The 110,569-nt window shown below is 41.3% G+C and overlaps 2 protein-coding genes across 3 annotated transcripts; one reads left to right on the top strand and one right to left on the bottom strand.

Moving 5' to 3' along the window:
- Positions 1–53,556: 53,556 nt before the first annotated feature.
- Positions 53,557–77,952, top strand: snx3 (sorting nexin 3). The gene is made up of 4 exons (XM_034161857.1): positions 53,557–53,761; positions 73,694–73,789; positions 74,139–74,263; positions 77,191–77,952. Exons 1-4 carry the CDS (start codon positions 53,600–53,602, stop codon positions 77,294–77,296), a joined length of 489 nt encoding a protein of 162 aa, XP_034017748.1. The 5' UTR covers positions 53,557–53,599; the 3' UTR covers positions 77,297–77,952.
- Positions 77,953–79,643: 1,691 nt separating this feature from the next.
- nr2e1 (nuclear receptor subfamily 2, group E, member 1) lies at positions 79,644–91,966 on the bottom strand. Of its 2 annotated transcripts, none has more exons than XM_034161856.1 (9): positions 91,862–91,966; positions 88,529–88,674; positions 87,828–87,915; positions 87,486–87,721; positions 84,313–84,459; positions 82,900–82,996; positions 82,653–82,802; positions 82,393–82,498; positions 79,644–79,928 (listed from the first exon to the last, which is right to left on the bottom strand). In XM_034161856.1, the coding sequence occupies exons 1-9, from the start codon at positions 91,917–91,919 to the stop codon at positions 79,766–79,768; spliced, it is 1,191 nt and encodes a 396-aa protein (XP_034017747.1). In that variant the 5' UTR covers positions 91,920–91,966; the 3' UTR covers positions 79,644–79,765. The 2 variants fall into 2 exon arrangements, with proteins under 2 accessions (XP_034017747.1, XP_034017746.1); XM_034161855.1 differs by having other exon boundaries at positions 79,722–79,928; positions 82,374–82,498.
- Positions 91,967–110,569: the final 18,603 nt, after the last annotated feature.

Below are 110,569 nucleotides of genomic sequence, written 5' to 3'. Positions count from 1 at the left end.
CAGTTGTGTCTGTCAGACCTGGTTTGTCTATTTGACAGCTTGCACCAGGATGACCTCATCCCTTTGCTCCAGGCAACAATAACCTGATATCATTGAGCTGCTCTTTGCTGCCACCTACGGCCAGAGAGGAATCAGTGCAACATGGCCCAAAGTAACCAAGCACACAAGTGACCAGAAGAATTCATAATTTAGTACAACTCTACATGAATTTTCTTTCAAATGTACCATAATTCTTTATGGACTAAATGTGTTTGTAGTGTACTGTGTAAATTCTACTGTCACATCATGGTGTGTCATAAATTTAAATTCAGAGAAAAATGAATTAAATGCTTAAATGCACATTGCAGCAAATGCATTTATTTGCATAATGCACTCAAACTGAATATGACTCAACAAACTACAATGCAAAACAGATTAATATGTCTATAGTATGATATATATATATATATATATATATATATATATATATATATATATATATATATATATATATATTTTTTTTTTTTTTTTTTTGAATTTCAATTTACAATTGAGTGATGCTTTTGTGTTCCCCTTCATAGTCATAACCAACCACCAGAGGGCAGTCGCCAACTATTGTGAGACCATCTTCATTCAGATTCCCTTCTTGCAGTGAGAACCTGCTTGCCACTGGTTAATATATGTTTTTACAAAAAAGTAATGGACAGATTTAACACAGAAATATCCCACCAATTCTGCATTGCCACAGCGTTGTTAAACATCACTAATAAGACCTGATGGCATTGACATTGCGTTGTGTAGATTCTCAGGTGTGTTGTGAGAGGGTTGCAAAGGGATGCTGTTATGACATTCATGCATTTTTTTTTACCCACATCCTGCCCACAACCTAAAATAACTCTTATATAAGCTAATTGTTGCAATTATTATTTCTTTTGGCGAAAACTCCATATCTTGTGGTTTTCTGAAAGTGAGCTGAAAGCTGCAGTTAAAGCTATAATGTGTTGGATTTAGTGTCATCTAGTGGTGAGGTTGCAGGTTGCATTATGATGTATGTTGCTGGTCTTTTTTTTTTGCTCCTTTAGTGTCCCAGATTTGTGTTTTCTTAATCGATACAGTGTATCTGGAAAGTTTTAACAGCACTTTGCTTTTTCCATGTTTTGTTATGTTACAGCCTTATTTCAAAATGGAGTAAATTCATTTTCCCCTCAGAATTCTACACACAGAACCCCATAATGATAACATAAACATTTTTTGTAAATTTTTTTTGCAAATTTATTCAAAATAAAAAACTAAGAAATCACGTGTACATAAGTATTGACACCCTTTGCTCAATACTTTGTTGACGCACCTTTGGCAGCAATTACAGCCTCAAGTCTTCTTGAATATGATGCCACAAGCTTGGTGCACCTATCTTTGGGTAGTTTTGTCCATTCCTCTTTGCAGCACCTCTCAAGCTCCATTAGATTGCATTGGGAGCGTCGGTGCACAGCCATTTTCAGATCTCTCCAGAGATGTTCAATCGGATTCAGGTCTGGGCTCTGGCTGGGCCACTCAAGGACATTCACAAAGTTGTCCTGAAGCCACTCCTTTGATATCTTGGCTGTGTGCTCAGGGTCATTGTCCTGCTTTTTTCATATTGTCATTGTGGGGTATTGTGTGTAGAATTTTAAGTAGAAATTCTCCGTTCTCCAAAAGGTCAGCCAAAAGTGAAGCGTTGTGAATACTTTCCACATGCACCCTACGTATGATCCTCTTCTTTTTTTTCCTCCAGTCTTCCAGCTGCACTGCAAAATGTGAAAGGTGGTGTAAATATGTATCAACATAGTGGTGCAACATGGTGACTTTCATGCGGGGGGCCACTCCCATGTAGACGATAAAGCGCTCATTCTAAGCTAAGTTCTTGCAGATAATTACAAACTATGAATAAATGGTTGAGTGTTTTATTCCATTTCTGCTAATAAACCCCACCAAAGACTACTCATTGTAGTTTTAATAACAGTTTAAAGTCTGTTACAGCGTTATGATACTTGCACAGGCAAAGAAATCTGACCCATCTCCAACATACATGAGCATTTCCAAGTCACTGAATCCATCTTCAGCATCATTTTCACAAGTCACTGAGAAATGCAAATATTGTGGTAAATCTATGTGGATTTGACAATTCTCAAAACCTGAGTGACCAGAGAGAGAAGCCAATAACACACTCAACCAGACATGTTATACGATTCTGCAGACTTCCATTAAAAATTTGTGTGATGAGGAGATGGATGCTTCCATTGGCAAAAATCCTCAAGCAATGAAGCCAAAAGAAAGAAAAACCTGCATGACTCTGTAGGACAAGACTTCCAAAGTGCACACATAAAGGTGAACACAATAAAGGTTTGTGTTTGCGCTTAAAACACATTTTATTACAAATACCTGAGACAATGTGGCTTACTGTGCAGTCAAATGTACTGACAGACTATCTGAGAAGTTTGTGCTCCGGTATTTCCCTTCAGTGAAATTTTATTTAGTTTGTATGTTAGTGTTTGTGACCAGGTGACATATCTTTGTGGTCTTGGCCAAAGTATGGTTCGAACACCATATCAGTCGTACTTGTACTTGAGACCAAGGCTCTACCAGGTCAGCGAATAGGGAATACCCCGCTAGCCAAGCTAGTAGGAACATCTTTTCAATCTGGACTTCACCTTGTTACATATTTCCCCACCACTTTTTTTTTTTTTTTTTACCTTGTCCTGAGGTATAAGCTGCATTTTTGTGTATTCTTGGTCAACAGCCATATCCTGCCAGCAACACCACTTTATGACTGGATGACATATCTTGATGACCATGGCCAGGGGTGCCATCAGGAATTTTGGGCCCCATGAAAAGAAATCTTACTGGGCCACCCCCATATTATCAGTGGTGGGCACAGTTCAGCTAATCCAATAACAGATAATTATTGAAGCTAATGTTTTTGCTAGCGGATTAGCTTTTCAGTTAAGTTTTGAAACCATCATCGGATCAATTATCTTTGTTTAAATTTAGTTCCAATAACTTTCAGTCCAACAACATTTTTTTTGCTGGCAAAGTGAGCAAGGTTTAACATCATTAAGCACAAAACGTGATTGGCTGGTCGATGCAGGGAGCATTGTGGGTAGTGTAGTTCAGGTTCACTTTGGACATGACAGTGATTGTTATCATCCGCTCGACACAAAAATAAAACAGACTAATTTTGACATTATTTTATTTTATTTCTCTGTGGCTGACTGTATAATTTAATCACCAAGACCCGGTGGGGGAGAGGAGCTCTCCCGGCGCAGCTGTGTACAGAGGGACTTTTCTTCACCATTTAGACAGTGTTTTGGATAAAAAAAAAAGGACGCTTTATGTGGATTATTTTTTTAGATGAATCTCACTGAAACTAACAGGTAAGAATTTATATTTACTACGTGTCTACTTTTACTCTGCCAATCAATGCATTAATGGACACATTTTAGTTGTTTAAGCAGCAGCGTTCAAAGTGTGTGAAAAAAGCAGCAGCTTTTTATTTTGTACTGATAATACTGTGTTTTACTACTTTTGAAAGATGATGACAGTGTTTGGGGTTTTATTTTTTATTCTTTCATTTTTTATGCATTCTTATGTGTTTGTGATCCTTGAATTTACCCAGCAGTGAAAAGTGAAAGTGAAACTGGTTTATTAGAAGCTGACAGTGTAATCTGATGTGACAGAGTCTGAATCAATACTAAAAGTTATTGGTGATCTGTAATAAAGATAATTTTTTTAGCAGTTTATTGGTTTAGCGTCATAAAAGATAACTTTTCACTTATCGGATTAATGGTTATCGAAGCTAACTTTTTGGTGAGCTGTGCCCACCACTGCATATTATATTGTCATGTCAGTATTATAATTGTATTAGGGGCTTCTCTGGGCCCCTGTCAATCATGGACCCCTAGAATCTTTCTCCTTATTCTCCCCTTTTCAGCACCCCTGACCACTGCCACGGTGGGGTTCAAACACCAGATCGCTTGCACTTGAGACCAAGGTTCTACCAGGTCAGCAAATGGGGAATACCCCATTAGCCAAGCTAGTAACAACATCTTTTCAATCTGGACTTCACCTTGTTACACACTGTTAGCACTAATTACCAGGTATTAGCATGTTGATGTTCGCTACGCAACAGTGCCACAGTTATAGAGGCAATATCCTGATCTTCGATTTTATTACTCACACTGAAGTCGCCACCTAGTCCACAAAGCACATGTGTGATTCTTTAACTACGGGCACTATTGGCCTTGTAAATGTAATTTCCACCACACCATTGCCTTACAATATAAAGCGCCTTGGGGCAACTGTTTGTTGTGATTTGGCACTATATACATGTGCTCTGATGTCACTGTTTATCTCCATAGAAACTACCCAAACAATCTTTCATACAAACTGTTTAGGGACATTACAGTGTTGTGGTGGAAATTACGGCAATAGTGTGGGACAACTACATTTTGTTTAAAAAAATCACAACAGTTGTATGACATTGAATACCCCAATTATGTTTTGATTATTTTACTGATATTTTATTCAGAGATATTTTAAAACATTAGAAAAAACGTTTCTTTACCATTCATTTTATCATTGAAGATCAAAAGTCTGGGTGTGGGACAAGCACAAAACGGCAATATTTGCATATAATGATGCTGAAAAAAGGTGAAAAAGTCATCATAGACTACTAGAACAAATTTCTTAACACACTTTTATTGTAAAGATAACTATAAAAGTGTGAAATTTCCACTTTTTTCTGTTTTTCATACAATATGATCAAAGGACATAATAAGTGCCCGTAGTCTAAGAATCACCCACATGCGTTAATCAGTCAAATTCAGGTGACCTAGCCTGTTAGCATTAGCTAGCTTGGTAACTTTGAAACAGGTGGGTATGTTCAGGCTTCATTCAGCCCCCATTTATGAGTTGGCCGAAAAGTTGAGTATTGTTGATATTGAGCTTCAAACCCGCTCTTCAGAAAACCCGTGTGTGATTTGTATTGCGCCTATATACACAGGCTAATGTCAAACACTACATCCATGAAGGACTTTGTGCCACGGCTGTACAGCACGCACAATCAACCAACCGAGAAATAATAGGATATGAAATTAATAATGCTGAAGTGGCCACATCAAACGGTGGCAGTGGCGAGTGAGAGGGAGGGGGGGTATTTAGCTTTTCACTCCGTCGGTAAAAAACAGGATGTCAGGCTCTAAACATGGCATTAGCCTGTGAATGCGCTTCGAAATGAGATTAGAAAGTGCACGTGTTTGTGTCTGTGTTTTAACTCCAGGTAAATGGATGCAATACGCTCTATTTACATATGCTGAAAAGATGAAGGCACTTGAAAGCTCCGATGCAGCAATGAGCAACAGCGGTGTCACTCATCTCGTGTTTATGTGTGTCTGGCGAATGGCATGTATGTAATGAGGAAAATAGAAAACTAGCTTTTTAAAGCACAACCATTTTCTCTTCTTCTATTGATTCCTCTTTCATTCTTTTCATGCGTCTCTCAAGGTAATGTGGCTCTTTATGAATCTAGCAGCCCGCTTCTGCCTATTTAGCCATCTGTTTGCCTTCCCTTTCTGCCCTCAAACTAAATCAAACTTGCCGACGCGTCGCAAACATTCTCTGCATCTTTGTAGGTGAACGATTGTGTTGCAAGTTGTGCATGCAGGTTAATGTCTTTTAACCAGGCATATGAGGATACAGGTACTAGAGTCTCTGTGCTGCAGCCTTGTTCATCCTCCAACAGTCTATTCCGGAGTCATGGAAGATTGTGCTGTGCACAACAGGTCAGAGGTCAGACATTTCCCTCACACAGGCTTGTTTGGAAAAAAAAATAAATTTGTTAACTTGCACTCACCCCATATAAGTGAGAAAGCCAACTTTCAGATCGGTGTCTCAGATTCAATTCAGTTCAATTCAATTTTTCATTTATATTGCACCAAATCACAATAAAGGTTCCTCAAGGTGCTTCACACAAGAAAGGTCTAACCTTGCCAACCCCAAGAGCAAGCATATAGGTGACAGTGGTAAGGAAAAACTCCCTCTGGGGATTTGAGGAAGAAACCTCAAGCAGACCAGACTCAGAGGGGTGACCCTCTGCTTGGGTCATTTTGATTCTGCTCAAAATACTCCTATGGTAAACCTATTGTGAAACCTCACATATTATCTCTGTATCTCCAATATTTTTGAAACTTGGGCCCTTTAAAATTTTAATACATTTATGCATTTTGCTGCATGAGCCTTTTAGTCCAATTTTTTTTTTTTTTTTGATATTCTTGTTTCTCGCTGATAAGATGTGCATAGTTTTAGGACTGTGTGAGTAGGGCTATTTTTTATTTTTTATTTTTTTGCAGAATTCAAAAATTGAGTCATATCAGATGTCGTATGTTGTGTGCCGTACCTTCTATAAATAACCTTGCTTCAGAACTACAGAACTGTTTAAGATGTTTTTTTTTTTTGGCCTTCATCCACAGAGGTGTCTCTTGACTGCAGACTTTGATACGTTCAGCCAACATCCAGGTTGTCCTTGATTTGGGCTTTTTTCATTTTGTCCACAAAGGAAAGAATACTGCCATCTTGCACATTAGTGGTTGTCCACGCCTTTTATAAAAACGTACCAAATACTTGATTTGGTCACCCCTATTGTTCCTATTTTCTGTCTGATAGGTGCATTTGGGTCCCCCTGCCTATTAATGATCTCCTTCACTTGCATTGTCACCACTTTGGACCTCATATTGAGAATTCTGACAACCAAATCTAAATGTTTATCTACTGAATTTGCCATGGAATAAAGAAGGAAGAGGCCATAACTTGCTGTGAAAGCAGTTGACAGTCAGTTATCAATGGAGGGGCTTTAAAGGTGCACAATCCGTTTCTCTGTATGCTAATGTAGCAGGATGAAGGTCCTGGGTCCTGACTGAAAAGACGTTCCCGCGAGCTTGGCTAATGGGGAATTCCCCTTTGGCAGACCTGGTAGAGGAATGGTCTTGAGTGCGAGCCGTCCGGGATTCGATCCCACCGCCGTCCCGTCCACAAAGGTCCTACAGTACCAATTGGCATTGTCGGCAGGATGTGGGTAGTCACAGAAAATGCTTAAATGCACCTGTGACTTTGGGACGAAGTCAAAAATGGTGGGGAGATATGTAGCGGGATGAAGGTCCCGGGTCCTGATTGAAAAGACGTTCCTGCTAGCTTGGCTAATGGGGAATTCCCATTTGGCATACCTGGTAGAGGAATGGTCTTTAGCGCGAGCTGTCCGGGATTCAATCCCACCACTGTCCCAGCCACAAAGGTCCTACGGTCACACTAAGTACACATGAAATACAATGTTTTCTCCCTGAAATATATAAGAATACCTGCCAAGATTTAATTTTGAACCTATTTCCTAACTTCTGCAGACAATTACATTAACACTCCCACTGGGTGCGACTGAGCATATAGACAGTGCGCGCACCATCTGGTGGCATCAATGCAGTAAAATACAAACAGTAATAAAGTGAGTTTTGTCAAATTTAAACTTTTTTTGGGGATTCATGACATTCAATTTGATTTGACAAGCAATAAAATGTAACCATGAATCAAATATGTGTAATATTTCATGTTGATGTAAAAGAAATTACAAAAGAAAAGAAAAAAGAAAAACTTGTCAGATATCTGCATTTTGAAATTGTTTTGTACTTTTTAGATCAGATATTACTACAATACAACAAATTGACGGTTATGAGCCAAATCTAGAAGAGATATGGGTAAATTTGTCCATTTTTGAAAAGTTTAACCTAATAAAGGAGTAAATTTGCAGTCCGCAGAGCCTGAGGTGAACCAGTTACCTTCACTCCCAAATACTGGCACTTGTCAGCATTTTTAAATAGTTTGTATTATTTTCCTCTTCTGTTGGTTTTTCCGTGTGAAATCCAAACAATAAAAGCTTTGTGTCACCTCTTCCAGCTCTGAACAAATACTAACGCACAGACACGTCGCTCTCCTCAGACAGTTCTGGGATTTTGTTTCACTTCTTTGTGCTTTATTGAGCCGATCTATTGTTCCTGCAGCTATTCAAGCGTATGAACTTGCAATACGGAGATCAAACTTTTGCAGATAGTGTAAAACGTCAACAGGATTCATGTCAGGGAGGACAGCACAAACTATAATCATCATCTCCACCATTCTATCAAAGAAAAGAAAGGAATTGCGTATCATCCCATCCAGAGCAATCGCCGGCTGACAGAGTATTCAGTGACAGCTCTGTTAAATTATGAAATCAGTGAATTTCTGCCACTGGCCTCCTTAAGCTGCAGGATAATTAGTAATCATCACAAAGCAAGGGGACGGAAATACTCCATTCTTCTCTGCTGTCAACTTTTTATCTCCGTGTCCGCTCACACAAACGAGGTTCCCACTCTGAGCCAATTGGCTGAATCAGACTTAATAACAACCTGACAAAGTCTCCCACCCCCAGACACAAAAGGGAGGTGTCATTTCATCAACCTACCATGACCCCACCAATGAGTAAATAGTCCCTGCAAGGGGGAAAAAACCCACTTGTCACCGTTGCCGCCACATCATTAGAATCCAAGTTTGTATTTTCTCTTGCTTGCCTTTTTTTTTTTTTTTTTTTTTTTTTTTTGGTCAGCACCTAAGATACAGGCGGCTGATGGGTTGCATTTCTTGACAGAACAAGCGACGTACAAATACGAGAAGAAAGAAGGAAGAATGGAAACACAATCAGTGATGATGAGTTCATCGGTTATTTATAATCAGATGAGGCTGAGGCCTTGCGGGTCATTACTTGATTATCCATCTTGAGGGGATTGTCAAGTTCTCACTCCTCTAAGATTTTATCCGCCTACACATTGTGTCCCCCCCCCCAGGACTTCTCTCACAGACTCCGATTCTAGTCAGTCTACTAGTAAGGTGCAGTCTCATATATTTATCTGTACGTTCTTTATGTCTTGTTGTGTGCTTCTGGTTAGTACGGTGGCTGGAAGTGCAAATCAAAATTACAAAATGCAAAACAAAATTACAAATGGCAGAACATTTTTACAAGTCCCCAAACAAATTTACAAATGACAAATTCTGACGGAAGGGGAATGTACCAAATGACAGGCATTCCCCTTCCGTCACGTTCGCCATTTGGCTCATTCCCTTTCCATCAGTATCTGGCATTTGGCTCATTCCCTTTCCATCAGAATCTGGTACTTGGTACGTTCCCTTTCCATCAGAATCTGATACTTGGTACGTTCTCTTTCTGTCAGAATCTGTCATTTGGTACATTCACTTTCGGCATTTGGCTCATTCTCTTTCCGTCACGTTCGGTATTTGGCTCATTCCCTTTCCTTCACGTTTGCATTTGGCTCATTCCCTCTCCGTCAGTATCTGGCATTTGGCTCATTCCCTTTCCATCAGAATCTGGTACTTGGTACGTTCCCTTTCCGTCAGAATCTGGTACTTGGTACGTTCCCCTTCCGTCAGAATCTGGTACTTGGTACATTCACTTTCGGCATTTGGCTCATTCTCTTTCCGTCACGTTCGGTATTTGGCTCATTCCCTTTCCTTCACGTTTGCATTTGGCTCATTCCCTTTCTGTCAGTATCTGGCATTTGGCTCATTCCCTTTCCATCAGAATCTGGTACTTGGTACATTCCCTTTCCGTCAGAATCTGTCATTTGGTACATTCACTTTCAGCATTTGGCTCATTCCCTTTCCGTCACGTTCGGTATTTGGCTCATTCCCTTTCCATCAGAATCTGTCATTTGGCTCATTCCCTTTCCATCAGAATCTGTCATTTGGCTCATTCCCTTTCCGTCACGTTCGGCATTTGGCTCATTCCCTTTCCGTCACGTTCGGCATTTAGCTCATTCCCTTTCCGTCACGTTCGGCATTTGGCTCATTCCCTTTCCGTCACGTTCGGCATTTGGCTCATTTCCTTTCCGTCACGTTCGGCATTTGGCTCATTCCCTTTCCGTCAGTATCTGGCATTTGGCTCATTCCCTTTCCATCAGAATCTGTCATTTGGTACATTCACTTTCGGCATTTGGCTCATTCCCTTTCTGTCACGTTCGGTATTTGGCTCATTCCCTTTCCGTCACGTTCGGCATTTGGCTCATTCCCTTTCCGTCACGTTCAGCATTTGGCTCATTCCCTTTCTGCCACGTTCGGTATTTGGCTCATTCCCTTTCCGCCACGTTTGCATTTGGCTCACTCCCTTTCCGTCAGTATCTGGCATTTGGCTCATTCCCTTTCCATCAGAATCTGGTACTTGGTACATTCCCTTTCCGTCAGTATCTGGCATTTGGCTCATTCCCTTTCCGTCAGAATCTGGTACTTGGTACATTCCCTTTCCGTCAGAATCTGTCATTTGGCTCATTCCCTTTCCGTCAGAATCTGTCATTTGGCTCATTCCCTTTCCGCCTGAATCTGTCATTTGGCTCATTCCCTTTCTGCCTGAATCTGTCATTTGGCTCATTCCCTTTCCATCAGAATCTGTCATTTGGCTCATTCCCGTTTCATCACGTTCGGCATTTGGCTCATTCCCTTTCCGTCTGAATCTGTCATTTGGCTCATTCCCTTTCTGCCTGAATCTGTCATTTGGCTCATTCCCTTTCCATCAGAATCTGTCATTTGGCTCATTCCCGTTTCATCACGTTCGGCATTTGGCTCATTCCCTTTCCGCCAGAATCTGGCATTTGGTAAATTCCCTTTCCATCACGTTCAGCGTTTGGCACACTCCTTTTCTGTCAGAATCTGGCATTTGGTTCATACACTTTCGGCATTTGGCTCATTCCCTTTCCGTCACGTTCGGCATTTGGCTCAAAAAAATCCCTATTAATTTATCAATTAAAAATCCCTCATACGTACCCGACAGATCAACTCTGGGCGTGCCCAGTAACAGAGGTATGAAATGAAGTTCAGCACTGACACTTGATTTGAGAAAAGCGGGTACCGTATCTCCTTGATTAAAAGCCCGGCCGTTAGTTTTTCAAACTGTGCTCAGACCCGGCGCCTAAATGAGGCAGGCCTTTATTCAAGGCTGGTGATTATTAACAAATTGATGCTTGTTGCCTGCACTGTAATATGGTGTTAAATTTCACACATATTCCTGGGTGTGGAGAACCAAAGACAACCGCTTTAGCTCAGAGCCCTTTGCAAGGCTGCAAACCCACCGCAGCCTGATCTGCACCTGTCAAACGATGGAGACCACAAGGGCTGTGATTTGTCACTTTAACCTTTTCACTCCTTCCTCTTCCGTCATATTTTAATAGTTTTGCAGTGTGCACGCTGGTTAAATGTTGATGCACCACATCAATCCAAAAAGCAATGTTATTTTGCTTATGTACTATCCACTAGACCCGTCTACCACTGACTGAGCACTGCCACTTGCTGGCCATGTCTGGGCTTGTTGCGATTGATCTGCCCGTCTTGTTGCAGGGAATAATCCCTTGGTTACATTAGCTACTAGAGACACTAGTCCTAGGGTCCACTGGTCCTAACCTCTATATTATTTGAGGGGTGTATATTACAACCCCAAACTGATTTTAAAGTTCAATTTACAAAAATAAAACATATGATTCTGTTGACATACACCATTAATCACCTTTAATTGTACTGTTGTCTATAAATCATTATTTCTAGGATTGAAAATCTATAAATAATGGTAATTCACTATAATTAAATGTTTTTTTTTAATTGTCACACTTCTGTAACATAACTTAACCTACTTTAGTCTAACATATAGTTTTTACATTTAGTCTCCATATACATTTCTACACGCTTTACTTTTTCTTGTTCCCCCTTTTAATATTATATTTAAGTAAATATGGGAGGAGTGGGATACAATTAGTTATACCTAACAGCTAACGTTAGCTTATCTAGCCGGCCTTAGCAACGTTCATCGTAGCTTACAAAATAGTTGGTTCCTTTGTGTTTGATAACAGTCTTCTCCTGTGATGTCTTATCCTTCTTATGTCTTACTACTTATTATATTATATATACCTTTTTCATGAGCTGCTTGAGTGGGTAGGGAGAGTTCCCATGGGATAAAAAAGCTTTTTAACCTACCATCCCTGGTTCTCAAGACCAGGCACCTAAGTGGCTCTACTCTACTCTTTTCTACTCTCCTATTTTATTCTTCCCTTTTAGATACTTAGATATACCTTTGTATACTGGCATAGTTCCACCTTAGAACTGGAATATAATATATAAGATATACCTTATTGAATTTTCATATAGCCTACCATAAATGTAAAAACAACTTCAACATACTCTCCTTAATACTAGGACTAGTTGACCCTAGGACAAGTGGACCCTAGGACTAGTGGACCCTAGAACTAGTGGGAAGCTCCCGTTTGGATTAGTTAATGCTATTAAATGACTTGTAAATGTTCAAGAAATTGTCTCAAAAAACCTGTAAGAGTTATGATTTATGTTTAGAATAAATTGCCACTGTTCCATTTCTTGGCACGTGCTGCAGGCCTGAAATGGATCCATACTGTTTGCAATAAAATACAAGTCAATGCCATGTTCCAGCCTTTTTGGGCCAGCTGTTATGATTCTGAAGTTTTTTTCCACGTTTGTGCTTGGAGTCTTTTGTGTTTTTAGTCATGTCATGCCATGTATCATAGTCATGCTTAGGTTATGTTGGGGTCTTGATTCATGTTCATGTCAGGTTTCCATGCTCATGTTATCATTGGTTTGTTTCTGTTCATCCTTGTATTTGTTCACTCTTGGTCACTTAGTCACTCTAGTCTTAGTTTAGTTCTGTTTATTACATTAATTGTATTATTCCTTAGTCACAGGTTTTGGTTATTATTTATCTTCAAGTGTTTCTTCTGATTATATTGTGTTTGTCACTAATTGCTCATCAGTTAGTTCTTTTTATTTATTGCACTATTCTGTAGTCACCGATTTTGTTTATCTGCTGTTTAACCAGTAGTTTGTTTTGCCACCTGGTTATCTTTCATTTCTTCCTTCAGCCATGATTAGTTTCCATTCTAGTCTTGTTTTTATTTTAATGATTCACTTTTCAGTTCATATGTTCATAGTAAGTCCCTTCGGCTGCTCCCTTGTTTGCACTCGGGGTCGCCACAGCAAATCCAAGGTGGATCTGCATGTTGATTTGGCACAGGTTTTATGCCGGATGCCCTTCCTGACGCAACTCTACATTACATGGAGAAATGTGGCAGTTCATTCGTGGTCATAGTTGTGTTCTGTCCATGATTTCTGTTATTGCCTCGTCTTCTTTGATTGCCCCTGCACCAGCACTTGTCTTCGTCTCTCACTGTGACTCTTTCTGCTCTGTGTTTTTATCCACTTCTGCTCTTGCACCTGCTCACGTGTCTTTGTCTCTTTCATCACTCCACTCTGTGTTTTCCCACCTTCACTATCTTGTACCATGCATAATCTTTGTTCACTAGTCACACCCCTTCCAGAACCTTCACTGACACCTGTATCTTGTTCCACTAGTTATTTAAGCCCTCACATTCTCACAGCTCACTGCCAGATTGTTGAATGTATTTCACTTTCCAGCCCTCACGCCATGTCTTGTTTTGCATTTTGATCAGCCTACCGGTATTTGTCCTTGTTTTGTCCTCGACCACGTCTTTGTCTCTGATTGCCACCACGCCGTGTATTTTGACTTCAGCCTGTTTGTTTGTTCGCCTGTCTGTACCTTTGCCTTTGCTGCTGGACCACCTGTGTACCAAATCCATGCCTGTTTCTTTGATTAAACCTCATTCTAACTGCACCTACTGTGAGAGTTTGCATTTGTGTCCACCTGGTTTGTGCCACATCACAAGTAAATGTTTAAAAAACAAACAAACAAAAAATCGTGTTTTTTCCCCTTTTCATTCCTCATATTGTCCTAACTTTTTTCTGATTTGGGTTTGTATAAAACTCTCTCAAATGTTCGGCCTCTGATTTTTCTTTGTACTGCCTTCTGTTGTGCTGTATTGGCCTCCTTTTACTTCTCATGAAGTCATAATTCCATTAATCTGACTGTGGACAGCCATTGCTCATTAGTCATTTGTTCCACTGGTATCAAAACTAGTGCAGTTGACTCGAAGAAAGCCACGGTGAAAGTGGTGCCACTGCAAATGAAGAGATGCACGGCTCACATAAACCCATTCACTGGCCTGCAGACACAATGGAGGAGGGAGACAGATGACAGACATGAGAATCACAGCCTCTTTAGAGGAAAGTCATCCAAACACATGTAGCTGCAATCACGTCATTGTCTGAGCTGTCCGCTGCGCTCTTTGGACAGCTGTTTAGCATAAAACCACTCCCCTCGGCGCCCGGCCCGTCCATGCCATATCTCTCTTTCCATTCCGTGTGCCTCAAAAAGTTGCTTTTGAGTTTTTCAAAGAGCGCCGTGCCATTGAGCTGCAACAAAAGCTAAGGATGGCTGACTAGTGGGCCCTGATGAGGTCCACTCCCTCATTACCCAGCAGCAGAAAACATTTGATGCTTTTTGTTGTTGGGGGGCAGAGCCCGGAGTATTGACCAGGCCTCAAAGAAATGTGGGGTGGGAAGGCTGAAAAAGAGATGAAGGGTGGGGATGGGGGTGGGGGGGTGAGAGAAGGGAGGAGGGGGACAGTTGTCGTTCATTCAGCCGTGTGTGTCTTACAGGGGCAGAATAAACGAGGGAGGGAGGGATGGAAGGGTCGCGAGAGAGAGAAGCAGAAGAGAAAGAGCTTAAAACACTGCCTTTATGCCGGCAAGTTGGGGACGACTCTTGTGACATCAAAGCTGTGGAGCTCAGTGTGTACGAGTGTGTGTGTGTGTGTGTGGGGGGGTGTAGCTGGTGATTTTATTCATTCGTGAGCAATGGGGGGTACGTGACAATGTGAACACCCTAATTACACCTAATGATCTATTCCCTTAAAGTGTGACCGCCTTGGGCCAGGGACGGTTTGTTCTGAGGGGTCGTTCTCACAACCTCCCCCTGCCTCGGCTGCTCCTCTTGGAGAAACATCTTTTGAGTCGGGGCCCCACCTTTCATGAACCAGGACCTCGCTGGACACCCTCCCCCGCACCACGACCACCACCACCACCACCACCACCACCCCACCCCAACTCTCGACTGCTCTCCAACCCTGTTCAGGCTCAAAGCTGAAAATGCGTCAAAGCCATAAACTGCGGACAAACCTTCTGTGATGTCACCTGTAGATTTTCTGAAGAGCTGGTTTGAAGCTCAAATGGGGCGTTTCTAAATGTCGCCATCTTGGCGGCGCCTGACTTCGCTGAACTCCTGGCCGTAAATGCGTAAAGAGGTGGATCCACCTGAGTGGGACAAATGAACCCCGAACATGACCTTCTGTCTCAGAGCCGGCTGTAGACATTTTGGTGCCCTTGGTGAGATCATGGTTTGGTGCCCCCCATGTCACCCCCCTCCGCGTGCGCACACCGGCCCAGATGTTAATGGACAACAACTGTATGACAGACCTTAAAGATTTAATTGCTGATCAAACATGCTAAAATAACAACAAAAAAACCTGAATGAATTAACAGAAATAAAACCAGAGTTCTTATTCAAATTTTATGCAAATATTTTAGAAAGTCCTGATAGCTCCCACAATACGAATAATCAAAAGGTGCTATATTCAAACAATGCAAAACAGTGCAATATAATATAAAAACATAATGCAAAGGTTCCAGTGCAGGTTTAACTCAAAGTCACTCCCAGTGACATTTTTTTAACATCATAAATAGGAATTACGCTACGATCAGTGAATACTTTGTATTTGTATTTGGTAACAAAGGGTCATATAGAAGCCGAATGTGCAAACAAGACAACATAAAACTATAAAGTAGCACTAAAATCGTATCGAAATCCGGTCTACTTTAACTCTGCCTGTCTGCTTTACAACAGTGTGTGTGTGTCTGTGTGTGTGTGTGTGGGGGGGGGGGGGGGGGGGGGGGTCCATCATGGCACCGTGCAGCTTTGTTATGAATAATAACATCACATGAAATCTCTCTGAGTAGGATTTCTTTGCCATATGTATATAATTTATACAGTTATTTTTTAAATACTAATACACTACATATCTACGGTATTTAGTTTATGAATCTCCTGGGTTTTAGGCAAAATTACTTTATTCTTATATATTACAAATAGTAAACCAATGATGATAATAATAATAATAATAACATATTATTAAACAAGCTCATTTTTCAAAGTATTAGTATCTGATTATCATTATTATTATGTGCAAAAAATGTCTTTACAATGGCTACAAAAGTGGACCTTTAAGGGGTTTGACAATGAAGAAAAGATAAGGATTCCGATTCTGTTTGGAGGAGCTTCCCCACCCCTGGCCCCTCTGGGTCCGCCCCTGCAGAGTGTGTGTGCAGCTGCAAAGAAAGAGTTCTCTGTCTGTTCTTCTCGACTCTGTGCTCTCAAACAGAGAGACAGATGATCTTAAATAGACTTATTGCATATTTAAAGTGAAGAAGTGTGTTTGTGTATTTTAAAAAGCACACAACGCTGTGTATTGACCCCCTAGAGGAAAAGAATGCACATTTTATTTAAATGAATCAACTGACTAACAACAACAACAAAACAAACAAACAAAAAAAAAACCACCTTTTTCAAATGGATTCTTATCAGATTTAATCAGAGATTTCATCCATTCATGAACAGGATGGATTGATCAGTGTGACTTTTGCGGGAAAGCTGCACTCAAGCAGCTAATTGTCTCCAGCCATGCACATAATCCTAAACTGATGCTCCCATTAATTATCAGCACAAACCAATAAGACACAGAAACATCCTTTAAACGCTTCGATGTCTCACTCACCTCTTGCTGTCTTTTAGTTGTCCACTTGACGCTCCCTCCACCGCCCCACCACCACCAGCTGGTTCCTGTTTGATGGAGGTTGATGGGCTCCACTCCTGCCTCCCTTGTTGGCATGCTGTAAACATTTTTATGACTGCTTGAAAGCTGGAAATTTTAACATTGGGGTCTATGGGGAGAGAGCCTCAAGCAACCATTCAGAACTGCAATTTGCACCATTTCCATGTTTGCTTCATTTGACATGACTGGAGGCTGGGGCTTGTTCTACACTGAAAAAAAGAGAGAAAAAAAAATTAAATGGTTTCAGAATCACAATCAGAATAGCCTTTATTCAGTAAGTATCCTCAAGAATACAAGGACTTTGACTGTGGTTTGAGCTGCACTCTGTATGAACATGTATAAATATACACTAAACACTGAATAATTTGCAATAATTTGAAAATGTGCAAATAAAGTGTGCATGTGAAATAAAATGTGCAATAAGAAAAAAATGTTTAGGTAGAAGCACTCAAATAAATGATGGTCATTATTTTTTTTAAAAAAAATCTTTGCACTCTTTCTTTTTATACCATGATATTTTTTATTTAGCTTTAATCTTTAATTGTAGTGTTTGTATATGTATGCCTATATTTCTAAAATTTCACCAGTTGTTAATAATAATAATAAATTAATTCAAAAATAAAATCATGAGTGGTGCAGAATGGACAAAACATTATCACCCTAAAGAAGTTCTAAATGTCATGACTGGGCTTGTGGGGTTTCTTTGGGGTTTTGTTACTGTAGTATTTTTGTTGTACTGTAGTATTGTTAGTTTTTGCTTGGGTTTTGTGTTTGGGATTTTTCTTGTTTGGTGTTCAGTGTTGGGTGTTTCCCTCCTGCTTGCCACACCCCATTCCAGATCCTTCTTCCACACCTGTCCTGCATTTCCTTCTAATCACACCCTCTTTATTAGTTGCACCTTTTTCCCTCATTGTGCCTTAAGCCTCTTTCAACCCTTTTTCTTTTTCTGAGTGGTCATGTTTTTGCCTACCTGTGTTTTTGACCTGCCTGCCTGTTTTTGGACCCTGTTCTCTGTCTAATGCTTTGGATACTTTTGCTTGTAGCAGGCTTTTTGTGTACCGAATTGTCATTGTATTGAACTGTCATTAAACCCTGCCAAACGTAACATCTGAATCCTACCAATGAGTCTGACACTAAATAACTGTACATGCAGATCAGAAAGGTTGACATTTCTGAATTGATTTTTCAGATCAAAACCCATACCTCAAAGAAGTAATGAGCTGAAGCCAAGATTAATAGACAAGTTATAAATATGACGAACAAACGTTGATTTTCAAATGGAGAAAAATCAATTTTTCCTGTTTTTGATGGAGCGCCGACTATGAAAGCCATGTTTAATGTATGACATTGGGCTGCTGTTTATATGAGTCCGCAGAAGATGATGACGTCCATCAAATGTCAACATTGTTTGATTTGAAGTGCCTGCTCTTCACTGGCAGTCCTTGTCACCAAGGTCTGCACCGGGGTTTGCGTCCGTCTCGCTCATATTTTCTGTCCTGTTTTTATTTCTTTGCTCATTCTGCTTTGAATCACAGACTGAATAGTGTACAGCATTATTAATGATGACACACAAAAAAGATAAGAGTTACAAATGGGCAAACTCAAAGTTGTCCCCGGGGTTTATTGACGTGATGTCCCCTCACGGCACGATGAAGATCTGCAATCAAACAAGCAAAAACGAAAATAGTCACTATTCTGCAACCAAAATACAGAGACCTGACCTTGAATGAGAAAAGCCAACAAATAGAACAGTGACAGAAGAAAGAGCAGGGATGGAGGAGTAGAGATGGGATGTGCAATGAAATACAGAGAGAGAGACAGAGAGAGAGCATTCTAAGTCTCTTTACTTGTGTAAAAAGCAACGTATTCTCTTGTAATATTCCATTCTAGCATCATGTGGGATTAGACTGTTGCTGATGTGAAGTCTGTCCAAGTTTCTCAGCACTACTGAGTGTCAGTCATCAATAGCTTCATCTCTGACTTTAAATGGACAAAAAACTGGGTGACTTCCATTAGCTTTTAATATTAAAAAAAAACTTCAAAGAAAGTCATGCTTTAATGTTGCAATAATGCAACATATCCTCCTGTAATGACAGTCCAGTTTGTAAGCCAAATGCACATGGGCAGTTGTGATGACGCCACTGAAACAAGATGGGGAAATGTCACGGAGATACATGAGCCCCAAGGAAACAGACATTTTTGAATAAAATAAAATGTGCATTTATGTTTCCTCTACAGAGAAAAAAATATTCTCCTCCCAATCACCCAATTGTGTCCTTTGTACAAGTAAATACAAAGGACACTATATTGTCAGTTGCACAGACTCCAAGAGTCACCAAGGTCAAGTCTGTGGCTGTATGGAGACAATTACAGGCTGACATGAAGAATTCCGCAGGTGGGGAAGTAGATAAGACAGGAGGCATCATTTTTTCACAAGGTCCCTGAGTAACAAATGTGCTTTGCACCTGTGTGCATCAGAAATGTAGCTAAAATGTACGCCTGATTCGAAATACTGCTAACGTATAACAGACATAATGAGTGTGTTTTAAAAAATTCCTCTATAAGAAGTTCTTGGGTGTCAAAATCCAACCCCTCGTCTGCGTCTTGTCACCTAAGTAGGAGTTTACCGGTTGGGGTGAAATATGGTGGAGACCTTGTGTGTCCAATGGCTGCTTTGGTAACCATGAAGACCCAACAGGAACCCTGAATATGAGATGGCTAATGTGGTTCTGGTGAAACAAGAAGTCCTCAGTGGTGGATCAGGCAGAGAGGTGACGGCTTGCAACCCAACAGCTATGAAATCGGATGAAGGTTGCAGAGGTCCTCAGACCCCAATTGTCTTGAGTTTTCCAGCCATTGGACCAGGCTAAGGAACTGTCAAGGACAGTGTGTTTGTCGGCATGCAATGACATTCCCACGTTAAACAAACCACGCACAGGCGTCTCTAGATCCACCCTGGATGTAGATATCTCATCCAGGAATCGATCAAGAGACGATCTTCCTCGCCACCGAGGGATTGTCACACCGGCAACGATAGGAAGTTCTAGAGAAGAAAAAGGTAAAAACTAATCTTATATTTACATTTATGATTCCAAAACTCTAACCTTAACCAAATGCACTATGCTGAAAGTTAAATGTGAAATGTTTCTTGCACACATTTTGTATAATGTTGCACATAAATGTCATGAGAATATACCGAACTATGTAACATACACATCAAATTTGGTTATATTCAGGTGTGCACAGTTGAAATGAGTGCATTTTATAATTTGTGAACGTTTCCTTTTAACTTAACTTTTGACTTTTTGACCCAAAAAATAAGGTTCTTGGTATTGTGCTATGAAACACACAAATTAAGTTTGTCAACCGTTAAGCATATGGAGACATAGTCACTTGCATGTTGGCCGTGGGGATCCATGGGCTCTAGATTTGGGAGTGTTTTTAAAATAGCTAGCTGACATTTTTCAAGGGTGGTAATTAATTATGGAAAGTTTCTATGAGTTGGAATATCGTATGAGGCCAGAATGTAATTATCAACATCCATGACCCAACACACATAAGCATACCAAACGGTAAATGTCAGCTCTCCCGTTTGTCTGTGATCAAAATTATGTCCACGCATGCATACACAAACACAGAGGCCACTTGACTTTGAATATATAGATGATTTACCACCCCCCGTTGGAAAGGCATGTGAGTCCAGAATGTAATTTTCAACGTCCATTGTTCACTGTTGTTACCTTATATCCCTAATGTCAACTCTCCCCAGTTTGTCCGTGATCGAAGCCATGCATGCAATTACACATAGGTCACTTGGCTTTTAATATACAGATCATGCTCACAAGCAAATTATGGGTTGAAGGAATAAATTTCAATGACTGTGACCTTTGAACATCTGACCAAACGTGATGGGTCATGAGTTGATGGATTAACCATTTTCCACTAAATTTGTGGAAACTGACAACTGGCTGAATATACAAATAGAAAAATGCAGACTTTGATGACGGCACCCCCCCAGTCTAGGTAAACTGAAGCTTTATTTTACAGAGTGCCAATCTGCAAAAGAAGCTAAAACAGCTGAATAAATTATGTGGAGGAGTCAACAAAGAATTTGTGGTGCACCTGACTAGCTGAATTAAACAGCTAAAAAACTAGAAGTAAAAAGCAATTAGGAACATTTAGGTTATTTCTTATTTGCTAATCAGAGTCTCAATGGTTGGGGGCGGGGTCCTTCTGCAAAAGGGGGCCCCGTTTAATCACAAGTCAATAGTTCAATAAAGACATCAACTCGGACAGACAGAAAGGGAGGATTAACCTTCAACACTCCACCTCAGGTGACAGGGAGGAGAGGTCAGAAGCTACTTTTACATTTTAACACTCCCCATTCACATGCTCATGCACGCACATACAAAGGTGGGCCGCGTCTGCGAGGAACCGCACCCCCTGGCTGCTGCAAGTATTAATTTAATCTAGTATGGGTCAGCTAGTTAGCACCGTGACCCCTTTAAAATGTGCTTTAAATTTGCAGAACGGGACACCGTAGAGAATGATGTGCACCCCTCCCCCAAAAAATCAACCACAAAAACCAGATGGCCTCACAAAGGGGAACACGGGGCCGTGAAAGAGAGGAGGCAGTGCAGGGCAGACCAGGACAACAGGCATTCAGGACCTTGATGAGGGTGGATTGGAAAGGGCAAGGGTGCCGCTTGATCAGGGTGACTCCTAGGCCTCCCCAGTTGTGGAAGAGCCAATTGGTGTGTTGCCATATGTCATGTAGGGCAAAATCGTGTGTGTTTGTGTTAACTACAGTATCATGTGATGCTGACATGATTTGCATTCATTTATTATCTAAACTCGCTTATCCTAGTTGGGGGTCGCAAGAGAGCTGGAGCCTATCCCAGTGACAAGTGGGGTACACTCTGGACAGACTACCAGTCTATCACAGGGCTGACATATATAGACTGACACACATTCACTGTCTTTTGCTGCATTCACATGTTGGCTGTAAGCAGCAGACGGTAAACCTGGATGTTCCATTGTTTTCAGTGAGAGGTTGACAAAATCCTCTCGCTGTGGCAACTGAGCATCAAGTCAGAAAAGTCACCTGGTAATAAATCAGGGAAACATGAATATTTTGTGTGACATCTCAGAGAGGAATTAACCTTTTTTGAGGTCACAGGTTAACTTAAGGTATCTTGTTATAATATGTTATAATATTATATTATAATATATTATTAGATTAGATTTTTAGTTTATAATAGGCTATCAGCATGTGCAGATTTTCACTTGTAGGCATCAATGCGATGTTATACTAACCTTTGTGATATGGGTGAACTATTAATTTTTGAAATCAAATAACAACAAAAACAAATCTTTGATCTATCTCTTTAAGCTAGACTGGAATCCAGGGATAAGCACGGGTGCCACTGACTTAATTTTTCTTCTTCTAGGTTGCACTGCAGGTGGCTCTGTAATATAACAGTTGGGCTGCCACCCTATAGACCAAGGTTTGATTCCAGGTATGTGCTTCAGGCTACCAGTCTGTGTCCTTGTACAAGGCACTTCAATTAAGCTGTAGAAACATTTCAAGGATGATCAGTGGAAACAGGATGCACCTGAGCTCAATTTTGAGGTTCATGGCAAATACTTACACTCAACAAAAATATAAACGCAACACTTTTGGTTTTGCTCCCACTCAGATCTAAAACTTTTTCCACATACACAATATCACCATTTCCCTCAAATATTGTTCACAAACCAGTCTAAATCTGTGATAGTGAGCACTTCTCCTTTGCTGAGATAATCCATCCCACCTCACAGGTGTGCCATATCAAGATGCTGATTAGACACCATGATTAGTGCACAGGTGTGCCTTAGACTGCCCACAATAAAAGGCCACTCTGAAAGGTGCAGTTTTATCACACAGCACAATGCCACAGATGTCACAAGATTTGAGGGAGCGTGCAATTGGCATGCTGACAGCAGGAATGTCAACCAGAGCTGTTGCTTGTGTATTGAATGTTCATTTCTCTACCATAAGCCGTCTCCAAAGGCGTTTCAGAGAATTTGGCAGTACATCCAACCAGCCTCACAACTGCAGACCACGTGTAACCACACCAGCCCAGGACCTCCACATCCAGCATGTTCACCTCCAAGATCGTCTGAGACCAGCCACTCGGACAGCTGCTGAAACAATCGGTTTGCATAACCAAAGAATTTCTGTACAAACTGTCAGAAACCATCTCAGGGAAGCTCATCTGCATGCTCGTCGTCCTCATCGGGGTCTCGACCTGACTCCAGTTCGTCGTCGTAACCGACTTGAGTGGGCAAATGCTCACATTCGCTGCCATTTGGCACATTGTAGATGTGTTCTCTTCACAGATGAATCCCGGTTCACACTGTCCAGGGCAGATGGCAGACAGCGTGTCTGGCGTCGTGTGGGTGAGCGGTTTTCTGATGTGAAAGTTGTGGATCGAGTGGCCCATGGTGGCGGTGGGGTTATGGTATGGGCAGGCGTCTGTTATGGAAGAACACAGGTGCATTTTATTGATGGCATTTTGAATGCACAGAGATACCGTGACGAGATCCTGAGGCCCATTGTTGTGCCATACATCCAAGAACATCACCTCATGTTGCAGCAGGATAATGCACGGCCCCATGTTGCAAGGATCTGTACACAATTCCCTGAAAATGTCCCAGTTCTTGCATGGCCGGCATACTCACTGGACATGTCACCCATTGAGCATGTTTGGGATGCTCTGGACCGGCGTATATGACAGTGTGTACCAGTTCCTGCCAATATCCAGCAACTTCACACAGCCATTGAAGAGGAGTGGACCAACATTCCACAGGCCACATTTGGCAACCTGATCAACTCTATGTGAAGGAGATGTGTTGCACTGCATGAGGCAAATGGTGGTCACACCAGATACTGACTGGTATCCCCCCCCCAATAAAACAAAACTGCACCTTTCAGAGTGGCCTTTTATTGTGGGAAGTCTAAGGCACACCTGTGCACTAATCATGGTGTCTAATTAGCATCTTGATATGGCACACCTATGAGGTGGGATGGATTATCTCAGCAAAGGAGAAGTGCTCACTATGACAGATTTAGACTGGTCTGTGAACAATATTTGAGGGAAATGGTGATATTGTGTATGTGGAAAAAGTTTTAGATCTTTGAGTTCATCTCATACAAAATGGGAGCAAAACCAAAAGTGTTGCGTTTATATTTTTTGAGTGTATGTACCTATGATTTCTTCATTTTTTTTAAATAAATTTGCAAACAATTCAAAAGAACTTTTTTCACATTGTCATTATGGGGTATTGTCTGTAGAATTTTGATGAACAAAAGTGCTGTGAATACTTTCCGGTTGTACCGTACGTATTTGTACTAAACATTTTGGTAATATACGTAGATTAGATATATTCCTCTTCATTATCAGCACTTTCATTGTCACGGAATGTCAACTACAATATTTTGTCTATGTGGCGCGTTTCTCTGGGCATGATTCTGTACTGAGGCATAGGGGACGTGCAAATTTCCTGAGCTGAGACAGAGATGGTTACTTTTGAGAAGTGGAGATAGATTGGTTGTGTGCATAGGTGGTTGCCACCTAGGACCCGTGGCGGTTCTGTTGATGGGGCATATGTGGCAATGTGTGCACCACATTGCAACACAAGCAACACAAGCTACATAATTTCAATTTATTTCATTTATATAGCAAAAAAATCAAAACAAAGCTGCCTCAAAGTGCTTCACACAAATAAGGTCTAACCTTACCAAACCCTAGAGCAAACACACAGACGACAGTGGTCAGTAAAACCTCCTCAGATGGTACTGAGGAAGAAACCTCAAGCAAAAATAAAAATTGTAGACAGTCCCTAAAGATATAACAGAGAAAACTCACATGGTAGAAATTCAGGACTTTCCTTTTTTAAAATGTGCACAGTTTGTAGCATACATAAATATCATGCTGCTGCTGTACTTTATGCCCACTAATTCACAAGCGCAGGTGTTCTATGTGTGCAGGAAGGCTTGGCAGCCTTATCGTTAAAGCATTATCTGTTTTTGTTGTTTCTTTTCACTACTGATCACCTGTACCCGCAATAGTGACAACCAGCTAGGCCGCTGCTGTTGATGCTGCTCGCCTCCATTTAATTTATTAATTTAAATAGCAATAAAACGTGCAAGAATGCTGCCGTCCTCTTGCAAAATGCATGACTACAAATTATGGCGCAATTATTTATGATCACAATTACTACAAACACATCAATGATCATCCAAGATGCAGGCGAGATAATGGCGCTACCTGCTTAAATTGCATAGCAGATTTTTATGAGAGAAATGTTAAGCGTCACGTCCCTTCGCTTCTGCTTCACACCGCCACCTGCCTCCCTTTCCTTTTGAAATGCACAATCTGGGTCAGTCACTCAGCTCATCCACATTACCTGTGCTGACCCGTTGCTCTTTCTGTCTCCCGCTAGCTCTCTCTTTCTGTCAGTCTTTACTTTGGCCCTAGTATGATCAAAGGTGGCTTTGTGACACTGTGCAAAGCACTCGGCAGCAGAAAACATCAAACCACCAAAAGAGCTAGTTGCAAAAAGACAGACACAGAGGGAAAGACTGCGTATGTGTGCATGGGTGACAAATAAATGAATAAATTAACACGACAAGAGAGGGGATGACTTTGTCTCTACCTTCAGCACGTCGATGAAAGGTAGGAAGATATCGCTCTGAAGTCCGTTTTTGTACCAACCTGAAAGTGGAGGGGAGGGCCTGGATTAGAGCTGCTGTTTAGCCTCCTAATAATGTCATTCCCTCGCCACAGATTGGCAAATAAAGTGGCTATTGATGAACTGAAGGATGGGTGGGGAGGCACGACAAAAGCACTGGGACCAGGGGAGAAAAAAATGGATTTCTCTACCGGCAGCGGCAGTAACATAAAATTCATTACATTCCCAAACAATGGTGGCGAGAGAAAAGACTGTCGCCTTTTCAGCGAGGACAATGTCCACAGCAGTTCGCTGAATAGAGGTTTCAATTAGCTCGGCTGGAACAAATTACATCTGAAGTAGCATCCCTGCTAGACAGATAAAACAGATAGGGATTCACACACAAACACGGACAAAGGCGCACATGCGTTTAGGCGGAAGCTTTCTTCAGCTGTTGCTGATGTTTGCATGGTGACTAACGTGGAACCTGACACACACAGACAACTCCTGCTGGATAACTCCTACGGTGTACTATGAGATCACTATTACTACAATTACTGCAAGTACCATGATATCAACTTTACTTTAGGATGATGGCAAGTAAGTAAATATAGAACGCAATGCTAAAGTCCCCTTGTCCGTATGAGCATAAAAATAGGAAACGCAACATATACAGTAGTATCCCTTGGCCAACTCATGCAGTAGCGCCAATATACTGCCCTGGTGGACAAACCCCAACGTAAAATGTGACCTTTTGATTCTGAAAGTAGGCCAAGGTCAGCTACCTTCAATGTCCTACAACTTCATTATCCTGAGATTCCACCCTGTAAATGTAACGTTGTGACAACCGAGAGAATGGATGTAATGAAGGAAAGAGTGTGTTGAAAGAATGACCTTTTGACCACTTAAAATAGGTCAAGGTTAGCCATCTTTGAACTTGTCCAAGGATTATGTCCCAAGAATACTCTCTGTGAATTTAAAGACCCTGGCAGTAAAAGGACTGGCGTTATGATGAGCACAGGAGGACGGACGGATGCAAAGTCTTTGCAGTACCCAATGGCCATTTTTTGGCCTTGGGTAAAAATAGAAGGACCAGGTCTCACTCTCTCTCACACACACACACACACACACACACACACACACACACACACACACACACACACACACACACACACACACACACACACACACACACACACACACACAACTGTATATGTGGGCACGAAGACACCAAGGCCGATGGCAAGCTTACATTCAACCACACTGACAGATACGCGCGTGCATGAGCATGTTTCTCAAATTATAGTTGGATGCTTGATCTGTGAGATTAGGATTCCAAAATGAACAGCGTTCTTGAAGTTGAGCCATGTACAGTTAAGTCCATAAGTATCTGGACAGTCACACAATTTTTGGCCTTTTACCTCTGGACCCAACCACATTGGAAATTAATTGATGCAATCAACATGTGATTGAAGTGTATGTTGCCACACCTTCCCAAGAATCTACTTGTCAGTCGTGTGCCCAATTTCTTATGGCCACTAAAAATGGAAGACCCCTGTGTAAAAAAATAAATAAATAAAAATAATGGTTGTAAATCCTTAATGATCAATGCAATATTTTTGCTAAAACCCTTTGATTTAAAGTTGAAATTCAACACCTCAATCACATCTTGTCATTTTAACTTTGTTGTGGTGTGTACAGAAGCAAAATTACAAGCACAAATACAAAAATAGCTAACAATTAGGCAAATACAACAGAATTGCTGTGCTCACAAGCAAATTTTGTTTGGGAAGGAGTGTTGGGGAAAGTGTAGTGACACGGACCCACAACAGGGGGCGCAAATGAACGGTCAATAGAAGAGCCAAAAGGTAACAATTTAATGTTGTGAATGTGCACAACGAATATACAGACAATCACAGAATCTGATAGCAGTCAATACACCAAGGTGACGTGTGGGCAGGCTCGAGGATAGAAGACGTCTGTCCTGAAAAGAGCCGGAACCACACGATTTCCACCGCCACAGAACCCGGAGAATACTGGAGCCGCCAAGTCCCGAATTCCCAGGTGATCACCGTCCCCGACTGTCGGATCTGGTACTGCTGGCGAGGAGCACAAACAGTGAGATGTGGGTGTGTGCACACCCAGTAACAAAAACAGTCAGAAGGTGGAAAGTCACCTCCACCTCTAATCACACACTCGTGCAGCTCCTGTCTAACCACTTATCTGGTTTGGGTGTGAAGCGAAGCCGTTGCTGTTCACACCAAACGCCAATCCACAGATAATGAAACGCCACAGGAATATGGCTGCAAAGTTGTTCAGGTTATTATTCAATGATTTAGGTCAGCAGAGAAAAGTACCTTCACAGGTAGATGATATCTCGGCAGCGAGGTGGAGATGACATCCGGCTTTTATGAAGTGATGAAATGAAGATGGGTGACAGCTGTCATGAGTTGATGTGTGGCAGCTGTCACTCCTGGTTGTGTTCGTGCCGGCAGCGCCCTCTCATGCCTGAAGCCCGCACTTCAGGCAGGGCGCCCTCTGGTGGTGGGCCAGCAGTACCTCCTCTTCTGGCGGCCCACACAACAGGACCCCCCCCTCAACGGGCGCCTCCTGGCGCCCGACCAGGCTTGTCCGGGTGACGTCGGTAGAAGTCGGCCAGGAGGTCCGGGTCCAGGATGAAGCTCCTCTTCACCCAGGAGCGTTCTTCAGGTCCATACCCCTCCCAGTCCACCAAATACTGAAACCCCCGGCCCTTCCGACGGACGTCCAGGAGCCTGCGAACCGTCCATGCAGGCTCCCCATCGATGATCTGGGCAGGAGGCAGCGCCGGTCCAGGAATGCAGAGGGTTGAGGTGTGGTATGGCTTGATGCGGGAGACATGAAAGACCGGGTGGATCCGCAGTGAAGCCGGCAGCTGTAGCTTCACTGCGGCCGGGCTGAGCACTTTAAGGATCCTAAATGGCCCGATGTATCGTTCCTTCAACTTTGGGGAGTCCACTTGTAAGGGGATGTCCTTCGTTGAAAGCCATACCTCCTGCCCGGGCTGGTAAGCAGGGGCCGGGGAACGCCGGCGGTCTGCATGGGCCTTAGCCCTCGTCCGGGCCTTCAACAAGGCAGAACGGGCGGTGCGCCACACCCGACGGCATCTTCGCAGACCTGTGAGGAGAACTGAGGACCACGGTCTGAGACAATGTCAGTTGGTATCCCATGCAGACGTACGACGTGGTGAACCAGGAGGTCTGCTGTCTCCTGGGCCGTAGGGAGCTTCGGGAGGGCCACGAAGTGGGCCGCCTTGGAGAAACGGTCCACTATCGTGAAGATGGTCATCATGCCCTGGGACAGCGGGAGGCCCATGACAAAGTCCAGGCCAATGTGAGGGTGGCCACGATAGTGGACTCCGGAATGATGGGCTCCGGTGGATCCGACAGCTCAGTCTTGACCTCATCAGTCTTGACTGTCGGATCTGGTACTGCTGGCGAGGAGCACAAACAGTGAGATGTGGGTGTGTGCACACCCAGTAACAAAAACAGTCAGAAGGTGGAAAGTCACCTCCACCTCTAATCACACACTCGTGCAGCTCCTGTCTAACCACTTATCTGGTTTGGGTGTGAAGCGAAGCCGTTGCTGTTCACACCAAACGCCAATCCACAGATAATGAAACGCCACAGAAATACGGCTGCAAAGAAGTTCAGGTTATTATTCAATGATTTAGGTCAGCAGAGAAAAGTACCTTCACAGGTAGATGATATCTCGGCAGCGAGGTGGAGATGACATCCGGCTTTTATGGAGTGATGAAATGAAGATGGGTGACAGCTGTCATGAGTTGATATGTGGCAGCTGTCACTCCCGGTTGTGTCCGTGGCGGCAGCGCCCTCTCGTGCCTGAAGCCCGCACTTCAGGCAGGGCGCCCTCTGGTGGTGGGCCAGCAGTACCTCCTCTTCCGGCGGCCCACACAACAAGGAGTGTCCAGTGACCTTGACCATTCTTACTGTTCACCCATTGTCCTAAACTCAATAGGATTGGTGGAGTCAGGCTACTTCATATACATAGCAAATCTGGCGGCAATCTGGTATACAGAGCAAAGGTTAACAATGTTTGGCAAAAAAAAATGCTTCAAATGGCATTGTTCTTTGATCTGGCGACAGCAAAATCAAGAAGCTTAACTATATCCTAAAAAACTAGAGTGTAAAGGTCAACCCCTTTTCCAGCAAATGTGCAGAAAGTGTGGCATGAATGGACCGACAGTGAATGTGATAATACCTCAGCAGTTATGCTGGGCTGAGAGGTAGCAAACTCGCATAAACTGAAGTCCATTAATGTGAAGTTCAACCTTCAGTGTTGATGACACCGAGGATGTTCTCCAAAAATAAATTAACCGACATTCCTGAACAAGTACGGTATTATTATTATTATTAAGTACATGACCTGTAATGAATTGTCGAACTTGTTGTCAAGTTTCAAGTCTGGGTGCATCCAACACACCATGGAAGCACCCTGGATGGCAACAACCCAGGCAGACAACCAGTCCATCCCCACCTCTCCAAAGTAACCAGCTGTATATTGGTGAAATGTGGGTATCCCCTTAGACTTGGTCTTGACCTGGATCTTGATCTCTCTAAGTAACTGCTCATTTGACACAATGCCATTCCAGTCATGTCCAAGGATCCTCCAAAGAGACTGGGTACCAAAGGCATCTAGCCATCACCTTAGGTCACTGGTTTGCATCCAAGTCTCACAAATATTCGGTAAGACAGGAAGCACCAGGACCTGAAAGACTTGGACTTTTGTTCTCCTGTGAAGATGCATGGGTCACCAAACACCTCTGTCCAGTGATGTCATAACTCCACAAGCTCATCTCAGGCATCTCTTAATCTCAAAGGAAGAGGACCCAGATACATGAATGTTCCTGCCGAGATATAAGTGAATGTCTTTACAAGTTCAACACTTTTACAGGTATACTTCTTATGGCTGAGTCAAGGAAATCGGTGAAAGCCTGGATCTTAGTCTTGATCCATGAAAATGCAATCCCAGACACTCTTATTCCTTGCTCAGCTTCTCAAGTAGTGCAGTCAGAGTATACATTGACTACACAAAGAACACAACATTCTCTGTCAAGTCAAAGTCAGGAAACCTTTGGCTGAATTGTTGCATGTTTCTGAATTATTCACTAGCAGAAATAAGTTTGGGCTACATTTCAATCTTGCCATCACATGATGATGAGTCATCACCAGTTCCTTCCCTAATAGCCTTGTATATAATAATTTGTTGTTCCCCACTTGGTTGCAGCATGGGATCATATGCTTGAACAACAACATGATAGCCAAAGGCAATCAATAACATCTCAATATCTCCATGACTGAGGAGGACCATCTAAACATTTCATCCTCATATTAATTTTAGCAACGAGAACTCTTGGTGAAATTCTGTTGTACCTGGATTAATGACAAATGTCCACTAGGTGGAGATATTGCTCCATTTCAAGAACCTTGAGTACAAGCAGCTGTGGGACATGACAGCAAACGTGTATCTTATATAGATTACTGTATTTTCCAGCATACCAGTCATGTTTTTTTTTGTACTAGTTTGGGAGGTCCGGCAACTTACACACACACTGCCTGGCCATAAGTACTAATTATGTATATTACTTACTGAAGAAATTTGCACATTATAACTTACATGTATGTTTGCAAGGCTAAATTCTTGAATACTTTGTTCTGTGTTTACAAAGTTCAGTCAACTGTGATTGCACAAATCAGTAACAATGGTGGTGGTATTTATTTATTTTAAGTTTTATATTTATTTCTTGTCATGTTTGGTGCCATTGTTAATGCAAAATTATTTATTTGCGTCTGTTTTCAAAACATTAATAAATTATTATTTTAAAAACCCCTTTGTATTAATTTAATATTGAGTACTGAGAAGTTATTTTGGAAATAAAGAGAATGGCACTGACAAATTCTGAATTATTGTTCATTTTGGTGGTGGTGGTGGTGGGGGGGGGGGGTACCACAAAGAATTTGTACTTAGGGCACCCAAATGGCTAGCACCGGCCCTGGGAAGTACACTGCAACAATGCATAAAAATAGTAAATTAAAGAGTTGATAATCCAGAAAATAGGTGTGACTTATCCTCCAAAAATATAGTATGCAAAATTGTAGGCGCATATGTATATTTGTGAGTTACCGTAGTGAAAATTTTCTAGACTTACGGGGCTAATTCCCTCATATATGGGGTGTTGCACCCCTACTTAATGTAGGAATAATATCATTAGTGTCTAAAAAAAATAAAAACATTAAAAACCTGCCTCTGAAACACTGTCTGTATGGTAATTAACCATCTAAACACATCCACAGCTTTTAGATCCACCATCGCCACATCATTGAAGATGAAAAACATAGTCTTTCATGTCCAGTTATCGCTTGTGTCTTTCAGTGGTCCATTAACCATGTAATTAAAACCAAGCAGCCTCTCCATCAAGTTTGCCTGGTTTGGCTCTTTGTTCTTAATAGCTAGTAAATATCAGAGACTCTGGCCTTTGTCAAGCAGAGCCATTTTTCTGCTGCCCACTTTGTACCCACTCAAAGCTTGGAGACATCAACATCTTCCCTCGGAGAGACAGACAACAGCAACATCACGTATTTATCTCCACCTTGATCACCGTCTTGCTCATTGTTTCTCCGTCACCAGTTAATGCAACATCAAACCCTGTTTAAAGACTCTGACACATCTCGCTTGTAAGAGATCTATCAAATATTCGTCTCTTTTTTGTTCTGGTTAAAAGCTGTGAACACGGAGCACTTTGGGCGCCGCTTGGTAAAGCGCACTCGATTCTTATTGGAGCCATTCATACACTCCAACATAACCGTTGAATGACCGAGATGAACGTTGAGTGAATCTGCTGACATCACTGTGATACAGGTGAAGGAGAGACGAGCAAGATCGTCCCACAATTGTTTCAAATCATTTGAGCTGCGTGCAGATACTGTACGCTTTGGTGAATAGTAGAGTGGACCTTCAAGGCTAAAGAATTTTTTAAGTACTTAAATAACAGGAAATGATTATTATTATTTTTTGTCTCATCAGTCCTTGTGAGCAGCTTAAACATCAGTTCAAGGTTCAGTTTGACAAGCCTCTTTTGTCATATTAAAACATACTGAAGCTAAATACAAATTTTAATGGAAAGCATCAAAGGACTGCGACACACCACAATGTAGATGTACAAGTATACATACGCGTGTCTGTAATGCTTTTTGATGATGTATGACTCCATCATTTGACTTCTGTGTGACTTTAGTTTGAAGTTATTCATACCGATCAATCACATATATTTTGCAGATCAATATGTGCTTTAGATCATCCATCTAGGCTTCTTTATTGAGATAATAAAAAAGGTGTTTCTTGGATCATGTTATTCTTGACCATCAACCAAACAACTCCAACATCAATTTCAATTTTCAATTTCAATTTATTTTCATTTCTATAGCGCCAAATCACAACAAGGTTGCCTCAAGATGCTTCACACAAGTAAGGTCTAACTTTACCAACCCCCAGAGCAACAGTGGTAAGGAAAAACTCCATCTGAGGAAGAAACCTCAAGCAGACCAGACTCAATGGGGTGACCCTGTGCTTGGGCCATGCTACAGACACAAATGACAAAAAACAAACAAAAAAAAATCACAAAATGAGCATACAGGAAATGTTGCCGGTGCACAGGATGGTTTCCGGAATAGATGCCACACCCATCCCTGGATGGAGTCGCACCTCAAACTGAGAGAAAACAAAAGAAAAGCAGACTCAAGCATCAGAAAGACAACAAATACGGTGTAATTTCAAACATCGAACGGGAGCACAAAGCTCTGCCAACACTAGTTTCCAATTCCACAAATTTTTTACCTTGGAAAAAAAAATCAAAGTTAAAGTCCTGTTAGAAGTGGCTGATTAGCTCATTCAGGTGTGCAGCTGATGAAGTACGAACAGATGCCGGAATGAGCTTATCAGCTTGTGGTAGAGCAGGAAGAGATGGAATATCTGTAGGTCAATGGCACTTGAGGATCAAGTTTGAGAACCACTGATCTTATCTAGGCTTCTTGGTTGTTGTGTTATACAAAAAAGACCAAACTACTCCATTAACTGATCACCTCTAGATATTGATCCAAGTCATATTCCCACCAAGTTTGAGCCATCTAGGCTTCTTGGTTATTGGGGTATACAACGAAAATGTTTTTCGAAATATGTTTTCCTTGGCCTAAAACCATCATCTACATACGTGCACTGACTGGCTTCTAGACATGCGTGCATCTGACCTCAGCTTGTTGTCAGTTTGATGTCTTCTATTTACACACACACACATGAAACTAAGAAAACTGATTGGATAACTTTTCATTTTAACTGCAGGGACCCCAGAGTTGTATCTCTGCTTTTTTGCAGATGATGTAGTTCTGCTGGATTCATCAGTAACCACTGATGTGCACGAGGCAGGTTTCAATGCGAGTGTGAAGTGACTGGCATGAGCATCGGCACCTCCAAATCTGAGTCCATGGTCCTCTGTCAGAAAAGCATGGATTGTCCTTTCTGCATCAAGGGAAAGTTACTGCCCTAAGTGCAGGACTTCAGGTATCTCTGGGTCTTGTTCATGAGCGGGGATAAGATAGAACATGAACTTGACAGATTTATTGGAGTTATGGCTGAAGTCCTGTGGATAATCTAACTGGCCATCGTAGTGCAACAAGACGTTACCCAGAAGGTGAGGCTCTGGATTTAGTAGTCGATTTACCTGCACCCTCTTACTAGGGGAGCTATGACCACTACATCTGCCCCCCCGGACTAAACCAAACCAACTTTTTTAGGTTCCTTAGATGACCCCAAAACACAATCAGGATGTTCCCAAAAATAAAAACTGGCCTCAAGCCAGTTATCGAAGATGGTTGCCAAAATAGGGTTTTTCACTAAAACACCTTTAAACAACACAGGAACAACTTAAATATAGAGATTCAATGATAAGGGTCTATTGGCGGCCATTTTGGACATCATTTTGAATCTTAAACCCATGAATGAATTTAGTTTAGGCACAAATGAGTTTGCTGTGACCTGCAATGGTCTTCCCTTTCCACCCTTGTGGGGGGGTGGGGTACAAAGGTAGTGGTCGTAGCTCTCCTAGTATCTTTGCCCTTTCTGGAGTCAGGTTGACACCTATTATGTCAGAGCACAAATCAAGCATGAAGTCAAAGCAATTGTCTGGAGGCACAAATCTGGGGAAGGATACAGAAACATTTCTGCTGCTTTGAAGGTCCCAATGAGCAAAGTGGCCTCCATTATCTGTAAATGGAAGACGTTCAGATCCACCAGAACTCTTCCTAGAGCTGGCCACCTGTATAAAATGAGCGATCAAGGGAGAAGGGCCTTAGTCGGGGAGGTGACCAAGAACCCGATGGTCACTTGGTCAGAGGTCCAGCATTCCTCTGTGGAGAGAGGAGAACTTTCCAGAAGGACAACCATCCCTGCAGCAATCCACCAATCAGGCCTCTATGGTAGAGTGGCCAGACAGAAGCCATTCCTTTGTAAAAGGCACATGGCAGCCCATCTGGAGTTTACCAAAAAGCACCTGAAGGACTCTCAGACAATGAGAAACAAAATTCTCTGGTCTGATGAGACAAAGATTGAACTATTTGGCACAAATGGCAGGCACCATCCCTACAATGAAGCATGGTGGTGACAGCATCGTGCTGTCGGGATGTTTTTCAGTGGCAGGAACTGGGAGACTAGTCAGGATTGAGGGAAAGATGAATGGAGTAATGTATATAGACATCCTATGAAAACCTGCTCCAGAGCGCTCTTGACCTCAGACTGGAGAGACGGTTCGTCTTTCACCTGAACAATGACCCTAAGCACAAAGGAGTGGCTTCAGGACAACTCTGTGAATGTCCTTGAGTAGCCCAGCCAGAGCCCAGACATGAATCTGAATGAACATCTCTGTAGAGATCTGAAAATGGCTCTGCACCAATGCTCCCCATCCAACCTGATGGAGCTTGAGAGGTGCTGCAAAGAGGAATGGGCAAAACTGCCCAAAGATAGGTGCACCAAGCTTGTGGCATCATATTCAAGAAGACTTGAAGCTGTAATTGTTGCCAAAGGTGCATCAACAAAGTATTGAGCAAAGGGTGTGAAGACTTATGTATAAGTGATTTCTTACTTTTTTATTTTCAATAAAATTACACAAAATTCAAACAAATGTTTTTCATATTGTCATTATGGGGTGTTGTGAATAGAATTTTGGGGGAAAAAATGAATTTACTCCATTTTGGAATATGGCTGGAACATAAAATGTGGAAAAAGTGAAGCGCTGTGAATACTTTTCAGGTGCACTATAACACAAAAAGAAGCTTCTGTCTTCAAAGATTCCCTGAAGAAACCTACTATGGAAAATGTCCAGGTATTTTCTTAGCTCATTAGCATTCAGGTCTCACAACTGTAGATTAAGACCGAGTGCACCACCAATATATAGACTTGGACTTTGTCCGCCTGTAAGGGGATCAACAGTGACTTCATGCTTTTCAGGTGAGCTCCACGAGACCTGAATGTTAATGTTGACAAGTTTGGTGCTCTCCTCACATTTACACATTTCTGAAGGCTTAGTCTAATATGTCATTAAAGCCTGGATCGTATCTTGATCCTTGACACTGATAATCTTAGACATCCAGGCTCCTCACTCAGCTTCTTGAAAGCTCCGGTCAGTATGTTCAGTGATTTTTGGAGCGTTCACAGCGCTGTCTGCAAATTCAAGTTCAGTGAAACTTCATAACACCATTGCCTCCAAAAAATATGCAGGGTAGAGACTAGAAGGAATCTCTGACAATCAGACACTCTGCCTCCAACTCATAAATCTGCACATATGCATGCCATCTCTGGCTTGAGAGGCTATGCGCAAACCTGAACGACGGTTGAATGATGTCTCTGAATGTCAACGTAAGTCCAAATTTCTTGTTCATTTTGGCTTCAGTGTGCTTTGTTAGTGCCGTGTGACCGGGGCTTTACATCGATATTCACACCACTGCAGCACTCCTTCTCATTCCTTGTTGGTTAACAACAACAGTGACAACAAAATTACTTACTGATACAGCATGGAATTTGCCTCCAGTGGCCATTTCACTCCCTGGAAATCTGACATGTGAGCTGATGTTTCTAATGATGCCAAACATGCGGGCAAGAGGCTCACTAACCGGAAGTCTCGGTTTCAAGATGGCAGCGCAAAATTGTCCATTGTGGGTCTGTTAGAGAAGCACAGGGCCTAGCTGCTGGCAATCACCTTCGCAATCTCTTTGCTTCCCTGTTGAATTACTGCTAGTAAATTAATGCTTCAGGTGCAGTTATTTCCGGCAGACTGATTCTGCTCTTTTTCTTTCTGTCCGAGGCACTGACACCACCAATGACTGATCCTGGCCCTGCACCCCAGGGCACCGGACTGACCTTGGGATACCACGCATGTTGCACCACTGACTGGAGGTCCTGACCTGCAGCCTACGAGTGCTGGACATAGATGCCTATATATTAGAGATCCAAGATAGACTCTATTTTCAATTAATGACTCTGTCTTTGTTGCTCTTCTGTTTGAAAAGAAACTTTTGTACAATGTGTAAAGACCTTGTAACTGTTAGCATCCCCACCCCCCAAGTGCTAACCAGCTGTTGACTACCCTTGTAATCTCACTGAGGTTTACAACAACAAAAGTATACCAGAGAAGTCCAATGTCCTGGCAGAAAGATCAACTTGGATTTTCAACTACTTTCCTCGACTGCAGTGGCATCAGGGGGTCTGCTGGAGATTGCCACTGCTCCAGTCTCAAACAACTGCTTCAGAACCACAGAATTGGCAGTGTTGGTCACCTGACAAAACAGAACCAAATAAAAAAACAGATATTTTCACCACATAATTCACCTTTTCTTGCCATGCTGCCTTTAACATGCACGTCTGAGGTCAAACCTCAGCCCTCCGTGTTGAATAGTGTCATTCAGGTGTCCTCATTCAGTCCTTTCTATCAGGTCATGGTCTTTCATACACACGTGAGCCTACACATCCACACACCTAAAACACTTGAACTGTCTTCAAATGGTCATGAAAAAAAAAACTCGACTGAGCACAAGTAGCTGAGGCAAGGCAGCGGACCTCAACTAATCAACTGAAAAGGTGCAAGAATGACTGAACATGAGCGAGACAACAGAGGGAAGATGAACAAAAATGGAGCAGTACAAATTCAGATTGGGGGTCACAACATCGCACAAGGTTTTCATCCAAAACAGGCCCCATAAAGGTGCGCACATGTGTTCTATGAACTCGACACAAGGCTAAGAGGTGATAATACAATAACACTACTCAACCAAATGCTGCCTTTTTTCATCCACATCATTTTCATGAGTCCACAACAAACAAAGGTCTGTAACAACACTGAAGCAAGGACGCTTATGAGTCGCTGGCTGTTAAATGAAGAGCTCTGACCTTTCTATTGGCAATCCAGTGCGTTCATTTTTGTTCAGAGTCTCTCATTTCTCTCTTTCACCTCTGTTGTCCCTTTGAACATCCATGAAAGGAGAATCATGCGTTACCCTGGAAAGCACAGCGGTAAAGCCAGAATGCAGAGAACGTACTGTATGTAAAGAAGCGTCAGACGTGTCTGATGAGAAGTCCATGCTGTGCAATAAAACTGATTATTTCAGGCTTTGGGCATTCTCGCAGCAAAAGTATGATGATGGTGTGTGTGTGTGTGTGTGTGTGTGTGTGTGTGTGTGTGTGTGCAGCAGGGGCGCTGCCAGGGATTTTGGGCGCCATGAAAAGAAATCTTACTGGGCCACCCCCATATTACTTTGTCAGTATTATAATTGTACTAGGGATGTCTGACCTTGTAGTGCAGCAGATAACAGAATATATGCAGAGGAATCCTCCAAATCCAGTTGCAAGCACCAAAGTTTGACTGTGTATACCTTTTGGTACATATTTTAGAAAAATAACATTAGCCATTTGAATTTTCAATAGGGGGCCAAGTAGGGATCAATTGAAGAACTGCATAGGGGTCACAAAAAATGTTCCAGTCATATTGAAAGCTATACCACATTATGTGTCTGATCACAAAGATTCCAAAAAGGTATAGTTTGGACTATCTGTGACTGAATATCACCCCAATGTCACCCCAATAGAGCGCTTCGCTCTCAGACTGCAGGCTTACTTGTAGTTCCTAGGGTTTGTAAGAGTAGAACGGGAGGCAGAGCCTTCAGCTTTCAGGCTCCTCTCCTGTGGAACCAGCTCCCAATTCAGATCAGGGAGACAGACACCCTCTCTACTTTTAAGATTAGGCTTAAAACTTTCCTTTTTGCTAAAGCTTATAGTTAGGGCTGGATCAGGTGACCCTGAACCATCCCTTAGTTATGCTGCTATAGACTGATGCACTGAGTGTTTCTTTCTCTTTTTGCTCTGTATGCACCACTCTGCATTTAATCATTAGTGATTGATCTCTGCTCCCCTCCACAGCATGTCTTTTTCCTGGTTCTCTCCCTCAGCCCCAACCAGTCCCAGCAGAAGACTGCCCCTCCCTGAGCCTGGTTCTGCTGGAGATTTCTTCCTGTTAAAAGGGAGTTTTTCCTTCCCACTGTCGCCAAGTGCTTGCTCACAGGGGGTCGTTTTGACAGTTGGGGTTTTTCTGTAATTATTGTATGGCTTTGCCTTGCAATATGAAGCGCCTTGGGGCAACTGTTTGTTGTGATTTGGCGCTATATAAATGAAATTGATTTGATTTTGATTTGAATGTTCTGGAGTTATGGGGTAAAAACAGCAAGCATAGCGACAAAGGTCACTTTCAGTTTGTACAGGGGTCAAAAGTTAAAGTTGCTCCAATTATGGTTAAACATGATGCAAATTATTGGTTGAGTTAGTAGGATTTTAAAAAGGAATAGTTTGCACCATGTGTCATGCTTAGTTATCATGTTACGGGGTAACATATGTCACATGTCATAGAATCCAATGGAAGTCGACATTGTTTGACCTTTACTTTGGTGACCAAACATTCAACACAGTCAGAACTATTCAATTTGTTAATCCTATTAGTTCAACCAATAATTTGCACCACGTTTTACCAAAACTGGAGCAACTTTAACTTTTGACCCCTGTACAAACTGAAACTGACCTTTGTCACGATTCTTGCTGTTTTTACCCCATAACTCCAGAACATTCAGTTATAGATAGTCCAAACTATACCTTTTTGGAATCTTTGTCATCAGATACATAATATGGTATCACTTTCAATATGACTGAATAATGTTTTTAATTTTGACCCTGTGCAATTCTTCAATTGACCCCTACTTGGGCCCCTATTGAAAACTCAAATGGCCAACGTTATTTTTCTACAAGATGTACCAAAAGGTATACACAATCAAATTTTGGTGCTTGTAACTGGATTTGAACGATTCTTACAGTTATCTGCTGTATTATTGTCAATCATGGGCCCCTAGGATCCTTCTCCTTATCCTCCCCTTTTTGGCACCCCTGGTGTGCAGCCCAGTCTCATGTTTGTTTGTTTTTTTGTGATTCCCTAACCATAACCCCAATGCACCCCCCGTGTCACCCCAGATTTCATGACGCAATCATGAAATAATCTTGTGATACCATCACAAAATTTTCGTGACAGAGTAACAAACTAATAGATTAAATCACTTTTCGTGACACCATTGTGAACTTGGCGTGAGATCGAGTTGATCTATGTGCATGTATGTATGTATGTGTGTGTGGGGGCAGGGTTATGGTTCGGGTTAGAGTTAAAAATAGTGACTGCAACTTTCCTGTGCCACGAAAATGTGACACCTGGTGTCACGAAAAAGGTTTGTGTGTTTTTGGGCCAAATATTCAAAGGTATTTAATCTTACAGCTACAATAGTGTTTAAAATTGCAACTACTTAAAAAATGTTATTAAAATGACAGGTTACTTCTGGAACGATGCTCTTTTGCAAAGCAGTGAAATTGAGATGGCTTTAAATAACTAGATTAGAGATTAGATTAGAGATTAGATAGAACTTTATTGACATCTTGGGAAGACTCCCTCAGGGAAATTGAGATTCCAGCAGCATTGTATAGCAGCACACAGGGTAAAAAGCACACAGAGTATCAAAAGTGACAGTAAAAAAGAAAAACAGTGTGCAAATATAAATATTTGTTAATTATTAAGATTATTCTATTAATTTTAGTGTATAAATCAGCAAATATTTAAAAGAAACTGCGTAATCCAATATGTTGGCTTCAAGTTAGTTGTTTGGACCCATCAACTGTCCATATTCCAAAGATATATACACAGGTCCATATGTATTTGGACAGCAATCCTATTTTGTATTTTATATATATTTTAATTAATTTTAAAGAAACAAATCCTAACATTTAAGAAACTCAAACTGAAGTGTCAGTATTTTCCCTTTGTAATATCGTTGGTGGAGAGGGCCCGTGTATCGTTTTTCCTGCAGATTCTTATGGTTTTCAAACTTTTAGTGAACTCTGACTTTTATTACCATTTGATATCTGTGGTGTAATAAGGCTGCCAAGGAGAAAGAAAGAGAAATGCAAGGAAAACGTTTCCCAACGTAAGATTTTTCAAGTTGTGCGTTTGCCCCGCCCCCTCCTCTTACTGCCTCTTACCTCCTTTCCTGTACATAACAAGCCCTCTTGATGGCCATATGTCTTTTTTTCATCCTCTGGAGAGTCTTCTGCCTTTGCATATTAGCCTGACTGCCCTTGCCAATACTTGATTAACATTTGTGTAAAAGCCTTGATTTTGCTCAGAAGAGGTGGCCAGGGTGCATCAAATTAGCGTGCATGTGTGCGTAATGACTATCAACAGAAAGCCAAGGCTCTCCGCGTCTCGCTGTCTGAAGGGGCCCCGTTTCCCTCAGACTGCAGGATTTTATTTTCATTTCAAAAGAAGCATTTAAAAATGACCTTTAATACAACCTGGTTTTGTTTATTCATGCCACCTCAGCATGGGCATAGCGTGAGGAGCAGTACCGCTGGGAGAAAGAGAATGGCGAGCCCACGGGATGACAAAGGTGGAGAGGGCCCGTGTAGCACTTGTGGAGTACAAAAATAATGCTGCAATCTCTGCGATATTTAAATGAACATCCAATTACTCAAGCTGCTGTCAGTTCACGGTGAGGCACACGGGTGCCAAATTAAACCTCTTTTGATGTTACACCTCTATCTGTAGGCAACCTACGGGCAACGTAGGAGCCCGAGGCCCCAAGACAATGACGCTCAAGCGTCTTCTTCTTCTACCTCTTATTTTCTTCCAATCTCTCTATCTTGGACCTCTCAATGGTGAGTATTCATTAGAGGAGCCGGACGGGGGCCGTAAAAAAGTGTGTGGTACTGGGGTGCTGGTGGGGGTCCAAATTACTGATAATGGCACGGCGCTAATGAAGAGAATGGAGAAATGTCATTAGCATTTAAGAGGATAAGATCCATCTGACCCGCCGCCGCCGCCAGTCGCTTTCTAGCTGCACTCACTTAAGGAAGCAGCAGAGTGCGACTGATACCCGGAGCTTCATTTGCATGGCTGAGTGGAGAAGGATGCTGATTGGTATAGACCCCCCGTTTCAACCCCCCAGCTCACCCAACCTCGCAACCTCTTGTTTATGCATCACAAACAACGCGCGCATGTCTACTTTTGTTTCCACCCCATTCACTGGTAGCAACAGTCGACAAGCGAAAACAGCAAAGCGGGCAACGGGAAGAAAAAAAAAAACCCTCAAAAAACAGCGTGATGCACAAACGGCATGAAAGACGAGGTGGGGGAGATGAAAGAAGCAGCTCTTGATCCTTGCAGATGCAAAGTAAAGAGTGATTAGAAAGAGCAACGGCACCTTCTGTGACCTTTGACCTGGTAACATTCGCTGCATTGATGTCGCTCAGAAAAAAATGCATTTTGCAGGTGTTGATGCAGAAACACCAAATCACCACGTTGGCGATCCTTTTCTCCCTCGCTGACTTTTTTGATGGAAGAATGAGAATTTCTGCAGCATTTGTCTGAAGGTGCCTTTAGATTATGTGCATGTGAATGTGAACCAATTACCCTTGAGAGTGCTTAAATGAACAATAGGGGCAGATTGTAATCTAACGTTGGATAGTGATGTGTGAGAAACTTACACCATGAAAGGTCAACTGTCAATGCTGTCATATTTTAAAAAGGCCACTAGGTGTCCCCAGCCCTTTTTTATTTTTTGGATATTTTAGACCACAACCCATTTTCCCAGACATCTCTAATGCTAAAGAATACACGAGTTTGTCCAGTTCTCCAAAGTTAAACATATTGGTTTAAATGAAATATAGTATAAATATCAATGTGACAATATTATAGGATGAATTTTTGGGTTCCAGTTGTCTTGTTTGGATCAAACACCCAGCAACAAACTCACCTGAAACCCATCAAAACACAAAAGGCAGGTTTTGCTGCCAATCTCCATGGCAACCAGGCACCATGGGGTCATAGGCGAGCATTTTCCTGACGCTCCATTTCGGCAGGCTTTGTTTCCTCTGGTGGATCCTTGTAAATGTTAAGCACATCTTAAGGCGCACCTGCATCCGGCGAGCCAAACGTGCTGACAACCGCATAATGGCAAACAATTAGTGGTGGGACCGGGGGGGGGGGGGGCTTCAACACAAACTGAGACAAATATAGCATCTCCACCAAGCAAGGAGTTGTAAAATTTGCACAAAGTCAATCTTGAACGCCACATACTGAGGGGGCGATATATCCAGCATGAACCATCTTTTTTCCACTTGTTTTCCAAATCCATGAGCATAACCTTCATTGTGCCTGATCCAGAAAGATTTAAAAACGAACAACAACAACAACTATTCTACATATCTTTTAAGGATTTTAGACAATCTGGCATTTTCTTAATTAGCGTTGACAACATCAACATAGATACAGAAGCCTTCAGGATAGTGGCGAATAAAGAAGGTTGCCTCACATTTGACCCTTTTAATGAACCCCAAATTATGAGAGTATCCCTAAAATCAAAAATCAAATCCTTTCTAAAATCACAAGACGCCAATTGTGACTTAAATAAACTTCATCGTTGTCATTCTCAGACAAGGCTGGATCGTCATCTGATAAATAAGCTATGTCGAGGCACTATTAAGCCACCCCTACAGTGTGAGGTTCCACTGCAGGGGAGGAAGACAAAGGGGATCTAATCAACAAGACAAGCTGGGGTTCCCACGAAAGAAAAGCATAATCAGAGGAACAATGGGGGGATTTGTCAGACAAAACAGAGGGGACTGGATGAGGCTCCATGCGAGATGGAGTGGACTTGTCTGTGCGGCCTGTTTAGTGCCACTAATTGTGATACGGTACTGTTGCATTGAGGTGCTGCTGGAAGTCATTGTGATGCCTGCCTCCTATCATCAAAAAGACTTTGCCATCAAAAAATGGTTTTATGTGTGGCCAAGCTGAGAATAGAGATGAAAGCCAAAGTAGTCCCAGGCTACACAAACGCGTCATCAGCATACAGTAGTCATGTTCGAGCTCAATTATACAGTATCTATATGGTGGTGACTTTTGTTCCATATCTCTTTCCTCAGTTTTTCCACATTAACCCCCCCCCCCCCCCCCCTTGGCTAGACCTGTTGAATGCCTAGGTCCTTAGACATATTGGTGGCGCTGGGCTATGCATGAAAAGGAATAAATTGTACATAAACGTAATAAAGCTTTCTTGAGCTTTTGTGTAGACGTGTAACCATGATATGGATACAAACAATATGAACAATATGTAAACTGTTATCAGTTAGTCTGTTATCATAAACAAACAATAAGTAAACATTGCTCTAAAGTCAGTATAAACTCCTTGGCACATATCCATTGGCAAACTGATGATTGTACGGTGCATCTGGAAAGTATTCACAAAGTATTCACAGCACTTCACTTTTTCCACATTTTGTTAGGTTAGCCTTATTCCAAAATGGAGTAAATTCATTTTTTTTCCCTCAAAATTCTACTCACAACACCCCATAATGACAACATGAAAAAAGTATTTGGATATTTTTTGCAAATTTATTAAAAAATAAAAACTAAGAAATCACTTCTATATAAGTATTCACACTCTTTGCTCAATACTTTGTTGATTCACCTTCGGCAGCAATTCCAGCCTCAAGTCTACTTGAATACATGACATGGCATTCACGTCAAAGAATTCAATCTTTTTCTCATCAGACCAGATGAGACTAAGATTGAACTCTCAGACCATGAAACAAAATGCCTAAACTCTTCTGTAAAATCACCTCAAACCTTTTTAGCAAGGAGCCTATGACCGGGAGCTCCTCTAGCATTTTGCTAATTCAAGCAGTGTATCCTCGCCACTAGCTATTGTAAAACCAGTGTAAAGATTTCCAACGTAAGAAGGTTTGCTCATATTGTGGACTCTGCTAGACCACAGGACATAAGCTAAATTGAAATTTTATATCCAATCTGACAAAAAGGGGAAGGCAAGCCCCTACCCCCACAAAATGGGGAAGTATTTTGCGAATATTTAAAATATAGTAAATGGGACAACAGGACATCAGATGAAATCATTAAAGGGATCTTGGCATCTGGGCTACCAACCCAGTCAGTGGTTGTGTATTGTACAATGAGCCATCAATGAACATAATATAATGAAGTATAAATTCCAAATGGATATTTGATATACATTAACAGTGTGATGATGAATTCCCATTTTACATCAAATGACTGATTCATCATAAAATTGAACAGACTGTCTCATCAAAATTTAATTTACTAAGTATTTCAGTGGCCAGTACTCAATGTCCACCACTTTGCGATGAGCACTTGACTCTGAAACATGCAGACAATGGCTGATTCAAAACTCGATGAAAAAACAAATTTGTTACTCATCCCCTCCTCCTGTCCTTCCCATCCACTCCCTCCACCCTCCTGTGCCGTCCTGCACCGGCCTGAAACACTGGGCGGACAACAAGCCCTTCCTGTCTGCTCTGGCAAAACAGCATGTGACTTCTCCCTGACTTCCCATGCTGCCCTCTGGCATTGTGGGGTAGTTGTCAGTCGGGGTTCGTAGCCATTCAGCCACGGCAGAGTGGAGAAGGACAAGGCTGTCCCTCAGGCATGTGGTCTAGCTGGGCTCCATGTCCTCATGTCACCTTGTGGTAAAGGAGGTAGACTGGAACATGAAAGCAAAGTTCACACGCAGGACAAAACCACCAGTTCTACATCATGTATTGTTTCAATATCAATACTGATATTGATGGCAGCCTATGTGCAATATTCTATGCACGATTCTATGAGAAAGACACTGAAGCTAGATATGTAAAGCAGACACAGCATCTCTGCGTTCCACAACCACTGAGATTCCTAAAGGAGAACTATGCATCTTGGCCATGTGACAAATCTCTACGTGTTGAGGACCCCAATGGCATGCCCACGCTTCACCTGGCTGCACTGGATAGGTGGTTATTTTAGAGCTGTGTGGATGGCCAGTTGTCTGCTAGGGTGGTTGTCATCCAGTGTCCAAAGAATCTTTCAACAATCCATATCTGTAGAAATTAATTTTCCATGTGCTACATGGCAAGGAACAGTTAACATGACTTTTATTCTAGCTCCAAAATATATAGTGCTCCTTGTTTCAAATGGGTCAAAATTTGGCTTGCCTAGCCTTTTGAATGAGGTTTACAGTAGAAGGCTGCACTGGGATTGGGTCCTGCAGGGTCTCACGGGACCCAATGCAAATCTTGCGGGAGCGGGTGGTCAGAACTTCACTGTGGGCGAGAGCGGGCAGGTAAAAAATGAATAATGCATGCACATGGCGACAAGATGACTCAGTCAGCAAAGAAGAATAGTGTAAAGTATGCATGTCCACACATTACTTTCATCTTAAATAGTTTAAGAGGACCGGTGGACATTACAGGAGTGAACAGAGAGAGACACAGCGGAGCACAGCGAGTCTGTGTCTCTCTGTGTCACAGCACAGGGAGTTACTGTATGCCCTTATAAGGTCATGCAGTAACTGAACTGTCACATGAAACGGTTTTTAAACTGAAAACAACCCAATTATAATGCTATTCCTGATCAGTGCATCAAAAGACATACAGGCCAGGGATTCAATGAAATAAACAATCCCATGAATTTCATTATTAATAGCCTAAATTATGTGTTTTCTCCTATGTGATGGGAGGAATACACAAAATCAATGCATCTCTATTATTGTGTGCTCAGTGTTTCGTGGGTGTGGGCGGGACTGGACACACCCATTGTGGGAGTGGGTGGGACTGTAATACACACATTGCGGGTGTGGGTGGGAATGGTCAGAATCTCAGTAGAGGTGGGAAGAAGAATATAGTCCTGCGCAGAGCTCTAGTCTACAGTACGCTTGAAATTTTTTCTTTGCAGTGGGTCTGATCTGACTTGAAAAGTGTGGCTACATTAAACAATGGCCCATTGTTAGCAGACCATCTGTAAACAACGTGACATTAGGTCAACATGAAGTCAAGTGTACTGTGCTCACAGACTTGGTCAGTTAGGGGAGGACAATGGTGGCACTTTCATAGAGGGAACAGACGAGCATCAGAATGACCTGATTCAAACCCGGAAAGCTGCATAAGTACTGTAGTGGATGTATGTATGTAAGTATAGAGACAGCCCAAGAAAAAAGGTAAGTGGGATGGCAAATGTTGACTGTCCAACACCAAAGTATTTGTCAGTCTCAAATCAAAATAGCAGAAATGTCTGAGACAATGGGGATCCCCTCATTACTGCAAAAGGACGGTGAGAGAGGTGCTGGGATGAGCCCAGCAGGAGGCCTGCCCCGCTGCCTTCCAAAATTCTCTGCCTAACCTTACATGTGTGTGCCAGCTACTCAACAAAAAACCTCCCACCACCAAATGCTAGACAGTCCCCCCCCCCCCCCCCCGACCTAAAAACAACAACAGTCTCCTACATTACAAGGGTCCAAAACCCACATGCACAATACACTTCCCAGACCCCTACCCTCTCTGTGACAGTAGCAGGACGCCATCACCAGTAATATAACTGGAATACAGTCGACTGGACTGGAGTCTCTCCAAATGTTATCTCCATTTCCACCACCAGAACTCAACCTTCTTCCTGGATGTCGTGAAGATTAATGGGAACAGCCCCATAATTTGTCTTCTCAGCTGTTGTTCCTCCATCACAGAGAAGATCCACCGAGTGACAAAATAATTTGGCGACATAATATATTCACATTCTTTCTCGAGGACTTGAATCTTCACTGGACCTTGTCAGTATAGAAGAAAGTCAACAATGCCTGTACAGCCTCATTTGTCTATCCATCACATCTATCTATTTATATTCTCTTCTGGACTGGGACCAAATGTTATTCTGGCAGACTATATTTTACTCTGCAAAATTTACTGTGCAGCATCATCTTCTATGCTGTAGTGTGCTGGGGCAGCAGGCTGGAGGCAGCTGCCACGAACAGACTCAACAAGCTCATCAGAAGAGCTGAATCTGTCCTGGGAGTTGAGTTGGAGTGTCTGGTGGAGGTGTTGGAGAGGAAGATGTTGAGGAAACTGCTCAGCATCCTGGACAACACCTCCCACCCCCTGCATGCCACACTGACATCCCGTCAGAGCACCTTCAGTCATAGACAAAGATCACCAAGGTGCACCACAGAACGCCACAGGAGGTCTTTCCTACCTGTGGCAATCAGACAATCAGACTGTGTAATTCGTCCCTCTTCTGCAGGATGAATACATATGAACAGAGTTATTCAGTGACTCAGAGTTATGCGCAATATTGTCAAACATCTTGTGCAAATGTCTTCCAGTCATTTCGCATAAATTTGTTGCACTTATTGTAAAATACAAACAAACAAAAAAACATTGTTTACTGTTTTGATGCTCTGGCAAAATAATTTCCTTTGCGATAAATAAAGTTGATCTTATCTTATGATGTGCATTCATACATTTACGATAACAGGTCATAATTATGAGGTGCTGAATTACAGTTAGTACATAAGTCATAATACAAGAGGGAAGTCATTAAGTATTCGATAATTACTCCTGTGGGTTCACCACCTGCAGAGGGGGCCATGGGGGTCGGGTGCAGAGAGGATTGGGTAGCGTTCGAGGGCGGGTGGCCCGGTCCATGCTCACAGCCCCTGGCTGTTGGGACTTGGAATGTCTGGGGCTGGACGCTTCATTTTTCTGGCGTTGCCCACGGGGAGAGGCGGAGAGCTGGGGCTGCATTGCTTATTGCTCCCCAGCTCAGTCGCCATGTGTTGGAGTTCACTCTGGTGAACGAGAGGGTCGCGTCCCTACGCCTTCGGGTTGGGGACAGGTCTCTCACTGTTGTCTCGGCCTACGGGCCGAGCGGCAGTGCAGAGTACCCGACCTTCCTGGAGTCCCTGGGAGGGGTACTAGATAGCGCTCCGACTGGGGACTCCATTGTTCTCCTGGGGGATTTCAACGCCCATGTGGGCGGCGACAGTGAGACCTGGAGGGGGGTGATCAGGAAGCACTGCCTCCCCGATCTGAACCCGAGTGGTGTTCAGTTGTTGGACTTCTGTGCTAGTCACAGTTTGTCCATCACGAACACCATGTTCGAGCACAAGGGTGTCCATAAGTGCACGTGGCACCAGGACACCCTGAGCCGGAGGTCGATGATGGACTTTGTAGTCATATCATCTGACCTTCGGCCACGTGTCTCGGACACTCGGGTAAAGAGAGGGGCAGAGCTGTCGACCGATCACCACCTGGTGGTGAGTTGGATCCTCTGGGAGGGGAGGAAGCCGGTCAGACCTGGCAGGCCCAAACGTATCATGAGGGTCTGCTGGGAACGACTGGCGGAACCCTCTGTCAGGGAGGTCTTCAACTCCTACCTCCGGGAGAGCTTCTCCCAGATCCCGGGGGAGGTTGGAGACATGGAGTCTGAGTGGACCATGTTCTCCACCTCCATTGTTGATGCGGCCGCTCGTAGCTGTGGTCACAAGGTCTCTGGTGCCTGTCGCGGCGGCAATCCCCGAACCCGGTGGTGGACACCGGAAGTAAGGGATGCCGTCAAGCTGAAGAAGGAGTCATACTTATCTTTGTTGGTAGGTGGGACCCCAGAGGCAGCTGACAGGTACCGGCAGGCCAAGCGTGCCGCAGCCCGTGCAGTCGCAGAGGCAAAAACTCGAGTCTGGGAGGAGTTTGGGGAGGCTATGGAGGAGGACTATCAGTCGGCCTCGAATAGATTCTGGTAAACCGTCCGACGCCTAAGGAGGTGGAAGCAGCTCTGCACCGGCACTGTTTACGGTGTAGGTGGGGAGCTGTTGACCCTGACTGGGGATGTTGTTGGGCGGTGGAAGGAGTACTTCGAGGATCTCCTCAATCCCATCGTCACGTCTTCCGAAGAGGAAGCAGAGACTGGGGACCCAGAGGCGGACTCATCCATTACCCAGGCAGAAGTCACCAAGGTGGTTAGAAAGCTCCTCGGTGGCAAGGCTCCTGGGGTGGATGAAATCCGTCCTGAGTACCTTAAGTCTCTGGATGTTGTGGGACTGTCTTGGCTGACACGCCTCTGCAACATCGTGTGGCAATCGGGGACAGTGCCTCTGGATTGGCAGACCGGGGTGGTGGTCCCTCTGTTTAAGAAGGGGGACCGGAGGGTGTGTTCCAACTATAGGGGGATCACACTCCTCAGCCTCCCCGGTAAGGTCTATTCCAGAGTACTGGAGAGGAGAATTCGACCGATGGTCAAACCTCGGATTCAAGAGGAGCAGTGTGGTTTTCGTCCTGGTCGCACCACACTGGACCAACTCTACACGCTCCATCGGGTGCTCGAGGGTTCATGGGAGTTCGCCCAACCAGTCCACATGTGTTTTGTGGATCTGGAGAAGGCGTTCGACCGTGTCCCTTGGGGCACCCTGTGGGGAGTGCTCCAGGAGTAGGGGGTCCGGGGTCCTTTGCTAAGGGCTATCCGGTCCCTGTACGACCGCAGCAGGAGCTTGGTTCGCATTGCCGGTAGTAAGTCAAACCTGTTTCCAGTGCACGTTGGCCTCCGCCAGGACTGCCCTTTGTCACTGGTTCTGTTCATTGTTTTTATGGACAGAATTTCTAGGCGCAGCCAGGGTGTAGAGGGGGTCTGGTTTGGGAACCACAGAATCTCGTCTCTGCTGTTTGCGGACGATGTGGTTCTGTTGGCTTCGTCAAATCAGGACCTTCAGCGTGCACTGGGGCGGTTTGCAGCCGAGTGTGAGGCGTCCGGGATGAAAATCAGCACCTCCAAATCCGAGGCCATGGTTCTCGACCGGAAAAAGGTGCTTTGCCCTCTTCAGGTCGGTGGAGTGTCCTTGCCTCAAGAGGAGGAGTTTAAGTATCTCGGGGTCTTGTTCACGAGTGAGGGACGGATGGAGCATGAGATCGATAGACGGATCGGTGCAGCGTCTGCAGTGATGCGGTCGCTGTATCGGACCATCGTGGTGAAGAGAGAGCTGAGTAGGGGGGCAAAGCTCTCGATTTACCGATCGATCTACGTTCCGATCCTCACCTATGGTCATGAGATTTGGCTCATGACCGAAAGAACGAGATCGCGGGTACAAGCGGCCGAGATGAGTTTCCTCCACAGGGTGGCTGGGCGCTCCGTTAGAGATAGGGTGAGGAGCTCGGTCACTCGGTAGGAGCTTGGAGTCGTGCCGCTGCTCCTCCACATCGAAAGGAGTCAGTTGAGGTGGCTCGGGCAGCTTTTCCGGATGCCCCCTGGACGCCTCGCTGGAGAGGTGTTCCGGGCACGTCCCATTGGGAGGAGGCCCCGGGGAAGACCCAGGACACGCTGGAAGGATTACATCTCTCGGCTGGCTTGGGAACGCCTTGGGGTTCCCCCGGAGCTGCTGGGGGAGGTGTGTGTGGATCGGGAGGTCTGGGCGGCTTTGCTTGTGCTGCTGCCCCTGGTACCCAACTCCGGATAAAGCGGAAGAAAATGGATGGATGGATGGATGGATGGATAATTACTCTTAGAATTTTCCAATTCTAAAAAGAGATTTCTTAATTATCATAAAGGAAAATGATAAATGGTGGCTATTTTGATTTTCAAAAAATACATTTTAATTCACGTTTTAAAAATAGAATTGTTATAAGAACATGTGATCATATGTGACACCACTCTGCTGCTCTTGAAAAAAATGTTAATATTAACAACAATAATGGTGACAATGAAGTGATCCACTCAAAGTTAAAGTTGAAGAAGAACCTTAAAAAAGAACATATGGGGGGGGGACTGGCCATTGGCTAACAGTGGCCAATGCCCCCCCAAACATGTTAACAAATTGTTTATATTTTTATGAACAAAATATTTGCATTAGCAATTGTAGAGGGGATGTAGGCAATTCTAGAGTAATAGAAATACAATTTGACAACATTTTTAATAGTGAGCATAAATATTGTGAATATAAATATCTTTTCTCTCCCCTCAGCCCCAACCAGTCCCAGCAGAAGACTGCCCCTCCCTGAGTCTGGTTCTGCTGGAGGTTTCTTCCTGTTAAAAGGGAGTTTTATCTTCCCACTGTCGCCAAGTGCTTGCTCACAGGGGGTCGTTTTGACCGTTGGGGGTTTCTGTAATTATTGTATGGCTTTTGCCTTACAATATAAAGCGCCTTGGGGCAACTGTTTGTTGTGATTTGACGCTATACAAAATTGATTTGATTTGATTTGAAATATGGCTATGTTTTGCTGTCATTGTAATTTTGTCCCCATAGAATTGCTCTGTAATGTGAATATGTTTCAAGATGTTAAGTGTGATGTGCCAAAGCGATAAGCTACATGATGGTTTTTATGTGAAAATATTTCTAACTAATGGTACATTGATTCATGCTATTTAAAGGTAATATGAATGACTTTCTGCCACTAGATGGCACACTTGCTCCACACATTCAGGACCTAATGTTCCTTGGTCACTCCTCAAACCTCTCTCTTCCATAGTAAGCAGAAGGAATGGCAGTCCGAGCGTTTTTTGCAAGCCCGACAGCGGGGGAAAAGCCAGATGGGCGTGGCTTGTAGTCCAACCACATTGTTGTTCACATAACAAATTAGATTTTTGTTCGTATTTCTGGGAAATGGCTGCCCAATACCTGCCTATGGGGAAGTGCCCATATAGTTTCACAAGGTACGACTGACTTGTACCACATGTACATATAAATGCATCAAGAATATAAAAGCTCAGAGCACAGAGGGAGTATTGCTTCAGTCTCAGCTCATGCCATTAAGCCACAAAATATTTACATAGGAAATACTGCTAAATTAATGTATACAGTCTGAGTTTCTGTACCTTTAACATGTTGCAAAATGGTAATCATACCATAGAATATATTGATATTAATGACCATATAACACATGATGGGTAGACAGCTGATGTTCATACCACAAATCTTGTTTTATAAAACAAAATATTTGCTATTGCTTCAGTTAGAATTTTACCAATTCTTCATATAAGATATGCTAGTGTTGATTACCCAATCTAATAATAATAATAATTATTATTATTTAATAGCAGGCAAAATAAATAGAAATCCAATGCCACATCAATGTGATAGTTGAACCACAACAGTGGTACGACATTTAATGTACGTTAAACCATGTACGTTAAACTAAATGATCAACGTCAAACAAATTAAATTCAGTGTCAACTTTCTCTGGCCACTGGTAAACAGGCTAGCAGCAGGTGGCTAAACAGCATCAGCTGAAACTCAGCTGATCGGAAGTACCCGAATCATCATGATGTTCCTTCAAAATCAAAGTCGCAATCAGTCATTTTGTGCCTGTAGAAATAAAATATGCTCTAAGATAGACATCAAATCTATGCAATGTTAAACTCAAAAGAGACGCTCTCCCTCAAGTAGCAAGTATGTAATTTTATCTTGCGTTACAAAGACAAAATATTTTTTAGGCTGTTATTCTGAAGGGAAGCATCGGAATTTACAATGTTTGTATTATGGGAGCTTCACATCGTTCCTGGCTGGTGGAAAGACGGCGGTGAAATGGGTGAGACTGTGGTCGATACGAGGAGGCTGTGCGCTAAGCCACAGAACCTTAACGACGCTTATGGACCGCCGAGTAATTTTTTAGAGATCGACGTGATCAATCCCGAAACTGTCGGACTTGGCAGAGGCAGATACACTACATACGAAATCAGACTGAAGGTGAGCGTATAGTGGAAAGTGCTAATGATGTTAGCTTTCAACATACGTCACGCTACTTCACGCCTTTCCCTGTGGTCACACGAAAGTTGTGAATTGCTTGACACTTGCCTATTTTATTTTAAAAAATGAAGCCAAGAAAGATTCAATTGAAACGTGTGAGCGGTTGTCTGTTATAAACAGAGTTTTCCCCTAAAAACTTGCAACTAGCAATGCTCGCTAGACCTAGCTTAAAAACTTAGCTTGCATTAACGTAACGAGCTAGCTAGATGTTTCCTTGGAAATGATACTGATGGATAGCTTTTAAATGAATACTGCGTATCCTTTCTAATAAGTGGTGTGTCTAGTGGCTTGTTTAGTTTTCACAGTGACTAAGATTTTCACTCAGCTTGTTTACAGATATTTACTCAAGGATTTAAACAACAAAGGGCTGTTTAGACCACTGACATTGTGCAAATACAAAAGTGCAAATAACCAGACTAAACGTTACTGCTTCCCTCAACAGTTTAGTGTTGAACTTCTGTCATACCCAGCTTAAGCGCAAAACTGAATAAAATTTTGAGTTTGATATTCTTCATTTGCCTTCTCTGCAGCTTTGAAGGAATCAACCTTATGATGTTGACATCATTTTGAGAAAAGATGTCCTTGTTTGCTGTACGAATTGAATTGTGAAAAACCGTTCCGATATCATATGCGTAGTCACTTTGATAAATGACAGATAGCAGTCATGCTGAATGACCAATCTTTCCTAATGTAGATCCCCACATTGAGCTTTCTACATCCAGATGCTCAGCATATTTAACTGTAATCTATAGTCAGGTTCATAAGTAGTTGGACAGTGAAACAATGTTTATATATATATTTTTTTTATCTCTGTACGGTAAACCGTCACAATGGACTTCAACCCAATCACAACTATTAATGAAGAAAAAATTATGCCCAACATGCAAAATTGCATCGTAGTAAATGCACAGAACCTAACCAGCAGTGCACACCAACCTCCTGCATGTCCTCCCTCAATACAAACATTTTGACCTTTCTCTAGCCCTCCTACCTGTAGGCTCCATCCTTGGGATCATTCTAGCTGTATGCCTTTGGTCCCTCATCTGTACATGTCCAAACTGTCAGTCTCACCTGTTTGATCTTGTCTTCAGACTGTCCTGCCTGCATTGTCCCTCTGATATACTCATTCCCTATCCTGTCCATCTTCATAACTCCCAAAGAAAATTACAGCATCTTCAACTCTGCCACCTCCAGCTTCGCCTTCTGTGTTAATGTTGGCGCCACCACCTCTAATGATACAATGTAAGCTGGTCTTGCAACCATCGTGTAAACGTTCACTTTTGTGAGTAGCAACAGGCTTGAAAAAAAGTCAGTAAAGGTACCTTGACACTTGTATGACTGTAATCCCCACACTGACACGCAGTCGGGCGTGCCAGAGAGTAAATGTGTTGTAAACTATGCGTGAGCCGTGCACAGCTCACGCATAGTTTTTTAGATTTTGAAATCATCAAAATCTCTTGCACCCATTAATTTTGTGAACTAAATGCGAACATTGCACAATCTATTTGAAAACACTGTGTGTCACTGCGAATCAATGTGTCTCATTGCCACAGCACAGTGCATCTGAATGATTATGAAATTATGTCAAAATTCTAAATTTTAAACTCTTCTATGACCCTTCTAAACATGTACTGGTCATTCTGAATATATTGAGTACCTTAGAAAATCTGTTTGGCCCGGATAGAGATTTTGGCACACATCCCAAGTTGTTCATTGGGGTCATATTGGTCAATATAAGGTGAGGTGAGAAGAATCGAAACACGAGATGTTATTGCGCTTTCACTGACCGGCATCAGCTAGGAATCTCACCCGGTCAAGATTCCTAGCTGATGAGGTGAAAGTCTAGTGGTTAAGTGTTGGGCTTGAGACCAGAGGATCCTTGGTTCAAATCCCAGCCTGACTGGAAAATCACTAAGGGCCCTTGGGCAAGGTTCTTAATCCCCTAGTTGCTCCCGGCGTGTAGTGAGCGCCTTGTATGGCAGCACCCTGACATTGAGGTGAATGTGAGACATTATTATAAAGCACTTTGAGCATCTGATGCAGATGGAAAAACGCTATATAAATGCAGTCCATTTACCATTTATAACAGTTGAGTTATCCTCTCCTAAATGATGTGCATACATGTCTAAGCTAGGTCCAAGACTATAAGAATTGGAACCATTACACTTCTTCACTCCTCGGTCATCGTTTTGCTTTCCAAGGTGGTATTAAACACTCTGTTTAAAAACTCCACTGCCACACCTATATCCACTGCCATAAACATGTCCACGCCCCCACTTGTATGTCATCTGAATAATATGCCTTTCCACTCTTCATCCTCTTCAGAGCTGTCATTACTTCATCCTTAGTAATATGTTGCACCTTCTAATTTACTCTCTCCACATTATCCAGCCTTCTTAACCCACTATCCTTGCTCGTCTGTCATCTTTATGAACAACTCCAAATACTTCCCACATCTTATTTTTCTGAGGTATGCTTTTATTTATTTCTTCTGTCTTTAGCTTCTCCCATGCAGGTGTCTGTGGTAAGCACGTGAAGCACGTGCTCCATCTTTTAATGATTATAGTTATTCATTTTATGGTGTTTCAGAAAACAGTTCTTTCTTAGACTGATATTAGCCTTGAGGTAATATTAGACGAATATGCTTTAAACTTATTTTCACTGGCTCACCTGCAAATGACCCCAATATCATTAAAAATATTTAACTCATGACTATGGGTGACTTCAGGCACCTGCTTATTCATGATCAGCCCAGGCATCGCTAATATACAGTCACTCTGTTTTTAGACAGTACACTCAACCAAAATATACACGCAACACTTTTGGTTTTGCTCCCATTTTGTATGAGATGAACTCAAAGATCTAAAACTTTTACCACATACACAATATCACCATTTCCCTCAAATATTGTTCACAAACCAGTCTAAATCTGTGATAGTGAGCACTTCTTTGCTGAGATAATCCATCACACCTCACAGTTGTGCCATACCAAGATGCTGATTAGACACCATGATTAGTGCACAGGTGTGCCTTAGACTGTCCACAATAAAAGGCCACTCTGAAAGGTGCAGTTTTGTTTTATTGGGGGGGATACCAGTCAGTATCTGGTGTGACCACCATTTGCTTCATGCAGTGCAACACATCTCCTTCGTATAGAGTTGATCAGGTTGTCAATTGTGGCCTGTGGAATGTTGGTCCACTCCTCTTCAATGGCTATGCGAAGTTGTTGGATATTGGCAGGAACTGGTACACGCTGTCGTATATGCCGGTCCAGAGCATCTCAAACGTGCTCAATGGGTGACATGTCCGGTGAGTATGCCGGCCATGCAAGAACTGGGACATTTTCAGCTTCCAAGAATTGTGTACAGATCCTTACAACATGGGGCTGTGCATTATCCTGCTGCAACATGAGGTGATGTTTTTGGATGTATGGCACAACAATGGGCCTCAGGATCTCATCACGGTATCTTTGTGCATTCAAAATGCCATCAATAAAATGCACCTGTGTTCTTCGTCCATAACAGACGCCTGCCCATACCATAACCCCACCGCCACCATGGGCCACTCGATCCACAACATTGACATCAGAAAATCGCTCACCCACACGACGCCACACACGCTGTCTGCCATCTGCCCTGGACAGTGTGAACCGGGATTCATCCGTGAAGAGAACACCTCTCCAACGTGCCAAATGTGAGCATTTGCCCACTCAAGTCGGTTACGACGACGAACTGGAGTCAGGTCGAGACCTCGATGAGGACGACGAGCATGCAGATGAGCTTCCCTGAGATGGTTTCTGACAGTTTGTGCAGAAATTCTTTGGTTATGCTAACCGATTGTTTCAGCAGCTGTCCGAGTGGCTGGCCTCAGACAATCTTGGAGGTGAACATGCTGGATGTGGAGGTCCTGGGCTGGTGTGGTTACACGTGGTCTGCGGTTGTGAGGCTGGTTGGATGTACTGCCAAATTCTCTGAAACGCCTTTGGAGACGGCTTATGGTAGAGAAATGAACATTCAATACACGAGCAACAGCTCTGGTTGACATTCCTGCTGTCAGCATGCCAATTGCACGCTCCCTCAAATCTTGCGACATCTGTGGCATTGTGCTGTGTGATTAAAACTGCACCTTTCAGAGTGGCCTTTTATTGTAGGCAGTCTAAGGCACACCTGTGCACTAATCATGGTGTCTAATCAGCATCTTGATATGGCACACCTGTGACGTGGGATGGATTATCTCAGCAAAGAAGTGCTCACTATCACAGATTTAGACTGGTTTGTGAACAATATTTGAGGGAAATGGTGATATTGTGTATGTGGAAAAAGTTTTAGATCTTTGAGTTCATCTCACACAAAATGGGAGCAAAACCAAAAGTGTTGGGTTTATATTTTTGTTGAGTGTAATTGGAAATATAATTATAATAATTGTAAAAGCAAATCATCTGTCAGTTTTCTTTTGCAGAGTCACAGGATGCATACATTAGCATTTTCATGTCACTCAGTGTCTTTTAAATCATTATCAGTGATCAAGTTGGTATGGTATGTTAAATCTGTTTGTAGTAGGCACTTCTTAAAAGCAGACCTTCCAAGATCAAGACCTGCTAAAGGGTGCCACTCAAGACAGCTCTTAAGGAGTTATAGTAGGTGTGATATGGGACATTTTTGCAAGGTTCAATTTTTGTCCATTGCACCACTACTCACCACTTCATGTTGAAGTGGCAAACAAAGGTTTTCATGTAAGAAAATAAATCAAACCTTGGCTTGACTTTCAGTTGTCTTGTGGCAAAACATAGCTGGTAGTTTACATCTTTTTCAGAAAATCCTCTGTGGATCCCAGATAAACTACAAAAATCATCACCAAGTTGTTACTGAGTTAGAGGATTTTGTTTGTGTGTTTGGGACCCATATTATTTATCGTGCATTTAAAGTGAATTCGTGCCAAATCGACATGCAGATCCACATTAGAGCTTCTGTATTGATTTTGAGCAAAAACAATCCTAAGAGAAGCCCAAGCCATACGTTGCAATTACCAGTTCAAAGAGGAACAAAATTCTTTTAGTCAGCTTTTCTGGAAGAGTTGACAGGATGCAGCAAGGATCCAGAGACTACCGCTGTATTGCTCACCCACATTACCCATTTCCTTCCCCCGTTCCCCTTAAAACCCTAACCCTATAAAAATTTTTCTCTCATTGAAGTATGTGATAACCATTGGTAAACAGGCTTGTTTATGTAAAATGGGTATCACCTTATTGATGCTTTGCTCTCCAAACAAGTTGCAGTCATTGAGTCATCAATTCAGTCATGAGTGTAATGGTCAGACAAGCCAGGCTGGACCTTGCTATTTGCTATTGCAAAACACATCTCCTGCATCGTTTGCAATTTTTGTCTGTCACATGCACGTAACATAAGCCTGATCGGGTTTGATAAAATTTACTTTCTCTCCCAGTAGCTTTTAAAATGTTTAATAACTACAGTAGACATTAATCTCAATGATCAGAATCCCTTTTACAAAATTCAAACTGTGGCATTGCATGTTAAACTTAGTGGCTTGTGCATTGCAGAATAAATGCTCTTGGTTGACTTTGAGCTTATGCCCATTGTATACAATAAATTCTGTTGTACATGAATTTGTTTGACTGTATCCCAAAAATTATTTTTTGTCTTTGACTTTATTTTTGTCATTTTTTCACCCCCTTCTTATCTATGTACGAGTATTGTTACTGCATAAAACCTGATCTCTGTGCGTCCGAAACTCCCTGAACTGCTGTAAAGGGCATGTCTCAGAGAATTCCCCCCCCACCCCCCCCACCCCCCATTGGAGGCCATGTGATGATATACTGGTATTAATTTGTACACTTCTGTGAACAGTCTTTAAGCATACGCCAACCAACACAAACAGCTACGGAAACTGTCGAAAACAAAGAACTTATTTGTCCGAATGTTTTCTACAGTGTGTAGGTCACTGAGCAAATGTCTCAGCGAGATATTGAGTGGAATGTGGAATAACTCCTGCTAACGTAATCATGAAGCCGCAGATTAATTGCAAAGTTTGTGTGTGTGATGTTGTTTAAAGTGATAACTGTGTTCATTGTTAATTTCAATGCAGTCCCAGTAACGGCAGCAGCTGTGCGTGTATGCCGAGCAATCATGAACGCAGCCTGTTTAAAGATGGTCTCCATTAGAGGCACAACTTTGTGATAGTGAAAAAGTCTGAGTTTGGAAAACACAGCTGCATGTCCAGGCAGCTTGTAAGAACGGCATCGTGGCAGAGTTTCAGATACATGTTCACACAGTGTTGTGGAGAGTTTCATGTGCATGTTCACAGCGCTAGTTATAACCAGTTTAAAATGGTGTCATGCTCTAGTACAGACAGCAGACTCCACGCACATCTGGATCCAGAATTCAACAGACTCTCAAAAAATTAAACGTTGAGACCGAAGTGTTCATTGTCTCTTCTCTGTACAGAGCAGACTGGACTGTGCGGAGCTTGTGACACGCATACACATCAGCGAGCAAGAAGAAAGTCCGTAGCTCCTGAAAATAACATAATTCCAACTTTTTCCAAACGTCTGCTCGACAGGCTTACTGATCTGAGTGAATGCTGAGTCATCACGTTCAAATGAATGGTCAGTAGTTTAATGATCTGATTTTGTAGCGTTCATTTCACGCTGTCGGTTTGCCATTGTGCGTTTCACGTTTTTCAGAAATGCGCTTAAATGAGAAGTTTCAGTAGTAGTAAAGTCCTATTGCAACCGCATGTGTGTTGATATACTTACGATCATGAATACTTTGATGCTGTGTTGTTGTAAGGCATGTATGAAGTCATGACGAAGGATGGGTATTGATAAGATTTTATCTATCGATGCCATTATTGATTCTGCTTATTGAACTGATTCCTTATCGATTCCCTTATCGATACCTTGTGAATTTTGTATTAAAACTAGGCTTTACAGGTTTTCTATGTATTTCATTGAGTCTTAAAGTAAATAAATATGAAATTGGTCACTGTATCCTTGATCTCTGGACATAAATAAAAATAAACAAAATGGTGTTTCGCTTTGAAGTTATTAATTCCAACTGGACTCAATCGTTCTAACTTGACTCGGCAGAGAGCCGCGCAACGTTTGGAGCTGTGTGAACAGAACAGAGGACGATTCTCGTTTCTTTCTCGCAACAAGACAGGAGTCCCAGTTAGTAACTTTAATCTGCACAAAAGTGACTCACGATTGATATTTTCAGGGATGAAAGTGGTGAAAAACAAAAAAAGCTGAAACCCAAAATAACCCCCAACACCATGTGCACGAAAATGTTTGAATTCTATAAGCTCTGAAATGCAATCTGGGACTATTCCAGACAATAAATTGCAGTGAGTGCAGCATCCATTTAGATGAGGAAAAAAAACAACTTTCCTTATTCATATTCATTCCAGTAGTATTCTGCTCTTAATAGGATGCAGCAGTTTTCTAGTTTGGCAGATACTTCTGGAGGAAATCACTGAAGAAATTAACACATTGAAAATATGGTTTTACTGAAACAAACTGTCATTAAACTTAAATAAAACAGGGATGAAATGGAGGTGTAAGAGTCACTAGGTGTTCACAGGAAACATTTATTTCTGTATTTATTTATAAATGGTAAATGGACTGCATTTATATAGCGCTTTTCCATCTGCATCAGACGCTCAAAGCGCTTTACAATTATGCCTCACATTCACCCCGATGTCTGGGGGTGTCAGCTCATAAATTGATTTATTTATGTATGTTCATTGTTAGTTGCTTTTCTATTTTCTGTTGTGTTTCTATTCAGGTTCTTTTTGTCTCTTTCTCTAAAATTGTGTATAATAAGTATATATTGTATATAATAATCATTAGATTAATATATAAACAAAAATAAATTTAAGAAATATTACAATTTGAAAACAAATGCACCCGAACGTGATGACAGCTGCAACTGCTTAATGCTAACTTTTAACATTGAAAATACCATAGACATGCTAATGCGTTAGCATCGCTCCCATTTTTAAGTTATAAAATACATCTATCAACTGTTTCAGAAGACCATAACAGGTCGGTTTAACATAGAAAAGGTAAATAATACTCACAGACGTATGCTCTCTAGGGTTTTCGTGGGGGAAAATTAAGCGAAAAAAAGAATAAACAAAGCAATAGATTGAAGCATTGCTTCAATCTGCGAACCACTGCTTCAATTGGTTCAAGGTTCAAAGCAAAGCCGCGCTGCATAAAAGTTGATTACGGACCTGCTGCAGGGTCTGTAATCAATGTAGAGAAATTATCATTTTCCTGACTAACAACCCCCAAAACAATGGCCACTCTGAAGGACCGATAACAGAATCGTTAAGCACAAAACTTATTGATGTCGGTGGATGGAATAATTTCTTAACGATACCCGAAAGGAACCGGTTCTCGATACCCATCGCTAGTCATGAGTAATGTTAGACTTCAGTGTAAGTTAACTGTTCATACCGTTTTCCATATTAACATTTCATGAGCACTTGGATTTGAGACCTACACCAGAGCTTAAGTTGTGGAAAACAAAGGCTTTTGGGAGGTGTCTAAACTTCAGAAATTGTGTTCAAGTAATATGATCAGCAAAGGGTAATATGGGCCTCTGTCTAATAATATTTATCTGGGTCACAGTCTGTGAATGAGCATAGTATCAATATAAAAGTGAATAGCATCAGTGTGACTGAACGTAGCAACCTAGTATAAGGGTGATTCTTAGACTACGGGCACTTATTATGTCCTTTGATCATATTGTATGAAAAACAGAAAAAAAGGGGAAATTTCACACTTTTATAGTTATCTTTACAATGAAAGTGTTAAGAAATTTGTTCTAGTAGTCTATGATGACTTTTTCACCTTTTTTCAGCATCATTATATGCAAATGTCGCCGTTTTGTGCTTGTCCCACACCGACTTTTGATCTTAAATGATAAAAATGAATGGTAAAAAAACGTTTTTTCTAATGTTTTAAAATATCTCTGAATAAAATATCAGTAAAATAATCAAAACATAATTGGGGTATTCAATGTCATACAACTGTTATTTTTTTAAACAAAATGTAGTTGTCCCACACTATTGCCGTAATTTCCACCACAACACTGTAATGTCCCTAAACAGTTTGTATGAAAGATTGTTTGGGTAGTTTCTATGGAGATAAACAGTGACATCAGAGCACATGTGTGTATATAGCGCCAAATCACAACAAACAGTTGCCCCAAGGCGCTTTATATTGTAAGGCAATGGTGTGGTGGAAGTTACATTTACAAGGCCAGTAGTGCCCGTAGTTAAAGAATCACCCATAAGTTATTTGTAGCACTAGGAAACTTACAATGCAATGTACAAAACAATTTCATAAACATTGAGCGTTGTTCCAGAGTCTGTATCAAAAAGATATTGCAAGCTGTACTACTTGCTCAATACATCACGATTTTGAAACGGTTTACAAACTTTTCATTTGATTTGCCCTGTCTGATTTTGAACCTATTAAAACATAGATATCTAAATGTTTTTAGGAATTTTTATTTTAATGACAGCAAATCCAGAAGGCCTGGAGAGACCTATATTGGATCCATTCTGGCAATCTAATTGTGAATATGGTTTAAGACATTTATTCTGTATGGACAGAGCAGTTGTGGGACTGCATTATACGGATTAATACAGAATGCACTGAGATTTTGAAATTGTTAGGTAGTCACAGGATTCATTTGATTGGCTTGTCTTTTTGCTGTCACTTTTAAATGACACCCCTGTATTTAGTGGCTTGAAATATTTAGATTGTTTAGCAGCTCTCAAAGTATTTATAGTCCTTCTTTACGTTAAGCAAAATTGAGAGGGAAGAGAAGCCGTCTGCAGGCATTAGCGTGGAATATAAGGCTACTGTACTTGATTAGCGTGTAATAATTAGCATATGCGTGTAATCAGCATTATTGTGCACCTCATAGCCCTGTGTGACCCTGCTTTGCATAAGACCACAAGAGCGGCGCATCCCTCACTTCTCAACAAATGTCAACTTTGCTTCGGTTCTTTCTCTTCTTTCTTTCATCAGCTTTCTTTAGAAGCATTTCACTCCAACTCCAGTATTCCAAGAGTGTCAGGCTTCTTACTTTGACCTGGAATGCATAGCACGCTTGGCTTTGCTTTGCTATTGTCGTTTCTGTGTTGCTCAAAATATTTAGGACTCTTCTAATTTATCTGATTATACCATACAGTTTTCTTGTTTATAACTCATTCCACGGTTTCTGGTTCTCACTGCCATCGCAGCATACACCTCAAACCGAGAGAGCCCTTGTGGCTGCAGTGAGAGTCTGCCTAATCCCCTCATTGAGCAAAAAGGAGAATGAAGCAGGCTGGGATGTGGGGGAGTGGGACCTTTTACTCCGTATCTTTGCCTCCACCCCTCGGGGCAGAAAGCCACCCTCTCACCAGCCTTCCTTCTTCATCCCCTTGCTCACTTATCCCAGTTTATTCCCAGCCGTGTGTAGTCACTCAGTTGCCTCCTTCATCATGCCATTGATAACTATATACAGGCTGAAAGAATTTTTTTTTGTATCATATATGTGTATATGTACCAGAATAAGGGTTTTTTAATCTATGAAATTATAAACAGTGCCCTGACTCATTTATCTTGTACGTGTGTGCCTCAAAACAGAAAATGCACCATTGTTAAATCCATACATCATAAATAGTCTAATCATTATTGTTACACAAGGCATTGACACAAATTATTGGCCCATACATTGTTGGAAATATCCTATTTTTTCTACGATGAGTGAGCCTTTGGCCCATTGGCATTTTTCCCTGTATTTTTCTTGTCTAAAGTTACCTTGACACTTGCACAAATTTGGTCCCCCTGCAATCTGGTGTGCCAGTGAGTAGACTCGTAAACTGTGTACGGCTGCATGCAAGTACGTAAAGACAATTTTGAAATGTTCAAAATTTCTGGCACGCGTTCATTTTGTGAACTACACGAGAACATTGAGCAACCTGTTCGAAAACACTGTCACTGCGAGTCAGTAAGTCTCATTGCCGCAGTGCATCTGATCGAGATGTTATGTCCATCATAAACAGAATTTTATAGATATATTATCTAATGCATGAGAATGACAGTGCAATGGTTTTAACAATCCATTACAATATAAATATTATCCATAATTACCTTTGAGATGATTCCAAATGCGTTCTCCAAAAGAATGTGCAGCTGCAGATAGTTTCTTTGTGACTCTGGGAGGGATCATAGATGGTTGCATCAGCCAGGTTATGACAACAAATGTCATCGGCTGTGAAATTATTTTATTTAACGTGGCGTCAAATGGGACAAAGCGCGGCGTCCAGCGGGACAAAGTGGGTTGCATTGGCACGACGACTTGGGCAGCAGTGCGGGCATCAAATTTGTGCAAGTGTCAAGGTGGCTTAAGCATCAAAGTGGTATTAGTGTTATCATTGAGGCGCCAACCTATTGCGTTCACTATGAGACTGGTTAAGTGCTCACAGGTTGACGGCAAGCATGACATTTAAAGTCAGCTGGATTGCTCTAATTACCTTCAGTCACATTTAAGGGCTGCAATACTGCTCATACTGAAAAGGCGTTAGTTTTTCCCGAGCAGATTGTAATGTTGAGTTTTTGTAACACTAGAATCTCACGGAGCAGCAGATGCTGATGAAAATAGCAAATTTCTGCTGACCTTGAGGAAGAATTCCTTTGTCTGGCGGAGGAAGGAAAAAGAAAAAGAAGAAAAGGTACACTGTTGGGGTCAGAGTGTGGTTGCAAACCAAAAAGAACTTTTAGCTGCATACTTTACAGCCATTTACCAGTGCTTACAACTGTTTGTGGAAAAGGTAAATTTGCTTAAAAATTTTGAACATTCAAAATTTATTTGCGGCAAGAAATGTTGTTTGCGACTCTAAAAAACTACACACTGTTGCAACCTTTTACAAACACTGGCAAAACCCAAAATTCGCGACATTCATCAATATTCACTGCTCTGAGATACGGGCTTCTAAATAGATTTTTGTTTGTCTTTTTTTAATTTTGACCTCTGTGTAACCCTTCATTGACCCCTACATGGCTATAGTTGCCACCCTTGGATGGCTATCATATATTTTTGGGTAGGCCATGGTTCACTGAGGCTGGATTGTAAGTGTCATTTAGTACCTTTTTAAGTGGTGTCAGTTAGGTAAAAAATGACTGGCTCATGGGCTAAGTAGCTCATAGTGTCCATTCAGTAACTTTTTCTGAGGAAACTGAAGTGCATTGATCATCATAGAAACCCCACAGTTTATTCATGTAAAATTATGGTCAGATATGGAACTGCAGTGAATCCTAAGATCGCCTTTGTGGTCTTAAAAAACACACACACACACACACACACACACACACACACACACACACACACACACACATATATATATATATATACTCAACAAAAATATAAACGCAACACTTCTGGTTTCGCTCCCATTTTGTATGAGATGAACTCAGATCTAAAACTTTTTCCACATACACAATATCACCATTTCCCTCAAATATTGTTCACAAACCAGTCTAAATCTGTGATAGTGAGCACTTCTTTGCTGAGATAATCCATCCCACCTCACAGGTGTGCCATACCAAGATGCTGATTAGACACCATGATTAGTGCACAGGTGTGCCTTAGACTGTCCACAATAAAAGGCCACTCTGAAAGGTGCAGTTTTGTTTTATTGGGGGGGCGGGGGACCAGTCAGTATCTGGTGTGACCACCATTTGCCTCATGCAGTGCAACACATCTCCTTCGCATAGAGTTGATCAGGTTGTCAATTTTGGCCTGTGGAATGTTGGTCCACTCCTCTTCAATGACTGTGCGAAGTTGCTGGATATTGGCAGGAACTGGTACACGCTGTCGTATACGCCGGTCCATAGCATCCCAAACATGCTCAATGGGTGACATGTCCGGTGAGTATGCCGGCCATGCAAGAACCGGGACATTTTCAGCTTCCACAAATTGTGTACAGATCCTTGCAACATGGGGCCGTGCATTATCCTGCTGCAACATGAGGTGATGTTCTTGGATGTATGGCACAACAATGGGCCTCAGGATCTCATCACAGTATCTCTGTGCATTCAAAATGCCATCAATAAAATGCACCTGTGTTCTTCGTCCATAACAGACACCTGCCCATACCATAACCCCACCGCCACCATGGGCCACTCGATCCACAACATTGACATCAGAAAACCGCTCACCCACACAACGCCACACATGCTGTCTGCCATCTGCCCTGACAGTTTGTGCAGAAATTCTTTGGTTATGCAAACCGATTGTTTCAGCAGCTGTCCGAGTGGCTGGTCTCAGACGATCTTGGAGGTGAACATGCTGGATGTGGAGGTCCTGGGCTGGTGTGGTTACACGTGGTCTGCGGTTGTGAGGCTGGTTGGATGTACTGCCAAATTCTCTGAAACGCCTTTGGAGACGGCTTATGGTAGAGAAATGAACATTCAATACACAAGCAACAGCTCTGGTTGACATTCCTGCTGTCAGCATGCCAATTGCACGCTCCCTCAAATCTTGCGACATCTGTGGCATTGTGCTGTGTGATAAAACTGCACCTTTCAGAGTGGCCTTTTATTGTGGGCAGTCTAAGGCACACCTGTGCACTAATCATGGTGTCTAATCAGCATCTTGATATGGCACACCTGTGAGGTGGGATGGATTATCTCAGCAAAGAAGTGCTCACTATCACAGATTTAGACTGGTTTGTGAACAGTATTTGAGGGAAATGGTGATATTGTGTATGTGGAAAAAGTTGTAGATTTTTTAGTTCATCTCATACAGAATGGGAGCAAAACCAAAAGTGTTGCGTTTATATTTTTGTTCAGTGTTTGTGTGTGTGTCTGTATATACACACACACTCTGTTGGTGTTTCAAAGTTACACTGCTATAAATTGTTCGTCATATGGCCCAGCCCTACCTTTTGCACGTCGTCATGGTTCTAGTAGCCATTTACTCTGCAGCGTCTCCTCATATGACATTGTGTTTTGGTTGTTGCTGGTTTCAGAGGAGCCCCTCAAACAGAATATCTGTTAATTTGGACCTCATCAAGCAGGGGGATTGGTGGGTTGGTGTGTTTTTGAGGGGTGCAATGGCCATTATCAGAAGTTCTTGTCTTTAGCAGGTTCCCAACTCGCTCATATAGCGTATTCAGGGAAGTGAACTTTGGGGTCTCACTTTGTTTATGGATAGGAGTACATAAAAGCCCTCTTACGGCTCTGTCTCTTTCTCACTCAGTCTTCCACCCCTCCTCTATAGCTTCTCCCTCGCTCTTTCTTTCCCTTTTCCATTTGGGCATTGGAGCAGGGGACTTTGGTCATTAATAAAATGGGGAGGGGGTTGGGGGGGCTTGTCAGGCACAGTCAAGTGTAATCCAAAGTCTACAGCATCCTCTTCGACAACTATTTTAATGGAAATAGGGAACATATTGTATCAAGGCTACCATATCCTACTTGAAATGACAGTATCAAAAGTGGGAGTTGATACTATGGCAACAAAGCAGCTTTTTGCCAGCTAGGCGAGTCGGAGAGAGGGTAGGCTGTCAGGATGCTGGGGCAGGCAAGCGAGGGAATGAGTGAGAGAGTACACGGATAGATAAGAGCCTAAAGAACTATCGCCCCAAAGCTTTTGTTCCCTCTGTTCCCCCCATTTTGGAATATGATGCAATGAGTGTGTATTATGTAGCCATTTTTTAATGCCATTCTGAAAGGGGAGTATATGGGAGGGGAAAGAAGGGGCCATGGAAGAGGTTTAGGATGCGCACTCTCAAACTTGACTTAATCCATCCTGCTAAAAGCTAATGCATGGTAGCCTTGAACTGTTCTCTTGGTAGATGAGTGATCTTTGTCCCCTCTCTCTCTTTCTGTAGCTCACTCTTTTTAAGGGTTCTGTCTCTTTTCAACCCATTTTCCATGAGCCTAAGATGTTATGTCCCACACATTGAGTCACATGCTCTTTCTATGGAGTGTGGTTTTGCATCATTTTTACACATAATACAAGTAAATCTAGGAGGTCTTGATGAGGGAAGGCATATTTAGCTTTTATATATGCGGTCTTACTTTAATTTCTGCATCAGACTTTTTTTTCCAAAACATTTGCTTTGTTCCATGCAAATTTTATCTTATTTGAAATGCCTGTTCTTCTGTTATTCTGCTCGTCAGAAAGTGGGAGGCAAAGTGTGCCTTTGAAATGGGTAATAGAATAGTAAGACTTGTGTGGATCAACCCCATTTTGCAATCACTACAGGACCAGTAAGTTGAGCCACCAAGACCAAATTCTAACCAGTCTTGAAGAAAACAGAGGCTTGTGAAACCTGATCTTTGACTCGCAGGGCTCTCACGTACCACCTCTTACTGTGTGTGTGGCTTTGAGAGGCTGTGAGTGAGACCTCTCATTTTTCAGTTCTGTCATTTTTGTGCCTCCCCCTTGTCCTGCAAGGCCGATCTCTTAATCATAGGCTGTGAGAGTGAGAGAAGCTTGAAAGGCCAGGTGACTTTTCTTACACTCTCACTGTTAGCTTTATTGTCTAGAGAAAAGTGGTCCCGGTGTGTGTGTGTGTGTGTGTGTGTGTGTGTGTGTGTGTGTGTGTGTGTGTGTGTGTGTGTGTGTGGACAAAAACAGTGGTATGCTTTGGTTTATTTGTACGGTGATAATTGTGTGACTGGTTAAGTCCTTGTGCTTAACACCTGTGTGTGTGTGTGTGCTTCATCTGCGTCAGTGTGTGCTTGGCTGCAGTTAAGCGTTTTCTGTGTGCACATGATGGGATTAGAGTCACGGCGGTGGCAGATTACCTGTAACTGTGATCTGTTGTGGCGGGGATTAACTTTGCAGCGCTCCATGCTGTGCGGTAACATGACGCAGCATGGACAGACCTCGGTGAGAGGAGAGCGGCGTTAATGCTGGAGCTCTGGGGCGATAAAGCTAAGATAATCCACTTCTCCTGTGACCTGAGAAAGGGGAGGATTGAGGGGCTCACTGACAACTTCACCTGGAGAAAACTTGAAATGAATAAGACGGAGAAGTATTGTGTTGGGTATCTGATTATTCACATTCAAAAATTGGTGTGTGTTAAAATGATTGTCACACCTCACTTTTCTTCTCGTTTTAAATGTGAGCAGCAAGATATGAATGTACAGGAAAAAAAAGCTTAAATTCTGATCGATATGTTTATCTGGATCACGCTAAGGCTCATGTTTTGAGAATTGATTCTTTAGTTTTTAAAGAAATCTGGTTAAACAATCAGTTTAACCAGATTTACCTCCTTGAAAAGAGGTAAATGTTTTTCAAACAATGGAACACCGCTTACAAAGTGTAAATCTCATTTTTCAAATTTTATTGGAAACATTTGCTGTCCAGCTGACTATGAAATTAGTCGCAGTGGGGGAGTTATTTCTAATCATTATTATGAAATATAGTCAGTAGGTTGACTCTTAGGCCGGGTTCACATGGCAGGATAATTAGGCCGATATCGGACCCAATCTTCCCCTTCCGACAGTCTTAAGGACGCCCCGACAATCGTGATGACACTAAAGATAATCTTATCAGATGTTCCTGCCGTGTGTGGTGTGTTAAGAGTGCTCTGATCTGCTCGGAAGAATGTCAGGAGCGCTCCGATCGCAAATTGGGGATATTCAACATGTTGGATTTTTTTGGGCCCGATATCGCAGCGTGTTGTGACCTCCAACCAAAACGAGCACGCAGCCTGCTGAATGCGACGTGTAGCCAATCAGAAAGTGAGGTGACGGATGTGCGGTGCGGAAAATAAAATCAAAACAGCTTCTGACTTACCAGAAAGTCCGATGGTTGCGCTGTCTCCACTCCTTTTTTCTTTTTCTTTTTGTATCGTTTTTTTCCCTCTGCTTTAACTAGTCCACAAAGTACCTCCGTTTGTTTACTCTGAAGTCACGTTTAAACTCGAGAGATTTTGCGAGATTTCCTGTCTGAGCTGTGAACGTTCGTGTGTGAAATCTGTTCGTGTGTGGTGGTGTTGTCCTTACCGTGTGGCTGAACACCACACACTGTATGACCAAACCTGTTAGATCCATGATTTTTTATTTTTATTTTTATCTTCACGTTTGTGGTCTCTCAGGTTTTGGAAACCTAAAGATAATTTTAAAGTCCTGTCGCGTGAACCAGGCTTTAGACAGCGCATGGTTAGGACTCATAATTTTAAATTCTGAGCACAGGACAGAGCGATTGGTGGGGGGAAGCCTATGTTTTTCACTATTGAAAACCTACAAGAGGAGTCTCAAGGGCATAAAATCTGACTTATTATCAGAGCTAAGGAAATAAAGAGGAGACAGACTGAAAGGGAGAGACCATGAGAGCAAAAAGACCACTCCTGCTTTCACTGCTCTTCAATTAGTCCAACAGACCAGATGAAGCTCTCAGCCTCTCCAGTTTTTCTGCACTTCCATTATAACCACACACAACACTTTTTCGTCTTCCTTTTGTTCAGCTATTTACTCAGCTTTCTTTTTAACTCCATCCTTCCTGCACATACTGGCTTGCTGCTTATCGATCAGACTTCTGCTGCTCACGCTGCATTCGTGCCACACCTAGTCCCTCAATTGCTTTGCTCTTGTGATTTTGTCTTTCTTTGAATTCTGACCTTCTGTGAATGTGGTCTGCCAATGAAATGCTCATTCACTCTCCTTGTTTGCACTTTGTCAGGATGGCCATGTGTTGTCAGAACTAGTGAAGAGGTTTGTAATGTGCTGTTTGCTTCAGTGTTGCCCGTCAATGTCAAAACATCTCCCCTTTAATAGGAAATTCAATTCAATTCAAATTCAAGTGCTTGTCAACAGCAGCTTGGAATTATGTGCACATCTTTGCATCGACATACACACACAAAACTGCATGAGAGCGACAGACCTTGGTAAGCAAAACATAAGTGAACTTTTTTTTTCTTGTGTGGAGGCCAGTTTTGATTTTTCTATTAATTTTCTGCAGTGCATGAGGAGAAAAAGATTTTATTTTTCCCATTATAATAAAGTCAGAGTAGGTAACACAAGGTTAGTCCATAACCACTGCAAAATCAGATGAAGTAAAACGTAGGTTTTTTTTTTTTTTCCTGAAGCTAGCATAATGATTTTCTGCCATCTACACAATTTAAAGGAAAATGTTTACACTTGTCTGTTAAAATCATATTTTGGGAATTCTTTAATCTAGTTCCACCTTCTTCCATGAAACATCACTTTCTGAATTAACACTTTAACTCAGCAGTTGCACTGCTATATGACTCACATTAACCAAAACAATTTACGTATAGATTTTTTTTGTTGTTAGGCGTGCATGTGATGTCAACGTGAGATCATTGGAATTTTGTTTAAATAAGCAGGGATGAAAAATCTCTGCTTTTTGGTGGATTTTTGCTTTTTTTTGTCAGTCCCCTGGGTGATTTTTTTTTTTTAGATCATTGTTCTGCAGGAACCGTTCAGTGCTGAATTTAGTGTTTCTTTTACATCAGGCACCTTGTTGGGCAGCTAAGGGGTCCTCGGGATTATAGTATTGAGCCGTTTGCGTGCTGTCATTCCTCTTACATTGATGATGGTCTGCGTTTGTGATAAACTTGCGTTATAATTAGGCGTGGTCAATTTGGTGTAAAAATAAAATGTCAGATTTTTTCAGAAAAAATTTGACTTTTTTTTTTTCCAAGTATATTTTTTATTTCGCGCCCCCCCCTACTTTTTAAAAGAAAACATTTAGTACAAATGACAGAGATAACTCAAAGCAAGTTTTGCTTTTATTTGATCAAAACTAAACAAAAGCAACCCCTACTTGCCTCCTGGAATTGAAGCTCCAACTGTTCTTTTTGATTTAAAAAAATACACTTGGGTAAGTGATTCCGCCAGAGTAAGCTGCCTTGTAGCGGGAGTTTGCGCTCTTGTTCCCCTCGTAAAGTGTGGCATTTCTCCCACGCAGCTGGATGCCTCTGTTTTTATATGCTGGAATAAGTTTGTGCGGCTGCATTTTGTTGCAATGGGCTTTAGACAAACTTTGCAGCGTGCAGTCACTTGTTCCATGTCTGTTGCAGCAATCCCAAACCACTAACGAAACTCGCTCTTAATTAGTGGTTAGCCATGTTTGTATTGTGTGAGGGAAACGGGTGGGCCTATGGAAGGTCCTGGGGACAAAAAGGTGCACCACAGCAATAGGAGAAAAAAAAAAAACTTGGAAGTTTTTATTTATTAAATCGTCTGCAACAAAAAACTTGAATTAATCGATAAAATCGATATATCGACTGGGCCTGGTTATAATGGTCCGTTAATGATTGTTAATTTGTTCTTTCGATATGCAAATGAAAGGTTATATTGGCGCCAAAATTAGCCGAACATTGTTTGTATAGCAGTGTCTATCTGGTGTTTAACAAGCATTCTGCTACTATATGCAACTGTCTTCATAAGTAAAACTCTTGAATCGCTTCATAGATTTCAATGAAACCTCACACAGTGGTAGTACACAATGTCAAGATGTGCATGAAAGAAAATGATCCTGGTCCAACATGTTCAGATGGGGGTATAATTGAACTTTTGTTTTTAATAGATCACATATGTCAATTTACATACACAGAGGTCTAAAAGGTGCTTTAACAAGCAACCACGTGGATGAATGTAGCCGGTAACTAGGTACAGAAGTACGCCGGACATTTACTCTGTGTTGCTTTATAAATAAATGTATACCGGCGAAGTCCTCTGCATGTGGTCATTTATGTCCAAACCATAAAGAATGCAGTGGTAAGGGATTTTGCATGTTGTGTTTGTGTATTATATGGCTTTAAGGGTTTTCAAAGCTGTTTTCATAAACCAAGACTTACATCTTCCCACAGACAAACCTGCCCATCTTTAAGCTGAAGGAGTCTTGTGTACGGCGGCGTTACAGTGACTTTGAGTGGCTCAGAGCAGAGCTGGAGAGGGAGAGCAAGGTGAGCCGACCATGTCAGCTGAAAAGCAGAGTACAGCAATGATAGCATTTGCAGTGCTTTAAAAATATCTTGGGGGGGTGGGGAGAAGCCTGGACAATCAATCAGCTGAACTTGGTTCACGTGAGCGTTGCCTGTAGAATTAATCATGGTGATAATGAAGTTTACTAAATGCTGAGTTATTTGTCTTTTGAAACATATAGAATTATTTAACCGTCATCTTGTAAATGATACTTTGTAAGGCAGCAGTGGTTTTTCAAATGTTAATAGGAAATGTCACTTATTTTAATGAATTTATTTAACTTGCGTAACCCCTGATGTATGTCTTTCTGTGGATGCTCCTTTATCTTAGGTGGTCGTCCCTCCACTCCCAGGAAAAGCACTTTTCCGGCAGCTTCCATTCCGAGCAGACGACGGGATATTTGATGACTCTTTCATCGAGGAACGAAGACAAGGTTTGGAGCAGTTTCTTAACAAGTAAGTCTGATCCCCATCCTCAATCACACAGAGGCCACAATGAACCAGTTTCACAATACAGTGCACAACTAGTGGTCTCTTGCAAGATGCACAGCGGTCTGGATGCTGGGTGACTCTACAGAACAGTCAGCCTGTAGAGACTTTCAAATCCAGACTTAAGACAGTTATTTTCCCTTTTGTATGGCTAGCATACTGGCGTAGTATGGTACTATGCTTTTTACCCTTTTAAATTAATGTTATTAAGAAATGGAGTGGGTTGCAGCCTTAACTTTATCTAAAGTCTGGGTATTTTAGTAAAGCTTTGGGCTAGTGACCGGCGAACACCTTAGTATTTCTTCTGTTTTCTTGTTGCTTAATGCTGACAAATTATACGGTATTTGTTGTCTTTTTGCCGCCTGATTCTGTTTTATTTTTCCCCCTCATTGTTTGAGGTGCGGCTCCATCCAGTGGTGGGAGTGGGTGTGTGTTCTTCTTCAAGCTTTCCGTCCTGTACACCAGCATGGACTCCTAAAATTTCCTTGTATTGTCAGTTGTGTTGGTAGCATGGCCCAAACAGATTGTCACCCCTTTTGAGTTTGGTCTGCTTGAGGTTTCTTCCTCAAATCATCAGAGGGAGTTTTTCCTTACCACTGTCGCCTGTGTGCTTGCTCTGGGGGTTGGTAAGGTTAGACCTTACTTTGTGTGAAGCGGCGTGAGGCAACTTTGTTGTGATTTGGCACTATATCAATGAAATAAATTGAATTGAAATTGAGGCTTGCTTCATGCCAGATGTGTCACAGATTCTTGGTGACTGCGGTGCGTGCTGATTTTGCCGGCCATGCCAACAGGTTACAGCTTGTGCGCCATAGCTGCCACTTGACTTGTGGGTTATAAACATGGCATTGAAAGTAACTGTGTGACGTACAGCAATAATATTTGCTGGGATCACAGCAACGAGTCATGCACTTCCTGGTTTCCAGTAGCAATAATTTTCCATGATGCTCAACATATTTGGTCTGTCCCTGCCAACTGAAACTGCTTGAAGCTGGTCAGTTGGTTGAGGAATGCACTCTGATTTCCCTCCTAGTTGTTAGCGAACAAGAAAAATGAGACAGTTTTGTGCAATAAGTGTCTTCAACTTTTTCACTTTAACAAAGTGAATGTGCAGAGACAGGTAGGTCTCTCTCTCTTTCCCTCCCTCTCCTCCTTAATTGTCTTTATAATTACCTTGTAAAAGGACAAGCACAACCAGAGAGGACTCAAGTGTGCATCCCCCACAATATAATTTTTCCCACATTTGTATTATTGTTGATGGGTAATTTATGATAATTGCAGCTCAAATTACAGCGTGTGGTTCCACGGGATGGTGTGTGCACTTCTGCTTATTTTTGATCCAGCATGTCCCCGTCTTCTGCTGCCGAACAATAAAAGTTAGTGTGATTGTAATTATTTGCTTTGATTGCGGACTTGCCCATTATCTTTGTTTCATGTGCAAATCCATCAATGTTTCCTGTCGGAATATTGAGTGTGCAAAGACAGTTGAGGAAAATAATTTTTTTTTTTTGTTGTTTTTGTTTTGTTTTTTTTTTTCTTCAACGCATGCAAGAATCTACTGCCAATTAAGATTTAATGTTTGTTTCCTGTGAATCAGACAGTGCTGTTGATCATATCATTGTTCAGAGTTAATCGTGACCTGGCTGGCTGGTTATGTGATTGAGAGTTTTGAGAAGGATAAATCTTTTAAGTCTTGCCACCATTATCAAAGCGAGCTGTGACTTTTTCATTGTTTGTCAGACATAATTCATACTGTAAAGAAGAAATGTTTACTTCCTCACACTTGCCTCCAATGTAAAACTAATGGGTCTGAAGACTGAAGAGTTGATGCCATTTTTGGGGCACTGTGTCCTTAAAGCTTGTTGAATCCGCTTCCTCTGGGAGCGCTTTGAGCCTTCCATCTTTTTGCTATGTTGTTTGACCTGTGACAGCCCTCCCGAGCCACTCAATTTGTTTGAACTATTTCCCATTAAAGGTTAAGCTGCGTGCTCAGGTACAATGTCATTATGTTGGCATGTTCAGAGAAATGTTGCCATTGGGGGGAAAATAAAATGTTTTAGGGTCTCAGGTGCACCAGTTCCTCCTCGTTAAGCTACCTTAAAACATCTGAGGAACATTATGAAGAGCCTGATGTCAACGTGGCCTTAACTGAGTTCCCAGAATCTCCCAAACATGTCTCGACAATGTAGAGGGACGAAAGAACCAGAATGAAAGGTATTATAAAGTCTGAATTTACTGTAGGTAATTGTACCCGGCAGATATGGAGGGTGTGCACACCAAAATCTGATAGCTCATTTACCTTCACCGCTACGCTTTTATTCCATTACAGTTTCAAAGGTGTATTGATTATAATTGTTTGCATTATTTTTGTAGTGGCTAATTTATATTGTCTGTAAATTACCTATATCGGAATTTTGATAAGTTTGTCATGTAGAAATTTGTTTTCACTGTGAGATTAAAGAGCATAATTAAATTTAAAAAAATTATAATAATCCTTGATTTTAATTTAGTTTCTATGTAAAATTCTGCTGGTGTGAAGAGTTTTTTCTTTTTCTTTTTTTTTATACTCTGCAGGCTGAAATCTGTATATTTGCAGAATGACCCAAATCTGTTTGGAGGAGTCATGTGTCATAATTTATCACACACATTTCTGACTTCACTTTTAACATGAAAGAGGTGATTGACAAAAATATTTAACCTGTTCCAAGATTGAGTTCAATATCTATCCAGGTCAGGTGTCACTTTACTCACATCTTTCTGTTTGACCGCCTGTCTGTGTTTTTGTGTCCATTTCTGCATTTGTAGGACTAGTTTGATTTCAGTCGTACATCTGTGAACGATACCACTCGGAGCACCAGCCTGCTGCTATTGATTGTTTTTAATGTGTGTTTCAGAGTGGCCGGTCATCCTCTAGCCCAGAACGAGCGTTGCCTGCACATGTTTCTACAGGAGGAATTTGTGGACAAGAACTACACCCCATCCAAAATCAGACAAGCCTAAAAAGGAAAAGGATGGTTGTGCTTGACTCAACCCAAAGCTCTTCTCACAGCTCCAGGTTTCTCAGACATTAAAACACTTCAGTGACACCTTCAGTGCCGCCCCAAACAGCATTCTTCACTCACACTTTTTGTTTAATTAGTGGCATAATTGGTGTTTGTTTGTCACCTTCAAATTGGATTCAAGAATGTTTGACACATAAATGTAATTGAAAGTAATTTATAATTGATAATTGCTGTCTGGAATTGCCACTAACATTGAGATATATATATATATATAAATCAAATTTAGATATGTTTTGAGTTTGCCCATTTATATAGTATTCTGAGTGACTCTTCTGTGTATGCAAAGCTCATGTAAAGACCCGCAGCCTTTTCCATTGTACCTCTACTCTAGGCATGTTGCAAAACACAGGACCTAAACACAGATTTGACAGGCACCCGCCTCTCCAATCACACTTAGCTGCCCTCTCGTCAAAGTGAAGCATGTGTTTATCAGCCAGCACCCGCCCTACTAACACAATTTTCTAGCAAGAGAGAAGAAATTTACACCAACAGAAATGCAGTATTTCTACAGGCTACGTGCATTTTGAGATTTGTACACAGCTATGCCATTTTTGTTTGTTTTTGAAAATTTTCCAATAAAATATATGAAATGCATATTTGTTGGCGGTTTGCACGATTCGCATGCTTTCTGTTGTGGGAAATAACCACCAAAGGTTGACAACACTGCGGTTTTGTTGTAATTGTTTATTAATAAAATGATCTAGTTTTGCAGTTTCAAAAAGGTGATGATATTGCATTTAATGTTTAATGCTGCCGTCAGCTATAGTGTAGAAAGCAGTGTGGATGGTATATATATAAAAAAAAAAACCCCTGCTTTTTAAGTGTGGCACAAAAGTTAATGGGCTACACGAATACAAGTTCGCTTACTGGTTTTTCTTTTTAGAGATGAAACTTGGAAATACAAGCTTGTTATATGTGCTATATATACTTGATGTTGGCATGGAATGTTTTAAGTCATGTATTAAAGGGAAGCCCTGCCATTTTTTTAACCTGTTTTCACCCTTGGTACTATGGAGTCATCTTTTCACTCAGGATAAAAATAGATACTCTAGGTGCAGTATATATTTAGAAAGCAAATGCCATATGATGCATTTTGCAGAATGCGCCCCTCATCGACAAATGACTGTAGGGACAGCTTCCACACTATCAAATGCTTCTATTGACATTTTTCACCTGTTCAGTGGCGACAAAGCAGTTTCCTTTGAGTATTTTTCAATTGTCCCATCCAATAACGTTGTACAGCCGGTTAGCCTGTGGTGCTGGTTGTGTTCTAAATCAGTAAATTCATTTTGTCTTAAGTAAAAAGATGACTCCTCAAAGCATCCGCAAATGGAGTCTAGGTTGAAAAAGCAGTTCCCCTTTAAGGGAAACTGCTAACCATGGGCAGCATTATCATACGGCCACGTGCTGGTGCTTACCATTGGTATGCAGTTGTGCTAAATGCATTTGATGCCTGCTAAATCCCTATTAATTGGCATCAAACACCATCAGCCAGTAACTGTTGACTTTAAGTTTTGTTAGATTTATTGCAAAGAAAACAACTGCTAACCATGGTTTGTGTTTCTTTTAAAAATTACATCACCAGTAGTTAAAACACTTCTCATGCAAAGTTTCTGTATTTCCTGGAAAGCTTTTTTTTTAAGAAACTGTTAGAAATCCAAATGCTTGCAGTCGAAAAAAAGCATCACAAGCCACAAAACTGTTAACAAGTGCTGAATATTGTTTTATGTGTTAATGTCTAACTTTACAAAGTCAACCTACACACTTTCAATGTTGCGTCTCAAACAGGACACAGCAATACAAACAGGACAGTCACTTAAATACAGACATCATCCCAGATGAATGTAGCATTATGGTAAAGAGGCAGCGCAAGCATATTGATTAAAAGTCCTCAAAATATGGCACCTCTTCATTGCGCTTTGGGTTTGGTTTCTGTACTAGACTGAAGGACAGCGAATCACATCCCAGTAGAGTGTGCTTCGTCTTTTTGGTTTCCTCAGTTGGGATTGAACTTGGCAATAAATGATTGAATTGGTCATTTAGCACACTGTTCTCGCAGATGTGCTAAAATCTTAATATATAATATATCTTTGTCTTGTCAAGTGTTTTACATATGTTATATTTTAACACTACCAACAGCTTGCAGGTTTTCAGTATCATACAGACGTATTCTAGGAGTTATAATCTAATCCTTAACTAGAATGTTAACAGGTTATTTGAATTCTCTTGCATTCATTGTTTCATTTGAGCCTATACTGCTAAATAGGCTATTTTCTTTGAGATCCTTGAAGATTTTGTAATCAGAAAAAAAAAGTTAATCCAGCCATGTTTACATCTGCTGTTGTTTCAGTTGAATGGTTGGTTTTCTGTTTGGCCTTTCCCTCAATGTCCTTCCAGTGGCTGAAATTCATATATCATTGGACTTGTACATGTTGGAGAGAAGCCTGGTGATAGGCACGTCGCCAATGGTCTTCTTGAAAAACACCTCCTCTATGGTCGACGGACTGACCGAGCGAAGCCCCGGCAAGAGAAGGAGCAGCTTGCCAAAGCGATAGGGCTGAGTTGGGTACCTGTGGAGTAAAAACACCTTTAAGAAACATTGGATCAAAAATATTAGTGTCTAGACATGTTTACAGAGCAAAACTTTCTTTGGAGTACATTGATATGGTCAGTGTGGATATCTTATGCTTGGATATTTAACATGAGACTCACTTAGAAAGTGTTTTCGCTCTCCAAGAACATGTTGCAGTACATGACCTTGCAGCAAACCTAAACCCTAAATTTCAAATCCACTGATGCCCAATTACTGCTATCTTGTTTTAGGAGGCTGCATCTAGAGCTTCCATATATGTCTCGGGTGCTTAAACAGGTTTGTTTGTTTTTTTTAATGGGTGGTAGGGGGAGGAGAATTCAGGTTTAGTAAGGGGCACGAGACAACAGTTACTGCCACCTGCTGTGTAGACAGAGGTGTTTGTGAGGACCAGCATGCCCACTTGAGGTTTTCCTCTCTTTGATCCATTTATTTAACAGTTACACTTTTGACCTCAGGAACGTTGGTCGATGTTTGGGTTTTACTTGTTCCTCCTGTGTTCCTATCATCGTGTTTGTGGGTTTGAAATGTAGTACAGTGATTTAGAGCTCAACACAGAAGACATCTTACACAAGAAGGTTCACCGCACATATGCTCTTCACATCCCACATACTTAAACATACCAACAAAATAAGTGAAATGACTAATGGAGAAGAACTCTAATAACTGGTTTGTACTGTATTTTGAGCTTTTCTTCCTTCCCACTGGTGGCCTGTGGTTACAAATGATTTAAAACACGATTTAGTGATTGATTAGTTCTCACAGGGGGTCCAAATACATTCAGCTAAAACATCTGATAAATCCATCCTTAAGATGCGAAACAATGTTGATAATGAAATGCATTCCAAATGCTTATTGCACACTCCAACCATATAACAGTCAACGAAAGCTCAATTTAATCACTTACACTGCCTGAAACCAGTCCATTTGCATGGCTGAGGTCTTTCTCAAAGTCCAGCTGAGACAGCTGCAGGGCAGTGGACACCCTTCACATAGTGGAGTAATGGTATTAAAGGACCCAGAATTCCCGTAGATGTTTATCCAACTGTTATGCCAACATACAGCACAGTCTGTTTTGCCATCTAGTTCTATGTTAGTATATGAGCGTGCCCTGTCTTCAAATCTTCTTGTTTGCATCCACTAGACGCCTTGACAGTGAACCTTGCACACTCCTGTTTAAAGAGCTAGACAGCACACCATTGATTAATGTAGGCCAGCCCCTTTGTGCCAAGTGATCAAACTATGCACCCTCTAGACAGCAATGTGTGTTAGGACATGCCCCAATTGTACTTCTGCCATTAATTGTAGATCTTGTTTTTGAACCTCAAAATGAGACATTTCAGGTCTTGCGTATAGTTGCATCACACGTAATTTCAAAATTTATTGACTCCCTTTGTTTCCTGTGCAAGGCATTGAACTTTCTGAAGGACTGTCCAACAACTTGTCGCCATTCATTACGTGATACAACTGCATGGCGATGCTGATAACCCTTGCAGGAGGATGAAAATCTCGGTACTTGGTGCTATTGGTTTTACTGTATTTTGTGAAACATGGAGGCTAACCAGCGGTCTGAGATGACATCATCATGTCCTTGGTACAAACTCTCTGCAAACAATTCTTCAGTGTCACATTAGGTGGTATTGAAACCCCATTGGACACACTAAAATTGTGCAACCATTTTTTTTTTCCTTGTTTCTACCCCAAAACTCCATAACATTCAGTCATCAGTACTCCGACCTATACTTTTGTTTTTTAGTCTTTATACTTTTTATTATGATTGCAGCATTTTTTTAAATTTTGACCCGTGTTGTCATTGACCCCCAGCTGGGTATAGCTACCACATTAGGTTTGATCGTGCATCCTTGTATAGAACATGATATACTGAGGCTGGATTGTAAATTTTCTTGAGTCATCTTAGGTTAAAACTGACTTTTGGGCTCATGGGTTATTAGGGAGACCTAGATGAGGTATACTACTTGTAAGGGTTGGAACATCTGTTTCAACAGCACATCAATGTCACACTTTCTTGAGCCTGGCCCAGCATGAGGATCCCAGCAACTACAAAAGGCCAAGCAGAGTGCCCACATGTCACGTGGTCGGTGTTGATAGATGACAACTATATGGTTATCTCGAACACAGTGTGGTGGATGCAGCGGCACCAGCGCATGCTTCCTTGCCCAGATTATCACATTTCAAAGGGGGTTGCTCATTGAACATTGTTCAAATTTGAGCAAACCAGCAAATTGTGGATGCCACAAAATCTACCTATTAGCATTTTTCTTGGCACAGGGGGAAATCCTCTTCTGAGTTCTTGGGATATATTGAAGGAATCACTGACCAAAACATTCCTAGATGTATTTACAATTTCATTGCTGCACTGGATGTTTTTTCTCAGTATATTTCACTGATAAATTATATCTGTTACTAGATCAGTTAAGTCTTGCCTGGCTTGGATGTAGTTGTTGAGCGTAAGCTGTGCCTCGTCTTGTAGGGAAGCAATTGCACTGGGGTTGCGGAACCTTCTCAATTCGGCGATGCCATGTGTCAGAACTGGGGAAGCAGGAACGGTTTTTACAATTAAGACATTAGCACAGTTTATATTGTCTGAGTTCTGATGTCCACCCCCCCCCCCCCATTTAAAAAAATAAATAAATGAAAATTCCAATTCTGCCATACGATATTCAAGGACTTTGTCAGTACTCACCAGCCTGGAATGTCACGATACATTTCAAACAAGCAAACTCTGTTGCATCAAGACGCATCTGCGTGAACAGGGTGACCACTTCCTGAAGTGCTTGTATCTCAGACATGATCTTATTCATCCGCTGAGGATCAGTATTTTCACTGTTCATTCCTTTTGAAATAAATTGGGAAAATTTACTCCTTTAAGTTTTAAGCTCTCTGACTGATATGTTCCCATCTGAAGCTCTGAGTCATTGTTGTCTCCATACCTGAAACGGCAAGAAGGGTAGTGGAGTCCACAGGAATGGCCCACTGTGCAATACCCAGAACAAATAATTCTCGCCAGGCATCCTCCAACAGGATCAGCTGCAAAGAAAAATAGTCAAACAGTATGGGTTTTATGTAGATAATATTAATGTAGGGGCTATTCCCCACCCCCAGAAACCGTTGTTTCATTTAATCTTTAGTGTACCGAAACTGGTGGCTAGACCATAGCAGCGTGGTGTTTAAATGCCCGGAATGACCTGGAAGTGATACAGTGCATCTGTAAAGTATTCACAGCGCTTCACTTTTTCCACATTTTATGTTAGTCTTCTTCCAAAATAGATGAAATTATTTTTTTTTTCTGCTCAAAATTCTACCCACAACACCCCATAATGACGATTTGAAATGTTTTTGCAAATTCATTAAAAATAAAAACTAAGAAGTCACGTGTACATACGTATTCACAGCCTTTGCGCAATACTTTGTTGATGCACCTTTGGCAGCAATTACAGCCTCAAGTCTTCTTGAATATGATGCCACAAGCTTGGTGCACCTATCTTTGGGCAGTTTTACACATTCCTCTTTGCAGCACCTCTCAATCTCCATCAGGTGCTTAGGGTCATTGTCCTGCTGAAAGATGAACTGTTACTCCAGTCTGAGGTCAAGAGCGCTCTGGAGAAAGTTTTCATCCAGGATGTCTCCCAAGGAGGTCATCTGCCCATGCTGATGATTATCACGTAGCCTTCGTACCTTCTGGCTCACTTCCAGACATTTAAACACCACGCTGCTCCAATCTAACCACCACAGTATTGAAACTCAGTTACTTTCTGAAGCAGTTGTCTCATGTTAGGAATGGTTTGCAACAATAAATGTTTGAAACATTTTTTTCTTCAAGTCTTTGTCAGTGTTGCGAGCATTTTAAAGCAAATTTTCTGAAAGCATTTGTTGATTTGGTCTTTTGAGCATTTCATTCCAAACTTTGAATCATTTTATGAAACAATAGGTAAATCTCTAATTTCAAGTGTTTCAAAACAGGAATCTGGAGCATTTCAAAATGGGGATCATTTTCTGAAACAGGATTCTCCTTTAAGAGTTTTTTAGAAATTTGAAACATTTATCGAAATGACTGGTTTCTTTGAATTTTTAGAGCAGTTTGTAACCGAATCATTTTCTGAAGCAATTCAGAAACTGAATTACCTGAAGTAATTGTTTCATTGTTTTGCACATTTCAATTATGTTCTGAAGCAATTGTCATTTAGTGCTTCCAGCTGTCTGAAATGCAATCATTTTCTGAAGCCATTTCGTGTTTTAAAATTTTTAAAACTGGATTATTTATAAAGCAATTGGTTTATTTGGCTCAAAGTTAAAAAAAAAAAAAAAAAAAAGTCTTTTTGCCATTGGGTTAAAGTTTAGCCTACCTGGTCAGTCAAGGGAAGTGTGGAGAATGCAGTCACACTCTTTGCCCACTTGATGCTCATGAAGAGGAGGCGTGCTGCTGACTCGCACACGGAATCTGACGCAACCTCATAGAGGTACATTGGTGTGCCGCTGACCTCATGAGGATACTGGAAAGAAAGTTATAGTCGGTGCACAACTTAAATTGTAAGAGAACATACTGTAACTATATTATCAAATTCCAAGCACTTGGTTTTAGAATTATTCTTACTGCTTGCGGATTTAGAGTAAAAAATCTTACTGGAGGATTTGCAGCTCTATGGGCTGCTAAATCAGAACAAGAATGTCAACTTCTTACCCTTGGAAAGAAAAATAATCCTATAATTACCTTTGCAAAAGGTTTGGAGAAAATACTGTAAACGGCACATTGTGCAAAATCAGCTTTATGCGACTGCCTTTTACAGTCAAGTGTGATTTGAATTTTGTGTTAAACATCCTAAAGTTCCCACAGTTCTTTGGCTGTGCTTGTTAACAGCCAGTGCTGGCCTTGGTCACCACAAGACCTAAGCTTTGGACATGATGGAAAATAAAAAACAAGTTAATTTCAAGCTACACGTAAATCCAACTACACTTGCTTCCAATCTCCATCATGCATGTTACACTCAACAAAAATATAAACGCAACACTTTTGGTTTTGCTCCCATTTTGTATGAGATTACCTCAAAGATCTAAAACTTTTTCCACATACACAATATCACCATTTTTCTCAAATATTGTTCACAAACCAGTCTAAATCTGTGATAGTGAGCACTTCTCCTTTGCTGAGATAATCCATCCCACCTCACAGGTGTGCCATATCAAGATGCTGATTAGACACCATGATTAGTGCACAGGTGTGCCTTAGACTGCCCACAATAAAAGGCCACTCTGAAAGGTGCAGTTTTATCACAGCACAATGCCACAGATGTCGCAAGATTTGAGGGAGCGTGCAGTTGGCATGCTGATAGCAGGAATGTCAACCAGAGCTGTTGCTCGTGTATTGAATGTTCATGTCTCTACCATAAGCCGTCTCCAAAGTCATTTCAGAGAATTTGGCAGTACATCCAACCAGCCTCACAACCGCAGACCACGTGTAACCACACCAGCCCAGGACCTCCACATCCAGCATGTTCACCTCCAAGATCGTCTGAGACCAGCCACTCGGACAGCTGCTGAAACAATCGGTTTGCATGACCAAAGAATTTCTGCACAAACTGTCAGAAACGTCTCAGGGAAGCTCATCTGCATGCTCATCGTCCTCATCGGGGTCTTGACCTGACTCCAGTTCGTCGTCGTAACCGACTTGAGTGGGCAAATGCTCACATTCGCTGGCGTTTGGCACGTTGGAGAGGTGTTCTCTTCACAGATGATGCGAAGGAGATGTGTTGCACTGCATGAGGCAAATGGTGGTCACACCAGATACTGACTGGTACCCCCCCCCCCCCAATAAAACAAAACTGCACCTTTCAGAGTGGCCTTTTATTGTGGGCAGTCTAAGGCACACCTGTGCACTAATCATGGTGTCTAATCAGCATCTTGGTATGGCACACCTATGAGGTGGGATGGATTATCTCAGCAAAGGAGAAGTGCTCACTATCACAGATTTAGACTGGTTTGTGAACAATATTTGAGGGAAATGGTGATATTGTGTATGTGGCAAAAGTTTTAGATCTTTGAGTTCATCTCATACAAAATGGGAGCAAAACCAAAAGTGTTGCGTTTATATTTTTGTTGAGTATATATTCCCTGCAACACTCCCAGTTACAACGTTAATCTGCAGGCGAAAGACGTGATTATCCGTCGAGTCACTGCATGCTACAGGGTCCCAACCTCTAGGAAAATACAAAATCTAAGCATAGAATAACTCATTTAAGGGATTCTGTGCCAGAGAGGCAGGACTGCAGGCATCTACATCTTCATCATATAGTATTTGTGGAATTTTTGGTTGCAAACTTTAATGTTAATTTCTGGTCCTTTGGACCAAGGTCCACAGGTGTGGCTCCACTAGCATGTGGCCTGATGTTTTTCTGAAAAACCATGATTAATTTTTCTGAAATTTGGAACAGACAATCCTTGAGGGACAGACTGGTCATGGTACAAGGCATGATTGAGAAGGTTTGAGCCTGATCCAGAAAAAGTAGGGTCTTGGTTCTCTTTTTGCATTAATTTCTTAACATTGCACCCACTGAGTCAAAACTTCACATATTCTTGAGAAATGTTGATTTCTCAGAATGCAAAAGACAGAGAACCACAACCTATATTTTCTGGATCGGGCTCAAAACTTCTCAGTCGCCCCTCGTAGCTGGACTTGTTTGAGTCCCAGTGGACCTCCAACAAGGGCAATAAATAGTTTATATTGTATATATATTTAACACTATTCGATTTTGCAGAAACACTCCAATAACTTCTAATTTTGCATAGCTTTTATTTTGTGAGGTTGCCTACTCACAAAAACACAACAAAACTAAACTCATTGTCCTTGAATTATTCTAAGCCCCACTCCCTCCAGTTTATTACTGCTACTGAAAAATGGCTTAGTAACTTTTTCTATGAATCTGCAGATAGATTCCATCAATACCTATTTATACAAAGATTTTAATGCACTTTGAAACTTTGTAAAGGTCCCATGAATTAAAAAGGGTTTAAAAATCACCATCAGTTGATTTTCTCAAAAATCTTTCAATGAATTTTTCTGAAATTTGGCAAACATTCCTTTGGTCACTTGCTGGTCATGGCAAGTTGACTTTGATTGAATCCCTGTGCCCCCCCCCCCCCCCAAAAAAAAGAAGGGCCAAAACATACAGTTTTTCACACTTTTCAGTCCACTGGTGAAAAACTCGCTCTTATTTTGCAAAAAGGTGCCTTGGGATGTAGCGCACAGACAAAAATAAATAAAAAAATAATTGACCTTGACTGTTCTAATGGTGCTAGAAAGGGCCAAAAATGTCATTTTGCACACCTTGAATCAATAATGCCACTTTCCCATGTTTTATCCAAATTACTCTTTGTCCAAATGACTTCAGGGTCTCTTGACCCTATATATTTTAGGCACTTGGAACCATTTTGGCTTATAGAACAAAGTTTAATATGACCCCTTTTAAAGTTCAACTTGAAAAGGTCAATTTTGTCTCCACATTTGGGTTAAATGTTAGAATACCTTTGGTGTGGGCTGCGCCAAACCCACTATAGCTTGTCTCTCGGGTGTCGTGGCCACTGAGCTCAGCTCCAGGTTGTGAGGTTCCAGCTGTGTGACGGCGGTGAAGAAGGGAGGTCCAGGCAGAGAGGATCCTGGGAAATGGGTGGATGACCCGTTCACTTCTTTGTGGCCTCGGAAATAGAGGGCGACCTGTTTGCGGATGGTGGAGGTCCGGGGCCCCCTCTCGTGCTGAACGGCTGTGGACAGAGATTTACATTTATCACGCGATATTGTGTTTGAGAGGACTTAAAAAGTGTGAGACGTCTGTTTTAGTGTGTTTTTTTTTTGTTGTTTTTTTTTTACCGTCTTTGTTCATGTTCACCTCCAGACACTTTTTCAAGCGGCACGCTCGGCACTGGTTCCTGTGCGTTTTATCCACAGGACATACACCCTGCACAACAACACACACACACACACACACACAGCTTTTAGAGCTTCCAGTTGAATTTGTCCCAGCGGCGTCTTGCTATTATCTTCACAGGAAGCCAATCTGCAGGTGAAAGATCGTGTTATTACAGCGCGGTTATCGAGCTGCTCCCCCTTCGCTTCATCTCACAAGATAAGCGCTCGATCCCGCCCTCTGGTGCCGTCGAGTCATCACATTAGAATGGATTACAGCTGATGTGTTGCAGCAGCACGCGTGCTCGGGTTTAACGAGCCCGGCGTGACACAATTAGGCTCAATAAGGGAGATTTAACACAGCACCAGGAGGGGAAACCACGCGGGAGCCGCGCGTAAAATGCGCATCCCGTGCGTAAAGCTGGAACAGGTTTTTGGAGGAGGAGGAGGAGCGCGTGGCGTCGCTTGAATCTTGAAGAGGAGCATGTTTTCCAGCCTCAAATGCATTTGTTGAATGCTTAACCTGGAGCATATTTCAAAATTTAGCTTTCAAATATGTACGTCATGATGAAAACGTATCGGCATCACTTTTTGAGACGCGCGTCTCAAAAAGGCGTAAATAAAACGAGCCTTTTCTTAAAAAAAAAAAAAAAAGGAGGCCTTACCTGAGAGCCCGCTTTACAAACGTACGTCCTGTTCCTACGGATGCTCCTCTTGAAGAATCCCGAGCAGCCGTCGCACGCGTAAACGCCGTAGTGCTTCCCCGAACTGCGGTCGCCGCACACTTTACAGGGGATGTCCAAAATCCGACCTTGAAAAAGACAAAATTCATCATAGACAGCTAATTGTCAGGTTTTATGTTCGACTCGAAAATAAAGTTTCAAACTGTTGTTATGATTAAGTTAAAAGTTCTGCAAAAAATTGTAGAAATTAGTTGAAAACATTTATTTTCCCACTTTTTTATTATTATTTTTGCTTTAAAGTTTAAATGCGTTAATTTTTGGAGGTTGGAGGGGTTCATGTAATTTTTTTATTCTAATTTGATTTGCATATGAGAAGTAAGCAAGAATTATTATTTTAACCATGGCCATTGGTTTCCTGTAACAATTTAATGTTATAGCCCTTTCAAAAACAGTTGCTGCCAAGTTCTTCACAAATTCAGTACAAATATAAATAATAATAAAATAATCACAAAAAGACGATCTAAACATAAAATTATAAACCTTTCAACATTATAGACTAATTATTGGTACATAATTCCAAACCACAAATAGAATAAAACAAATGTGAGATGTAATTTTTGTTTGCCTTTGCATATAAAAGGCCAAACAATCAAAATAACTCATGAGGATTTATGTACCTTCCCATGCTCTGCTTTCCCAAAATGTATTCCAAACATGAAAAAGAAGTCAGCAGGCTGCAGGACTTTTTCTTGTTCTTGTCATGCTCATTATTATTATTATTATTTATTTGTTTGTTTTTCTGGGACCGTGAACAAATGGGGGCAGGCGAAACACAACTTATTTTTATAGGACGACCTGGCAATCTGATTAGTTGAGTCCTTTATGGCCAGATTTAAAGGATAAATTCACTTTATTACCAACACTGGTCATATTAAAATATTATAAGTAAGCAAAGCCTCTTAGAAATCCTCTTAAAAATTGATTAGAAACGAATGAGTGAGAATCAACAGTGACTGCACCAAGAATAAAAAAATGATAAAATGCTCAAATACAATTTTTAATCATTGAACGCATTTGTTATGCAAATATCTGTTAAAAAAATATATGGCCAGCTTGCTGTTTATGCTTCATACGATTTTTTCTATATCAGTTTTGCCAAGCCATGTCCTTTTCCAAGCCATATTCCTTCTATCCTCCTTCAACTCTCCTCTGTGCCGTTTAACTTTGAGACTTTTCTCGTGTAAAGTCACTGTGGATGCAAATCTGGCTGTCTTCACTGATATATTCCAGATTTTTTAAAAGTCGCATTTCATGTTGTTAGATTTCAGCTTCTCTCCGCTGTGAAGAATTCCATAGTGGACAATGTAAAGCCCAGTTAGACGTTTTACATATTTGCGCTCTGTGCGTAAATTTGATTTGTGCTTCCCCCCAAAATAAAATAATAATAACAGTGCACCCTTGAGCTCCTTCTCCAAATCGGCCTATGCACACATACATGTGGACATCACCCAACGTGCCTCGTCCGCCCATTGGAATTCCACTGCGCGCATTTCAAGAATAAAATCCGGTGGGAAGCGTCATATCTGAGCGGCGTAAAGACAATAGCCCGAGGGCGCACAATGGAGACATAGGGGAAAGTGTTTAACTTAATGATTTTCCCCATTGAACCTCGTCTGACTGCCTGGATCTCGACAAGCTGCCAACTCCCCCTTCATAATGGGACTCGACAGCTGCTTTATCCCGCAGGTCTATAGGCCTCAGGATTAGGGAGTGACACTGCGCCATGAGAATAATACGCACCAACTCGTTTCACCAACTCAAATGAAGTGTATGTAAATCGACGCCGGTGTAGATGAAAAATGTGATTTTTCTTTACCCCCCCCCGTGAAGATTTTGCATTCGAGTCCATTAAATAAAAGTATATTTGTATGCATATGAGGCAGCTTTTTTTATTATTATTCTGGAGGGAAAGCCGTCTATGTAATTACACTGACGTTTTGCCACCTGCTCATTGATTCTCCAGTGACCCGTCAAAAGGGTAGCATGGGAATAAACACTCAGCGGTAGAAACAATCCCTTCAGCGGAGTTCCAGGGCGTCGCTGGCCAGATTATTAACACTCACAAGATCGTGAAGTTAAAAAAGGAATTACATGGAGTTTTAACGAGAATTTGCATTTTCAAATTATTCTACAATTTTAAATAAGATCCCTCCCAAAATAATGTATGCGTAAAAGGCTGTTTTGCGTAAAACCCATCAATTGGACATCATAAAAACTGACATTGTAAACCGAGAGTCAATTAAATAAAACTACTTAGGGGAAATGTATTTAAGTCTCCGCTGTGGGGGTCCAATTCGTCGCCATTGTGCGCAGTAATTGCTTGAAGATATGTGGCATATTCTATTAACGTAATCACCATCACTTTTGAAGACGTGGAAATGAAGTTTCACTAAAGTGGAACCTAATTTTTATTTATTAATTTTACCACCCAGAATTTGGCATTGTGTCAAAAAAAATGTAAGTTATTTTTGGCTTCAAATCAAGAATACTTCAGAGTTTCTCCCCCGTTACGAAACGGGATAACGCACAAACTGAAATTTGACTTTAATCGCTTCACTTTTGGAAGCAGAGCAGCGGCCTGTTGATGTTATAAATGTTCTTTAATTTGAATCCGCTGCGAGGCCTGCAACCGGGGGCGATTACAAGAGCTTTACAAAGTGGGAGGTAAAGTAGCAAATTGAAGTAAATTTCAATATTAACAGGTTAGTGAGTCGTTAAATAAACGAAATGGGGAATTTTTAGAGTGATGGAGGCACATGCGCATGCATAATCGCGCTTTTAAAAAGCAGGGGGGAAAGGGTCGGTTATCATTTAATTACTCTGAACTTATCACTCTCAAAAGCTTTAAAGTTAATGATGCAAAAATAATAATGAAAAATTATTGGATTTCCTCTTTGAGGTAGTTTTTGGGAAAGTGGATTTTTTTTAGGCAACAAGTGGCATCGCGTGGTGCGTAAAACGGGTTCTCCAAGAAAACTGCACGGAGCGCGGACACAGGTGATTTCAATCAAAAGAATGTGATTGAAAATAGATTTTCAGCCGAACCAGACTGAAACAAGTTCGATTAGTCTTTAAAAACACCTCGCAGCGTCGGTTATACGAGTATATATATCAGTTATTGATACGTACAATATAATGCAGGTGCAATGGTAAGAAATCGAGAAACAGCAATTTGACAATGTTTGTAGACATTATTATTATTGTTTCTTAGTATTGTTGTTGTTATTACTGATTGGATTAAGAGAAGGCACGTACTTGATTTGACGCTGAGAATATCCAAGCAGCCACTTGTTGATCCGGCGGCTTTGCTCATCCTGGATGTTGAACTTTTAAAATAAAAGTTTTTTTTATGGATTTTTTTTTCCTTTCGAACTTTCCTCTCTCTCTCTTCGTTTTAAACTGCCGTCTCGTTCTCACTGATTAGAAAAAAAGTTTTCTCCGTTAATTCTTCGCCAGCAGCCGCGGGATGCGCGCGGTCCGGTTCCGCTCGTTCACTCCAAATGCGACACTTTGACCGAAGCCGAGTCCAAGACCCTCCGGCCGGACGGAGAGCCGGGCTGCGCAGCCGACACACAATTAACCGGTCCTCTCTCGCTCGCGCCAAACATACAAACCGGCGCGTAAAGTTACAAGTTTGGCACAAATGCACAGCCGCTTCCGATGGTTGCAAAGCAGTGCGGGGGAAAGAAGGAAAAAATCAGACATGTGAGAGCTCGTTAAAACCAGGACACGATGTGACTTTCTGCTGCGAGTTCCGCAAATAAGCCTCGGTAATATTTATGAGGAGTGTCAGCGGGAGGCGGGAGGGAGGAGAGCTCCTTTATCCACTTGGCTTTTTACGCCAAACGCCAGTTTGACGTCACGGTCGATGACAGTGACACAAGCGTTCAGCCAAGGAGGTGATATTTGTTTCTGAGGTTGCGAAGTAATTTTTCTCAAATTTGGAGGAGAGGCAAATTTCGATCCAAACATAAATACCATTTAATTTTGGTGCCAATCTGAATCCAGGGGCGGATATAGCCCCCCACCTCCCCACCCCCTGCTTTTGTCAACATGTTGCATCTGTGTTTTTCACTTATTGTGAAATAAAGTGTAGACATCAGGATTTAAAGGTTTTTAGATGGAAGATTTGGGATAAATGTGATAGAAATACAGAGCAAACTGACTGAGGTATATATGATTTAGTGCTCTTGTGATTTCATGAGAAATGAACAAAAATCTATTAAAAAAATCCCCAAAACAAATTTTCTCCTCAAAAAGGAAATTAATTCCTGACCTGAATCATGCAAAAATTTAATTGGTTTTGCTTACCTTGCCCCACCCCTTAAGAAATAATAGTAAATAAATTGTAAACCAGTGTTTGATTTTTTTTTTTTTTTTGCTCTTTTCAACTCTGGACAGACAACAAAATATTCACATAATGAGCACTTTCTTCTAAATCATCTTCAATTCCCTCTCTCTCTCTCTCTCTCTCTCTCTCTCTCTCTATATATATATATATATTGTCATTATGGGGTATTGTGTGTATATATTATATATATGTGTGTGTGTGTCCCCTTCACATCCTGTTCCATTAGCTGGATTTTTTTATTATTATTTTTTTTTCTGCATCCATCAATACACGCTCTTAGAAATGAAACATTACACTCTTAGGCATAAAATGTTGAATTTAATTGATAAAGTTAAGGTAACTTTTTCCACATAACATTGTTAATTAAGTGCAAAACAACATTGTCATTGACATTAATTAAATCAAATGAAACATTCTTACTTAAATCCCAATATTGTGTTGAACTTAATTGACAAAGTTATGTGGAAAAAGTTACCTTAACTCAGTAATATTTAAATTAAATTCAATTAAATTCAACATTTTATTTCTTAGAATGCAGCATTGTTAAAGGTTATTTAGATGTAAGCTATCTGAAAACAAATTTTAATAAAGTTTCTGGGATGGTTAAATGGAACATAAATAATGAGTTATAATGCGCATTTATTAACAGATGTACAGCGCTTCTGGAAAGTATTCACAGCGCTTCACTTTTTCCACATCTTATATTACAGCCTTATTCCAAAATGGATTAAATTCATTTTTCCTTCAAAATTCTACACATAATACCCCATAATGACAATATGAAAAAGTTTTTTTTTTTAGATTGTTGCAAATTTATTTACAATAAAACATATATGTAGATAAGATAAACTTATATGTAGACAAGGCACACACCCATATAAGGTCCCACAGTTGACAGAGCCCAAACCAAGCCTGAAGTCAAAGGAATCGTCTGTAGACCTCTGAGACAGGATTGTCTCGAGACACAAATCTGGGGAAGGGTACAGAATAATTTCTGCTGCTTTAAAGGTCCCAAAGAGTACAGTGGCCTCCATCATCCACAAATGGGAGAAGTTGAGATCCGCTAGGACTCTTCCTAGAGCTGGTCACCCATCTAAACTGAGCGATCGGGGGAGAAGGGCCTTAGTCAGGGAGGTGACCAAGAACCAGATGGTCACCCTGTCAGAGCTCCAGCATTCCTCTGGAGAGAGAGGAGAACCTTCCAGAAGGACAACCATCTCTGCAGCAATTCACCAATCAGGCCTGTATGGTAGAGTCGCCAGATGGAAGCCACTCATGGCAGCCCACCTGGAGTTTACCAAAAAGCACCGGAAGGACTCTCAGATTATGAGAAACAAAATTCTCTGGTCTAATGAGACAAAAATTGAACTCTTTGGTGTGAATGCCAGGCGTCATGTTTGGAGGAAACCAGGCACCATCCCTACAGGGAAGCATGGTGGTGGCAGCATCATGCTATGGGGATGTTTTTAAGTGGCAGGAACTGGGAGACTAGTCAGGATTGAGGGAAAGATGAATGCAGCAATGTACAGAGACATCCTGGATGAAAACCTGCTCCAGAGCGCTTTTGACCTCAGATTGGGGCGACGGTTCATCTTTCAGCAGAACAATGACCCTAAGCACACAGCCAAGATATCAAAGGCATGGCTTCAGGACAACTCTGTGAATGACCTTGAGTGGCCCAGCCAGAGCCCAGACCTGAATCCGATTGAACATCTCTGGAGAGATCAGAAGCACAGACGCTCCCCATCCATCCTGATGGAGCTTGAGAGGTGCAGCAAAGAGGAATGAACAAAACTGCCCAAAGATAGGTGGGTCAAAGACGTATAAGGCCTTTGAGTGGCCCATTTTTAAAATACTTGAAATAAAGATATATTTGGTCATTTTCCAAACATTTGGAATGTAGTGTATACATGCATGTATGTGAAAACTTCAAAGATATTTTAGTTTTTTTAAACTTAAATTAATAGGGCAATGACCTTAAAAAAGTCATTTGGGGCGACCATAATTGATCTCAAAATTAATAGATTTCCTTATCATAACTTATATTTTAATATGTATCAGCAATTAAATTAACTGTTTAAGAAAGATAGACTCATGTGTCCTTTCATTTTTTTGTAAACCATTTTAAAATAAATTTGAACTGTAATGACAGTGTCTCCCGGTCATAAAGCCGTTAGATATATTTTTTACTCTAGAATTCACAAAACTGATTTAAAATGTGTACAGATAGTATCCACTGATGCATGCTATACCAATGATTAATATTTGAACCAAGACTGATAGACATTAAATTTTGAATTTAGTACAGAATTGCCAATTGTTGGTTACCCCACATGACAGGTGGTCGCCCCAAATGATGAGAAAGCGTGCAGTTTAGGCTATTCAATAATCAGAATTGAGACAAATTTTTTTTATGTAAATCTTTTATTAAAGAATCAGCATATAACCATTTTCATTTGACACAATATCATCATAACATTCGCATTTTCCTTACTATTTCATTAAACACATGAACATAACATTCACATTTTCCTTACTATTTCGTTTAACACATGAACATAACATTCACATTTTCCTTACTGTTTCATTAAACACATGAACATAACATTCACATTTTCCTTACTATTTCATTTAACACATGAACGTAACAACATTCACATTTTCCTTACTATTTCATTTAACACATGAACATAACAACATTCACATTTTCCTTACTATTTCATTAAACACATGAACATAACATCAGCATTTTCCTTACTATTTCATTTAACACGAACATAACATTCGTATTTTCCTTACTATTTCATTTAACACTTTAACATAACATTAGCATTTTCCTTACTATTTCATTTGACACATGAACATAACATTCACATTTTCCTTACTATTTCATTAGACACATGAACATAACATCAGCATTTTCCTTACTATTTCATTTAACACTTTAACATAACATTAGCATTTTCCTTACTATTTCATTTAACACATGAACATAACATTAGCATTTTCCTTACTATTTCATTTAACACTTGAACATAACAACATTTGCATTTTCCTTACTATTTCATTTAACACTTTAACATAACATTAGCATTTTCCTTACTATTTCATTTAACACTTTAACATAACTATCATTTTCCTTACTATTTCATTTAACACTTTAACATAACAACATTCACATTTTCTTACTATTTCATTTAACACATGAACATAACATTCACATTTTCTTACTATTTCATTTAACACTTTAACATAACAACATTAGCATTTTCCTTACTATTTCATTTAACACTTTAACATAACAACATTAGCATTTTCCTTACTATTTCATTTAACACATGAACATAACATTCACATTTTCCTTACTATTTCATTTAACACATGAACATAACATTCACATTTTCCTTACTATTTCATTTAACACTTTAACATAACAACATTCACATTTTCCTTACTATTTCATTAAACACTAACATAACAACATTCACATTTTCCTTACTATTTCATTTAATACTTTAACATAACAACATTCGCATTTTCCTTACTATTTCATTTAACACTTTAACATAACATTCGCATTTTCCTTACTATTTCATTTAACACTTTAACATAACAACATTAGCATTTTCCTTACTATTTCATTTAACACTAACATAACAACATTAGCATTTTCCTTACTATTTCATTTAACACTTGAACATAACAACATTCGCATTTTCCTTACTATTTCATTTAACACTTTAACATAACAACATTAGCATTTTCCTTACTATTTCATTTAACACTTGAACATAACATTTGCATTTTCCTTACTATTTCATTTAACACTTTAACATAACAACATTAGCATTTTCCTTACTATTTCATTTAACACTTGAACATAACAACATTCGCATTTTCCTTACTATTTCATTTAACACTTTAACATAACAACATTCACATTTTCCTAACTCCAGACACATTGTAGGCTTAATCTGGAGGCATTTCTTTAACCCCAGGCATTTCTGAACGTTACCCAGTTTTGGCTCGTCAACTTCGAGAAATGTGAGGTTGCTGGCTCAGGCTCTAAAATGACAGCATGGACATCTTTCCTAAAGTAGAACGTAACATCTGGATTTTGTGGCCACAAGAACAAGTTCTTGTCATCAGACTGTCGCATACAGCTGATCTGCAGTTCCTCTTCCACAACCTTTAGGACTTAACCTACATATGGAAGCTCATCGTAGGTTACTATCACAAACCTGCCACATAGACCTAGGACACTTTCTTGTTCCCTAGGTGGCTCAGGTGGAGAGCTTGACGGGTTCTCAGAACACTTTCTTGTTCCTTAGGTGGCTCAGGTTTCTCAGTTTAGCGTATGGTGGCTTTCAGGTCTACAGTTACTGGCTGGTAACAAGAGCATGGACTCATCTTTAAGTGCTTACAGAAGCAAGACACCTGTGCGTGATCTTTGCAGGCTGTGATGACACAACTTGGTGGATCTTCATGGTGCCTTTCAAGAAGTGTCAAGAAGGTCAAGAAGTGGTCATCTCTAAAGTAGTATGGAAATGATTAAAATTTAGAAAAATATATGTTGAAATACAGAAAGAGTTATGTTAAAACAAATAACTAAATGTATATCATGAATGAAAACATAAGCATACAGAAACTACAAACACAGGACATGTATTTTCTATCATTTAAACCGTCGGCGGTGGTCGCCCCACATGATGCTCGGTCGCCCCAGATGATGTTTTCAAGTTTAATCAAATATAACAGGCTAATGGTTTGCTATAGAATCCAAGCTAGCTACTTCTTACCACATATCACTAACAACTCTTTAAATATAGATTTGCGAATAAAACTCATTATTCACAGTTTTAGGGTGGTCGCCCCACATGATATCCAAATGTAACATATACGTTGCAGCAGTTAGAAAGAGGATTTATTTGTAAAGATGAGAGAGACTACTGACCTGCAAGTTGTCTCTCTGGGACCCTCACGGTGTGATTGGCTGATGCAACATCCTTCTTTTTTTTGTTTGTTTGTTTTTTGGAAATTTGCAAAAATAAAAAAAATTCATGTTGTCATTATGGGGTGTTGTGAGTAGAATTTTAAGGAAAAAATTAATTTACTCCATTTTGGAATAAGACTGTAACATAAAAAAATGTGGAAATAGCCAAGCACCATGAATACAATTTCAGATGTAACATTATTTTAAAAATATGTAACATATATATCATATGTGCATGATGATAAAAAATAAAAAGTATAAAACAATATATATATTCACCAGGTAAATGTATCCGGTGTAAAACCTTTGCCAAATCAACGTGCAGATCCACCTTAGATCTGCTGTGGCGACCCCGAGTGAAAACAAGGGAGCAGCCGAAGCCAACTGGATTTGGCGTGAGCTGGTGTTACCCAGCATGCCCTTTGATCGCACTTTGAACGTACTCTGGCCTCAGGGCGCGTTCACTGACAGTGTGACGTTGCTGTTTTACAGCGCCTTCTGTGCGAAACTCCCCAAATCCATATTCCGATTTTAATTGTGTTCATTCCCACGGTACACTACAGGCCATATGGCCGCACAAAGTGTCGATTTAAGGGGACAGGGGGGCGCGGCGGAGGGCGGAGTTAATTGCAATTAGCCATTGTTGTGTCTTCCAAGCAGCCCTTTAACTGCACAGCTCAGTCTGTACACTAACGAGCCCGATCACAGTGTAGTGACGAGTGACGCGTGTTTTATGTCATGCAGAAATATGCAGGTGCATTTTAACTTCTTGTAGAATGTTGGGGTGTCGGTTTTCGATGCTCCTGATGTGCTCGCTCATATGCGCGTGTGTGTGCGCGGCGGTGTGGGTGGGTAAACGGCGAATGTGTGACATAATCTCCTTAACTCGTCCTAATCCTCGTCATTCACTAATAGCCTTTACACAAATATAACCAACATCACGGTTGCCGGGGTTTCCTCCTTTTTTTTTTTTTTTGTATGATTGACTCGTTTCTTCTCCAACAGTCAATGAAATGCCGCCAACAAAAAAAGCTGCAGTCGATTGTGTATCTTTTTTTTATGGGCTGCATCAGTATGCGGCTACTTGACGTCTTTACAAGCGAGAGACCAACAGAAGTCACAGGAAAGCAGTCTTTTGGGCGCTCAAAAATCATAAATAATATTACAAACAATCACAGACTCCAGTGTTGTGTTTTTGTTTGTTTTTGTTTTGGTTTGTTTTTTGCAATATGACTGAGTGCAGATGCATAATCAATCAGACCTAAACCACAGGGAGAGGTTTCAATAAATAAATAAAATTAAATATCTAAAAATAACAAATAAATAAATAATCAGATTTGATCATGTGCAGAATTTCAGCTAAATAAAGCGCAACACGGCCGTGCGCTCTGCAAAAGTTGCACGTGGACATCCAACCTTCCAGATATGCTTAGAAAATTAATACATGAATCTGAGATGTGGGAGTAAATGGGCTTCTTTTAGAGCATATTAACGTGCGCGAGTTTTATTTTCTGCAAGGTTAAAAAAAACAAACAACAAAAAAAACATAAATATGCAGCCTGATTTCAGCACCACGGACAGTTCCATAATCAGCTACACCTGTCCGCATGCTTTTTATTGGGTATTCATGAGTGTGTGTGTGTGTGTGTGTGTGTATATATATATATATATATATATATATATATATATATATATATATATATATATATATATATATATGAAGTTGCGTCCCCCAAAATAATGCATTTAACTACTTCCACCTCCATTTAACCAGCTTTTTTTTTTTTTTTTTTTTTTAAAGATGACCTTCTGTCAGACGTTGCTGAGACTCTCAATTAAAATCAAACAGCCTCCACATCACTTTAAGTCAGTGAAGTTCACACAGATTTTTACATATTTATAAATATAATATCTTTAGGGTGAGTAAAGCTCAGTCTGTTCATTATGCCATGGATGGGTTGATGGTTCAGTCCCTGTTTGCTGCTGAGTCTCAAAGTGTTCCTTACTAAACTCCACCATAAACATAGACAAAATATGCAGGTAATAAAGAAGACGAAAATGAATTTATTTGCAAAATAAACCTGAACAATGATTCTAAGGCCTGACAGATTTTCTGTGAAGACAAATCATTTCAGTTAAATAATATGAGGCGTTCAAACCTTCAGTTTTTTATACACACCTTTCAGATAAACAATAAATTAAACTATGTAATAATGAACAAGTGCTAATATGTGTAAAATTTGTGAGCACCTTTCACTTTTAAAACACATGGATTCTGTTTGGTGGTTTGCAGTTTATAAGAAAACGAAGTTGTATTTAATCTGCTTTCTTACAGTTATTTTATTATTGTTTACTGGGGGAAAAAAAAATCATGCACCAGCGTATACAATGAAATCAACCTTTTTTTTTTTTTATTGAAAATGAAACTCAGAACTTGATATTTTAAAAAATGAAATAGAAAAAGGTCTCTTTTTCCTGTCTACATCATGTTATTGTTGAAAAACCTTTTGTTTTAACTTAAAAAAGTTAGTGTCCAGGTGCCGTGAATTTTTAAGTTGAGTGTGCTTGAAAAGATAAGTTGATCTAACTTCTAATGATTCAACTAACACAGTGAGGCAGCATTATGTCTTTTTCTGTCATAGTCAGGAATGATAACTTGATGGAATCATACTGAGCAACACTTTTACAAAATTATGCTCCATGGAACCAAAAATAAAAAGGCACTGTGCTCCATGGTACCCCCCCCCCCCACCCGAAAATAATATACAGTATATAAAATAATAATAATTATTATTATTAAAGTACTTTGTTCTACAGCATTAAAAATAATAAATATTTTTTAAAACGTGGTGTGCCTCATAACACCAGATAGATAGATAGATAGATGATGTCACATATATCTCTTGAGAATTAATGTTGAAGCATACGTATTTGCTCTGAAAAAACTGTATTATTCTTGGGGGGGGCATCTGCATCCCAACCATGCAGATGTTTAATATCTCAGGGGGTCATACATATTTTCAGGTTTTCATAACAGATACAATTTGTGGGATTATTCTACTGTCACATATTCTCAGGATTGCTACGCCTCCAGAGCGCCCCCTTATCGAATCTGGTGCGTAAAATACTGCAATCCACCTGTGCATGGCCACACATGAACCCAGGCCCACTCACACACAGCAAGGTCGAACTCTGGACGAGTCGCTTGTTTAAAAAGGGAAAAAAGTGAGACCGACTAGGACTCAAACCCACAAGTTGGTGCAGTGCAGTTGGACGCTCTGACAAATCTATTTGGGGCAAATTGTCAGTGAGAAACTTCCGCTCGAACTGCCTTGGACAAAACTGGCTGTTGGGGAGAGCAAATCCCGCTGCATGAGGGTGGGGGACAATGAGGAGCGAATGTGTTGATGTGCGGCTGGTGGCTGGGAGGGACAATGGACGGATTAGTCAGTCCTCTGGCTGACTGATTTGAGATGGCCTCCTTCAGCCTCTCACCGTGGGGAGTCCCATTGTCCAGCTTCTGATTCCCACTTCTCACAAACTCCAAACAAAAGTCAATCTCTTTCTCAAGGGGGGGAAAATATCGACCCATGTTTCAGCCGAGGAAAGTGACTCAAAAACGTATTTGGGAGAGACGGCCCACTCTGTCCTCGCACTCTTTATGTCTGCTTCTCCTCTCTGCCTCCCATCCTCTTCATTTGTGGTTTTTCTTGCACAGCGGTGGTGGTGCAGAGAGGGATGCTGAGTGATCCCTGTTTTTCAGTCTGAAGTGGGGCTGGGGCACCTGTTGGAGGCTTAGCAGACTATGCTTCGCAGATGGAGTCATTAATATTAAAATATACAGACATGCCATCATGGGCTGGTCTGAAATCGGTCTGATGTCACCCCTGGGTTCCCTGTCTGGATGGACCTCTGCTTTCAGTCACTCGTGAAGGGCCTTCTTTTCTTTCTTCTGTCTTCTTGTTTTCTCTCGTCTCCATGAAAAGACTCGTTAACAAATTATGACAGCTGAGCAGAGCGGCTTAGTCTGTCCACGCTGCAAAAAACAAGCAAGGAGCCACCACGTAATCACCGTATTTAATAATGTGCCTGAATGTGCAAGCCAGGTCTTACAGCAGGTGAAAAGACAGGCGGTACTACTCTAAAGCTAAATTTCAGACAGGTTGGTTAATAATATGCATCATATAACCCCAAATCAGCAAAAAGTTGGAATGGTATGGAAAAATGCAAAGCCACATTCTTCACAAATTCCAAAGACATGGCTGCAAAGGAAGAAGGTACAGGTACTAGACCACCCTTCCCCCAATGGAAAATGTGTTGAGAATTTTGGAAAAAAAAATGATTACACTGTACTGTTGCCCACGACTGGGACAAAATAACACCTGAAAGTTTTCTTCACTTGGTATCCTCAATGCCAATATGCCTTTTAAATGTTTGGATCAGGAATGGCAACATTACAACGTGGTAATGCTTTAGCATCCAGCTTTCTTTTGGAATGCATTGCAGGCCTTAATGCCAGTACTGGATATACACTCAGTGGCCACTTTATTAGGCACACCTTGCAAGTACCAGGTTGGATCTCCGTTTGCCTTCAGATCTGCCTTAATTCTTCATGGCATAGATTCAACAAGGTGTTGGAAACATTTCTCAGAGATGTTGGTCCATATTGACATGATGGCCATCATGCAGTCACCCATTCACCAGTCTACCCATTCTCCTCTGACCTCTGACACCAACAAGGCATTTCATCACAGTCAGCTGCCAATCACTGGATATCTACTCTTTTTGGACCCTTCCCTGTAAACCCCAGTGATGCTTTTAAAAAATAGTAGATTGGCGTTTCTGAAATACTCAGATCAACCTGTCTGGCACCAATAACCGTGTCACATTCAAAGTCACTTAAATCATCATCCTTCCCCATTCTGAAGCTTGGTTTGAACTTCAAGTTGTGTTCACCATTTCTAGATGCCTAAATGTATTTAGTTGTGGCCATTTGATTAGCCAATTGGTTATTTGTTTTAATGAGCAATTGAACAGGTGTTTAGGGTTGCAGATGTCCAGTATTTGTGTAGTGGAATATAGCTTTTCTTTTTATCCAAAGCAAACTGATGTTTAAAGGGATGAACAGACATCTTTAGTTATACAAGGTAATAGCACTGTGGGCACGAAGACAGTAAGAGCCAACACCAATCTGACATTTAATCTCCATTTGACCTTCACCCAAATGACTAACCTTAAATTCGCTGCTGCAATTCCAGAACCAACCTCCATATGTGTGCCATGTTTAGTGCAAACTGGAGTGAAAAACCTAAATACTGACCTGTGACCCCCAGTGATGAACCTTTCTTAAATTTGACTTTGCCTGGGGTAATTATAAAACCCACCATCATATTTGTGCTACATTTGATAGATACTGGAGTGAAAAATCGAAATTTTGGCCTTTGACCTCAATAAACCTGACTCAGTGATTGACCATTAGTAAATTAAAGCTCTCCTAGGCAATTCCAGAAGTCACACATGTGCACCACATTTGGTGGACATCGGGGGAAAAAGCTAAATTAGGACCTTTGACCAACCTTTGCAAAATTTGTTCTTGCTGGAACACTTCTAGAACCCACATATGTGTGATAGTTTAGATATCAGAGTGAAAGTCAATTTGACCTCAGACCCCCCCCAAATGACTTTGACCTTTGCCCCCCAAAATCCTTTAAGCATACTTTTGCTGTTGACTGTCACCCACACATCAACTTTTGTTGGAAATTGACCATAGGATCTGGGAGGAGTAGGGGAACAGAACGGAACGCAGCAGACAGGCGTTAGTATATATGATTATAGTAATAGTATGACATTAGCTGGGATTAGCCCTCTTTAACTTGATACATCTTTAAGCCATTTCTTACTCATAAGTGATCATGACAAAAAAGGAAGAAAAATCTTTGTGACATCATAAAGCATGTTAAACACAGAGTAGAGGCTGCTAAGTGGCTTTCATGTCTGCGTCTCTGCTGCACACTCGCTGTATCTGAATGACAGAGTGACTGGCGGTCGCAGCCACCCTGACAGAGTGACCATCAGCAGCTTCATCCACAGCATCGCTTCATCTGGAGTCATTCTCACTGTCTTTCCGCTCCGATCTGCGTCTTGTCAGTATCAGTTATGTCTTGTTTTTTCTGATCTTATCCTGCTGGCTCTCGAGGTCAGGACCAACGGTCAAACTCCGAGGTCACGTTTCTCTTCGTCATTAACCCTCAGGGACCCTGCAGCACAGGAGCTGTCACCGGGAGGCTCACGCTCACCTCACGGGTCACAGTACACACGCAGCAGCCAGAGGGGGGCAAAGCATGCCACCCTTCTCTGTGTTATTATGTTTGAGATGTTGCTCTGTTGTACATCCACATGTATGTCAATGAACATGGGTCACCCTGAAAATTTGGGTCAGCAACCGAGTGAGAGACTGCACGCATAGTTTTGATTTTAACCTTGGTTTTGCAGCCTGAGGGATTTTAAATTGAAAGAGTGTTAATATTTTTTGTGGGGGGATTGCAATTGACCATTAGGCATGTTGGAAGTGTACATTGCTTATGTAAAAGTAGGCATGATAGAGCAAGTGTATTACTCCTCAATATCTCAGCCCAGACTGAATACCATAATGATCAGAACATTTTTGGGTAAAAAAAAGAAAAAACCCTCCAGTGAATTTTGACCCTTATTCCTTTGAGACAATCAATCAATTGTATTTTTTTTTAATAATGGAGGCTAATCACAGCTGGAGAGGCTAATTGCATCTACGTTTTGGGAGCACTGGTGGAATTACAACACTGTTTGTATATGGTTCCTATTTCAAAGTGGCAAAAATTTAGTCAATTATTTTATTTTTACCTGAGGCCATCAAATGTGGCCAAGGGGAATTGCGAAGGCTTTGCGTCTGTCTGTCCATCCATATGTCTGTGCTCATCAGAAGTCGAGTCCTACTGTCAGAGGCTTCAAATTTACAGGGAACATTCTTGGGACACAGACCTGGACAAGTTCAAAGATGGCTAACCTGAACCTATTTTAAGAGGTTAAAATGTCACATTCTGTTTCAATCTGTTTAGTAGCCCGACAACCGGCCCGGCTATGAATTGGGCCGGATACTGGCCTCCATTTTGGTGTGAGATTTCCCACTCCTAAATGACCAATAGGAGAGCGGCACTCGCGCCACATCAGTGTGAGGCTGATGCATGGGATGACGACAGCGTCTCGGCCGCCAACCAATTACAAGCTAGGAGAGAGAGGCCAGTATCTGGCCCATTTCAGGGCCGGTTGTTGGGCTATCTGTTCAGTTTTGTTTTTGAGTGGCGGGGGTGAGAGCCAATCAGAGTAGATCTGCACTGTGACATCAGTGGCTAGTCTTTCTAAAACCGCTTTGTTTTGTGTGTTTATATGTATGTTTTTCATATATTATGTAAAAGCTAGCGAGAAGTAAGCACTTCTAAACTCAAAAACGCTGTTTTTGGAACCCAGTAACACCTTTGAACCTATTTACAAGACATTTCACAGATGTTAGCAGGCTGGTAGCTAGCTGCAAAACTCAGTTTTGTTTGTGTGTAAATATATCCTCTGTGCCATATATTATGTAAAAGCTAGTGAGAAATAAACACTTCTAAAACTGAAAATGCTGTTTTTGGAACCTGATAACACCTGCAGTCATTTACAAGGCATTTTGCATTTTGTGGATGTTAGTGTATATGCTAAGTTCTGCTAACTCAAAGCTAACTTCCTATGGAGTTAAATTTGTCTCATTACGTTGTTGTTGGACGTTGTTGTTGTCTTGTTTTGCCTCTACTGGTGGTTGGCTCTCACTGCGGTATTATATCACTTCCTGTTCCGGAGCACAGCAGTGTTTGCTGTATCTGTTAGCTGTTTAATCTGCGCAGTTAGATTGATCTAGATAATCAATCAATCAATCAATTTTTTTTTATATAGCGCCAATCACAACAAACAGTTGCCCCAAGGCGCTTTATATTGTAAGGCAAGGCCATACAATAATTATGTAAACCCCAACGGTCAAAACGACCCCCTGTGAGCAAGCACTTGGCTACAGTGGGAAGGAAAAACTCCCTTTTAACAGGAAGAAACCTCCCGCAGAACCAGGCTCAGGGAGGGGCAGTCTTCTGCTGGGACTGGTTGGGGCTGAGGGAGAGAACCAGGAAAAAGACATGCTGTGGAGGGGAGCAGAGATCGATCACTTAAGTTGGGTCAGGTTCAGTCACGTCAGCAGACAATTAATCAATCAATCAATCAACCCCTTTCTTATATAGCGCCAAATCACAACAAACAGTTGCCCCAAGGCGCTCCATATTGTAAGGCAAGGCCATACAACAATTATGAAAAACCCCAACGGTCAAAACGACCCCCTATGAGCAAGCACTTGGCCACAGTGGGAAGGAAAAACTCCCTTTTAACAGGAAGAAACCTCCAGCAGAACCAGGCTCAGGGAGGGGCAGATAACTAGATAACGATTTGTTTCCCAGTGTAATCTTCACGTGCCTTAACTAAAGCACTCCCTCTGCTGAGTCACCTCTAATTATTTACACATTATTCACTTTGTGTGTTTTTAGGAATCCGCTAGCTAGCGCAGCTACTAGCTCTTAGCCGATTTAGCATGGCGGCTTCTCCTGTCTCTCCTGCACTTTTCTGCTCTGGGTGTGAAATGTTTAGTTATTCCTTGGCCTCCTTTAGCAGTAATGGTACTTGTAATAAGTGTAGCTTATTCGTAGCTTTGGAGGCCAGGCTGGGCGAATTGGAGGCTCGGCTCCGCACCATGGAAAATTCTACAGCTAGCCAGGCCCCTGCAGTCGGTGCGGACCAAGGTAGCTTAGCCGCTGTTAGTTCCCTTCCAGCAGATCCCGAGCAGCCGGGAAAGCAGGCCGACTGGGTGACTGCGAGGAGGAAGCGTAGCCCTAAACAGAAGCCCCGTGTACACTGCCAACCCGTTCACATTTCTAACCGTTTTTCCCCACTCGGCGACACACCCACTGAGGATCAAACTCTGGTTATTGCCGACTCTGTTTTGAGAAATGTGAAGTTAGCGACACCAGCAACCATAGTCAGTTGTCTTCCAGGGGCTAGAGCAGGCGACATTGAAGGAAATTTGAAACTGCTGGCTAAGGCTAAGCGTAAATTTGGTAAGATTGTAATTCACGTCGGCAGTAATGACAACCGGTTACGCCAATTGGAGGTCACTAAAATTAATATTGAATCGGTGTGTAACTTTGCAAAAACAATGTCGGACTCTGTAGTTTTCTCTGGGCCCCTCCCCAATCGGACCGGGAGTGACATGTTTAGCTGCATGTACTCCTTGAATTGCTGGCTGTCTGAGTGGTGTCCAAAAAATGAGGTGGGCTTCATAGATAATTGGCAAAGCTTCTGGGGAAAACCTGGTCTTGTTAGGAGAGCTGGCATCCATCCCACTTTGGATGGAAGCTCTTCATTTCTAGAAATCTGGCCAATTTTTCTTAAATCCTCCAAACGTGACTATCCAGGGTTGGGACCAGGAAGCAGAGTTGTAGTCTTACACACCTCTCTGCAGCTTCTCTCCCCCTGCTATCCCCTCATTACCCCATCCCCGTAGAGACGGTGCCTGCTCCCAGACCACCAATAACCAGTAAAAATCTATTTAAGCATAAAAATTCAAAAAGAAAAAATAATATAGCACCTTCAACTGCACCACAGACTGAAACAGTTAAATGTGGTCTATTAAACATGAGGTCTCTCTCTTCTAAGTCCCTGTTAGTAAATGATATAATAATTGATCACATATTGATTTATTCTGCCTTACAGAAACCTGGTTACAGCAGGATGAATATGTTAGTTTAAATGAGTCAACACCCCCGAGTCACACTAACTGCCAGAATGCTCGTAGCACGGGCCGAGGCAGAGGATTAGCAGCAATCTTCCATTCCAGCTTATTAATTAATCAAAAACCCAGACATAGCTTTAATTCATTTGAAAGCTTGACTCTTAGTCTTGTCCATCCAAATTGGAAGTCCCAAAAACCAGTTTTATTTGTTATTATCTATCGTCCACCTGGTCGTTACTGTGAGTTTCTCTGTGAATTTTCAGACCTTTTGTCTGACTTAGTGCTTAGCTCAGATAAGATAATTATAGTGGGCGATTTTAACATCCACACAGATGCTGAGAATGACAGCCTCAACACTGCATTTAGTCTATTATTAGACTCAAATGGCTTTGGTCAAAATGTAAATGAGTCCACCCACCACTTTAATCATATCTTAGATCTTGTTCTGACTTATGGTATGGAAATTGAAGACTTAACAGTATTCCCTGAAAACTCCCTTCTGTCTGATCATTTCTTAATAACATTTACATTTACTCTGATGGACTACCCAGCAGTGGGGAATAAGTTTCAATACACTAGAAGTCTTTCAGAAAGCGCTGTAACTAGGTTTAAGGATATGATTCCTTCTTTATGTTCTCTAATGCCATATCCCAACACAGTGCAGAGTAGCTACCTAAACTCTGTAAGTGAGATAGAGTATCTCGTCAATAGTTTTACATCCTCATTGAAGACAACTTTGGATGCTGTAGCTCCTCTGAAAAAGAGAGCTTTAAATCAGAAGTGCCTGACTCCGTGGTATAACTCACAAACTCGCAGCTTAAAGTAGATAACCCGTAAGTTGGAGAGGAAATGGCGTCTCACTAATTTAGAAGATCTTCACTTAGCCTGGAAAAAAGTCTGTTGCTCTATAAAAAAGCCCTCCGTAAAGCTAGGACATCTTACTACTCATCACTAATTGAAGAAAATAAGAACAACCCCAGGTTTCTTTCAGCACTGTAGCCAGGCTGACAAAGAGTCAGAGCTCTATGAGCCGAGTATTCCTTTAACTTTAACTAGTAATGACTTCATGACTTTCTTTGCTAATAAAATTTTAACTATTAGAGAAAAATTACTCATACCAGTGATGCCGGTAACGCGTTACTTTACTCTAATCTGACCACTTCTTTTAGTAAGAGTAATCTAACGCGTTAATCTTTCCAAGTCAGTAATCAGATTAAAGTTACTTCTCCATGTCACTGTGCATTACTATTATTTTTCATTGTGGGTCGATAGCAGCATTAAACTTGGTCTTGTGGGCAGGAGGTCGGGGTTCGACGCTGAACGTCACACTTTAGCGAGCTGTGAGCTTTTCATCCTCGGTTTTTGCAGCTGCTCGACTCGTCCTCACCTCTTAAAGCGCGGTGATCAAGCACACCTGCACTGAGCTTTACGAAGACATTTTTATACTTTTTTCCTCCTTATTTAGAATTCTGAGCTGAGCTGCTCCGTATCGTCTCGTTAAAACAGCTGATCCTCGGCGACGGCTCAACAACTAACACTATTTTCCACTCAAATGCACCTAAACTCTCTTTCTGAGGACCACATAATGTGAAAACGCAATAAAACTTTTCTTACCTGAAAATCTGGTCCTGTTTTCTGCATAAATAAATGTTATCCATTCTTTGTGCTTAACAACGCTAAAGCAGGGGCGAATCCAGATGGGTATGGGGGCGTGGAGGAGGGATGTGCCCCCCCCACAACAGCCCTAGATTAAAGGTCCAGTTTTGAAGCCGTTTTTTACTACAACTACTAATATTGCTTAAAATAATAATAATTTCAACAAGTAAAATGTTTAGAGAGAATTTAAATGTTAGAAAAATGTTAGAATTTAATAGTTACATTTATAAACAATGTAGGTTTGAAATTGCAAGTTTACTGTTACCAGTGCTGTCAACAGTTAAATATGAGGTCAAGAAAGAGGTCTTTATTTTACTTTTTATAAAACAAGTATTTATTTTCATTGAAGTCAAGAAAGGGTGACTATAAAGTGAGTTTTGGCAAAACAGGTATCATTGTCATGTTGACGTGGGTTGTTGTCGACAGCTGGGAAAGTAACTAAAAAAGTAACTAGTAATCTAACTTAGTTACTTTTACAATTGAGTAATCAGTAAAGTAACTAAGTTACTTTTTCAAGGAGTAATCAGTAATTGGATTACTTTTTCAAAGTAACTGTGGCAACACTGCTCATAACCATCCCAAAGATGTATCGTTATCTTTGGCTGCTTTCAGTGATGCCGGTATTTGGTTAGACTCTTTCTCTCTGATTGTTCTGAGTTATTTTCATTAGTTACTTCCTCCAAACCATCAACATGTCTATTAGACCCCATTCCTACCAGGCTGCTCAAGGAAGCCCTACCATTAATTAATGCTTAGATCTTAAATATGATCAATCTATCTTTATTAGTTGGTTATGTACCACAGGTTTTTAAAGTGGCAGTAATTAAACCATTACTTAAAAAGCCATCACTTGACCCAGCTATCTTAGCTAATTATAGGCCAATCTCCAACCTTCCTTTTCTCTCAGAAATTCTTGAAAGGTAGTTGGAAAACAGCTAAACTGATCATCTGCAGAGGAATGGTCTATTTGAAGAGTTTCAGTCAGGTTTTAGAATTCATCATAGTACAGAAAGAGCATTAGTGAAGGTTACAAATGATCTTCTTATGGCCTCAGACAGTGGACTCATCTCTGTGCTTGTTCTGTTAGACCTCAGTGCTGCTTTTGATACTGTTGACCATAAA

This window comes from Thalassophryne amazonica, chromosome 21 (assembly GCF_902500255.1).
Source record: "Thalassophryne amazonica chromosome 21, fThaAma1.1, whole genome shotgun sequence".
NCBI lineage: Eukaryota > Metazoa > Chordata > Actinopteri > Batrachoidiformes > Batrachoididae > Thalassophryne > Thalassophryne amazonica.
The sequence above is the reverse complement of the archived record's forward strand: the minus strand, read 5'-3'. Positions and strand labels throughout refer to the sequence as shown.

Bases quoted from the DNA above. Each gene is read 5' to 3' on its own strand.
- nr2e1 (XM_034161855.1), bottom strand. From the start codon at position 91,919: ATGAGCAAAGCCGCCGGATCAACAAGTGGCTGCTTGGATATTCTCAGC. The intron at 87,916-88,528 runs GTAAGGCCTCCT...GTTGTTGTGCAG, and splicing joins TTTGTAAAGCGGGCTCTCAG to GGTGTATGTCCTGTGGATAA. The intron at 87,722-87,827 runs GTAAAAAAAAAA...CTCTGTCCACAG, and splicing joins GGTGAACATGAACAAAGACG to CCGTTCAGCACGAGAGGGGG.
- snx3 (XM_034161857.1), top strand. From the start codon at position 53,600: ATGGGTGAGACTGTGGTCGATACGAGGAGGCTGTGCGCTAAGCCACAG. The intron at 53,762-73,693 runs GTGAGCGTATAG...ATCTTCCCACAG, and splicing joins CATACGAAATCAGACTGAAG to ACAAACCTGCCCATCTTTAA. The intron at 74,264-77,190 runs GTAAGTCTGATC...TGTGTGTTTCAG, and splicing joins TTGGAGCAGTTTCTTAACAA to AGTGGCCGGTCATCCTCTAG.